We start from the raw sequence: 124,891 nt of genomic DNA, 5'->3' as shown, positions 1-124,891 counted from the left end.
GATTTTTGGAAAGCTAACTTTCATATGAAAATCTATTTTGTATTTTTATTTTCTGTTTTCTGAGTTCAGGTTTGGTATCTCTGCTATCTTCCAACTAGGGATGAACACGTTGTACTATTTTTAATTGCACTCTGAATGTGTCCCTGGCTTGCTTCTAAAGATAAACGAAGCCACATGTCAGTCCTTACATAAGTTGGTAAGCCCATTTCAGTTGTTAGGTTTCTTCTATTTAGTATTGCTACATTTATAAGCACCTCCAAAAAATGTAGAGGCATTGTTATTTCATATTCAACAGCAGAATCTGTCTAGTTGGATAGCTTGTTTGCAGAATCAGTCTTATGGTCAAAGTGGGCAATTGTAATCTAACCTGCTTGAAGGGAAAATTTCTTTTTAATCCTTGTCATTTTAACAGTTAATGAAGAATTGAATTTTTTTTAAATTTGTACATTCCTTGGTTAGGCTGTGTTCTGTGTATTCCCTTAACAGTGTTGTTTTGGTTTTGTTTTAAATCAGTAAAGAACGTGCCATTGTTTTAATATTTGTCAGTGAGTTCTGCCAGTTGTGTATAGATATACACAGTGTATATGAATTTATTTGCCAACTTTATATTTTTTAATATTCAAGCCTTGACTTTCAATTAATGAATACAGGGCTTTAATGAGTATTTCCTTTTTAGACGTCATTTAAAGTTCTTGTTTCTACATTAATTTAGTGCACGTACAGCAGAGGTAATAACATTGGTAGCAGAGGTGAAGACTATAAGGCAGTTTGAGGTTTTGATGCTGCAACATATTTGCTGCATGATTTGAGCACATCATTTGAAGACAAATAGGAAAGAATCAATATATGTGATACAGATAGAGTTTGCTAAGGCTTTTGAAATTCCCTCCAGTGACATATCATAAGAAAGGGAGGAGTATGCTGTCCAGTATAAACTACTGTAAAAATAATACAAGATGAGTGTGAAAACCCCACTCAAACCATGCTTTTAGAAGGTCAATTTTTCAAGAGGAGCATCTCAGCTCAGAGGATCATTCTGGATCTGATAACATGCAGTATTTTAATTAATGACTCAACTGATGGAATAGACAGTGCACTTATCAAATCTGCAAGATGTGAAGGATCTTAAACATTTTTTTTTTCAGAACAAGATTAGAATTCAGTAAGAATCAATGGACATAGAAGAAAATTCACAAGTGAGGTTATACACAAGCTGGAGAAGGACTGGTTAAGCAGTGTTCTGCTGCCATAAGAGAAAAAGCAAAGGATCTTTGGTAGGATGTATAAGCAAATGTGTGATATCTTAAAGTCAGTGCTCATCAGACCCCAGCTGGAGCACTGTGTCTGGAATTGAGCGCTGTTCTGATAAAGATCTGCAGGAAGAAACCTAGAGAGAACAAGAAAAAAAAATTGAGGTCTAAAAAACATCACCTTTGAGGAAAGATTAAAACAATTGTTTATTTTTGGATGAAATTGAGGGTATAAGTGATGCTATCAAATACCCTGAATTCTGCTTCCTGTATTCACTGAGATAAGCTTGTTACCTCTTCTACACAGCAGCACAGGAGATGAGGTTAGACTTTGGAAGATACTTGTAACTCCAAAGTTAGTTCAGCACTGGAATGTTCTGCTTAGGGAGGCTGTTCTGTCTTTCACCATTGGAAGTTTTAAGAAAGAGGTTCAGGAGCAGTTAATATCAATCCTGCTTATTTTCTGTTATTCTGGGCCTTTTTTTAGTGGGTAGATTTGAAAAATAACATAGACCTCATCAGTTTCAACATTCTATTAGTCGGACAGGGAGGGCAGAATAGAGATAAATTTTAGGGCTCCAATCAGCTGGAAGTTTAATTATGCCAATGTACCAATTGGATTTGCTTTCAAAATGGTTAGCTAAACAATGAAGAAATATGCATGAGTGGGGAACTACAGTTCCCAGTACTGCTAGCACTGGTTCAGCTGAGCTAGTAGAAGGAGAGGGGGGGAGGAAATTTCTAGAATAGATAATATTTACAGTCTCTGTAGATTTTTTTGTATATAGTGGATCATTCTTTGGAGTTTTTTTCACTGTACTATGGCATTTCAATGCATGTGTGACTGCTGTTAATAGATTTATCCTTTGGCTTTCTTGAGTTTATTGTTTTGTAACATCTTGACAAAAAGGGAGGTAATAAGTACAATTCATTCAATATTAAAAAAAGTAATAAAATAAACAAGTAAGAAGTACCATAGGCAAGTAGAAAGTGAGATTGCAAATTTTATTTGCTTTATTAATCCATGACATTGCTGGGACATCCTCCCCTACTAAACACTTAAACATCCTACAAAGAGAAAAACCATCCCTTTCTTTAACTCCTCCCAACCTGTAGGGAGAAAAATTACATTAGCTGGCATTTGCACTTCTGCGTGGAGATGAGAAACTTTAACTAAATTCAGATCAAAGAAAAACTACACACTTGTTTTTTCTAAAGTCCTGCAGCAATCCTTGCCTTCAACAGAGAGCCCTGCCATGGGACAACCTTCTGCAAAACAGAAGGCCTTCGTCTCTTCCGTTTTCTCCTCCCTGAAACAGGTTTCTTAGGATGAGTGGACTGTAGGTATTAGGAAAGGAAACAATCACATTTGAAGTTACAGCCTCTTAGACAGATGGTTCAAATGTGACAAAAGACATTGACAGACAGAACTGTAGTTCAGGGAGACTCTGTGCAGTGCAGGAACTGTTTGCAGTGATTTTTATCACACCTTCCATCAGTATGACTGGAAAGAAGGTACACAAGTCGACACTCAGTTTTCAGTATATAGATTGCTCCAGCCAAGTCTGTGCCAAGATACCTATTCAGTGTTCTATCTAGCTGGAGAATGGAAATTTCTGATCTGGGGCATTTGACCATACTGTGGAGCTCAAACCAAACAGCCAAACTGTACTGTCTTCTGTGAGTCTGTCTTGGATGATTTTTCCTTGGATGAACCTTGGACCTACATTACAGGTGTAGGTCTGTACATAGGTCACACATGTCTCCAGTACTGCCTCCTGCTCTTCCTGATAAGACTTCCTGAATGGATCCTGGACTTGATTTGAAATCTCACCTTGGATGATGGTCACTGGTGTATGGCAAAGCTTGTTGCTATCGCCACCTGGCTCTGCTCTTGGCTGTGCCCTCATGGGTGACCTTGGCTCTCAGTTCATGATGCCTGGAGGAGTAGCTCTGCCCTGACACTGATGTGCAGCTCAGGAAGGAGCAAAGGGCTGGATAAAAATACTCTTTTAATATATCTTTTTCTTTCCCTCCCCCCCAGTCTTATTTATGACTCTGGATTTAATTCAATTTATTTATTCAATTTATTTCAGCTTTTAGTTTTAACCATGTAAATTATGCTTTCAGTGTTTTGTTGTTGCCTGACTCTTTAAAGTATTACACACAGCAAAATACAGGAGTACTTTGACAAAATAAATCTGTTGGTGATTAATTTTAGCAGTCAAATGTCTTTGTAACTATACTGCTATTATTTCTTGAAATGCAAGATGTCTAATCTGGTTAAGACAGCAGACTGTCATGCCAAGCACAGTCATTGTACAGGATTAAGAACTATAGGATTACAGATCCTAATTATAGACTCTTGTTGGTTTACTATGTCTTAATAGGTTGTTTTCAGCTTATGATTCCACTTGTCATCTCTTTTGCAGTCATGTTTTTAATAAATTTCTGATGCATCTTCTAATTTGTCAGACCTGTATTCTGATAGCACAGCCTGGATTCTATCTCATGTCAATATTAGCAAATTAAATAGTTTAAAGTTCAAGGTCCTTATACTGAACATCTCTGCTCTTTTGGGGTTTTATAACAAACTTTAAGTTATACTGCTGTTTGAGTATTCCACTTCTGGCACTTTGGTTTCTTGGTTTTCAGATTGCTTCCAGAAAAGCTATAGACGATGACTTTCTGTAGCCATTTTTCTGCCTGAACCCCATTGCAGGCAATGTAGATTTACATACTGGAAAATAATTTAGAAGTTATTAGTATTAATAGGTACTGTATTTTTACTTTATGAGGAATGGCATTGATACATTTGCCTTTGGATGTCATCTTTGTCATATTCTTTTGCTTTCAATGAACTTTTTGCTTGGTGGATGCCATGGGGAATGTGTCACAGAGAGCACTATTTGTCTGCGGCTATGTCCTGCAGGACTGGCCGAACAGGATTCTTTCACATTCAGTGGAAAGCTGTCAAGATAATTAAAGTTTCAATTATTGACTGGAATGCGGCCCAGATTCCTTAACCCATGAATGGGACAAGGTCTTGTTTACCTTAGATTTTTGCTCAAGTTCCTCACCATGCAGCATTCGATTCAGTTCAGCTGCACTAACAGCAAGGAAAGTACATGGTCCAGCTAATAGTGCTGTCATTTGAAGGGTATTTTTTGGCACTGTAATCAGACCAGCGGTGAAATGGATGCGTATTTATAGCAGCTTTATAACATTTTGCCTATCACCTTTAAGACATAGGACACACAGACCAGGACTTCAAGTGCACTAAGTACCATGCTTGTGTCAGGGTGGCAACGGGGACTGCTTAAGGCAAAACCAGATGAGACATCGTAGTAATTGCCCTTAATCAAGCTACTGGGGCTGGAAAAACACCTCTCCTTAGCAAGTGAGGCCTTTTATAGCTCTATATGTGGCCTCATTTCAGAAATTTTGTATGTACAGTTCAGTCTTTAATTACGAAATTATAAATACATTAGGGAGGCTTGGGAACTGATTTGGAACAGTGCATGCCCCATGAATGAAAACTGCTGGATAACCACCTGGCATATTTTTCATTTTCTCATTTTCAATTGTGCAATCCCATGCCTTTGTTACCGCATACCATTAAACACAGAATTATTAACTTCCTCGTGTTTTTCGCGGCAAAGGAACACTGAGGTCTGTGCTCACCTGCCCCTGAAGAGCAGCAATGTTCCAGTGTTTAACTCTCTGGCCCGCTGAGGAGCGGAGGCCCCGGCTCCCGGGCCCTTCGTTCCCTCGCCCCCGCCCCGCTCCCCTCACGGAGGTCACCCCCGCACCGCCGCTAGGGGGCGCCAGCGGGGCCCCGCACACCTGCCCCCCCCGCCCTGCTGCGGGCGCTGCGCCGCGCCGCGCATGCGCAGCCCGGCCCCGCAGGTCGGCTGAGGGGACGCGGCGGCGGCGGCGGCGGCCGCTCCTCTCTCGAGGCTCGGCAGGTACGTGCGGCGGGGGCTGCGCGGCCCCGGCCCCAGTCCCGGCTCCGGCTCCGCCAGTGGGAGCGTGGGGTGGCTGCCCGGGCTGTGGCTCCCCGCTAGTGCTGCTGCACCTGCCCGCCGACGCGTCTCCGGGAGCCTGTGCCCAGGCGGGCGGAGCAGGCGCCGCCGGGGAGCGCTGCCCCTAGCCGGGGCGCCGTGACCGGGCGCGGGCTGGTTGTGGCGGCTGTGGGACTCTGCCCGGAAGAACGTGGGGACAGGTGACGGCCCGGGCCATGCCGCTGTGCCCGTCTGCGGCGGGAGGGCGTCCCCGGATCCGTCGGGGCTTGCGTGGGCGCGGAAGGGGCTGTCGGCGGCAGGGATGCGCTTGTCCCCGAGTCCAGTCGCGGTCGAAGGCAAAACTGGGCAAAAGTAGTTCTCAGGAATCACCCCGGGAAGTGCCGGGGGCACCTGCCCCTGGGGTGGCAGCCGCGGCGGACAAAGAGCCATCGCACCCCCGGGGCCGGCCGGTCGGAGCAGCTGCCGTGCTCCCCAGGTAGCGCCTGTGCGGGGCCCCAGGGGAAGGGCGGCCCGGCGGCGGTGGCCGAGACGAGGAGAGGAGGGATGCGAGAAGAAGCTGAGCTAGTGCTGAACGCTTCGCCTTCGCTCAGGGAGCTCTCGGCCGGCGGGGCGGCAGGTGCAGATCGGGGAGAGCGCCGAAGGGGGCAGGGGGAGAAGCGGGGGAGGGCCGGGCAGGGCCCCTGGGGGGTTCGTAGGTTTTGCCCCCCTCGAGCGGTGCCGGAGCAGCGTGGGCAGGGACCGGAGTGGTGTTCTGCGCTGTGGGACAGTGGGGCTGCGCTCGCCTGTAGCTTTTGTGGTTGCTTTATGGTATGTCAAGCGATATTGAGGGTCATACTTAAGTCGCCGATAGCTCGTCTTGTAAACTGAAGTAGATAAGTAACATATTTGACTTTGCCTTTATTTCTAATGTAGTTATGTTGGATAGTAAGGCTCAGAAAGTAAATTTTGGTACAAGTTGATTTCAAGCGATGAGCTCTGCAGAAATTTGTGCTGCCAGAGTGCTGATGCTCCAGTAATTCCCCGAGGGTCACAGGGCTTTGGAAGTAGGAGAACAGAGTGACCAAAGCCTTAATGATACCGTCAGAGTTTATCTTGCTGACAAAAAGCTAAAGTGTTTTCATGAGTTTGAAAGTGTTGTCTGTTTTGTTTGCAGATAATATACTAAGTTTTATATTGGTTGCTGCGTTCCTTTTTAAGCATGTTCTTAGGAAGTCTCAAAAACAGTTATCTAAATAGATAAAATAATTAATCTTGTATAGACTTGCTGTAACTGAAATTATCAGCTTCTCTTTTGAAGCAGATGTAAGGTTATTCAGACTAGAAGTATGTATTGGCAGCTACCATCTGTTCAAATATTTGTATTGCTCACTGTAGGGCAAAACCTGAAATCTTATTGCTTTAGTATTTTTATTGTTGTTTCTATTATAGATCTGTTTAAAGAGTTTTTGGAAGGGTTAAAGTTGGCCCTTCTGTATTTGTCTCTTGGCAGTCATTCATCCGTTGTGCTTGGTTAATGTTACCTAGTGAGCAAAGAAGGATAAATAATTTACTGTTCTCATTATGCTTTTAATAAATAACAAATGGGAGTGCACCTCACAGCTGCAACTGGAATATCCATCTTGTTATGCTATATTTAAAAGGGGTATTTTTTTTCCACAGGAGAACAGAACAGTCACAAGAAGCATTTTGATTATAGACTGCAGCTTTCTTCATAGCTGTTATTGATTTGGTTTAAAAATTCATGTAAAATACCAAATGAGATGGTCACTCTCTGTTCCACTTAGGTTTATGGATTTTCTCAGAAAGGAGATGTGTACTTTGGATTTTTATTTTTAAGACCCTTTTTAATATGGCATATAAAATATTGTCTTACTGTAACCTGTCAAGACTTGTATTAGAGACTTTATTAGCACTAATTCACTAACAATTTTTTAATAAATTAAGAAAATGTTTCTTTAAATGCATTTGGAGGTACAATGTCAGGAAATTCATGGTAATTTTACTGAAGTTTACTTACTGAATATATTCAGTGTTAACTGAAAACGAGAGGATCTTTAGGTCCAAGTCTTGGCAAGAATGACACTACAGTCATTGTGATCAGGTTTAAACCTGAGATGGGTTTGTGAAATTGTTTCCAAGATAAGGCAGAACAACGCTCTGCTTTAAAAAGAACAGGAACTGCAAAGAGAATCATATTTTCATTTTAATTAACTTGGTTTGAGAGTCTTTGTTAACAGAACAGCATTCTTTGAATGTTTGTTTACAATGAAAGTTAGGGTGTTCTTTGCCTTTGCAAAGCACTGACTTTTCACTCTAGGAAGAGGTGTACTATCTCCCAGACTCTAAACCATGTTTATTTATAAGTTTCACAAGCGCTTCATAAATATAGGTCATTGAATCTTGTGTGCTGCTTGTTTCTGTAAGAGAGACACTTGCTGTACCTATATTTTTCTAGTTGAAGATATACCTAAAAAAAGTTTTTAAAAGAGATTTTTTTTTTATCATCAGTTCACCACAACAAAAATCATTGTAACTTCATAAAATCCTGCTATCAAGTAGACTGTTTCTTTTAAAACAGTGCAAAATAGTGTTTTCAATGTATAAAGGGAGAGTAAAAATAGATCCACATCATAGTATTCTATGACAACAGTAGAGGGAATGCAGTAGAAAAATATTCTCACATTAAACCAAGTGTGTTTCTGCTAGCTGTTAAATTCTGTAAACTTGCTGAACTTACACCTTACCTTCCATTTACTGTCTTGCCTAGTTTATCATTTGTTGGTAAATACATCATGTGAGGTCACTTGAAAATAAAATAAAAGTAGAATATGTAAAGACTGGAATAGTCCAGTGATTTCTTTTCTCTCATATCTTACTGGCTAAAAAAAAAAATTAAAAAAATAAAAGCTTTGTTTTGGGTTCCTGGAGAAGAAATTTCTATGACAATTGCAAGATTTTAGGACTGGGAATTATTTTTTGCAAACCTTAAAGGAATTCCTATGCCAAATCTTGAATTGTGTTCATGCAATCAACTGGCATTGATAATGGTATTTAAACTTGCTTGAAATCTCTGGTTAACCTTAAATATAAAACAGTTTAGGAAGAAAATTTACCGCACTTTGTCTTGTGTCTATATCTCTTGAATATCTTATACTGGATAGATATAATTGAATTAGTTTTGGACTTGAAATTATTGCGTGTATTTGCCTTACAACAATTTAAATTTAAAACCACCTATTTGCATCTGATAGGTTTGAAGTAGCAGTACTTAACTGAACTGCTTCTTTAAAAGGTGTTCATTAATCCACTATTCTTAATTCCCTACTGAGTTCTTTAGAGTTTAAAACATATTATATTCCAGGCTCTGCAATGCCACATACTTCAAAATTCTTTTTCCCTAAACCCACTGAGAAGAATGCAGGTCCACTGGTGGGCTAATGGCAGTCGTTTTGAGGAAAAATCCACTTTCCAGACCCCCTCCCAAATCAGCTGAAGCAGATGTTGGAGTCTAATAAATGAAGTCTTTGAGTTACATATTAAAGGCCTGCTGCATGGAGGTTAAACCACTGTGGCTAATGGGCACATTCTTTTGATAAATACTAACTAGAATTTGCTCTTGGTGATAATGTTTAGAGGTGTTAACTTTCTTCCTTAAGGGATTTTTTTTTTCTTCCTACTCGAGCAGGTAGTCATTCTGTTATGATTGTACTCTTTTACTATTAAAGCTGAAAATGAGATTACTGATGTGTGAAATTTTTGGCGTTGGCATTGCTTTTAAATGGACTATAGCAGTCAGGAAATTGTTCTGAGTTGTTATCTTCAAAGTGTCTGGTATTCAAAAGCAATCTCTGAAAGACAAACTCCAAAGTTTGTGGGAGGTGGTTTTCAACAATTTTTTTTCGAAAGGAAACAAACCTTAACAAATTACTGGCTTTCAGGGAGCTTTGTAGTATTTAGTTATTGAGTGCTTTGATTCAGACAAGTAGTTAAACCCCTCTTAGAGTTATAACAGAAAAATTAGGTATAAGCATTTTGATTTGACTGCTGTTAAAAATGTTTGTGGTTCTCAATTTCTGTTAAAAGCTTTAGGAAGTGTTGAACCAACTGTCGTTAAACTGGTTTCTTTGTAGTACATTTTAGTTTACTATTAGACAAAATAACAGATTTGAGCATAGTTTCCTCATGTAGTTGTGGTTAGTCAGCAGTGTAGGTGAGGCAGCGAAGAGGTAATAAAAAGTGGCATTTGTCAGCTCCCTTCAAATTTGCATTATTTCCAGGTGAAAGCATAAGGAAATGAATTATTTTGTTGCTTCATCCTGATTTATTACAGTACTTGACATTTTTATGTGATGCTAATTGCATAGTATCAACTAAGAAAAAAATAATCACATTTAGTAGGCACAAATGTGATTCCAAGCCTTCACCTTATATTAATGTAGTAGGAGAAATACTAAGAAAATTAATTATTTTATTTAACATGTGTGCTGCCCTGAAATGTAAGAATATCAGCTTTTGTTCACAGTAGCAGAATTACTACTGAGTGCTGTGTCAACAGTGTGTGGTTTTTTTGCACACAGTCAGCTTGGCTCCTGGTGAAGCTCTCAGCTTACCATTTGCTTCATGTTCCTTCACAGCAAGGCTGTTCATCGCTGCCTTAGTCAATAATCCAAATCCTTCCTGCAAGCCTTTAGGAAGCCTCTAATCTTCAATGACACTGAAATTTAATATGCATTTTTAATCCTTCTCCTTTTGGTTACCACTACTTTGAAGAGTTCTTTCCCAAGAGAGAGCTTTTAGTTTTACAACCACCTGGCTTTTTGCATGTATGTTTGGTTTCATGAATGTGTAATGTGTCTTCATAATGGTGTTGGTGAGTCTTGAAACTGAGATACTTAATATGGGCTCCTTTGTCTTATCTGGGTGGTGAACCCAGCTTCTGCCTAGTGAGAAGTAATCTTAGGAAGGAAAAAAGTTGTGACTGGAAAGTGTTTTACACAGATGGTTTGCTTATGAGTGCCCATTTGACAGGCTATGGGAAAAATATAGCTGAGGGATTTTATTTTCAGCTCTTCCAGGAATAACTTGTATAACTTTTAAAACTTTTTTACTTCCTCTATCAGAAAGAGCTTGTTTTTGCATAGCTGAGAAAGTTATGCATGGATTTATTTACTGTTTAGGCTGAGGTCAATATTTAATGTATAAGCTGAGTGATAGTCTTGTAAATATCCTAATCTTTTTGGTTTGGACTCTTTTTTACTGTTAAAAATACTGCAGGATACAGGCAGATTAGGTGGAAAAGCTGTAGAAAAGAATTAAGTGGAACATTTCTCAGAGGAATGGGACCATGTAGGTAGGATAGATTCCTCCCATCCATCCCCTGAACATATTATTTTGCCAGGGTAGATTGATGTGATGGTCCAGAGGGACAGTTAGAAGTGCATTTGAATATTTGAAAGATAATAAGTAGGCTTTCAATTGTTTTTTCTCTATGTGAGCCAGCATGGCCTTCTAGGCTTCAGAATGTAGATGAATTTGTGTCTGTTATCACAGGTATATGGAATGGTGCATCATTTAACCTGTTGCTTACTCTGTGTACTTAAAGTATTTGCTCCAAACAGACAGCCCTAATATTGGTACAGAAATAGTAAGATAAGTGAAAAAACAATAAATAAGCTTTTCTTGAGCCTTTTTTTTTTAATTCTTGGAAAAGGCTAAGTAGCATTTTTTAAAAAAACAGGTTTTTGAAAAAAACCTTGCACAGCAAAGTTCAGCCAGTGGTACTGGTGATATGAAGTTCCATGATACCGCTACTGAATATCAAGGCAGACTGTGAGTTTTAAGAGTAACTAGCAATGACTAGCATCTTTCAAACTTGGAATACCAACTAGTCAACAGCAAGGGAGTATGTGGCAGAAGTTCTGCTTTGGTCTGTTTCTGTTTTGGTCTCAGGTGGGTCTCAATTTCTGCTTCTGTTGTATGGATTTGGGTGCACTTTCCTAGGTGCTGAAGAAAAGACAAGGCATCCAGGCAGCCATTCTGCATCCATGTTCAGAACCTGTGTCTTTTGTTAGTTGTGAAGACTGGAATCCAAAGTATCAGGAATTTTAAGTGGCAGGTTGGTATTGTTGCCAGTATAGTGGTGCTGGGTATGGCTGGCTTGGTGGTCAAAGAAGAGGACAGTGGTGGGAACAAAGAAAGGGAAACTGTTTGTGTAGATGTGACCCTGACTTTTAGATCTGTGACATGGGTCTTTTTCAGCTGGTGTGATGAACTATAAAGATGACAGTATTTTTGCTTATTAAATGTAAAACAATTATGTAGTAATTGCATTGTAGAGCTGAAAACATTCTTGAAATTAAACTTTGAAGAAATGTCCTGTAGCTGTGTCAGTTCCTTCATTTTAATTTGTCTACTTAACTGGCTTTATCATCATGTAGAGCATGTAATTGTAAGGTTTCTAATACTTAAGAACTGTAGGGAAAACAAACAGCAATATTTGCCAAAGTTACTTAAAAATAAGCTTTTCATCTCTGATATAGGAAAGCTTCAAAGCCCAAAGTGTTTTTCTGTGTAAATCATATTTGTGCAACTGCTTTTGATAGTTCAAAATAAAACAAATTTCTGCATAAAGTCTTCTGCAGAAAAGGAACCTGAAACAAAAACGTTCCATTTTGTTCATGTAAGGTCCTTTTGTTTCTTAGAGGGGGTGAATTTTTTCTTTTCTTTTTTTTCCTTTCCTTTTTTTTTTTTTTTGAGCAATTAACATATTCTTGCTGTCTGAATGGTTGAATTTCTCCTACATGTATCTGCTGATGTGGCAAAGCTCTGTGTTTCACGCTGGTGTATACACACCACAATCCTTGAGATGCAGAACTGTTTTGAGTAGTGTTCTTTGAGTTTAAGGTGACCAGAAAGTCTTAATTTAACAAAAACATTACTTCATATGTAATTTTGGGATTCTGTTCTTGATGTCTTCCTGTGTGTTTTGTGAAGTAGCTAATGAAGTGGATGTACATGTAAGTTGATGGCATCCTCTCTTCATGGGTATGACCATCATCTTTCTAGATCTTCTTCCTGCCTTGTCTTTTCAAGTGTAGGATCCAAGCAACTTTCTCTGTAAACTACAATGTATTATTTTGTTTAGATTTTTTTTGCACATTAGGTAACTTTTTGAGCACTTTCTCTCTTATGTATTTATGTAATGTGGAAAAGGTGGGGTTTTTTTGCAGTGAATAATCAGTGCTAAGTAATTCCTTCACAAATTTCTTCATACTCCTTCCAACATACAGCTTTGAATTATGCAAAGATTTTTATAATCTCTGAGAAATTGCTGGAAAGTAGGACTTGTAAAAATCATGTGTTGTACATGTTTTCTGTTGGTTTTATGAAAACCACATGTAATTAAAAAATAAATAGAAAGATTGTCAGTGAAATTGCCAATTCATAGTACTTTTTACCTATAATATATTTTTTGTGTACTTGTTCACAATTGTCATGTTCACTTAATCATGTGATGTATTAAATATACGCCATCATACTTCATGAAAAATCTTACTAGCAAAGTCTGTCATTTCAGTTAACTGTTAAAAGATCAGATGAGTAATTGAGCCAAAACCACTATGGATTGTAATTTATTTAAAGGTTCACTAATTTCTGTCCTGGATTATTTGCTTCATTGAGATGAAAAGTGGAAGTTTTAGGTTTAAAAATTTTTCTTTTCTTCACTGATTCTCCTGTCTGCCACTCTTTCATGAATGAAATATGTTTGTTTTGATATGAAACAGCTCTAGATTATATTAAGAATGGCATTGTTTTATGATGATGAGTATGTTCTTCATTTCATTATCCCATTTAGATGCAGAGTCTGCTGTTAGATCTTCTGGACTTAGCAGTACAATGGGTGGGAAAAAACATTTTTTTTGGTTGAAGTTCATACTTTTGCTGGAGTGGTTCACAGTTTCTATTCTATCACAAAGTATTCTGAACATATTTGAGTGAACATATTTAAAATTCATATAGCTGTCAGATATATTTAAGTATTTCCTGTTTACTTTCTGATAATGTGACTATTTCATTTAGGGATTCATATAATGAGGCTTTTATTATGGCCAGTGACCCCTTGGAAGGCTTTCATGAAGTGAACCTCGCTTCGCCTACTACACCAGATCTTCTTGGAGTAAATGAGCCAGGGACTCAGGAGCAAACTACCTCACCCAGTGTAATCTACCGCCCACATCCTTCTGTTGTGTCCACACCAATCCAACCCAATGCATTAAATGTTTCTGACCTTCCTACACAACCCGTTTATTCATCTCCCAGACAGCTGAATTGTGGAGAAGTATCAGGTGTCAGGTAAATGCCGAGTGTCTTTTTATTTAAATTGTTGATGTTTCTTGCATATAAACTATTTGCTTCATTAAAGATACAGTTTCAATATTATTTACAATGTTGCAATATTAAATTGTGTCCATAATTATACATTCAACATCACTACTGCCACTTCTAAATTACTTACTCTCAATGTATTTTATAAATAAAAATTATATTGCTCTCTTTACAGCATCAATGTTACCGACGCAGTACTTTGTTCTACCTCTGGACCCCAGAGTGGGTCATTCAATCACAGTAATGCCAGGAAGGAGAGCAATAACGTGGAGAGAGAGCTTTTGCAGGGTACTACAGTAGCAGATGTTGCTGAAGGAAATGAAGATATTTTTGGGTTGAGTACAGACAGTTTATCTCACTTACGGAGCCCATCTGTACTGGAAGTAAGAGAAAAGGGCTATGAGCGATTGAAAGAAGAACTTGCAAAAGCTCAGAGGGTAAGGTTCGTTGTCTTGTTTCCTCCCTCTTTTTCTCTCTTCAAAGTGTTTCTAATATTGCAGAACGATAGATAGATAGGCCAGAAGGTGCTCATTTGAAGTCTGTTCATTTCTTATAGATTTATTATGAAGTAATTATTTTATGTAAAATTTTCTAAGTGCAGTGCTGATGTCTTAGAATTATTCTTTGATAATTTTTTTTTTTTCTAGTGCTGCTGCTGCTACTTAATCATGGAAGCTTTTGCTGCAATATCTGGTTAAACACACTCTCTTTTTGAAATGTAGGCTTTCCTTCATTCTGACATTTGAGAATAGGGGTAATTTTCTGTCATTCTGTTGTTACTGAATAAGTATTTATAGACACTGATTATATATCTTTCGAGTCTTCTTTCCTCTAGAGTTTAAAAGTGTAGCATGTGTCATGGAATTTATAAATGCTTTAGAAACAGGAGTGTTTCATAGGGGAATGCTTGCATAGGAAAGAAGCAGTAAAAATGCCTCTGATGTTCTTTAGAGTACTGTTACACTACACTTCAAATTGAATATGGATACCTTTGAAGACACTGTGTCTCAATTCATTAATATTTGTAAAGCGCTTTGTCTTGTTTGGATGGATGGTGCTATATAAATGCAAAACCATTATTTTATCATTTTAACATTTCTCTGTGCTTAAGTTTTTGAGTAGATTTTGTGCTATTTGTATCTGTGCCCTTTCTCCTCCTCTAGGTGACTCCATTCTTGTTTCAGTTTAAGCTCATCTTGTGTTTGAACTTGCTACCCTCTGTTACCTTATCTTGTTGGATGCAGTCATCATTACTGTCATAGCGAACCTTAACTATGGATTCAGACATTGCTTTTTCTGTTGTTGTATTGCTGAGTAGTGACTTCCTTTGCTAATGTGTGTGTTTAGCTTTTGGCCACTGAAAGAAACCATCAACCTGAGCTAAACTTGAGGACATTGCATGTGAATATATAATCCTAGCAGTTAAATTTGGAACCCTAGAAAATAAGAACAAATTAACATCTAAACTTGAGAAAAGCTCTTCTTTACAGTGTATGAAATTACAGCTCACATACTTGAAAACCACAACTTGGATCTGCTGTTGATAGCTTGGAATGATCTAAAAATCTTATTCCAGTGTATATCACTTTGTCTCTTAAAGATGGAAATGTTTCCTATTTCACTCTAAAATTTGTTAAGCCTGTTCTTAAGGAAGTGGCATGAAGGCTGCTAGGACATACTTAACTGCATGTTATATGTTTTCGAGCTCTTTGTGTGGTCTTAACAGAAGCAATTCAGCACTAACTTGAGACTGTTGATGTCAGAGGTCTTGCTAATTCTCAATCCTTTATGTGATTCTTACCAGTGTTACACTGGAGAGGTAACTTGCTTTGCTTGTCTTTCTAAACTTGCACTGTTTCGGAATTGCTTAGTCATGGCAGGGGTCTGTACAGACTCTACAGCCATAAACCTATTCCTTCCATTATACCCACTTTCTTCCTCTTCCTGCATGAGGACTACTTTTTCCTATCTCTAACTCATCTCTGATATCTTTCCTCCAAAACTCATGGCTGTTCACATAATGCTGTATCCTCTCTGTGATATTCATATGTCATGCAATCTTTAAACTTCTATTTCCAAGCACACTCACTTCTGTTGATGAGAGCTCAGTTCAAGCCCTCTAGGGATGTAATGAATAGGTTGTGTCTTTGTATAACTGGCTGTCTTTTGTGTAATGGCTTTAAATTCTCTGTAATTCTCTGTGCTGTTTACTAGTGAGAAAAATGAGAATTACAATTTGCACTTGAAGCTTATTGAGCCTGGAAGCTTTACAGGCTACAGAGAGTGAACAAAGTAAATGCAAATTTGCTATTTTGCATTTTTCATTTGTTCCAAATTTCCTGCTCAAACTGTGTGCTATTGTACTATACATTAAAGATTGTTTTGATTTTGTTGCAGTTGTGATCAGAAAGGGAACTAGAAAGGAAAATGAAACTTTAAAGTTTAGGGATCCACTGATTTTTTTCACTTTGCTTGGAGTGCAACTTTTTTTCTTAAAGTGCTGTCAGTTTTTTTTTATATTAGAAAATGTATGTATGCCATGTATTTGTTAGACATTTCAATATGGTTCCTGAATAAATTATTTCAGTAATAGAATAAGTATTTTTTTCCCTGCTTTGTTGTGTGCCTTGGATTTCTTAAGACTGTAGACTTCTTAAAATGAAAGGTGTTGTTGGCAAGATTGTTAAAAAAAGTCTTTCAAAGGTTTGTGTCTTGATGAGAGAAAAATACACTTTCTACTTCAATCTAGATCAGTTGCAGCATCAGATCATGTCATAAGATTGGGAGGGAAGGCTGGGTCAGAGGTTAATAGCAGTGCTGAATTCTGTACTAATGGGGCATTTACGGTTTTATGTTTGCCTTAAAACGCTCCCTTAATTAAAATTATAGATTTTTTTTAATCTCCGAGACCATTCAGATAATTTTTTGCTTATTTTTTCCCTGAAGTCATAATTTCTGGCTATATGCTAAAAATGGAGATGAGTAGTGTTTGCTTTAGATCATCTGAACCCTTCTTGTTTCACTAATCTTCTAAAGCAGCATCAGGGAAATGGAGAAGGTGTTAAAAGACTTAGTGATTGTAATGCCTGGGACCTTATGCCCTCATGTCTCTATGCATTTCTATGCATTTTTGTTTTCTTGGCCACGTTTGCATTGAGCTCTGTCACTGTGGCTATCCACTGTAAGTCAACCACAGGTAGACAGCCTCCCAGAGAATAGTGATGGTATTTTGATACATCACTATATACATTTGATACATGGTATTTCTTGATATAAAAATTTAGTGGAGTCCTAACCAGCATACTGCATGTGTTTTGGATAGCTTACATGTAGTTTCTGAGCTTTAGCATTTCATAGTCATGTTTTTCTTGAATTTTTGTGTGATTTGACCCAAAACTATTTCCTTGTCAAAGAAACAGATGTTTTAGCCTTCTTTGATGAGGAAAGAGCAGTCTGCCAGAGGTGCTGGTAGCAACATGTTCTGTTTCCATGATTTCCATGGTCTTTTAGAGTAATATCTGTATAATCAGTAACAAGTAAAACCATCTTTGACTTTCTGTAGTAAAATGTGAATTAATTATATTTTTCTAGTACAGTAAAATTGATTTGTTTTCCCACAATACACTAATTCTTTTGGAAGAGGTGGTAGTATAGAATGTACTGTCAATATCAACATGGTTTGAGAGCCTGATTCTCAAATTTAGAATTTTCTTTCAAAGGCTTCAATTTCTTTCAAAGGCTTCAATTTCTGTATACGTTTTTCATCTCAGAAACAAACGGAGTGTTACAGTTCGATCTCATGTCTTCAGATCTGCAGTAAAACATGATGTTTTAAAATTCTGCATGGATTAATAATAAACAGTTTCACAATAACTACCCAGGAATTCCAGTGGTACTATACAGTACTATTCAGGATTTTAAAATTTCTGCTGTTTTCTTATAAGTTAACAGTAGAAATGAGGGTGCATTAGAACTGTACTGAAACATATGCTTTCAGTCTTTTCTAAAATCAGTTTCCAGTTGAATTGTAAGGCCACAGGCTTGTGATGGTTAATGATGTATTGGTTCTCTGAAGGTGTTCTAGCAGTTCCTGGCTGTCTTTGATGAAAGTTTCCACACCTCTTATGCCATCACAGTGCATTGTAGGCAGTGAAATTTTCTCAGACCAGTAGAAAGTAGAATACATGAAAGCAAAATCAAAACATCTTCACCCACACCATAAGATAATTCAATAGTTTGTGAAATTATGCTAAGTTTGAAAGGAGATTCTGGATCTTCTGTCACATCAGATCACCCCCTTGTGAATCTGGTTGCAAAGGACTGATTTTTATGTAGCTTTTTAAACTTGTGTGCTGAGTGAAGACCAGTCAAATAGGAGTGTATTTAATATAAATGCTTCTTGTATAACTTCTAAGTTCAGCAGTATCCCACAGTTCAGAATTAGGTGATATCTATAGAAAATGTTCTTTCCTTAGTATTATGCATCTAGTTCTGAGTTGGTTAAATTGCTGAGTTAGATGTAGGATGATTTTCTTCCTAGAATGTAAAGTGAGAATGGTTTTGAAGTAGTAATTTGCAATTCTTATCTCCGGCTCTTTTTAAATACCCACCCCGTAGTCAGAGAAGATCAAAGAGAAATAAACAACAATATGACCCTTTGATACAGACTTTTTTTTAACTGTAAGGGTTTTTTTTTTCCATGCAAGTTAATTTTTTTCTCACCTTCTGTAAGTGTGTTTGTAGTGTGCTTTATAATAGTTCCTCATCTTCATGTAGTTACTTTTGCAGAACAGTAATGTGTAAAGGACTGCAGCATGAATGGTTGGTCTACCACACAGAGTTGTCTTTTCTGCTTCTTTATTAGGTATGGCTGGGAAGTCTCCAGTAATGCCTTTAAGTCACAGGCAGTAGTAATGTTTCTGATAACTGCTAAGCTTTTTGCTTTGGGCGCTCTTCATTTCTGCCCTACCTAAAAAACCTGAGCTTTAATTTGCTTGACAAAATTATTTTCATTATGCTTCTCCTGAATCATGTCCTGGAAACTTGTGTAGTGTTTGATAAATCCAGCTAAGCAGCCATGCGTAGTCGACTGCCTGATGTTGTCTTTTTCTTAAGAAACTTTTCTCATCTGCCTAAATTTCAGTCTAATCTCTCCTAATCTTTCCAGTTGTAGGCAAAATGTAACTGTTTAAAGTAAGTAGTGTATCAGTAGTGGTAGGTGAACCTGGGGTTGTTTTACTTGCATTGTTAGTTTGACAACTCTTGACCTGAATATTGATACAATTTGCTTTTAAGAGGTATATAGCATTGTCCTTATAAATGAGGAAACTAAGCCAAAGAAAATGTTGATGTTTCCTCTGCATTTATAGGAAAAGTTTCAACTCTTTTTTGAGCTTTAAGCATTTTGCATCAGAATCTTCTTTTTCCTGATTAAGAACCATACTTTATGTGGAAAATACTTTAAACCAACACAAAATAATTAAATCCCCCCCCCCCCCTCGCTTTTTCTTTTTGGCCTCTTTTTTTTTTTTTTTTTTTTTTTCTTTTAGTGTTTAGGTTTTCTTGTATTCCTTCTCATGCCTCATCTGTAGCTATTTTCCTGCTGCCTTTTGGGTATTTTTTTTGCGAAAGAGATAGGTCACTGTGTGCAGAGTAGTAGCTAGCAAGTAAGATTTGAATAGGATTTGAGAAGTACCAAGTTTGGGAAATGCCCATCATTTTAGTGGTACCTCTCAAAATAGTTGCATATTGAAGCAAAAAGATCCAAATAACAAACAAACTAGACTAAAAATCAATCAAAATGTTCAAGGTTAAAACCAAATAAAAGAAGGTTAATATAATGCCTTTGATACTAAATGATTCTAGAAGAGTCCCTAAATTCTTGTCCAGTCTAGGACCAGAAGTCAAACAGGACCCTTCACCTTACATAAAAATCTATTGCCAATTTCACTGCCGAAATTGAGAGCAAGACCTAATACCAGCATGCTACAAAGCAAAATTCAGTTTCCCACGTAGTTGTATGCAACATTACTTCAGTCATGAAGACTTTGGAGGAAATACTAACCACCTTCCAAAAACACAAAAGAAGCTGCCATTTGGGCCTTTTTTTATGAGTCTCTTGTGACTGGCCTCCCACAGTTTTCTGAAGGCAGCTATTTTTTTACTGGCTTGTGGAGGTTTTCAGAGCAAGTCATTGATAGATTGTATTTGAAATCTTTAACCTACTAGTGACAGTCTTTGGTCTTGCATTTCAGGAATGATGGCAGTGTAATACCTTTCTTGGCAGGGAGAAGTGGAAAAAGAGGAGATGGATGGGGATGAGAAGGGAGCTAGGGCCAAAAAGAGTTTGAAAGGTCAGAATTGGCTACTTTTCTTTCTTTTACTTTATCTCTTCATCTTTCTCTTTCTGCAAGAGATTCCAGGGGTTAATGGATACAGAAGGGGAGAAGAACTTTCTTTCAAATTTCTTGTCAGCCTTTTTCTACTTCTCTGCAAAGTACCCTACTTTATCCTCAGTATGGATGAGATTGGGCATATGTCACCATTATAGTGCCATATCTATGTTAAAATCTTACTGTAAGAATGGGTATGGTCAGATATTCACTCAAATTTTAATGGGGTGGACACTAACACTTTAAATTTCACTAAGTTGCTTTAATTTTATTTATAAATCTGCATAAACAAGGGCAAGGATATAATTAAGTACAATTTTAGAAACATTGTAAAGAGATATTTGGAAGACAGTATTTATAGTAAAATATGTTTTAAGATTCGTTTAGAATTGCAGTTTGTCCTGAGCCAGTGCTTTATTTTTTTAATAAATTTTAATTTTTTTTTTAAAAAAAGGATTACTTTAGACATATTTTAAGAAATGGGTAGGTGAACTGGTGTTCTGTCTGCCCCAATAATTAATTTGATCTATATTTTATGTGAATACGGCCTTTTATACTTCCAGGGGAAAAAAAAAGTTTTTTTACTTTGGAGTATTTTGGAAGTGTTGATGTTTAGTTTAGGTATACATTAGATTGCCCTGGTATAATTCTGTACATCAGGAAGAAACAGCTATACATGAATAGCATTAATTTAATTGCTTTTAGTGTTATGATGACTATTTTGAAAGGCTTTGTGTAGCAAAGGTTTTATGCTCCTCTGATGATTTGCTTTAATTTTTTGTCCCCCCTCTCTTGTAGTATTAGCTTTAAAAGGCCAAATTACTACTCTAAGTCAGAATAAATAACTTTCAATTTTCCATAGGAGCTGAAGTTAAAAGATGAAGAATGTGAAAGGCTTTCTAAAGTGCGAGATCAACTTGGACAGGAATTGGAAGAACTTACAGCTAGTCTGTTTGAGGTTTGTTGGAGTCTTCGATGTGATATACTTAAGGGAAGCTGAGCCAGATGTTTGATGTAGAACCAGTATATTGTATGCTGAATTTTTGTGCAATAAGCGCATAAAAGGATTTGTGTCCTGAAGACTTGGGTGTGTTGAAGTAGAGGCTTAAGAGAAAGCTGCAGACTTCAATTAGATGCGAGACACCGTATTGAGCTTGTCAATCTGCCTAGACACAAAATGAAGAAAATAAGGGAAATAAATCAGCTTATTTTTTGGCATAACTATTTTGAGACAGCTTCTCTGTCTGACAACAAGGCTATCTAGATAAGAGCTAAATTTGGGGTTGCCATGGTGACTAAATAAAAAAAATAACGTAGTTCCAGATGAATGGAGGTAGCAAGTACATAACTTAACCGTGCTTTCAGCTTCTGAATTTTGGCTCTGGCAGCATGCTACACCCACAGGCTTCAAAAGAAGCATTAGTGCTGAGTGATGCACCAGGGTGAAACCTGGTTACCAAGTGAGAAGCCTGAACTTTCACTGGGACCTTTGCATTTGAGGAAAAGGCAGTAGTACCAGCAAAGATTGTGAGATTGTATTGCACAGAAATAAAATGCTAAATCCATAACTTGAAATAGGATCAATTCTCATTTTATCTTGGGAATATATATAGGAATGCTTTGGGCCTAAATTGTGGTATCTTTAACTGTCAGAATAAGTTTCATAATCCATGGATGATTTTTACATTTACTAAATTGTAAGTATAGGCGTTCAGCCTATGCATAAAGATACAACATTAGATATGTTTTAGAAGCAGTGTTTAAGCCTATGATTGCATAAAAGCGCTATTAAATATTTGAAAATCGAATTACAAAGTACATCCTGGTAGAGCAAGGTTGCTTAAAATATTAAGCAGTTCCTTTGTGTAAAAAAACAAATAGAAGAGTGGAAGGGTATTTTATAGTAGAAATACTTGTGTATGCTGGGGGGAGGAAAATATCGGGCAGGTATTTTAACTGTGAAGGAATAAAAGGAAAATTATCAGTGACATTTTTTATTTATAACATTGCATTGCTTAGAACAGTGTGTCAGTTTGTTAAAAATATGTCTGAAATACAGTTTATTAGTAATAATAGTTTGAGTTTGAATTGTCCAGACTGTTATAGGCACGTTACCCTAAGTTTTCTTTTGTGATTTGATTTCACTTAGAGGCTCTAACAAGACACAGTGGTGAGGTTTATTGATTTTTTTTGCGCTGGGATCTGCAGCCCTTGAATTCATGTTTAATTTTGAATCTCACTAATTTCAGCAGCTATATAAATGGATATGCTAGGGTTCATATTGTTGCATCCCAGTGGAGGATTGAGACTTGTTTTGCACAGCTGGGTGCATATATTACATTATTACTCTGTAATAGCACAGTAACATGCTTTGCTTTCAAAGATGCATCACTAAGCAGAAATTGCATGGTCAATGTTAAATGTATTTGTACACATTGTATAAATGTGTATGTTCCCATTCTTGCATGTGTCTTGTTATTTATGAGAATTTTACAAACCCATACTATACAGCTGTGTTGTATGCTAGTGGGAGCCAGATCTTTTGGTATGACAGTGTATGAACTTTTTTGTTTTATTTATATAGTGTCCAGATGTGCTAGGCGCTTTACAGATATGAAAAGGATCCTATCCCAAGTAATTTGGTTGCTGGCTCTGATATTTTGATTTTTGTTGCCTTCAGTAAGTACCACGTGAGAACAGTAATTTGATCATAGGCACAAACTGCTGGATCAGAGCCTAAACAAATAAATACATTATACAGACAAAAGGCTTAGAGTTATGAGGTAAAAGGATGTTGGAAAAACCCTCAGTCCTTTTATGCTTCCTTCTTTATTGGCTTAGCCGTGTTTCTTTACTTGGATTGTTTTATTAGTGCTTTTTCCATTCTACTTAAAAAATATTTATTAAATAATGAAGTGATTTTTATGCTGTTGTTTTGTCTGTTTTATTGATGGCAAGAATTTAGACTTCATAGTTGTTTGACTGGTTCCTTCATGCCAAAATTTACAGTTGTCTGAAACTGGTTATTCTGGCTACAACAAGGGAGAATTTCTTTTGAATATGCTGCTGTTCCTATGTTGCTTTTGTTGCTACCAGTTGAGTCTTTCTCTTGGGGGTCAAGCAACTTGTCAGCCATTGAAGCCTGACTGGAGCCTGGTGTTCATGACAGGTATTGTTCCTGCTGGAGTGGGGTAGGTGGAGTTGCTGAATTTCTGAATTTGGGCTCAGGACCAAGGAGAACCTTAGTTGGCCAATGGTGAATCAAAATCATAGATTTGTAGGGATTTTTTTTAAACATAGCTATTTTATTTCAGACTATTGCACGTCTTAATAGTCACAAGTAGTCTTCATGAAGCAAAAGTATGTCATTAGTTGTTAGATTTTTCATAAATTTGTGTGAAGCATTTACACTAGCTAAACATCTTTTATAGGAAGCACACAAAATGGTTAAAGAAGCAAATGTCAAGCAAGCTGCAGCAGAAAAACAGTTAAAAGAAGCACAAGGAAAGGTGAGATTTTGCAAACTTGTTTCCTTTGTATTTTCACATGGTTTTAAATCTGAAGTGTGAATCATAAAGATATAGGTAGAAGATTACCTGTATACATTTTTAGAATATATACTCAGTTGTTTTGTGTTGCTTGACATATTCTTAGCGAACGCCCACGAACAAGGTGTTTCAGTGTCATGTCAGCCAGCATGGTGCATAGGAAGCCAATGCTACTACAATATGCAATTGCCTGGGCATCTGTGTGTTAGTACTGTTGGGAGATTAAGTTTTGATTTGCAACGAGGTAGCTGGAGATGTTTTTAATTGATTTAAGGTATTTATAAACTAATATATTTTTTGTTTGTTAATGACTTTATTCCCCCCTGCCCTGTGAAGATTGATGTCCTCCAGGCTGAAGTAGCAGCATTGAAAACACTAGTCCTGTCTACTTCACCAACATCTCCAACTAAGGAATTCCAGTCTGGTGGAAGAACTCCTTTTAAAAAAGGCCATGCAAGAAACAAGAGTACAAGCAGTGCTATGGGTGGCAGTCATCAGGACCTTACCATGATGCAGCCAATTGTAAAAGACTGTAAAGAGGTAAGGTACAAGAATCGTTCTCTTTTTGCTGATAAACTGGCTTTATTGTTTTGTTTTACTCACAATAAATAGAATGTATCTTAAATCTTCATTTAATGCTTACTATCTTGGATGTATTTTTTTTAATGAAAGAACTTTCCTTACATACCAATAGGTGGTGATTTTTCCAAGTCTTATTTCCCTTTAAATCATTAAGGGAAGATGAGATAAGATTTCAATTATTGAAATTGCATGTGGTGATTAAAAAACCCTAAACAATAAATCAAACAATATAACTAAATTATAGGTCCTGGTGGCCTTTTCATGAAATCCATCACTGAAAGTTCATAAACTTTCATAAGCATTATATAAACTATCATAGAAAAGAGGAAGAGTCATTTTATAAATCAGTAGTGGGTGAAAGAGGCCAGGGAAAAGAAGAAATCAGTAATTTATTAGAGAACAGGTGCTGAATCACTGGAATCCTGAGGCCTATGTTTTTTTTTTTTTTTTTTTTTTTTGTGTGTGTGGGTTGGGATTTTTTTGTTTGTTTGGTTTGTTAGCTTGTTTTTTAAATCTACTCATGTCACTGAAATTAGGGAAATAATGTGGCAAGGGGCTGGTACTTGAACCCTTGGAATGGTAGCAAAAATTGACCAAAGTGTTGAGGAGGAGCTTATTTTACTGGGTGGTTAGTAAAACAGCAGATGAAATCCAAAAATCAATAAATGAGAAATGAGGCATTTAGGAAAAAAATGCAAATAGCAAGCTTGTAGTTATGAACTTGGAAAGAGCTACATTGTGCTGGAAAAAAAACTAGTGTCCTTGTTGATCATTGTCTGAAAACCCCATCTCAGTGTTCAATGATGGTCAAAGACCTACAGAGACTTAGGAGTTCTTAGGAAAGGAATAAATAACAAAAGAAGTGTTGTACTGCTCTATAAACATGTAGTAAGAGTGTTTCTGTACATGCAGCTATGATATATTCATCCCAGAAAGGACACTGAAAATAGCTCAAAGTGTAACATAGATGGTCAAAACTAATGGAAAGATTTCTGTGTGGAGATACTTGAGGTAGAAGAAAAATCTCTGCGGTCTCAAGTGACATGGAGAAGATGAATGATGAACAATTATTAATGAATTAATGAAAACTCTGGAAGCTAAAAGGAAGATAATTTATAGTCAGTACTTAATGAAACATTGTCATGAGGAAGCAAGATTAAAAATACGTTCAAAATAAAGTCATGGAAAGTGACAAAAGAAAGCCTCTCAAGATATGTAGAAGATAGATATGACATTAGGCTTAGAAAGCTTCTTTAGCTACAGACTGCTAGAAGTTTTGGGGCTGTAAAAGAATATGCATCACTATCCTTCCCCTCAGATGTCTCTTCAGCCAGCTCTGTGGCTGCTGGCTGTTGTCAGAGGGGTAATATGCTGACTGGATCTTTATACTTCATTTTACCAGTCATCATTAATTGCATTTGTACTGGACACCATTTTACTATAAACCTAGAAAATTAAGGCATCTTCCAGTTGATGTTTTATACTAAAAAAAAAAAAAAAAATCAGAGTATTTACAACCTACTTGCCCACTTTCAGTGGTATCCAGGACTTTTCCTTACTAAAACTGATGCTTGTTGCCCTTCAGAAAAGGGGAGAACTGGAATGGAATCTAATTACTTTGTAAGCATCACACCAAGATCATGACTCAATGAAATTTTTAAGTGTTGGGCAAGAGTGAGAGACCAGAGAAATCTGTTTTGCCTCAGTTTCTTATGGAGAGAAGGTGATGATTGTGGAGGACATGCTGCAGAAGAGCCAGTCAGCCTGACACTTTTCTTTAGTTAATTCACCTTTTTGTTGGCTGCATAAGGAGACACTTCAGGGCTGCCCAAGGCTGCTCAAATTGGTGACTTTTTCTTCCAGTAATGGCCCAGGGAGTCACTACGAAGCACACTGATTTTCTACCCACTGGGACTTGAGTATTTTTATTTCTCTTCTGAGTGGGAGTATTTAATGGACGGCAGAATGGGGTGAAAAAGGCAAGAATACCTTTGGCATGTTAGCTAGGATATTCTTTTAAGCAGGGGATACATGCCTTCCCAGCTGTTCCTGTTATCTAGTGCTTTGGCTTTTTGTTTACTGGCTTTATTTGTTGCTGCTCTAAGGTAAGTTTTTTTGCATTTCTCCGACCTTGGGTCTGAAACCCTAGTTCAGTCCCCTTCTTGTCAGTTCATGCCACTGAGTTAGTATTTTTTGGATCTTATTCTTCTGATTTTGAGTGACTTGACTGCTAAGAGGGGTCAAGTGTACCCTTGCTCAAGGCTGTGTATTGGCCCTGAGCCAATAGATTTGGACCCTTTTGCAGAGTCTACCACCTAGAGCTTTGTGTTGTGGGATGGAGCTGGGTGTAAATATGGTCAGCTCTCAGAATTCTTTGTGGAAGGTAGACAGAGTCACAAGTGTTTGGCTGTCCACCCTAAATTGCAGTGGAGCTAGAAAGCTGCCAACATCCCAGAGAAATATTTCCTAGTATGTGGTAGTAACCTGTAGGATAAATAGACATGTCTAAAGAATTTCAATATTAAAAAGATTGAGATGAGCTGCCCAGATCTGAAGCAGACAGGTGTCATTGCCTCACCAGAAATGTTGATAAATAAATCAGTGTTGTTCAAAGATCTGAGATATTTTGCTGATGTCATATTTACTGTAATGAAAGCATAAAAAATTTAACTGGAATTGTTATTACATTTGACTGTATATTTAATTTCAGGTAATCAAAACTGGGATCTAGTGAAAGCATATGTAAAGGCTGGGAGGAGATACACATGTATCACACATTGTAGATTGAAAATGAAGATCATCAAGCTATGGTCACTGAACAATTTTTCTCAAGGCAGCTTCTTTATAAACTGTCGGTTTAGGTAAAATTGAGTAAATATAGAAAATAACCAAGTTATAAGAAATGCATCTTAATTTTTAGAATTCTAGAGTACAAGTAAAAATTGATGTTTTTCTGCTTTTATCTCTTGATTGTATTAATTGTAAAGTCAGACCTGAGATGGGTTTAAGTTATGGGAAATGTTCCTTTAGGGAGCAAGTTACACCTATTGAATTGCACTTGTACAGTGAAGTTGGTGGCTTAGCAACCAGAACACTTATGGATTAGCTTAATTAAGGTAGCTGTTCATGATTGTACCTGAGCATAATGCAGGTGGCTCTAATTAAAAACAAAGTTTCCCATCTAATTTTTGTAAGTTATTTTTCAAGGAAAAAAAAACTAAGGAAAAAGAAAAAATCTTAACCAAAACCCCCTGAAAATGATGAAAAGAACCCCCCAAAGTATAAATCTAAAAGAACAGCAAAGTGCTGAGAGCTCAGAAGGGGTGATGCATGGGGAATGAAAAAGAGACCAAGGTTCTTTTTAAGCATACTGTTCTTTTTAAATAGGATTAAAAATCAACTTTTAGTATATGCTATTTCCCCATTTCATTATCTTATTTGTCTTTTCTTTAATTGTACAAAATTTTAAATTCACATCTTGGCTTATCTTTCTCCTGCATTGTACATCCTTTCAATAGTTTTAGTTTTAGGAGTAGAGGCCTGCTGTAGTTCAGCAGACTGAAGATGCTGAAGCAGAATGTCAAAACCAGTCTGGGGATGGTGCTGCATGTCCCTTTGGGACTGGAGTTAGTTTCATGTGTTGGATTAGGAGCATGTGTCAGAAGCACTCACCCCCACTCTGCTTGGAGCCCATGAAAGGTCTTTTCTCAAGTAACCCTATAGCAGATGATGTGCTCTGGGAGCACCTCAGTGTGCTCTAGCTGTTAGTGGGTAGCAAGCCTGTGGGACAGACTGCCCCATAATGCAAATAGATTTTTAATAACAACCTAGTACCCATCTCTGGACCACCACACTGGGTAGGTGCCATCCTGCTGCTAACTGATCTCAGCCTGGAGATGATAAAACAAGGTGTTTTCAAAGCAGGTACAATTATCTTCTCCTAACACAGAATATAGTTCTTCTGAGCATGATTTCATAGATAATTTTAGCATTTCCTCTTTGCCTAGAGGAGCTGTTAGGGGAGCAGTCTCATAAATCATTCCCAGTGACCATCATTGCCTTTCTGTGGTAGGGAGGTGTAGGAGAGAGTTTTAGCATAAAGAGGAAAAGTGAAGAATAACGGTGTACTTGTAATTGAGTTGTACATTGACTTCCTGTTTTCTTTTCTTAGGATATTCAGTGTGTCAGTCTGTTTTCTTTCAGTGTTTGGATAGCAGCAAATTGGAGTCAGATGCATCATGAACATGTCAGATGTCTAGGATTGCAGTGGTTTTCTTTGAATTTCTCTGCTTTTCTTAACTTACATAAGTGGAAGTGAACTAGAATACTTTAGGGAAGATGCATGAAGATGGAAACTGTTTTCTGGCTTTTCCTAAGTATTTCAATGCTATCTGTAAGCTTAGGAAATGAGGGAAAGGTCATTAGCTTGTCCTGGTAGTGTGCAGTGGTAACCAGTAGATGCATTATCTCTGTGTGTTGAAAATCATATATTTTGATTTGCCTGAATTTACAGGGTTAGGAAAGTGGATTTAAGAAGGTATTCATAGGTGAACCATGTTAGCATTCTTTCAATTTACACATTACATTCTTTCAATTTTTACATTACAATAGAAAGCATTTTAATGCTTATTATTTACCTGTGGATGTTTGCAAATGATAAACACTAGTGTGATAATTATGTTACTAAAATATGTGAATTTTTGTGTGTTCTAGGCTGACCTGTCTCTGTACAATGACTTCAGGTCTTGGAAGGATGAGCCTACTATGGACAGAACATGTCCTTTCTTGGACAAAATTTATCGGGAAGATATTTTTCCATGTTTAACTTTCTCCAAAAGTGAGGTAATGGAAATGGTCTAAATGTGCTCACTGATACCTTCCCCTTAAACATGCTACATGGAGCCAAAAGACTACTGTCTTGTTTTCAATATGAAGTTTAACCATTTTTGTTTCATTAGCCTGTGGCAATTTACAGTGAGGTTCTAAAGTTTGGTCTGGAGTATTGAAATGACATTTTTTTCTTCCATTCTATTCCATTTATGCTCTTCCAGATATGACCTTTTTATGTCTACTTCTTCAAATGTTACTCCTGTTTATTAGGATCTGATCTTTGTTGGAATGGATAGAAATTTTCTTCCTGATACTTCAAATAGAGTGTCAAAATCGTATTCTGTGTCTTGTTTTTATAGGGGGCAGTAGAGACCAATATATTTAATTTTGTGGACTGATTTTCTCTCATATCAGTCAAAGCAGACTGCAAGTGTAATCTGGACCTTTTCTTGAAGAGAGGTTTGAGTTACAAGAATTAGGCTTAGGGATTTAAGATTCAGCAGGGGCAGTTGGTAAATATGGTGTTAGAGGAATCAAATTAGGAGACTTTTTTTTTCCTTGTGTTATTCCCACACACTCTCCCATACAGAGGAAAGACTGGAGTTTCACCTATCCTGGAAATAAGATGGAACTGATTACATATCCAACTGCTTTACTTAGTTTTTGTTCTGAAGCACCATTTATAGGCTGTACTTGTAGTATCCATCAGTAGGGGAAAGGGAGCATATTCTTAGATCTTTATTAAAATCAGAACAAGAAATTTTAAAGTCCTAAGTGTTGATATTCTTTCCCAATAAAATTAAGCACGTCACATAGAAAACCCTACATGCTTTTCCCATGCTTTTCCCATGCTTTTCATCTATTGTTACTTGCTGGCCATAAGCAGTCTTTTAGTCAATTGTATACCAGTTTGTTATGGTTGGTGTACAGCATCATATGAACCTCTCCCACCAAAAATTTACTTAGTTACTATGGGAATTAAATTGCTTCTGCAGCATATATAAGTAGGCCATCCTGTTGTCTTTTGCAGCAACTTAATTTTGGATTTTGTTCTTCATTGGTAATATAAGTACTGTAGATTTATATTGCCTTTTAAGGGAAGAATGAGGCTTCTAGCACTTGTCAGTTACACCATGAGTTGTTTCCAAATGCTGTGTGTAGTGACCAGCTTCTCCTTTATGTGGCTATTGATGCTAATGTGCAGTTAAACCAAACAATAAATTACACATGTATTGTGTTTTTGAATAATTGAAAGTGCAGTTATGTGACTGGTTGAAGTATTACATTAACTCTCAGTAGCCTCTTGTGTGTATGTGTAGTGTTCTGCTTTTGGCAGAGAGAGTATTTCATATGAACTACTTTAACAGTGACATTCTGGTCTTAAAATAATGAAAGTACAATAGAAAAAATATCTTTATTACTTAGTAGGAAAGAACCTTGGCACAAAATTATTTCATTAGTAATGTAAATTGCACCTTTCTTTAAATTGAATAATGGCTGTTACTTGAAACAGTGGTCTTGGACCAACCAAGTTCAGTCCAATCAAGCAAAACGGTCACATTTCTAGTCTTATAATTGTTAATAAGGAGTGAACTTAAAATACCTGAGCAAAGCTGCACTTTAAGTGGGCTAGTGTTGGAAAGTTGCAACTGGCTTTTCTATATATTGTTCAGTCTTACTTGTTTGAACACCTTGCTAGAGCAATCTTTAGCTGAAGACAGTGACATAACATTTACATGTTTAATTTAAGATAAAGATGTATAGAGCATAATTTTGTATTTTTCATAGAGCATAATAAAATAAGTCCAATTTTTTAAAATAAAGTTTGTGTGATATTCAGTCTCTGACAAGAGCATAGCATATATAAATACGTGTGCTATTTGGGTGTGTGAGGAAAGGCTGAAAATACAGTTAGTGTTTTAAACATGCTTCACTGCATTCCTGGCTGTAAAGGAAGTTAGGTTGCCTCAGGGAAGGCAGGGTTATTTGTAGGGCAGAATTTAAACAGGAGCCTGGAAATGGGACCCCTTGCTCATGATAAAAGTGAAATCTTATTTGTAATAGAATTTTTGTTCAGTGGGTTGATTTTTTTTTTCCTTCCCCCGCTGTGTTCTTAACTTTCCAAAAGAAGAAATATGTCTCTGCTTTGAGGCAGTGGATGAAGCAGAGCTGTTTTTAACTGCTTTCTAAATTTCTCTTGCAGTTGGCCTCAGCTGTTCTGGAAGCTGTTGAAAACAACACTCTGAGCATTGAACCTGTTGGCTTGCAACCTGTTCGATTTGTGAAAGCTTCTGCAGTCGAATGTGGGGGACCAAAGTATGTTGAGCTGACACAGGGGCATATTCTTGACTCATTTGAGTTCTCTTGACTTGAGAAAACTGTTATCAACTGATTACCTCAGTCAAATTTTTGTATCTTAAATTTAATTTCCATAAAATCTAGGACTTCAAAATTGTTGTTACAAATTTTGTGGGAAAGTAAGCATCTAATAAATGAAACTTTAAAAAAAAACCCTAATATAGAACAAACTTTATCATTTGGGGAGCGCTTGACTTTTGCTTGTTTTGATGCATTGACCCTGAAAGTAACATTCACCTCTTTGGAGAGGAGTATTCTGATACTTAAACCAGATGGTTTTGAACTGGGGGCTCTCAGCTGCAAAGCATCATGAAAGAAATAGGTATTGCAGTAGTACAGGCTAGGTTTATGACATCTGGAGTAATTGTGGCATAAAAAAATTCAGGACATATGTAGGACACTGACAAAGGTAGCTGAAATATTTGAGAAATATAGAGAGAGTTAATCCTCTGAATTTGAGCAGGAGGAATGTAAGTGGGAATGAAGATGAGATCTGGAACCTAAAGTAGGAAGTATGCTTGAATGACAGGAAGGAAGATTATTTTAGAAATTCTGGAATGGTCCTATAGAAATGTGAAGCAAGACTTGTTGTCAGGTACTGATACAAACATTGAAGTTGGGTAGGAGGGACTGAGGCTTTGATTATGTGGAGAAGGAAGGGGACTGTAGGATACCTTAGAGGATATTGGACTAAGAAAGCAAGATCAGTCTGGATATTAATCTGAAGCCTTCCAAATCGTGAGAAAGACTTGACCTTTCTGTTGGAAGTATTTTGGACAAGTTGACAATTTACTCTGTAATATTTGATTTAAGAGAGCTCAATTTTGCAATAGAAAACTTTCATAAAAATGTTTTCATCTGACTCTTAAGATTTTTTCTTTCTTATTGCCACTGCTTTTTAATAGTTTTTCCTCTTTTGAGTGGAAGAGAAACTACAAGTGACACATCTCAGAGTGTGTCACTTGTAGTTTATTTTCTCTTTAAAGAAGCTGTATAAAATGAAAATTGGTTTTGTGTGTTTTATGACTTAGTCTTTGATCCTTTCTAGCCTGCAAATTTCAAGCATTCAAATTTTTTTCAGCTTCCTTCTGTCACTAGAACACACTCTTTAAGCTGTAGCAGCCTCTTATCAGAAGGTCCCACACCAGTAATGGAGCTACTCAAGGAATAGGGCATTCCTATCCAAGATCTGCCACTGTAATCTGTGTTCCATGAAAGCAGTAGAGAATCTGGACAGTCAGAAACCACTGAAACAAATCATGTGTCTTCAAAAAACAACTGACAAATGGATTTGAAGTCATTGTGGTTCAAGCAACTTTGCTGCATCTTGATGTGATGAAATACTTAACCCAGACAGGAGACTCAACTGCATCATTCAGAAATTTTTGGAGATTTTTAATCTGTTTTCTCCAGTGTAGGATAACTTTTAAATCACAACTTAGAAAATCCTTAAAATATTTGGCAAAGTAGAGATTCATGTTTTGGGATGACACTGCACAAGTTGTAATTTAGTTTTTTTAGATATACCAAAAGGTCAGGCAAATTCTTCTCTCACTTTTCCAACTCTTCTGTACCAACAAAAACTTCTGTGCTGCCTCTTGTAGATAAGTAATAGGTAAGGAATCTGCAGTATTTAAGTGTAGTTTGACAGCAGTTGTGCTTTGCCTTATATATTATTACTGTCACTGAATGGGAAACAGGTGTAGTTTTCACTGAATCAGCATTGCAGTTTCATGTTTTTATTTTTATATGGTGCAAAATGCTTTTTAAAATTGAAACTATTATCTTAAAATGGGTGACTTAATATAGACAAACTGAAAATAAACAGTAACAAAAGCTAGAGTAATGTTTTAAAAGTAATTTTATTGTACATTTGCATTCTGTTGTACATTCTGTGCGGGTAAAAAGATGCATAAAATAGTGGGTAACAGCCCAAATAGCATAGTGAGGGGTGGAGGACAGAAAGCTGTGATAGTAGTACAGAAAGGTTCTGAATGTACAGAAGTTACTGAATGGTAACTGTGATGGTGTGTAGGGAGTGCTGCCTTAACAAAAGACAGCTGGGTTTCCCCAGAAGAGTCACATAATTGTCCCCAGGGGGAACAAAGCACTGAGCTGTGTGTGCTGTACAGCATAGAACTGAGTCACCAGCAGGAGCCCTCAGCTTTAACTGGTGTGATGGAAGACAGCATAGAGAAGGCAATTATGTAACCAGAAGAAAAAAGGGGTTTTATTTTCCTAGCATTGAAAGTTTGTCTTCTGACAAAAGCTAAACTGAAATTGTGATCCAGCTTGCTTCAGCTACTTTAGGATTTCTTGTATCAATGAACTGCTGTCAGTCCTCATAAATTGCTATGGAAGATCGTATACACACTTCCATTTTCTCCTGTTTTATATGGTTCTGTGGACCAGCTGCAGGCAATTTAAAAGGGCCTATGAGCCACTGTTCAGAACCACAAAAGCTTAGTAATTTTTGTTTCATTTTTGAAAGGCAGCTTGTTTTTAGACTCCCCAGTTTCATGAGGTAGAAATGGGAGAAAGAAGAGCCAGCAGCTTTTAAAATTAATGAAACTGTGGTTGCCATGACAACCCAGTTCATCTGAGATGCTGTAATACAGACATTCCAAATAAATCAAATTCTTCCCATCTTTAAAAATTCTTTGGTTTCCTAACTTGTTTTTTTTTTTTGGGGGGAACAGTTTTTTGTGACTAATGACCTTTCCTGAATACTGCATAGTTGCAATACACCAGAAGTAAATTTGATTATTTTACTCTCACTTTTTGTAATGGTAACAGATAGAATTACTGCCAGACAACCCATTTTCCTTTGTCCCAGAAGATTTTATACTCTGAATGTAAAATATGATTTCAATTTGGGCATAAATGCAAAACTGGATTTAAAATACATCTCAGAGAATTGACTGCTCTTCTGTGAGGCTGATTTTTTTTTTTTTAGGATGGAATACAATATCAAGCATAACTTTAAAAAAATCTGTTCAAATGTTGGCATCAAGCGATACATTTAAAAGTCTTTGACATATCAAGAGTTAATTAAAGAAATCCCACTGAGCCAGAGTTGTCAAGCCAATTTAAATTAGTGAATATGGAAGTGCATTCCCAGAGCTGAAGAAAGTTTTAGAATTCAAAAAAAGCATCATAACGCACCAGTATTGAAATGAAATTAGGCCTTGTGGAACTAAAATAATTGACAACATAATGTAATAATTGCAGCTTGCAAAATGAAGTAGACATTCATCTCTCTGTGCCAAATGAAGCAGTTACATTAGCTCCATAAACACATGCGCATGTTTAGACATTCATGTCAGATTGGTTTATTGAATCATGTGACCTTTATATTTGTAGGAAATGTGCTCTCAGTGGACAAAGTAAGTCATGCAAGCATAGAATCAAATTAGGAGATTCAAGCAGTTATTACTACATTTCTCCTTTCTGTCGTTACAGGGTAAGTAGATTTACTATTATTAAATTTTGTGTAGTAGTTATTTTACTATTTTTTCCGTGCCTCTATACAAAATTATATTAACCACCATTATTTTTATGAGTTTAGATCACTTCTGTGTGTAACTTCTTTACATATATTCGATACATCCAGCAAGGACTGTTGAAGCAGCAAGATGGTGAGTATAAAAAAAGTGTATTTGACCTAGATAAAGAGATATTTACATAATGCTTGTTCCTAAAAGTTGCTCTCTGTGCAACAAAGTTGCTATCTGTTACCTGACATTACAAGTGATCAGTTAGTCATTGTTGTCATTTTGAGAATATGTTGATATTTCACTCTCCAATAAAGTTATTTTTTAAAACAATGAATTATAATGCATTGATTTTCAGTTCATTTTAAAACCCCTTATACAGTAAGAAATGTTAAAACAAAATCTAACTAGGGGAGTTAGTCACAGTTTTTCCACACAGTGGTCAAAAATCAAATCTCTGTCACAGAATGGGAAGGTATTTTGGATGCAAAAAACTTCAGTTTGGCTTGATCTGGACCATTTTTTCTTTAGCTTGGTGTTTTGGTACGTCTTCTGGTTTTTTCAAGGGGAACCGGCAAGAAAGGCAATATTTTGGGTGAAATTGCGAAATGTAAACAGGTTGCCTTTTATATATACAGAAAATCTGTAATCATTCATTGGAGTGCAGGTGAGAAATGAGATCATTGCAGTGTCATGGCCAAATCTTGATTAGGGCTCTGGTTATAAATGTAAGGCTTGATCACCCTCCACCCCAAAAGAGAAATGTATTTTTTGCTGCCATTGCTTCAGGCTGTGGCTTGGGGGGGTACCCTACCTTTTTCATCCAGTTGCTTTGGTCATGTCAGAATATCATATCCAACAACTACCTATTTAAACTGTTTCTGCACAGTAATTCAGAAATTTGCGTAGCTGGGCTATGTGGTTCTAATATGTCCATATAAAAGAAGATGTTTGTGAAATCATATTTGCGGTACACCTAGTTACTTGATTCTGGAATGTAAAAATACATTGTGTGTTGGAGGCATAGCTTTGTCTTCATTAAGACCATTTACCTGTTTATCACTATAAAAGGAAAAGATTATTTGACTGTGTTTAAACTGCACACAGTTGATTGAATTGTATTTCCTGTCCAGGTCAAAGAATATTGCCAAATAGCTTTCAATCCAAATCTTTTTGAAACAGGTCATATCACTCAGGCTTCCAGAAATGCTGAGCACAGATAGTGGAAAAAGTGTCATTAGCCCCATGTCAGTAGTAAATTAAAATACTTGCTTTCACTGTGAAAATGTAATTTTTTTTTAGTTCTGTTGCATTTTTGAAAGTAAAGTAAACCAGTTAACATTGTAATATTTATGGATGTCTGTGCATTTCATTATTCCAGTTTTCAAGTCTCTGTGGATTTGCTTCATCAAGAATTTGGCTAGAATTAGCCCTGCTTTGCTACCTCACCTATAGTCATCTCTTCCTGATGTTTCCAAATTTCAAGAGCTCAGGATTTTAGCTACACCCAAATATTTCTAACCTGAAGTACTCCTGAGGTGATAGATAGACTTAATTACAAAAATAATGCTGTTAATTTTCAGTGTTAAAGGGTCATGGAATTCACCAGAAATTCAGCTATTTCCTATACTTAATTATGTATAATAAAACCTTCAGATGGTGTTAATTTTTACTGATATACTAGCATCATTGAAGATCTTGAAAATGTGTTATTTAAGTTTTAATGATTTTTAAAAGGCTTTTACTTTGACCAAAAGGACTTGTGAAGTTTCAACTAAAAATTATTTGCTTTATTATCGAGATAAAAAAACCTTAATTAATGGGGTTTTTTACATCATACAATGAAATATTTTCAACATTATCAGATTGATTTATTCTTCCCAAGAAGTTTAAAAAAAAATTGGTGTTTCAGCTCAGTTGTCATCTTTACCACTAGAACATAAAATTTACATTTCTAGCTTTATGGAAAGATTTCAACAATACATTCACAAGAATGTAGGCACTCAGCACAATTGTCTGTATAATGCACTGCATGCATTTCTACTAATGCACCATATAATTTTTAAGACAGAGGTCACTTATACAAAAGTGTTTTTGAACTATGGTAGGGTAGAATTTGTGCTTGTTGTTCAGGTTAATGATGTTTGTAGACATTCTACATCAGGCTCTTGACTGCATGGAAATTTTGTCTTGAATAATTATATACCCCCTGATTTTGATTTGTATTGCTGTGACGTCTAGAAGCTTAAGCTATGCATTAGGCTTATCACATTTAGAAAAATACAGCTGAAAAAAGAAAAAAGGGTCTTGGCTACCCAATTTATTGTTGCTAGTAGATTACTGTGGGGAAAAAAGGGAGCAATAAGGATTGTAAAAGGCAAAATTGCAGATTCTTTGGTGAAACAATTCTTATTCAACAAGCTCTACTTTTTTCTTTTTGTAGTCATTTAGTTTCACAGAAAATTAGTCAAGGGACAGGGAAGCTTAAATAAGAAACTGCAATTAATTGAAGCTGACAAGAATACTGATATAGTTCTGTTCTCCACTTTAGAGATATCTAAAATCTGAGGAATTTTTATAGGACTCTCATTTAGAATGTTTAGAATATGTGCTTGAACAAATTTTGTCATAACTGAGTACAATTAGCCCTTACACATACTAATGCTGGTTTTACCAGATGTTTGTTATGAAGTTCCCCTAAACTCATGTAGAGTAAGGCAGCCTGAATACATCAGTTGAAATAAAATGTGAATTTGGTATATTTAATGATATTTCTGTCTTTTTTAGTGGATCAGATGTTCTGGGAAGTTATGCAGCTGAGACGAGAGATGTCACTAGCAAAACTTGGCTATTACAAGGAAGAGCTCTAAAACTTTTTACTCTTGCGCGTGCATGAACTTCATTGAATATACATAACTAAAATTGCTGAACCTCTTTTTGTCACTTGATATTTATTTCCACAAAGTGGGTCCAAGATCTTTCTCGATTTGCAGATGGCACTAAAAAGTACTGTGATTGTTTTAAACTGACCTATGCTGTATATGCGTACATATAATACTTAGTTGAACAAATGTGCACTTGCAGGTGTATTAGTGATTGTAATTTACATTTAAAAACAAACCTTCTGATTAAAGTGTTAATCTGAAACAGTCCCTGTCTTCTGTTCTTTGTGATGCAGAATGTGAACCTCCCCAGTAGGACACTCCAAAATATGAAACCGATTTTATGAAGAGCAAATAAATGCCTGGTGTTTTCTTCATTATAGTGTTTAGGTACACCTATGTAGCTCTCTATGCATGTATGCCATGTTAACATGTATGGTTAACAGACAGCTGGGAGACCTTGGAATTGTTTGAAGTGCTGGTTTCTTATACTTGTAATTTTCTTACACTTGTAATTTTTGACCCATATATGACTGCTAAAAACTTTCCCTCTAATTTTCTTTCACTAGAATTTTTTCATTCCTTTAAATTAGTTTTTTTCCCCATCTTCTGGGATTTCCAGTTTTCAATGTCTTATACATAATTTCCCCTATAGTTGTTTTTGAAGCTCAGAAATTTCCATTTTGTGATTTCTTTAACATGCTGATGATAATTTCCATATAATGTTACAATTTTGTTTATATGAAAAAAATGGTGTCAGAGAACCTCCAAAAAGGATCCTGGCCTCTTAAGAGATGCTTTTTCTGTTGGAAGTGTTTCTTTGGCACTGGAAGTTGAAGTGGTCATTTCTTTCCTGGGCTTTGTCTCAGCTGAAGGCAGACAGTTGATGATGTTACAAGGAACATGGTTGTGGGTGTGAGCTAGACTTGCCTTCTTGGAAAAACATTGGATCTCAGTCCTGACAACTATTTAATCAGTTGCACACAAGATTAAAACTTTGACAGGTAACCTGACTAGAAGCTGAGCTTATACATTTTTTTTTCCTAACAAGAAGCATCTCAGTGGATCTCTTTGGTGCTGAACAAAACCAACACTATTCGTCATTGTCTTGCTGCAATGTTCTCTGTCTTCATAAGAGTCAATAGAATGGGCAGTGAAATTTAATACCATGCTTGTGTTGTTTGTATATACGTGAAAACATTTTTCAGGTGTTGGCTTTGACCGGAGATTTCAATGCTAAGGTATAAACAAACAACTGAACCTAGATATTATTAATAATGGAATATGTAGGTCTAACCTGGGCAATTTTAATACTGAGGGAATAGTCCTATCACTGGGTACTACTTGCTATTGTAGAAACGTGGAATAATTCTACCAGCAGTTGTTAAAGGATTGTTTATCCATTCAGTAATGCTAAGGAAGTCTGGCTTTACTCAGTCTTAGAAAAAAAGCTGTGTTTATTGGTATTAATGTTTTATGTTAGGCTCATAAATGCTTCCTAAATGCTTGTTAATCCTTAGTTTAGATGATGAGAGAATGGTTTCCATAATTAGCTAACAGTAGGCAAATGGTAGCCAGTAGCTGATGCTATTCTGACTTAATATCCTTTAAAACAAAATCCTGTCGCTCATATAAGCAGAGAGAAGGGTCCTTTCTATACATGGTAGTACCTAAAATGTACTATGCTGAGGTGATTTTCTTGTACAAAGGTGTACCCCATGTAGTGCATCTCAGTAGTAATGACTGACTCAGCATCTTGTAAATGCTGACTGACTTCTGTCTTCATGTCCCTTATCCAAAATTCTTTTCTATATTTTTCATATGAGCTGTTTATCATGAGAAACCTGTGTCACGCTGAGTGCCTGGGGCTTGTAAAAATTGGACAACTACTTGTCTGGTGAATATAATTGCTTCCAAAAATGTCTTAATGTCAGACCTCATTGGAACTTTTGTTCATAACCAAATGCGTTTTTTAATATCTACTCAAAACACTTGAGTATTTCTCTCCCGTTTGCTTAGTGGTGACAGAATGGGCAGTTTTCAGTGTTTAAAGCTGAACTAAGAGAAAGTGAAGTAGAGTTTGCTGCTAGCCTTAAAAGAGTTTTGTTCCATGTTCTGCTTTCCCATATGTTTTCCAGTGTTACCTTAGACAAACAGGCTAATGTGTGATTTAGTTTTTTCAATAATAGTAACAACACAGAAGTTCTACTTCCCTACCAGTGATGGCTTTGCTCTTGCATATTTGATTACTGTTGCTTTCATTGGTAGTACTAATTACATGACCTGTGCAAAAGTACAAAGACAAGATAAGTAATTTTTATTGCTGCATTTTTTGCGCATGTGTAATTAGTACTGGGACCAAAGGTCCTTAAAACGAGAACATTAGACTTACTGACTGGCTAGAACCCACATCATCTTGCTTCAAAAGCCTTGCTAGATTCTCCTTTTTTGTAGTTTAGGTCCTTTACATAAAGCCTAAGTATAACCCTGAATCTATTACAGAGGAATGAAGTCAGCCGAGGGAAAGTCATTGAAATCTCTGACAAAATCATGATGTATTCCTTGGCATGTTCATAATCATCTGGAGGAGACTACATTTGTCCCAGTGGGAGCTCTTCAAGTAGTAGGAAAGCAAAACAATTCTACTGGCTTTTCATGGATGTGGTGGGAGAAAATGAGGCCTTGCAGCAGTTCTTTGAAGGTAAGACTAGTTTCAGGAGAAGCCTTAACAATTTTTAGTGTCAGCAAAACCAGTAATTGTTTTGGGGGTAACTGAGGAAGAAAGGAGGAAGAAAAAATGCTCTGAAACCCAAAGCTGTGTTTACACTAAGTTATTGTGAAAGGCAGTACCAGAATAATTACAAATAGTACAGATGTGCTGCAGTGCCTTTCTTTGTGCTCTGGCCGGAATACCAAAGGGAAGGCACACCAAGCAAAGCCTGCAGTACAGGCAAGGTAATTGTCTTGAAGAAAAACTGGGAAGTGACTGAGGACTCATTGCAGTGTAACACTTCTAAAATCTTAGTGATTTTCATGGGGTTAGGGATCTCACTTCCTTCTCAGTTTTAGCATGTCAGGTAAAGAGGGTTTTCTTTCCACTAACTGAAATGGCCTGATTGTAACTGGTAAAATGTTAATTGTGTCAGTATCCTCAGGACCCTTCTGAGGATATTTTTGTCTTTTGGCTGGGATCATCTGTCCTGCCTTTGTCTCCAAGATATTTTCTATTCAAGCTGGTCCAGTTAGTTTCATCATTTTCTCTTACTACACAATTCACTTCCTAATAGATTCCATAATAAAACTGCATTTTTAGACTCACAGATAATGTATTCAAAGGCTTTTTACTTTTGTCTTTTTTTACTATTTTTTGTCTCCCTTTCTCAAGTTTGCACCTTGCTTTTTGTCTTTAATATGTAGACTGTTCTATTCTAAGCTGTTTTTCTTGTATTTGTTTTCAAATGCAGGTATTCACTGATTTCAAAGTAACTTGGGAAACTACCAAGTTACCTAGTTGGGAAAATCACTCTTGTGATTTCCTTTCTGTGTTATTCTTTTCCCTGCCCCTCTGTTGGCCTGGGTGAGAGGTGGCAACTGTAACTTTTAAATTTCAATTTCAAGTTAAGACATTAAAAAATTGATCAAAGAAATAGATTTAAGACAAGAAATTAAAATTGGTGAGCTACCCATCTAGGGCTGCTAGCAAGCAAATGTGTTGTTTATAGATGGTAGGAAATTCACACCATCTTCCTTAAGGTCAGGAAGGTCAGGTTTACGTCATGGAGTTGAAAGGCTAACAGACATTTTTGGCTTTGCTTTTAGCAGCATAATGCTTGTTTTTATCAGGCTTTTTCTGTTTTTTCCCCTTTTTTTCCCAACTGCTCCATTGCATACCAGTTAAATATCAAAATTGTGTTGAATACAAATTATATAATAAAAAAGCACATTTTTTAGGAATTCTTTTGGAAAATATGGCTTTCTAGGGAAGTATAGGTTAGCTTCTATTGACTTTTGTGACAATGATACTTTGATGGTAGAAGGTGTGGCAGGGATTTTAGCTATATAAGCTCTTTAATGAGAATTACTGTTTTTAAATATATAATTATTAGTTCAAATCTTTTTAGAAGGTCTTTTGGTAGTGTGTGCCAGGGTGAGAAGCCCTGTTGATTCCTTTTAATTACAGAAAAAACAAAACATCTTGGGATGTCATGTCCCTTCCATAATATGTGGTATGTTCCATTAGAAGGTGACAAAGATCTGCTAAGGCCATACAGCATGCAGTGATGCTGTTAGATGGCTGAATTTCATTATCTGGACATGGATATGTGTCAAGGCTGCATGAGCCAATCATTCATTCAGCACAGAGTAGGCTCTCTTGCTCTTATAAACCATAGGTAAGTCTGAAAAGGAAGAAAGCTGAAGTAAAGAAATGGTTAGCCCTCTTTTCAAGCAGAGGTTGTGTTTACTCAGCACAAAGCCAGTTTTAAGTAGTGGCATCTCTGCAGCTTAGCACTACAGCTTGTGGGCTGGCTTTGTAACACCTCAATGAGGCAAAAAATCTTGAAGCGAGAGTCATAAATTGCTGGTGTTGATTTGGTGGTCTCTGATTAGTCATAGCAGTGTTAGAACATGGTTTTTCAAGGCTAAGAAAAACTGGATCTTGTGATATCAAGTGGAGGATGGTGCTACTAAGTGGTTCCTCGTTGGTTCAGTTTTGGCTTACAAATGCATCAGCTGGCAGTTAATGAATCTATAGATCTGGTTGGTAAAATTATTTGAAATTCATGAACAAAAAGAGTCCCCTCTGCCTTGTGCTTTGGCTCCTTACACTCCGTATTTGTTTTTACACTCACTAGTAAGATGAAATTGCATCTGCAGTATTGCAGGGACAGTCTGAAACAGGATTTTTTCTCAAGGAAAGTGAGATAATGTTTGTTTTCTGGCAATCACTTCTTTGAATAGTTGACAGACCTTTTAGATTAGATAAGACTCTGGGATTTGACCATGGCTTTTTCTCATTCAAGTAAATGGCTTTTGTCTTGTGTTGCTGGGAAGTTCTAATTTTTTTCTGTTTCATTTCACTTGCACATTAGAGATCTCATCTTTGATGCAGGCTTTTTTTCTATTATTCTTGTTGAAATGAATATTTATAATTAAAACATTCTGCATTTTAGAGTCTGTAAGTTACTATTTGTCAAGGGAAGGTCGGAGCTCCTGATTAGCTCTCCCACCTGTGTGTGGCAGAACAATCTGTTCTTGTTCATGTTATCAATGAGATCTGGTAGAAGGTCAGCCTAGTTACTGTTGAACTTGGTCTTTTCTGTTGTAAGGTACTTTGAGGTGTCTGAAATGCATGTGTTTTGTCTGTGATCCAAAGAAATCTCTTCCTTAGTGGAATCATCACCTGTCCATATACTTGTACTTCTGCATGGGTAACATGGAACATAGATTAGAGTTTGTGGTAAGTAATGAAGCCACTGAAGAAACATGCCCTTAAAATGCAAAACACTAAAACCTCAGGGGTGCCACATACCATTTTAAGGATGAGAGTTTGAAACAGGAATAAAAGATGAAATGAAAAATATAAAATATTGATAGTAAGATTTGTTTCTATAGAAAATGTTACTTTGGGGAAAAAAAGTGTATCTTAACACAAACTTGCTCCTTACAATTTGGAGTAACAGGTCTTTCTGAAGTTGAATAACCTAGGCTGTGATACCTCTTGGCTGGCTGCAGCTGGTTTATACTTATAACCCTGTAGCTCTGCAGCTTGTGTCAATGACAGCAGGTCTGTTCCAGTCATATTGAGCTGGACTTTTGTACACAATTTAAATGGCAACCAGTCTTGGAGTCCATTACCATGAAAAAGGGCCTATAAGCCCCATAAGTAATACTTACCTTAGTGTAAGTCAATGAGGTTCAGCTGGACCATTGAGCCTGTATAGTAGAGCTCATAAAGTGCTGAAAGCTCTTTTTGTAAAAAAATACTTATTTTCATGGTAAGGTGTCTTAAGGTGGAAATCAGTTATTACTTCTCAAGCAGAAATAGATCCCCCAAGTTGCAAGGCTTTGTAGCAAACTTGAATTTGTCTGTTCAGCAAGCATGTATTACTGAGCACTGACCATGTTCTCTGTGCTGTTTTTACCCCTTGAGCTGTATATAAGGGTTGTTTTGTGTGTAAAGTAACTGATATTTTAACACTGATCTTACTATAGATAGCTGGACTTGGCTAGGAGCTTCCTGGTTGCAAGGCTTTGTAGCAAACTTGAATTTGTCTGTTCAGCAAGCAAGCATTACTGAGCACTGACCATGTTCTCTGTGCTGTTTTTACCCCTTGAGCTGTATATAAGGGTTGTTTTGTGTGTAAAGTAACTGATATTTTAACACTGATCTTACTATAGGTAGCTGGACTTGGCTAGGAGCTTCCTGGCATCCTCTTCTAATGTCAGGAAATTATTAGTTTAGTATTGATTTTTAGTCAATATTATTTCTCTGTCCCCCATCCTTCACTTTCCATTTAGATACCACTGAAAAGGAGGCAGTTGATTTAAATGCAGCTATACATAAGGCTACATGAAAGTATTCAGAGAATTGATCAAGGTAGGTTTTTGAGGGATTGAGACTTGGTCACAGGACCACAGAGTCAAGCTGAGGAGCAAGGTGATGAGAGCCTCATATCTGGAGGAAAGAAGGGGATGTCTGCCAAAGAGTAACTGCCAAATTAATAGGCTGGAGTTCATACTTCTCCTTGGGGGCCTGTGGCCAGGTATTAGAGACAGACTAGGTGAGAATGGACAGGAAACAGAAGACAGGGGTGGTACTGACAGGTTTTAGACTTTGGGAACAAAACAACAGAAGTATCAAGCTTAAGAAGAAATGAGAAAAATATATAATCATATACAGACTGTGACTGCTGTGTGTGTTCTGCAAACATCTCTGTGTGAACCTCCTGCCATGGCACTGCCTTGTCCTTTTATCTTCATCTGTTTGTTGGGTAGCTGGTAGTCCTCTGCAGTGACATCAAAATTGAATATGTCTCTCAGTGCAGACTCTTCCAGTGATGTCTGGGCACATTGCAGCATAAACTGAACTGCAAGCAGAGCCAAGCTGATGATTGAGGCTGCTGACTCCACTTATCCTCCAGCAGCTCTTAGCTGGGCACATGGTTCTGTTCTTCACAGGGGCCTCACTGCAGGGCTTGTCCTGCCACATACACACAGTTAGCTCCCTGCTCTCACAAGCATGTAACATCCAGGTGAGTGACTGTCTTGCTTGGTGCCCTGTTAAGTACTTACTGTGATCAAATGCCTGTGAAATGGATGCCACCATTTAAAATAAATTTGCATATGATCAATGAGGTCCTCCTCTTCTGAAACAGATGCTAGAACAAGCGCATGATGCCACTGACTTGGAAAGTACATTAACAGAGTTCTACAGGGCAGCAAAATGTGCCCACTGTTCCGTGTACCTGTGTCACAAACATTCATTAGTGGTGGCCTGTCTTCCTGGTGTACTTCCTTCCTCTCCCAGCACTGCTCATTCTTGAATTCTCCTCCTCACCATTTAGCTGTTTGTGCAAAGTGGAGAGATTAAACAGAAATGATAGATACTTCTGTTATCATCACTTAGCAACAGAGCTAATCTCTGAGCTGTGGGATGTCCACTTGAAAAGCCTTGTCCATGTTGGATTTAGAGTTGTATTCTTTGATTCAAAAGAGCCCGTCTCTGATCTTGGTCAAAATGGCTGTATGGTACAGGAAAAACATTTTGTATTGACTTCTGGCCTCAAGTTAGTAATGAAAGTATATCATTCTACATGAGGGTTTGGTGGTTTGAACAGGAAGAACAGGTGGGCTAAAAGAAGGAGGGGAGAGGGAGAGAAGAACTTTCCTGTGGCCTACATTAGTAAAAGGAGAAAGGTTTATAATTCAGGGTAGGGGGATCCTACATTCAGGCATGAGGAATGAAAGGATGAGAATTGAACAGGTTTGGGGGAATGAAAGGTTGAGAATCGAACAGGTTTGAGGAGGGCTGCTAAGGAAACCCTGGCTCTTTTGCACTCTCTAACTGGTTTCCCAAAGTGATCTGCCGCTGCTTCCAGAATTTGTGAGTTCCAGTTTCAGTTTTGCTGAGATAAGCTAGTGGGCTGTACCTATTGAATCTGTTCTCTGGTGTGAGTGGAACAGTTTTGTTTACACCATCAATAAATTGAAATGCAAGGATCTATCAGTAGCACACCTCCAAGCTGCTATCCCCCAGAGAAAGTCAGTCAAAATAAAGGCTACAGCACCAACAATAAACAGTACCTAGATTAATCTATGATCACAAAGCAATTTGGGAAATGTTTATTAGCAATGTGGATTTTTGTATTGAGGGAATCCTTTGCAAGGTGGTGGATTTTTAGATTTTACTTGCATGAATATCCTTTCTAAACACTGGATCAAGAAGGAACAGTATCAGACAAAGACATCAGAGAAGGATCTGAAGATATATTAGGGTAAGTGTCCTATGCAAGGTACTACAGTGAGAACGCAGCAAATGCACCAAAGGCAGCGTCTACCCCTTGGCTCGGAGGCAGAGGTTAACCTTTTGTGTTCTCACCTGCTGCTGCCCATGGTGGGGGAAAATGTTTGATGTCAGACTCTAGGGCTGAGCCTCACATCTCTGGCTGTGTGGTCTGGTCCATTTTATCATGTGTGAAGTGGGACAGAGGCACTTGCAGCTCAAGCAGGAATGTCAAGGCCCTTATCTTGTTTGCATTCTGACTGGCCACACCTGTATTTATGGAAGGCTTGCTGCAGAGGAGGGGAGCCTGCAGAGGAGGGGAGCCTACAGAGTAGGACTGCTTGGCTGGGTTTTTTAATGAGTGCCTGTTGACTTTCTACAAAAGTTGTCATGAATTCCGGAAACTTTATAATCATAAAATCTGTTTATAGCCTTCAGTTACTAAGCAACACAGGACAAAGTACTGAACTTTTCTATTTGCTAATACATTTAACATGTTAGTGGGCTGGTTTTTTTACAATAAAAGGAAGCCACCATCAAGCATTTTTGAAGCCTTATTTGGGCTTTATTTAAACTCAGATGATGGATTTTTAAATGGAGTTTTAAATCAGAAATTCATTGCAGTACTTGCAAGTACTAATGCACCAAGTGGATCTGTGTAAGACAATATCTGAGCTTCAACCCAAAAAACTGTTTAGACCTCAACGTAAAGGAGTTAGAAACTATCTTCAAAACCCTTTTTCTCAGTTGCAGACTGGGATGCTTCATCCTCCTGCTGCAGTAATTCCCTGAAGCCTTAATGCCATGCATTCAGTGGTGTTTGCCTGGTGCTGCACTGTCATCTGCAGTGCCCCTGCACATTGTTAATTACCCAGCATTTCTCATCATCCTTTTTCCCAGAGTGACTAAACCAGAAGCATAACCCTTTTGTTACACATGAGACAGGACTGATTTGGTTTTCCTTTTTTAGGACCATTGGCAGCATCACTTATTCTAAAACACTGACAATTCCCTCTGAATTTCTGTCTTTTGTCCTTTTAACCTTAGGGCAAGATGTCCATAGAGCCTTGGAAAATCCCATGGTGGATACAAGCCTGTTGGAAGAATTCATTAGTAGTGATATAGAGTTTGGAACTTTGTAAGTATTATAGCAAAATGTACTTCCTCTCCTTAGCCACAGCTCTTGAATTGTTTTATTAGTAGATAAAAACAATTTATCTATGCCATGATGCAATCTGAGTTTCAAGAGGATTATGCCTCTCTTGGCATTGTTTCTTGAAGCATAGAAGGACTTAGAAAAAATGAACTACAGCCAGTAATGGAAATCTGGTAGTCTTCTTGTTCAATAGAATGAGTGATAATAAAATCTGAGTTGATTCACGACTGTCAAGCTAATTGTGACATTAAATGCAGAGCTGTTACTTTAACGTTCCTATAAGTGCTAATTTACTGTTTATGTACAGAATAAGTGATAAAAGTGAGACTACTGTATAATAAATTGAGAGAATGAAAGAAGTCCCCCAGTTTGAAGGAAGCAGAGCTACTGTTTTCACCCTAATACTTAGAGCAGAAATTGTCCATCAGTCTCTTTTGAGACTAACTTTAAAACTATCGAAGGATACGTAGTGCAAAGGCTTATGGTCAGAGGGGGAAAATTATGTAGTATAGATCTATCAAAGACTTAAACACCAAATCTTTCATCTAGACAACTGTCAGATGGTTGTTGTTCAAGACAAAATACTATTAATAGGGTGACACTTGCACTGCCAAGAAGCAGAGCAAGAAGGGATGTTTTAAAAATAATTACACATGGAAGTTTTCATTCTAGACAGACTCAGCACATGTTTACTTAAAGTGAGCCAAATAGGCTCCTACCTGCTCTAAGTCATGAATAATGAATTGATTCTCTTTGCCCACACTATAAAAGTAAAGAAAAAGGAAGAGAAGATTGTATGTAAATACCCATAACTTTTATTTTTAGAGTGACTAAATGTGTTTTAGATTAACAACATTATTGAACTCCTGTAACTTAAAAATGCTATTATTTTGCTTTTATACATAAAGCATAGTCAAAATGTAAATGTGTATATATATGCTATTATGTAGCTTAAGTAATTTAGATATTATAGTTACAGTGCTACAAAGTACTTACATACAGGAAAACCATCTGTAAAACTATTATGTTTTCAAGGCCGAACAGGATTTTACACTTACACTAGGGTTCTGTTTTGTTATTTATGGGTTTAAGAACATTTACTGAATCATTAGATCTGTACAGGTCAAATTATTAAGCATTTGTCTGTAGCGCAGAAAATTTGTGCATAAACAGAATAGATGATCATAAAGGAACATGTCAAAATACTTCAAAGGAAAAAAATATTAAAAGCCTCCATATATACATACAAAAAGCAAAACTCCATAATGTCATGTGCAATGAAAAGGGTGCTGTTACCAGCAAGGTCTTGGGTGTACCTTGAAATTTCCATTAAAGATCATCTTGCATTAGAAAGGCCATCAACGTTACATTTGTTCTTCTCTCACATTGCATGTGAAGCACCATGTGATTTCTTCATCTTTTTCATGGTAATACCTTCTACATTATCAGTGAAAGGAGAAAAAGGGTTGCCATGTCCTTTGCTGAGTAGGCATTTCATTGATATACTGTGTTTGTAATGTAGAATAATTTAAACTACAGATTATTTTATCTTCCTTCAAAAAGCACAGTATCAGTTTCAGTTAAATTCTAACTTGGAGTTATATCCCTACTACCTCTTTACTTCATAAACACTTTCTCCTAGAAAGTCTGTCTCTCTATTTTACTGAAATAATCTACATTAAAGCAGAAATCAAGTTCCAAGACAACATTTGAAGCCAGAATATGAACTGAATGTACATAATCATATATGTGTGTTTTACATATGTATCTTTTAAAATTTTACAAAGCACCTGAATTGGAATTCAGGTTGTATGGATCAAATATCCCACAGGGGAAAAAAAAAAGAAAATGAAATATTTACTAACTATTCAAAGTTGAAAACAAGGTTTTGTAGTCACAGTATTTAAAAGCACCAGGGAATCTATTTTGAAGGAAATTAAAAAATATTCTAATGTGGAATTTAAAAATTGATTTTTAAAGAGGAGCCATGTGGTTGAAGCTAACCCAAAATGCAGGGTTGTGGACATAACATGTTTGAAGACCAGTAGCAATACCATTAAGAAAAACACAAGCACATGTCAAAAGTAATAATTAGTAACAAAAAATGAAACTGCTCTCTTTAATGCTATCCAAACTTAGAAATATAAAACCTGCAGTGGAAACAATAGAGTGAAAATTTTCCATTGATGCTTGAAAATATTTGCTCTGTGTGTGTGAACATGCCTTTTATACATATGAGGATGTCTCTTTAAGGATTTTTATTTTATTCAGCTTCCGAGAGAGCACTCAGCTTTGGTACAGGAGATATTTCTCATTAGATTTCTGTCATCCTTCCTCTGCTGCAGCATTTTTAGCCTAACATGCACCTTAAGACTTGTGTTTCAGGTCAGGCTTCAGAGCAGTTTGAGCTGACAATTCATAGGAAAGGATTGAGAATCCATTTCTTGAACCTCCATCTATTCCTAATGTAACAGAGGAAGCCTCTGTAGCTCCTTTGAATGGCAGCAAGATGGCATAGAATTTTCTCTTCCTGAAGAGAGATGGAGATGCCACAGATCCTTAACCATTAGTTTAGAGAGAATGGGGCTTAAATCCCTTGTAAGGGCCATATGTTGAGAGTTACTGATGTGCCTGGAGGTAACTGGAGAACCATTCATGGGAAGGAGGATTGAAATGAGCAGGTTGTGAAGGGGGGATTTGGGTGAGAGAGGATGGGGATTGGGTCTTCCTTCACAGCAGAGACAGAGGGCAAAGGAGATGGTCTGATGAAGTGTAGGTAACATTGCTCCTGTGAGAAGGGGTAGCAAATATGGTGAGCAATGCTTCCTGAAGACCCTTGTCAGTAGCCTGGTGGTCCCCCTCCGCTTGCTTTCAGCGTTTGTTGTTGTTGTCCTCTGTGTCTTGTTCCAGAAGAAATTAAAATCTCTTTTTCATCCCCAGGCAAAGCCAGTTGCCAGACTCCCCACCCGACTCTGGCTCAGAACCATGTTCCCCACCACAGCTACAAAGTAGGTGCCATGAATTTGGCCTTTCCCAAGCCTGTAGGAAGATCTCCAGCTCCTCTTCCTTGTTCTTATGTTCTTCTCTGTTCATTTCTCTCAGCCCCATGGTGTGATGCTGTGTGGCCCAGTGGGCTGCAGCCTCCGCTCCCATGCCCACCTGTCGGGGCACCCAGCAAGCTTCCCTGCGGGTTCATGGAGCCTTACCCTGACCCCAGTGCCACGGGCTATCCTTGCACCATCTCCCAAGGCTGCTGCCTGAAGACAGAAAATGCTGTGACTCCATGGAATCATTCTACATCCTCCAGCTGTTTGGGTTTTAATTATTCATACTTCCAGCCTAATGCATCTCAGATTTCTGGGTAAATGACAAAGCTTTTATGCAAAGGGTGAGACATGTGAAAACCAGTAGAACTGGTTTAATACTGGTTGTAAATCCCTGTGGGTGTAGGATTTTCCACAGGATGGCAGTGTTTGGACGTTTTTGAGACACTTGTGGTTGAGGGTTCTTTAAAATACCTTGATTGAAGTTTAGATTGGAAGTAGTACTGCATTTCAATTTTTAAAACAATAGAAGGCTAATGAGAAATCAACAGGTTTTTCATAAATGGATTATAAAAATATTGATGTGTTCTGCAATACCTGTTGTAGAGATTTGTGCATGAGGATCTTTTAAGTGTTCTAACAAATAACATAAAAGGAATTGTCATATCTATGCAAGCAAGTGAAGCAGTAATTGTATACTATCTGCCATATTAACCCACCAATGTGTTCTGCATGCTCAATTATTTAAAATGTTCTGGTATTTTAACATTAACTGGTAAAAAGTAAAATTATTCAAGACAAAAACTGTGATTCTAATGAAAATGTCAGGAAACTAAACCCCTGCCACTTATGCACTGTATAAAATTTTAAATGGAATCAACTTCTTTATTCATGTGGAATAAAAAAAAAATGGAAAAAATTGGATAATTCAGTTTTAAAATCCCACCAACAGTCTCCTCCCTCAGCAAATTAGAATTTAGATGACAGTGCTGTTAAAATGAGATAAGAGGTACCTAGGTGTTCTTTTGTTATGATTCTGTAATATCTATATTTAAACTTATAAAGGAGTAACACAACATGTGTTTTTACAAAAGTATTTCTGCAGCATCAAGCAAAAAAAGGAAGCTCTCCCAACTACTAGGAGATGGGATTGATTCTCCAGTGCAGTCTCAGGATTCCAGACAAGGTGAGCAAGTGTGTGAAGAGGAAATTTAATGTTTTATGCCATAAACAAGGGAATACTTGAGGAGCACATCTCCTGCTGGCTCAGAAAAAGTATTGATATTAGTTGTCTCTACTCCACTACTCAGTAGGGAGCTTTAGTTTCTTGCCACCTTTATGGAAAACCAGGATTTATTTCTATTTTGCTAAGAGAGAAAAGCATTAGAGGTTCATATTTCCTGAGGCTTTTCTGGGTAGAATATTCTGCTCTTTTCCATATGTAAACCTCCACTACAGAGATGATAATGTATCTTGCTTACTTTGCTTGGCACTAACTTGACTGGGCAAGGAAACAATTTTGGGTCAGCTGAACAGGGAATTAGTGGGGTGGATGAGCAAAGAGATTGCCATTTACCATTATCTCCTCCACTCCATGTTTTGTTTTCTACAAAGTGTATGCATAAGCAAGCTTGGCAAAAGCTGTATGCTCTTTCCCACCTTCCCCATATTGCTTTGCTTCATTGTTTTATCAAGATTAAAAAAATAAGCTCATGCCAATTGATACAAAAAACGTTATCAGGCATGTACAGAAATGAGTCAGCTTCTGTGAAGTGTGAGGCTCTCTCTGAATGAATGGTTTGTAATGACCCGTTTACCTGAGGAATTTTATTCATGTCTGTTAGTGAAAAATCTGAGTGGCTTGTTCTTTCTTCAGAGTAAGTTATTTGTCAGGTTTAAATCAATCTCTTAGAATACATTTAATGAGTATCAACTGGATATAGTAAATTGCTTTTTCTTTCATATCTTTTGTTTAATCAGTGTTTCTTGATTGTGACTAGTGCTTTAAGTCAACCACTGCTGAAAAGAGAAGACAAGCAGACACTTCTATATCTGAAATTGCTCTTGCTGTTTTTAATACTAAAAGATTTAACTTTGAAACAAGCTTTATTTGGGTGTCATTCTCAATAAAATCTCACTGACAGATGCATTGGAAAAAGAACAGATATGGGTGAAAATGGCATGGGGATAATTTAGAAGTGAGGTGTGAATTTCTTTACTGTGGTGTTTTTCTATCTATCTATCTATCTATCTATCTATCTATCTATCTATCTATCTTTCTATCTATCTATCTTTCTATCTATCTATATCTATCTATATCTATCTATCTATATCTATCTATATCTATCTATCTATATCTATCTATCTATCTATCTATCTATCTATCTATCTATCTATCTATCTTGTCTCTGCTATATGTCAGAAGCGAGGATTTGCAAATGAAGCTTGGGCCTGAAGTGATTCTGAAGGCTGTTTTACTGTGCTGTTGCTGACAGTGGATGGATCTTAGTTATATGCTCAATTACAGATTTTCTCCTATCCTTACTGTATTCTATTTATCTGTCTCTCTTATCCCATTCTCCTCTGTCTTCATAAAATGTATATTATCTCAGAGAATTGGTGTTGACCCTGTCTGTCAAAGAATTCTCTAATGTATAGGCAGAAAGCAGTAAGGGGATCACCCAGATGCAGTGGTGAATGCGCTTGCTATTGGAAAACTGTGCCTCCTGTAGTATATACTTCAGTTCAAACTTGTGGTAGAGGGAATGGGAAACAAATGCAATTATTTTTCTTAATTGCTTCTTGCAGTGTTGCAGATGTACAGCAGAATTCTTAGCTCTCCTTCTCTTCCCGTCCCCCCCTCCCCCGAAGGAAACTATTCATCTTTTTGGAGAGAATAAAAAATAGAAAGTACTACTTGCTGTGTCAATCAAACATTTGTTTTGCAAATCAGGAAAGCTGAAAATGTTATTTTCTAGAGCAAGAGAATATAACACAATCTTGTGGAATAACTGCAAAGGTTATAAAGGTTATGTGATTTATATATAAATCACATTTATATATATATGCAATGCATTTGTGATTTATATGTATGTGCATTGATGTAAACATATTTGTAAAAATGTCTATGCAGGATTTTTTGCTAGTCCCAAAAGAAATAACCGAATTATCACTATCTCTCCACAGCAACTGTAAAGGACTGTGCTGCTGAAGTGCAAGAATATGACAGTGATGGACAGAATGCAGCTTTGGAAAAATGCTGTCAAGCTCTTACATGGCAACCATATCAAACTTCTCAGTGGAACAGCTTATTTGACTCTAATTTTGAAAAACTGTAAGCAGTGATGTTTGCACTTGAAAAAAAATTGTTTTCTTCTGTTTTTTTTTTTTTTCCCCTTTTTTATCTGTTGTAGTTTTTGTAGGAATAAATGATACAATTGGCATCCCTTGTTCTTACTGGAAATAAGAACAGAGAAGGAAGTATAACAGGTATGATGAAATGTGAACCTGCAGGTGTATCAGATAAATTGAACTTGAAACACTGGTTGAAATTAATGCCAGTTTTCCTGATTTCCCTTCAGGGATTTAGAGGCAAACAAAAAGTGAGTTAAGATACCTGGTAACTTTTGTTTATTTTATCAAATGCATTGGGGCAAATAATTACGAAGCATATGGCACCTTTCCCTCTAGTGGTCTAAAATATTAAAGGAAAACATTAGAAGTTACCAGTATTGCTTCTGGGCTCATACAACTTAAGTCTTATTAATTATACATATGTGGGTGACATGCAGCTGTTCAGTGAAAGATTTAGATTTTTGCTGTGTTAATCAAACTGTAAATAATTTTTTGGCACGTGATCTGGAAATGGTCATTCCAAATTCACTTTACATCCCTGATTTTCTCCATTCTAATATTTGGCATATGAAAACCCTTTTAACAAATTAACCCTTTTCTACAGCATCTGGTTAGTTCTTCAGGATTGGTGCAAAAAATTTGTCACTGTCTACATGGGTCTTGCATAGCACAGTAAATTTAATGCTCCTCTTGCCCAACCTGCCAAAATGTCTCATGGGATCTGGGTGTATATCCATGTCATTGCTGGACACTGATGTTCCCTGTTTGTACAGGGGATAGGGGCATTGCACATCTTACTATGCCCCACACGACCCAATCAGGTAGTGATTGACATGACAAGAGAGTAGTCTTTTACAGTCCTTGGACCCAGAAACCTCCAGCTGAATTTGTGATATGAGCAGTCACTCCAAGTTAAGGCTTCCAACTCCTGGTTGCACTTTCAGTCAATGACTACATGAGAGCAGTGTGCTGATGGTGGGAGATTGCTCTCCTGCCACTACCCAGTTAGTTTGTTTCCCATACACCTAAAATTAAGGTTCCAGACACATTTCTTTGTGAATAAAGACTATGTGATGCTGAGCAATAAAATATCCCAATACAAGCTCTGTTGCCATTACTGTGGGAGGGGACTGAGGTGTTATTTGCAGAGGAAGTCAGTATTACTTTTAAGTGAGGTCAATGGCACTGCTGTTGTTCCATGATGCATTGTAAATACAGCACATTGCACAGATTTTCTGAGTAGGGATCCTGTATTCTGTTGGCCTCAAAACACTCACATGCTTCTCATTACTTAGCATAGATGGATTGATCCCATGCCTTCAAACTGCTGCACCCATTTGAGGGGTATTTCTCAGGTTAATTATTATTTTCCATTTTATTCATACAGTACTTGAACATTTTAGTTATTTAATTTTCACAACAAAAATGCTGTTAGCTGAGGTAGATTCATTAGAAAAGGTTACTCCACTGTTAATTCTGCCCTTCATTGTGTCCACTTGGCACATTCTTGGCTCTCATCTGATATTGGTGGTGCTCTGTCCCAAAAATGTCTGAAGACAAATTCTCAATAGAAAGAGGAATTTGCAGCATATTTCTAGTAGGGATGCTTGTGTGACAGGGATATCTATTACAACCTGACCTGAAAGTTATTCCAAATTTTGCTGTACTGCTTGGTATGACTCATCATTCTTTGTGGACTAAGAACAAAATATATGTTTGCTCTTATTTACTATAAATGACATACTCAGAAAGTTATAATATGAAACTGCTCTTTGGAAGCCATTGTTCCAAACACTGCAACTTGGAGACGTGGGCATTTGTAGTTTTGCTTCTCAAGCTGCTTTCCTGTGTGTAGGAAAATAGTCTGAAAATGCATTAAGAATATCAGCTAGTGACCTTGCTGACACCTAAATATGAAAACCTACTCTTTTTCCTACTATGAAATAGACTCATTTCCTATACACATAAATTAAAAAAAAAAAAAACCAAAAAACTCATTGCAGGAAAAACTCAGTGAGTTTTACTTCTTTAATAATGATGATTTGCGGAGATGGTAGAATCTTCATTGTAATTTTAAATATGAAGTAACACATGACTTTGTAGTTTTGAAGTAGTTGAAAAGTAGTTACAAAGTAGTTTTCGCTTTAAAAGGAGTTACAAAGTAGTTTTCTCTTTATTCCCTGCCCCAGGTAATCAATAGTTGTTTGAAAGGGGACTTCTGTTCATAATTTATAAAACAATAATAAGGTCTGTATATATCCTATGAAGTCTGTACAATTTTATTTTTCCAAATAATAATGGAAGAGTAATGAAAATCCATCTTCAGTAATTGTGTTAATGAGGGGTTCTCAGTAGCATCATACAAGATTATCATTATCCAACTTTCATTAACAAGAAAAGCCAATGTCTATATAAGAGAACCTTGCCATGTAGTTATTTCAGAATTATCCATCACTGAAGTCAGAGGACTAGAAACATTGTTGGGAGGGTGAGTTCACTGTCTCTAACAGAAAGACCTTTTGATACCTTTCCTTGTTTACTGTGAATCATAGACACACAAAACTCTTTTTCTTTGGGTGACAAATTGCCCTTTGAAGAAATAAAATAGAGTTGCTTTAGCCAGAGTATGATGAACAACTTAAAGTCAGGCTGGAGGGTTGATACTGAAAGTTTTTCTTTTAGCTTAAGTAAAGCCTCATTGGAATCCCAGTAACTTCTACAGAAGCACTTGCTGTGGGAATTTGTGGACAAAGTGGGGAGTCTTGCTGGCTCATTAGCTCACTGTTGTCTGGAGCACTAGCTGCAGACTGTGGTTTATAGCACTGTTATAATAAATGATTGAATACACTGAAAGGCTGATTTGTGCTCTTAGGTGCACAGAGTTCCTTTATATCAGATTTTAAAGTGAGGCTTATGCAAGCCTCTCAACCTCTGGTTTCCAAACCTTTTGTTTTCAGACTAGAATTAGAAGACATTTTATGTGTGTTTTCATTTTTGTACCTTTGACAGTCTAAGAAGAACATACTGCAGAACTGGTGATTGTAATGTTGTATTTTTAGTCTAGGTTTATCATTAAAATCAGGTGTATTTTTGCCACACATTTAAAAAAAGGAGCTCAAGGTATCACTTAAGTATGTCAGTACTTAAAGTTGCCATTCCTTCTCCTTGTTTTTGTAGACCTGCTGTAGGATATCACATTGTCACAGATAAAGGATTTAATTTTTCAACAGCAGATGATGCCTTTGTGTGCCAAAAGAAGAATCATTTCCAAGTCACAGTTCATATTAGAATCACTGGACATCCAAAATATGTCAAAACTCAGCAGGGGAGGAAACCAATAGAAAAGTTTTACTTGAAAGCTTATGGAATTAAGGCAAGTGTATCTCCTCTTTGAGATTATTAATTATCCATGTAAAGAGGTAAATAACTGAAGTAAACTCTTTTCTTGGTAATTTTTTGTCCAAGAACATGTAACAACTTTATGTAGGTTCTGTTCTCACATTGAAAATCTGCACTTATGCTTGGGCATGGAATGAGCTAATAACAGTCTGGATTCAGAAAGCATTTTTTTCTTTTGTAAAGTAATGCACTTACTTTCCTTTCATTTTTTTTTCTCTTTCAAATTGCAGCTGCAGAAAGACTTGGGCCTTCAGATTAGATGTAAATTATCAATTGATCAGCAGTCAGTTCCTGTATTGATTTCTATGTCATTCCATTAGAAATGAGTGCATTTTCACTGTTTTAGGCACAATTTGCCTATTGATGTCTATTTCAATTTTTATGTGTTTAAAATTTTTATATTCTTGTCATTTTGAAAATAATTTTTTTTATAGGTGGAAGCTCCAAATGAAACAATTGCTATTGAACAGTCTCAATCAGATCGAAGCAAAAAAACTTTTCATCCTGTTAAGTAAGATTTTTGAGAAAATTATTCCAGTTTGTTTCAATATGTATGATGGGTTTGAAAGACGATGTAGTTGTTTCTTGAAATCTTACAGTAGCTCTAAGCCAGTTTTCTGATTTTTATCCAGATTTCATTGTGGTTGCACGCATAGAATCACAGTAGTAGTATGTACCTGGTCACACTTCCTAAAGGGAAATTTTCAACAGCTTTACAGGTGTGTTAAGTATGGCGATCCAAAATATTTCTATTCAGCTAGAAACACTCTTTTACACTGCTTAGAGCTGTATAACAGATGCATTTTCAATCTTAAAAAATGTCAGAATGTTTCTGTCCTATATGAGCATGAGATACATTTATAGTGCTTTTTAAGGGGGAGTGCCTCTGCTAGAAACACTCATGCAGCATCTCTCTGGAGCTCTGCCATTCCTGAGCTTTTAACTCACTGGCAAAATCACTGTTTGTTCTTCTGATCTCCAAATATTAACTTCCCTGATCTTGTTTTCTTTTCTGTTTTAGAGTTGATCTGCCAGGGGACCAGATAACTAAAGTAACACTGGGACGGCTGCATTTCAGTGAAACAACAGCAAATAATATGAGAAAAAAGGGGAAACCTAATCCTGATCAGAGGTATTGCTATAGCTAGTTGACCTGTGTGTTAGAAGTAGAAAAGAGAAGGTCTGCTCTAGAAAGGAGGCAGTGTTTGTGAAAAATCTCTGCTATCAAATCTGTTTTTTTTTTTTTTTGAAATTCTGTAATACTTCTATAATACTTGGTTTGTTCTTAAAAGCCTCTTTCTCTGCAGTCGCAGAATAATATGAAAATAAAACACCCCAAACTTCATCCTCATGGTTAGATATAGTTTCAGGAAATCATACCTAGAATAATGGCTGACAAATTCAGGAAGCAAAAAAACCCAAATAATGACCATTTTCTTCTGAGGCAGGAAAGGCTTTAGTTTTTGGACCTTCATTACTTAAATTTGTAAATTAAAATTATTGTATTCTTTGCTAATTTGTAGTGATTGTGGTTTGTAAGAACATATTTCTTAAGAGTGAAGGAAATGCTTTTTCTTTCATATTGTAAGAAATACATTTAAAAAACATTGTCTGTCTTTTTACCTGTCAAGAATAACAGCTGTATTTAAAACTTTTTTTTATGTGAGAAAGAATGACTTCAATTATTGTCTTGATTAAATCAATTTTAAATTAGATACTTCATGCTGGTGGTTGGACTGTATGCTGTCTCTCAGGACCAGTTCTACTTACTATCTGCAAATGTCTCTGAAAAGATCATTGTGAGGGTAGGTATAAATTTGTATTGCTTTCACGTTAAAGTATTTACTGTTTTGATATTCACAGGAGATTGAGGGGTCATGATTCTTGGGGATAAAAGTTACCACTAAGTAAAAAAGATTGAGGAAAAAAATCTCCAGTTGCATATTGTATGAGTATGTTATCTTTTAACTATCAAAAATTAAAAATGTTATAAGTAGAGCTATAGAAGGATTTTAAAAGAAAGCTTTTTATGAGTTCCAATATAAAATATATTGATTTTTTTCAGACTTTTTTTTAATTTGCAGTGAAACAATTTACTACACTTGCCAGGAATTTTGTAAAACCTTTCATAAGCTAGAGTCTGCAGTTTCCAAGGAAGATCAGAAGGAAAAAAAAGTAAGGAAAGAAGGTCAAGCAGCTCTAGGAAGTTTAAGACCTATAGCTTTGATTTTCCAGCGTGTTTCCAGAGTGTCCTACCTCTCCATTTGATGGTAGTAATACAGGTTTCATATAAACAGAAGGAAGAATAATTCTTTTCCTCTTAACTGTTATTTTTCAGTTGCCTACTTCACAGAACTTTTTTCTTTTAGTGCTCAGCTTTAGCCTACAGTTAGACTCAGAAAAGAGAAAAACCCCAGATCTGTTGTGTAATGAGAGCTATGGAGAATTTGGGTTAGAAGAGAGAAAACATGGAGTCCCAGAATGAATGGGATTGCAAGGGGACTGCCAAGGGAAGGTGGGGGCTGCTGAAAGCTTTCAGTCCTGGCCCCTTTTTCTTGTGGTCAGTAGGTGGTGGCTAATATTTGAACTGGGCATAGTCTGAAGTTATAGTTATTTCGAGGGTGAATATTAAGTTTAGGGCTTAGAAAGATGGGAAATATGTAAGGTGCCATGTGGTGGGGCTGCAAAAGATGGAGAAGGCCTCTGGAAGATTGCAGTCCACTGAACATTTTCATGTGGGTCAGTTGAAGAGCTGCTTCTCGTTTGCATGGCCTCTTCCTAGCCCTTGGCTTATGGAGAGGAGCAGGGTTAGCATTTTGGTTTGGAGTCAAGCAAAACCAAAAGCTCCAGTGTATGAAGTGGAGCTGGGAAGAAGCTTCTAAAGAAAGTCTGTCAGAAGCTCTTAGTCCTGGCATTGCTTTGTGCAGCTCATTGCTTGCATCCTTTTTTTCAGCCCATCATCTGCCTAGGCTTATGACTATGGTCTGCTTTAGCATGTGGGTTTGGGGAAAGCAAAAGGGCAAATCTCCAGCATGTGGGGTGGTGCTCTGGGGTTTCCAAAGGAAGATGGGGGCTTTCAGATGATTTCAGTCCTAGCTCCTTTTTCATCTGAGCATCCTCTTGTGCCATAAACCCTCTTTCTGTAGTTATAGTTAGGTTTTGGGGGAGCATTATGGCCTGGAGCTCCTTTCTGGGTGGAACTGTGAAGAGACCCTGAAAACAATGCGTGGAGTTCAGCAGTTTTCTGCACAGCTGCTGGCTGTGGATTTTTTGCTTCAGCTGGATGCTGAAGCAGTGTGTTTGCATCATTCCTGCATATTTCATTATTTTCCTTTATTTTTCCATTAATTTCCACAGTCCTATTTTCATCTGAATTTCTTTTTCTGGATCTGACAGTGTTACAGATATCACATCATTAATAATTTGGGGAAGCTGTTGAATTCTCACAATTTTCTCATTCTTGTTACTTTGCAAGATATATATTTTTATGTAAGATTTAGAAATTTACATTTTCCCACTATCTTTAATATTAGATTATTTTGAAATTTCGATGAAGAGGGCTCCTTCAATGCATGTGAGGCAGTTCTTGAACAGGAATTAATGGAATGAGATTTTTCAAACTTGGCCACTATTTCAGACAAAGGAAAAAGAAGGCAGTAAGTCAGAAAGATCAAGAGCCTCTGGTCTGAAGTGGTGAAAGTATCAACAGGAAAGATAGAAGGGAAAAAAAGAAATTTTTTTAGCTGTCTAACAGGGCTTCAGTGGCAGGGTAAAGCAAATCAGCCACTGGCTACCTTAAAGTGGCAAAGCCATGCAAGTGCACAGTGAGGAAAAGCAGCTCATCTTCTGTCCCTTTATACACTCCAACACAACCAAGCTACCAGCTGAGTGGTGCTTGTCAGGCTTATCAGATCATGCTCTAATTGTGACAAACAGTGGTGAGTACACAGAGCCAGGCCTTGTAGCTGGCAAAGCCTTGTGAAAACCTGGCTTCTTTTTATCATGATTGTGTTTTGGCCTGAATTCAAATTAAAAAAAAAAACAGTCCAAAACAACAAACAACCCAAAATGAACTATTGGAATAAAGTGCCTTTTCTTGTTATACACATTCTGTTATTTTATTGGTGGTCTTTAAAAGACCCCGTTTCCTTGACATGAAATTTTCAATATGAGTTAATTTCAAAACATTACAGGGGATTTTATGAATCATATGTGTTTAATCTCTGTCTTGCTTTCTCTTTTCTGTTTTCCAGTCTCAGCTAAAATTTAGTGGTAGATAAAGAATAGTTATGTGGTATAAAGTCAAAGTTAAAATTTGGAAAGCTTTGGACATTGTGGATTTAGCTTAAGGTGCTAATAAAGTAGAATTCAAGGGAAAAAAGCATGCGGCCAGTGCAGTGTGAGCAGAAACCCTTAGAAATAACTCCACTCTGTTTTTTTCTGTTAGTGTGTTAAAAAGTTCTTGAATACAATTTCAATATCTAAGATTTGGCTTTTCGTTTCCCCTGTATTTCTAATAGAACAAACAATAGTGCATCTATGCCATGCTGTATCTTCGAGCAAAACATTTCCTTGCAGGCATCTAACCCGGGGCAGTTTGAGAACGACAGCGATGTGCTGTGGCAGCGAGGACCTGCTCCGGAGACCATAGCCTACCACGGGCGCGTCGGAATCAACACAGACGCGCCGGACGAAGCGCTGGTGGTGTGCGGGAACGCCACGGTGATGGGCAGAGTCATGCACCCCTCTGACAGCCGAGCCAAGCAGAACATCCGGGAGGTGAGGCCCGGGCAGCCTTTAGGGCACCTGGGGATCGTTGTGGCCACGCGTGAAGCAGCTGCTGTATCCTGGCTGTGCTGAAATGCTGGCCTAAAGGAGGCAGATGTGCCATTGCTCTCTGAGAAGCGTCACCTACAGGCTGTGGAGAAGGCTCTCTGTGGGGTTGTCAGACAGAGGGGTAACTGGCAGTACAAATACAAATAGAGCTCTGGTAGAGTGGGATGGGAAGATTGTCTGTATTCTTCTGTGTGATGATTGGCCAAATGACTGTGGCAGGCTAGTTGCTCTCTCAGTGGTGTCCTCGATGCCATGCTTAATGTTTCAACATGTAAATCTTGGTATTTTTCCAACTAGGTCGACACAAATGAGCAGTTGAGAAGAATAACACAAATGAGGCTGGTGGAATATGACTACAAGCCTGAATTTGCATCTGTTATGGGAATAAAAGATACCCATGAAACAGGTATAAAGTCAGCTCTGTTCCCATTTTTCATTACAATCTACTGATATTTATTGCGCCATAGTGTCTTTTGATATGCTGCTATTTCATCCTCATTTTTTAGATTACCACAATTTCACACTGTTGTGTATCTCTTGGGGCATAAAAATGCCAAAATTAGGTATTGCTTGTAATTTTATAACTTCTGTTTCAATTCTTAAAGATGGGAAGTTTATTTTCCAGAAGTTTAATGAGAATGAAGTGTGTGCTTGCAAACTGTTTTGTTCTTTCTGCAGAAAAATGAGAATTCTAAAGGCTTCTGGGGTTTTTTTGTGGAATGGAGAAAATCCCTGAAATCCTGGATTTTCTTACCACAGAGAAATTCTACATAATTCTTTTGCCTTGCCTGTAGTTTTTAAAATGGTCAGCAGGTATGCCCAGCGTGTTTCCTGACATTAGTTTTTGTGACTTCCTGAACAGGAATAATAGCCCAGGAAGTGAAGAGGCTTTTGCCTGAAGCTGTCAGAGAAGTTGGAGATGTTGCTTGTGATGATGGAGAAAAAATAGAAAACTTCCTCATGGTTGACAAGGTATGGTCTTGAGGGAGAAAGTGGGGATGTGTATTTAGGCTGTCCTTTCATGTGGGGAGCTGTGAACACATGCTATGCCCCATAAAAACTGTAGTCCCCCACATGTGTTACAGAAATGGTGTTTGATGAATCACTGACAAAAACTGAACCACCAGCTGTTAGTAAAGGGCTGAATCTTTTAATAACAACAAGTATCTATATTAAAAACTGATTACAATACTAAATACATATACAGTTAAAAAGTAGAAGTCCTAACTTTTCTGAATAGAAGTGGATAGTGATTTCATAGCATTGGTTCAACAAGTGGTACTCCAAAACATTATTTTGTGCTTAAGTGTTTCAGTTAATTAAGTGTTCCACAAGTTAATAAACAATGATGGCATTCAGTTTGTTGAATAAAAACTTCCTTATTCTAATCCTGGTATAACCTTTACATACCAAATCCAAGTGCTAGCTCGGGGGGGGGGTGGGGAGGGAGGGGGGATTTTTTTGGCAATTTGAAATGCTTTTTATAGGTTTAAAATCATATGCTATGAAATGGCACACAAAATAGTTAGATGCTCATAGGCCAGAAACACTGCTGAGGTATTGTCCTGTGCTCACTTCTCCTCCTCCTCCTGTGGAAATACAACTGCAAGGGACTGTCAGTCACAGAGTCCAGTCACACAAGGCTGCAGACAGCACTTGTCTCAAGGCAGCCCCTCTGCTGAGTGCTGGTTCACTGCATGCCAAAGTGCATGCACTTCCCAGCTGTTTCCCACTTGCAACTGATAATGAGAAGAGGGAAGTTTTAGAGAAAGTTGTCTTTATCTTGTCTGCATGATATAATTACCATAATGCATTCTTCCATTATTCTATAGAAAACACAGGTTTACACCACCAAACTTGGAGAAAATATCTACGAAAATATTGCATGTCACTTGCCATCATTTGATAGGCTATAAATAATTTAAAGTAAGTCTTCTAGGTTGTATTCCATATAAAAGAAATATGAATTAGATACCTTGAATAAAGCTGCACTTTAAAGAGCACTTCTGGAGATACTGTTGAAAAGGAGACTTTTAGAAAATCTGCTCCATTTGGTCAAGGTTTCAGCCTGTAGCTAATTTTTATGCTAGTAGTAGAGCAGTGGTGGTAGGTGACTCCAAGTTAATTTTACTCTTTAGGCTTTCCAATGATATGGTATGACGCCTGTAGCATCATTTACATTTTTGAATGCCTCCAAAACCTCTTTGGGGTAGTCTGGTTTTTCATCTGGCAGAAGTTTAGGTTGGAGAATTGAGCTTTTGATTCATATCTCTTCCTTGCTGAAATATCACACAAAATACCATCTCAAGCAGTGCCTCACAGTACTGTCATTTGGGCCCATCATGTTCCCTTTCTTCTCTGTGCCTTGGGTCTCTGGAGAGTGCTTGCCAGGATGTCTCCCAGGGATGTGACCTACAACTGGAGAATGCCTACTTTCTGTTCATGCCTGTAGGGTGTGATTCTGCTGTGTACGTGGTCCAAGCAGGAACGGATGGTTACAGCAATGGCTTATTTGCTCCTTATCATTTTCTTGACTAGCTGTCTAGATCTGGATCTGAAATTACTTCACAGGCACTTTGATGTTTTAATATGGTCAGATAAATCTCTGCTTTCTCCTCTTTCTCCTAACAGTTGTGGCAGAGAATATGAAGGTCAATTCCATGACCTTTGGGGTGACAGGATCAGGAGAGATCTGTATCTAACAGTTTAAGATGTATATTGAATTCAGAGATTTGGAACATGTCTTGTTCAGGTGGGACATCAGATTTAAATTTCTGGAGCTCCGAACTCCTGAATAGCTCAGCAGCTTGAATAGTAAATGGACACTGCTTCATTTTCTTTTCTTTCAGTTTGGCAGGTGATGAGACCTTGAACTTTGTTCTCTCATATTCCAAGTTTATATCCAGATAAGTAGGATGTTGGCTGGTGTTGGGTCTCTTTGTCAGTTTGGAGCTGTTGAACTCTGTGAAACTAATTCATTATATTGCATTTGAACCAGGGTCTGCTGCTTTCTAGAGAAATGTCTCAACTATATGCCATTTGCTTTTTTGAGACAGAATCTTTTCTTCTCAGTCATACTGTGTTCAGTACTTTGTCACTAGAGGGGCAGTAAAACTCTAAACAGTATTTTTCCCCTCAAATAGACTGTTCCTTCATTTTGTGAGAAGAGCAATTTTCTCAGCTAGTTGAAGCAATTCATGCTTGATTTGAAGACAATGGAAAGGGCAGCTGCTATGTATCATTGATACAAGGGCGAGTGTCCATATAAGTGATTTCACAGTTCTAGGTACAGGAGATTATTTTGAAGTCACTTTTTATTTAAATGGGCTCTTGGTATCTGGCAATAAGGAAGCTTATGACTTGCCACTGGTAGTATACCCTGATTCTGATTGCATGAAGTGCTGTCTGGTTTTGTGGCGTGCAGTCACCTTTAAAAAAAAGGTGTGCATGGCTTTTACAATGTGAAAGCAAAACTGCTTTTATCTTCTGCATAACTTGACTAGACTGGAACACAGCAACATTAACTACAGTAATAGCTTCATGCAATGGCGCCAGTCTGGTTGGACTTTAGAATGAGAAAGCCATTCTTTTACACACAGCAAACAAAGCACTCTTCTACCATGCTTATGCAGAGGATCAGTAACCATTTTTGACTCAGAAATGGATAAAATACTACCTGGATGATTTTACTGAGGCCATCTCCAACAGCAGATTGCTACCTAGATGATAAGCAGGGGTAGGAGAATGGGAGGCTTTTCCTGGGTAAAATATCCAGAAGGAGTAAATGGAGGGTATCTAAGCTGTTTTAGTTGCAGAGATAATCATGTTGTTAGAACCTACAAGACTACTGTAAGAGACTGGAGAGGCTGAAGGGGACAGCAAAATATTATACAATCACAGCTTGACATCTGGTTTCGTTTTTAATCTGTCTCACTTATCTCTGTGTGATTAATATTATGTGTACAACATAGATAGAAACTCTGATTTGTCTGAGCCTACCTAATGCCTGTAGGGAGATGGCTGGATTTACATTTTGCTAAGGGATTCTAAAATATATGTTCAGCTAAAGCACTGAAAATCAAGTAGTAGATGCCTGTTGGAACAGTGTTAAGTTTTCAACATGGTATGAAGGTAAAATACAGTTTAAATTCTTGGTGTAAAAAGCCCTTTCGCTTCAAATTTTTCTGGAAGTCCTCATTTTCAATTTACTGCAAATTAAATGTCTAGCAAAAGGGTTTTATGGTCATACATGCATCCCATCTGCAGTGAGATAACTTGCGTTCATATAGGTGAATTTTGCACTCACTTCTGCTTGTTATACCTTATTGATGAATATATTATGTATCTACTATGTCCCTACTTTTGTCATTGTTTTCTTCTCAGGATCAGATCTTTATGGAGAATGTTGGTGCTGTAAAGCAGCTTTGTAAACTAACAAACAATCTTGAAGTCAGAATAGAAGAATTGGAACAGTGGAATAGGAAACTGGCCAGGATGAAACGGATCAACAGTTTAAAGTCAACAGTCAGTGAAGAGAGCAAAGTCAGGTACCTCTGGCTGGGACGTTCTCTAACAGCTGTCACACAAGTTGTTAAAGAGATAGAAGTGAAAACTAATTTTGCTTGACAGTAGAGTTCAGCTATTTTCCAGTATTTAAGTTGTGCAAAAGACCCCAAATTTCTCTAATTTTTTTTTAGTCGCTGACAAAATTAATGTTTGAAATGGCTGTTAAATTGCAGTAATTTTTGTAATTGCTGCTGTTGCGTAAAGCAAAGAGTAGATTATGTCCAGTTACAGCTCTGGGACTTGGAAATTGTTTCTAAAGCAAATCTGCAGAGCTTCTTCTGCAAGAAAGAATCTTCTCTGGTGCTTAAGTGGAAGTGATGAGAATTTCCTGTTTCTAAGCCTTTTCCCCAAATTTTCTTCAAAATCAAATGTAGCATTTAAGAGAATTCACCTGAATGATTTAACTGGAGACCTTTATCCTTGAAAATGAATCTGCTGACACTTCTGCCTTTCCCTTTGTAAATGTTAACATTGCAAAAGTAAGTGACATTAACACATTAAAAATGTCTTTTAGTCATTAATTACTTGCTGAAGCATTTGAATGTTAAAGAGATCTTGTCTCTTATAGCAGGTATAGTCGAGCTAGTAGTCTCTTGCCATCAGTAAAATCAGTCCCAATAAAATCCAGGAAGGTGAGTGATATGAAACCCTTGTCTGAGTCATTCACTGTGATTTGCTTTCACTTTCTCTTGCCTGTATCAGGGTATAGGAAGTGGATACCCCTTTTCAAAGAGATCATATGAGTGATGAAATACATATATTGACCTTTTCCAAGACAGTCTTCCTAGGCTGCCAAGTCCTCTTCCTTAATATGAACCAATGCTCATTTGCCTACTTTGCTTTTGCCAGTGCCAAAGAGCAAGAGAAAATAATAGATCAAATATGCTTTGTACCATAATGACAGTCAAATGCTCCGTCACCGAAGACTATCCTACTTGTTTGGAAAGTGCCTTTCTTCTGTATTTGTACCAGTCCTGCTTTTACATGGTCTGAGCACATAAAGCTGCCGAGTTTTAGTTCTGGACACTTACTGAGTTCTTTATTTGATTTTGAAATACTTCAAAAGTATGAAAAATGGCAGGAAGAAAGGACAAGGAGCTGTTATTTTTATCTATCCTTTCTTCTTCTACAATGTTTGTGCCCCCAAACTATCAACAAGTCTTAGGGACCTTTTTAATTACTGAAGTTTTCCTCTGTAGATGTTGACCCCTATATAGTGGTGATCAGGAAAGAAGCAAGGGTGATGTAAAGTCAACCTAGTGTAGTATTTCTTAATCTACTAGTAGTTGCTTGATGTGTGCCACTTGAATTAAACAAACTCTTTTTTTACCCTAGGTTTGTTTGTCAAAGACCAAGGAATCTTGCTCCCTGAAGATTTTCTGGGCGACTGTAATAGCTTTGATCGCTATTATGGCACTATGGTAACAATTAATTAACAACCATTTGACTTGTTTCTCCCTTCTCCTTTCTACTTATCTGAAAGAATATAGCACTTTTTCTTCTTTTCCCCTTCTACTTGAAGAACACAATGTATTAAAATTAATATCCTTGGTAATATTGTAAAGTTGAATCCATTGTATAAAAGTAATGTACTCATGAGATGGACACACAACTGGTCTCTCTCCATGTCACAGTGTATGGTGCACCTTGAGTCTACCTCAGTGGCTTGTACTACAGATGCCAAACTGGACTCTGCATGTTTTATCCAATCATTCTGTGCCTAAGTACAGTTTTTGATGTACAGAGTGATTCTGTTGTGTGAAATGAAGCTGAACTTGTTCCCACTGTGGTGGGCAATTGTGTGACTGGAATTTTAACTTGTGACATTCACTTGTGGAAAGGAAAGTATACTCTGGACTTCTGAGATTGCCATTTTCTGTCTCCAGTCCAAAAACTTGTGGCTTACAATCAACCTCTTTGTGACCTGAGTACTTTGAACTGGTGGTGTGATTCTATTTAGGTTGGAAAGTGGCTGTATTTTGTGTTCAATACAAGTATATGAACACAATACTGTATACAAGTATCTAATCTAAACCCCATTAAATTCAGCTGAAATTTTTCCCACTAAAGGGAAAGTGATCAGGTAGTTAACACTTGCATGACTTCATTTCGACACAATGCTGTCAAGGTATTATTCCTACTGTGTTGCATAAAAAATGGATGTAAATCTACAGAACAATTCTCTTTCTACAGTGCTTTGACCATATGGAGCCTGTATTTACTTAGCATTCATGACAGCCGTTTTGAAAAACATCCAGTTTACAGGCAAGTAGTTAAATTATCATTAGTGAATTCAAATTAGTAGACTCAGTCAAAGACTGTGGATCAATTTGTTTTGGTCCTCAACTCTAATGTCCATTTCTTAATGAATTGTTTTTCTTCATCAGCAGTACCTCAAGTTCTGTTCCAGTCTCTCCCTCTACTACCACAGCAGGTACTGTGTCTCTGCCGTTCTGCATACACATAATTGGCTATTATAAAATGCCAGTACACAGCATTTGTGAAAACTCTATTTTGGTTTTGTTGTTTGCTTTTTTTTTTAGCATTGCAGAGTGAAAGCACAGTTTCTCAGACCACACAGTCCATGAGCAGGATCCCTGAAGTGAATTTCTGTGACATTTTACCTTGTGACAAGGTCTACTGTTGTCCAATTCATCAACTAAAAGTCAAATCTCTAAGTTATGAAAAAAATAATGCAAAGGAAAAGCGTAAGTTGAAAATGTAATTCTTATAATTTGAGCAGAGACTGTATGGAAAGTGTGGGGAAAGGGGCAAGAATCTTTAAAGGTAGTTAGCTTTCTGCAAAAGAGCTTATTCCAGAGGATTTTAAAAATCTTGATATAACTAATCATCACTGCAGTCAACATGTTTTTGAAAAATCAAGTCTGGTTACCCTTAAAAATTTGGGGCCCTAAAATGTCTTGTCTGCTGTCACTGTTTTTCCTTGCCATTCTTGGTAAATTATTTGGTGTGAACTGGAAAGTCACTAATTCCTTTAATTGACCTTTGGTTACAGTTGGATGTGGGTTGCTTAGGGGTAGTAGAGAATTAACAGATGCAAAAAACTGAATTGTGTCACAATGTAGTGGTACTACATCTTTTCCATGGGCAGAGACAGAATGCCAACCACCTGAAAACATAAAACCTAAACTTAAAACTCTGATTGTTAAGGCAAGGGTTGTGAACAGTAGTATTTGAAGGCAGAGCTCTATAAAATAAAATGCTTTTACTGGTATTAATTATTTTACTGATACTGTCTGCCAGATGTTGTGTGTGTAGTGTCTGAGAAGATGCACTGTTTAAAACTTTTATAATATTTATAAGGAAGGGCTAATGCATAAAGATATGCATAACTTGTGGGAATCTGTATTCCTCTCTCCCAGTCCTTAACATATCCAGTGTCTGGAAGCAAGTGTTAATATTACTAAACCAGCATTCATACACTTCCTGTCTTGGCCTTGGGAACAATTCTTGGAGCACAGTCGACAAAGTGAAGTGAAACTGGGGATGGATGCAGTTCAGCCTCTGAAGTACAAATGTCTGCCAGGGCAGGCATTGCCAATTGCTGTGGCACTCTCAGCATGAACTGTTTCAGTGGGACTCACCCACTGGCCATTCTGTACTCTGCAGACAAGCTGTATGGGAGTGGTCCTTGTGATTCTTGTGATCAGTGCTGCAGTAAGCCCTGTGGCAGATAGAGCTCAATACAGCTTTCAAGAGGTCATACCTGAGTGATTTGTATTGCTCTGAAGTCTGAAAGAGTGTTGATTAATTAAGAAGACATCAATCTAATTTATAAATGAGGGAACTGTTAATAGATGAAAATGAAATATGAAAACCTTCTATCCTCAGCTGGCTGCTTCTGATATTAGGTGGAAAGAGAAGATAAGAATAAACACAAAGCATTACCTTCTCAAGGTTTTATGCTCCAAATAGCATTAAGAGTGGATCCAAGAGTGAAAAATCAGCACAGTACACAAGCTACTGAAAGATTTCAGTTCTGCACAAGTTTAATGAACCTGAATATATCCCCAGATGGAAGGTAACAATGTCAATATGAAATCCAAACAGAAGGAAAACCAACAAGCTGTTTAATGTAGCTGTAGCCAAGATAAATGGAAAGGAAAATGTTTTCAGAAAAAAAAGCTAAGCATTACATATGGGGAATAATCATGATAAAAAGTGGATGCTTTAGAATCAGCTGATTAGTCCAGCTCATGGAAAGGTAGAGCTGTTTGAAATGACAATTAAATAAAATACTAATTTAGGAGTTATTACAGACCTTTTGCTGCTCTACATGCAATATTTGAATTCTGTGGGTGCAGACTACTGCACACATTGTAGCTCCTATTCCTTTGCATCCCGGAGCTGTTGATGAAAAGGCTGTTTGGAAAGTTCAAGTAGAAGCAAAAGCATTCATAAGCAAGAGAAAAATTATTAAACAAAAACTCAGCACATCTTTATGTCATCTAGCTTAACGTGACCTTTTTTCCTCATATTTTCTTTTAACCGATTTCTCTGGAGGATTTAGACTTTTGAACTTCCATTGATTTCAATGGAACTGAGGAATGTGAATACCCTTCAGCATTTGAGCCTTTTCTGCTCTCTGCTTCCATGCCATTAGTGCTCACTGCTCTCCCCTTAACGTTAAGTGCCACCAATAAACAGGAGCTGTCCTTACTTGTTGTTTCACCCCAGTGTCTCTCCCCTCACAATAAAAGGTTGCTGGGAGCTCCTGCTGGATTTTGGTCAACCTCAGGCATTCACATTCATTGCTTTCAGAGGGCAGTTAACAGATTCATAGTAAAGTACCACCATGATGAGAAATCATCAGCAGATTTTTCCCACGCTGCTTACAGAATATCGCCACTCACTTGAATTAAAACCATAGAGCATGTGAAAAAAAGATACTATATTTATTGGATGAGTTTTTCTTAATCTCGTCTGAAGATGATGATTTTCCTCATTACATTCTTGCCATGCTTATAGTTCTATATTTGTTATTGAATTGGATCTTCACAGCCCACAAGGGACTTTGAGAAAGCTCTCAGTGTTACTATATGTGAAAGAGTGGAATTTTATTTACAATTTATTGAAGGTTGCTGTGGTGCTTTGTGGTAGTTCTTGGTGTTCCCAGTTGGCACCTTGTATTCAAAATTTAGATTGCAATATCTGAAAAAACAACGAAATGGTAATTCTATGATGAGTAAAAACCCAAGTGAAAATAAAGTTCTATGCTGGTTACCAACTCGGTTTAAATAGTTGAAATCTTAGTGAAGTAAGTCTGTCTTTGTCCTGGTTTTTGTACAAAATTCTGATATTGCTTAATGCTTTCTTCCACCACCTGCAAAAGAATTACAGTTTTAAGTGTTTACTAATCCCAAGTTTTTAATAAATATTCCTATCAACACTTGCATGAGCTGAACTATTTTATCTACATAGAGCAATCTTTTACCTCCACTAGGGGATATAGGTTTTCTACAGAATAGCTCTCTGTTAATGAAAATACAAAATTACAGTGTTTAATGCCTTGCTAGCATATCTGGACTATTAAGAGAAATCAGGAGAAATTGAATATGTGGCAATTAGTTTGTAAATTAAAGGGAGGAATGAGAGAACGAACAGGCTTTTATTAGATCTGCCCCAGGATGAGTGTACATGTGTAAGTGATTGCATGTGTTCAGTAGCCATTTTACTAGGTGTGTGGAACTGTACAATGAAATGGGACAGCAGATGACTACTAAATGCAGCAGTTACCACCAAATCTGGCAGAACCTGTAGATCTGTATGATGAGTTAGTAAATAGGAAATGAATTCAAGGAATAGCTGGCAGCAGTATGAGAATTTTATAAAAAACACAAGACAGGTTAAAATCCCAAAGACAACTTTGTATTACATTGCTTCTGGGCCCTTGGATTCCATTTGTTAATGTTGCTCCATGCTCTTGGTCACCTACTAGCATGAGAAAAGTCTGGATTTTCTTATTTCCCAATACTGAAATGAAATCCAAATCTGGAATGAATGAGAAAACAATAAGGTCAATCCAGCTGTCTTGCTTCAATCTCAGTAATAATGCATTTTGATCCCTGCTTCCTATCATGAAACAGTCATGCTGAAGTCAGAAAGTTTCCTTTGGAAAACATGGTATATTAGAAATGACATTTGATGGAGCGTGTTAGTTTAGGCAAGATCAAGATTTCCCAGTGCCAGTTTCCTGGTAACGTGTCTCTGAACAGATTCTGAGCTGGCAATCTGAGTAGACGCACAGGAATAGCATTAGATGATTTCCCAAGGGCTTGAAGGGCCATTGGCCTTCCCCAGGTTTTACTGTATGGTGGTTATTCAAAAGATCTTTAAAGTTCACTTTTCTAGGCAAGTGTTGAGCAAATTAATAGAATAACAATTTTAAAAAGAGGTCATCAGCTTAAATTACACAGCCTTGTTTCATGTTTGAAGTTACAGAGGTGACATCAGTAAACATGGTGATCATGTTGTTAGACATGTATTAGCTTTTTTAATTTCGTCATGCATCCTCTCTCTGAAGTACTGGCTCAGTCCTCAGTATTTTTACAACACACAATCAAAAATCTAAGTTGTTCCCCTAGTCTGTATCTGCATACCAGATACCTGTAATTCCTAACATGATTTTCTCACTAATAAGAAAGATTTATGTTCAGATTTGTACCAAAGTGCCTGGCTGCACATTGACTTTCAGCTTGGCTCTCTTATAGAAATTGGTGATGTTCTCTGTGTGTGATGAAGTCTTTTCTATTAGGCTATGTTTTGGAAATGCTTTTGTCATTCTGTAGATTTCAAGAACTTGTTTCTTGTTATCTGCAAACTTGTTTTGACTGTGTATATCTTCTTTTGAATGGAGGTGCTTTATATTTTAAAGATCTCTCTCGTGGTTATGCATGTCTTTATTCAAGAGATAATTAACAAAATGTCTTCTGGTTTTGTATGGTATGAATATACTTTGCTGTTACAATTGTGCAAGGCTAATTTGGGTGATGTTTGTGCATTCATCCTTTCGCAGGAAAGAAAAGTGACATGTTACCCAAACAAGATCCCATCAAAAAATTTGGTGGAAGACCTGATCTTGGAAATGACTGTAAGTCCTACATATAAATGAAAAAAATTAAAAATTTAAAATGTTACTTGTATAACTTTCAAGATCTACTTTTAGGTTTGCATTCTGCTTCTGGAATTTAGGGAAGTTTCAGTTATAATTCATCATTATAGAGAATTACCACTTGTGAGTCTAGTTCCTGTGAACAACAGGAAACCTGTGATTCACTGTAATTTTCAGTTTATTCTTACATCTTCATTAGGTTTTTATAGACATTCTGACTGCCCTCTCTAGAGAGTTCTTAGGCTTGGCTTCAGATACAATAAAATGACAAGTGGCATTTCCTTGACAGGAGCTAAAATCTTGTGCTTAATATCATGTGATATTCATGTGCAGGAAACTCATGATACAGTGTGAAGGAAGTGATTGGGGTTTGCCTCATCTCACCTAAGGGATTAAAATGTCAGCTGCTCTAAGGGGCCATCCCTACCTTCAGATCCTGACACTGTCTTCAGAGGAGATGAAATTAAGTTCCTTGACACAGGAAGCTTGGCTTGATTTCAGGTTCCCCTTTTAGTGACTGTGCACTGCTGTCAGAGTCAGCCTGGGCTGAAAATATTGATTCTTTTATGCAAAGATGAGTATCTGCTGACTACATATGTTATAACAGCATGCTCTGGCATTCATTCAGTATGAGCAGGATTATGCCTTGTGTCTTTTTGGTTTATGTGGATCCTCTGTTTTAAGGCTTGGTTGTTGTTGTTGTTGTTTTGTTTTGTTTTTTTAATAAATATTTGATTAAAGAATAGGCAATATTTGGATGATAAAACATCCAGACTTAGACATCTAGACCATGCACTTAAAGCAGGTGAGGAATAGAATTCAGGCTCTGCTTGCTGTCTGGATGTGCCCCAGTGGGATGATCTGGGAAAAAATCATTCCCCTTCTGTTTTTTTTGCATGGGTACCTCAGATAAGATCCTCTGAGGCATCACTATGTTACATGTTGTAATGAGTTGCTGTGTCATAGGCAAATGTTGCCCTGTGCTACTTCTCTGAGATGAACATGCTCAGTTTCCCTCTGACACTTGTAGATCTTTGCATGCTGAAAATTTAGTATATGCTACCATGCAGAGATTTAATAATCAGAGAACAGATCACCCTATACTCATCAAGTTTCTCTGCAAAGTAGGGAATGGTAGCTGTGGTACAGAGGAACAGAAACACAAACCCAGTGTGCACAGCCTGATGTAGAGGGCTTGGGTCTGCTGAACCAAGTCCTCCTTGTGCTTTCTGCACCACATTGTAAGACCAGGTGAAGGGTCTGCAGAGGAAGCTGTATGAGGAGCCGCTGAGATCCCATATTTTCTTCAGCCTAGAGAAGAGGACACTGAGGGGACACCTCCTGGTGGCCCACAGTTTCCTCATGAGGGGAAGAGAAGGGGCAGACGCTGATCTCTTTGCTCTGGTGATCAGTGATAGGACTTGAGGGAACAGCATGAAGTTGTGTCAGGGGAGGTTTAGGCTGGGTATTAGGAAAAGATTCTTCACCTTGAGGTTGGTCAGGCACTGGAACAAGTTCCCCAGAGAAGTGGTCATGACACCAAGGCTGCCAGAGTTCAGGAAGGATTTGGACAGCACTCTCAGACACGTGGTATCTACCTAAGGGAAAAACAATGTTATCATGGCTATACTCATCATCTCTCTGTAGTATATTACAAAACTCTTGCAAAAACAAAAGTTCTTGCAAGTTCAAGGCAACATTATAAAAAGAAATTATCATTTTCATTTAAGTTGGGTAGTTTTTTCCCACAGGGAATTAGAAACAAGTTTTGTTGCATTCCATATTTTTCCTCTCAACAAAGATGAAGTCTTTCAACTTTGTGGTTACTTGAATGGATATGGCTTCTAGTACATGAAAATGACTATTGACACACTTGAGTTTTCCTTGGGCTGCCATCAAAGTAGCCTTCAACATCTGTGCAAAAGAAAATGGTGCAATGTTAGATTCCCAGGATATTTTTCCTTGCAAAATGAACAAGGTTCTTATCTCCAATGGCAGAATGATGGTAATCAACCAGAGGCTTGTAACTGAGTGCTAATTTGGATCTGCAGCAAGTCCTGTAGTGGCAATCAAGGCAGTAGACTAACTGCAGTTTTACTATGCTCTTATCTATTACTTCTGAAATAATCAAGAAAAAACTATTATTCTTAATATTTTTAGGGATTGATACAACAGTCAGTTCCATACAGATTTTGCAAACTCAGCAAAGCATTGACAACCGCTATTGTAGTAAAAATCTGCAGTGCAGGTAGGTGAATTTTTAATAATTATTATTTTATTATTTAATGGAATAATAAAAATAATTGTTTTATTTTGCCATAGTAGAATAAAACACCATTATTGTGGCCTGGCTGCCTGGCTGGCTTCTGCTCACAGTTGTTTCCTCTCGCATGCAGTAGTCTTTGATACCTTTTAATGTTTTTTTCTGTTTAAATTTAAATGCAATTTCCATGTTTTGGTGAAGATACTGTCTATCTCAAAATCCCATGTGCATTAATACAACCTTTTCCAGCTCTGGAAACTACAGCTATGTTATCCCTATTAACAAATACACGCCCATGGATGTAGAAATCTCACTGGAAATAAAGTAAGTACAATAAAAGGAATACACGCAAAGGACAATAGTGGTTCTTCATTTGATAGAAATTCTTGCCTGATGTCTATGGTTACACAAATCTGTCTTATTCAGAGGAGTGGGAAAAATCTATGCACAACTAAACTGTGCATAGATTTTGGGTAGATTCCTTGCTGTTGCATAGGCCCAATACCATTCTCAGCTCAAGGAAAATTTCACCTGAAGTTGCAGGTATTGAAATCCAGAAGTTTGAGCTTCAATCCTAATAAGCATTTGAGCAGACATGTGTGTGTGTGTGTGTGTGTGTGTGTGTGTGTGTGTGTGTGTGTGTGTGTGTGTGTGTGTGTATTGGCAGGATTGTGGTCTCTGGCCTAGGGATCTGGTTTTTCTTTTGTTGTAGAGAAACATTATTAGGAGCATAACATGAGTAACTCCAGAATGCCTTCTTTAGGCCTGTTGTGCCAGGCCCTATAAGAAGGGGATTCTTGTGCAGGAACTTTTGGTGTGGCATAAAATTGTGACTTACAGCTGGGAAAAGCAGCAGACTGCTAAAATAACTCCTTTCAGCAGGTATTTTCTCCTGAAAAGCCTACCTCCACCATGTTCTCCCAGAGGGAACAAGTAATTTATTTTGGAGTTTTATTCTGAGAAAGGCCAGCAACAGCCAGAACAGCTGCCAAACAATCTGCTTGACAACAGTTCATGACTTCTGTCTCTGCAACAAAGGACTTGTCCAGTCTTTTGATCTTCAATGCTATCCCCGTAAACATCTGCATTTTTCAGATAAGATTAAATATAAGACTACCCCTGAAGTGTCTGCTTGTTTTCTACAGCCACTGAAAATTTGTCTTTTAAATGTATGCCATTATAATCCAATAGTATATCCCTCCCATGTAGGGATTAATACATCATATTCAGAGTTTCACTGAGTATGACTGTATTTTGAATATTGGTTTGTGGTTTGGGGGCAACTGATTTTATTTTTAATAAAGTCATTTATCCTTATTTTTCTCTGTTTCTTGAAGCACCACAGAACCATTAATTATATTTCTCTGCAAAGTCACATTTGGAAATTATTGCTCCCATTATTCTTCCAGCCAAAAAAGTAGGAAGAATTTCCAAGAAACCACACAGGTAAGACTTTTATAGCAATACTCTGGGGTTTAGGAATAATTTTTATGAAATAAATGGCTGCAAAATTCTGATCTTTGTTGAAGTACTAGAAATCCAAATGCTGGTACTTTGAGTCTGTCAGTCATGGCTGGCTTTGGCATGGCCATAATGAGATGCAGTCTTTTTGTTGGAGTTAGTTTTCTGCTGACTTGTATAAAAATATGTCCAATAATTCTCTGAAAGGACAGTTTTGATTCTGCTTCAGCCTAAGCCACCACTACAACTCATTATAACTCCAGAGATACTTAAGAAATGGGAATAACTTATCACTCAGAGCTTTAGGAAAGTCCTCCAAATTCTCATCTACTTTATGGCTTCCATTATTATCTTACGGGTAATTAATTCCAGTTTTAAAGTCTAGAATTTGCTGGTAACAATGGTAGTATTCTGCTTTATTTCTGTGTGAACAGGAGTTTACCAGTAAATCCCTCTAGGGAAAATTCTTCATTTTAAAAGCAAAATTGTTTATGTGTTATTCTCTGGGTTGCCTCAATGGGGATAAAAGCTGGTGAAACAGTTAGCTTTTCCCAATAAAAAATATTTAGTGACCAGGTCTTGCAAATCTTGCAGCACCTACAGTAAATTGATGAAGGCTTTAAACTTTTTTCAAGTTTCCTGGGCATACAGGCCACCTTCAAGGCCCCCATTTGTCAATGTTTGTTCAGAAATGTTTATTCTGGCTAAAACAGTAGGAAAGGCAGAAGCAGTGATAATAGCATTTCTGAACACATTGTAGGAGAAACATCTCTGAATTTGGAAATAATTTCCAATTTTTTCTGGAGAAGAGTCTTCAGAATTTGGATCTATGATCCCATACATAACACGTTTTTTATTGATTTTGTTTATTTGTTTGTTTTTTGGATTTTTGTGCTTAGTCAGATAACAGCACTTGAGATACCTCCAGCTGGCTTTTTGCTCAACTTTTCAAATGTCTTTGCAAAAAATTTCAGGCTCCTCTGTAACAGTGGCTTAGTCAACTGAAAGCCCAAATTTTCCAAGTTTTGACCTGTCTGCTGTAATTTCAACAGAATGGAAATTAAGTCAGACATAGAGAGCTTCACAATGCAGAAATGTCCTTGAAGCTTACGGACAAAACTGGTCAAAGAATTTTCCTGTGTCAACCTGAAATCCACATCAAAAGACTAAAGCTAACTAGCCTCCAGCAGCAGTGAGCTTTCAGATTTGATGTGACTCAGAATAGAAATGCTGCCTAGTTGAAGAGGTTTCTTTTAAGAGGATTTTTCTAGGGATGGGAAGGCTTATTCCCACCAAAAGGCAGAACAGCAATCATTTGGACTCACCAGTCCCATTTGAGTTTTGTCATGTGAACATATTGTATCCAGCAGAGAGGATGTGTCAGAAAGTGAAGTGAGGAGAGAAGGATGAAGGAGTTGAGACACTAGAAATATAAGTTACCATGGATCATTAGGTGAAAGAGAGGTGAGGATTGAATTTTGTTTTGTTTATTGTAGCATAAACATTTCAGGTACAAAATATGTTGTTTCACTTTTGCATGGCAGAACACTGTAACAAAAAATGCCATGAAACCTTGCAGGTGTCTATTTCTGAAATACTGCATGAACACACTACCCATATCTTTAGAATATATGGAGGAAATTATCTCTCTTCTGAGCACTGCTAAAGCTGCTGTCCAAAAATCAGCAGAACTGCCATTTGCTAGTATTACAAATTGAAGGTCTCCAGTTACCTGGCATTTCAGGAACAATCCCTATTTTTGGGGGGATTGTGTAGAAAACGAGTGAGGGAATCAGTTATTCAGAGCCAGGTGAGTATCACTGGGAGTCAGATGCCTGCCAGTTCTCCTCCACATGGAGCTGATCAGAGTAAACCCACATTTGCAGGGTTTAAAGTCAGCACTTGATCTTTAAATACATTTCCCTGTAGTTATCAAGTCTTGGTATCCTAATTACCTTGCACTGCATTTGTCAATATTTCCAGAGTCTGTCCTTCTCTCCAGTTTCCCATGGAACAAGGTTATCTAATCTGTCTCTCATTTGCCACCTAGGGACGCCAGCACGTTTGGACTCTCCCTGTAGCAAAGCTGTATGACAGCGTGTACTCTTTCCGCGTGGCCGTGCCGGTAAGCCTTTTCAAACGGCAGCGTGGCAAAAGACAAATAGCATTTGATCCGAAAGAAGTTCCTCTATCAACCTCCTTTGTTTCTCTTTTGCAGGGTTTTGCTAGCTGCTCAACAGACCGTTACTTTGCTGGAATGTTTTTTACTGATTACTACTTCTACTTTTATCGGCAGTGTAATTAAAATGCTGCCAACTATTCTGTTCTTTGGGGAAAAGATGAGGAAACACCTAATGTGAAAAAGAGACTTGAAAATAATCCTGGATGTTTTTTGAACCTCTTTCTGGGTTGTATGGGACTTTCTTGGGTTTTTTTTCACTTTTAAATTAAAAAAAAAAGTAGAAAAATAAAGTGTTGACAGCAACCATAGCTCTGCATTTCCAGAAACTGTTTCTAAAAAGACACGAGGTAATGGAGTACATGGTGTTGTTGGGGTGGAGTGGGAGCTTCAAAGCTTATTAGAGAAGCTTTCCCATTGAGTTACAAGGTGCAGAATGACTTCTGTCTTTCTAAACTCCTCAGAGTCTGGGTGTGGTTGGATCCAATCTTAGCCCCAGACTTGGTCAACGGTTTGAGTCTAAGGAATTATGGACATGTGATTGAACCTTTGTACAATTTTGTCATGCAGAATTAAGGATGGCAAGCCAGATCTATAAAAATTAATGATTTATTATGATAAATGCTTAGACAAAAAGATCTTAACTAGAATTACTACATGGTATGGAAGCTAACACTACTAATATAGTATATGATAATGTACTATATTAAAGCAATGATATTAAAGTTATCAAAAAAGAAACAATTATTGAGTAGAGATCACTGTTACTCACCCAGACCAATGATTGTGGGCAAACATCTTTAGCTCACCTTAGGAGGCATCCCCACCCAAGGGAGGAATCTTCACACACGCTCCAGGAAGAAGTATGCTAGAAATCCCTGACATTTGGCACTTTTATTTTATATATATATATATATATATATAAAGTGGTACTCTTATAGTATAAAGTGGTTCACTGTCAGTCATATGTCCCCATATGGTTATGGAGAAGTCAGCTGTGTCAGCTCAGCATCTTTAGATAACGATACTTTACAATATCTGCCACACCTTCACCTCACTACCAGGATGTTTAACTTTGGAGTTGATGAGTCAGATTTGGTTTTGTGAAAATCAGCCCCAAAAGCAGCATGACACCTCCTCTCAGTTCAGCAATGTAAGCTCTGAAAAATTTGCATTGCTCAAGTCTTTACTGCATCCCAGACAGAGGGATGCAGTAAAGACTTACACATCCTGCTACAGATGTGTAAATAAAATGATTGTCTGGATCATAGAGAAGTTATATGATATTGTATGTACAGCAGACAAGAGCAAATGGGTAGGAACACTGCTGAGCTGGGATAACCTTCAGTTTTCAGAAAATGGAAAGATGATTAAATGTTATTTATTTATTCCATTATTATTTATCTATTTATTATTCCTTTGCAATAAGGAAACCTTATTCTGTCCTATAGGCATACATCTTTTTTTAGAATCTGCTGCCCTTTTTTAGATATAAATCCATTTCTGTTTTTGCTAACAGAACCAAAACTCTAAAAAAGAAATGTGGCACTCAGCAAATCCCCTCTAAAATAAGTGTAAGTCAGGGAACAACAGGTCAATTCAGTTGTCTAAGTGTTTCCATTTCAGAAAGCACTCCCATCATTACCACCACAGCTGTGTGATTTAACAACACTACTGCTATTTCAATGAGTTATATTTTAGCTGCCTTTTTTTTTGCCCCCTGAAACAGGAATGAACTCTTTACTCCTAAATTCAGGTCACATTTTTTCTTGGTGTTTGTGATTTGTGTTGGTATGATAAAAGAATAGAAATACTGAAAAGAAGAATGTCTTGCCTTCATGGCTTTCTGAGTTGCATATGGATACACACCTGCATGGGAAAATTCTTTCTATTTATATTTAGGAAATGCATTTTTAAGGATAAGCTATTCAAATGAAATTTTACATTAGTTGCTCAGAAAGAAATCAGATATAATAATCAACTAAAGTGCAAATAGTGTTGCAGGGTATGTTTAGATCAATCCTTTTTTTGTGTAGAGAAGAGAAAGTAAATATAATAGACTGACTGTAGACTTAAAGATTTATGATGTGAAAGCTACATTTGAACAAGTGTCCTCTGAATGAAATTATTTAGCAGTGAAAGCGAAACATTAGGAAGAAAAATGGATGTCTAAAAAAGACCTTGCTGCAGTCTTTGTAAACACCAGTGTGCCTTGATTATATATTTATTGCCTGACAATGTGATGGGAGAATTTAATTTCTTTCTCTGCCTTAATTTGGCATTTCTTTTGTGGCTATTTTGGGATTTCCTTTAAGAATCTCCTTCTCACTGTTTTTTTTTTTAGATGCATGTGCTTAGTTGGGGTCAATTGCAGTGTCTGGCTTCTTTTCCTTAAATGACTCATTTATTTGACCTTGTATGTGTAAGGGTTTTTTTTTTGTGGTGTGGACTTTTTTTTTTTCCTGGGAATTATTTGTGGTGTAAACCACTGTTCTATAATATTCCAGAGATGAACTGGTGTTGGAACCCTAGATACAAAATAATCAGAAATTTGTGCCTTTAATTTTTTGTAGTCCATACTTGAGGGTAGAGTCAACCAGGCACAGATGATACCATGTGCATTTTGAACAAAAATTCTACTTTTTTTAGGCTCACCTGGTTTTCATCACACTATTCTGGATTGTAATTCCCTTCCCAGTGGCACAGAGCACTGCAGGAGAATATAAACTCTTAAGTGTTTCCTGTCTTTAAAAGGGTTTCTGTAATTAGAGTCTAGGCTGAGGTGCATCTGGGATAGCAACTATTTTGTTTCTTAAAAAGCTTGTGGTGATTCAATTACACATCAGTTTGCCCATTTAAGAATTTCCAACTTGTTCTCTAGTCTTGTCATTTGTTTGTAGTAAGATACTGTTGAAGATTTAATTCAGGTTTAAGGTGACGTGTGGCCGTATGAAGGCTGTGTTCTAACACATCTGAGATAACAAATATCAATCTTGGCAAAAGCTAGGGAAGACCTAGCAGAAATTAAATACTTGGTGTTAAAAGAACTGTGGCTGGGTGCTGTTTACCTGCTTCCTGGGGTTAGACTGTGACATGGCCCCACCTGAAGCCCAGTGAGTGACTGGCCTACACAACCAGATTTTGATCCATTTTGGACTGGAAATATAGAAGCTCTAGGAATGACTCTCACTCCACTAACTGCCAAGCCTTCACTTTACTGTGTTTGGGGAAGTGGAACTCATCTTGACAGCACTGGACTGGTGACATTCCTGGCCTCCTGCTCTCTTTCTCCCTTGTATGGCATTGAACTAGAACTACCAGGGAAAAGAATACCACAGGAAAAACAAGGCCAGCAGCATTTTCCATCCTGTGCAGCCAAAGGAAGTATGGATTGACCTTTCCAAATGAATAGGTTTTAAAAAGTTTAGGCATGTCTGTTGCTTTTTTGGTTTTGGGGTTTTTTTTTTCCATTTCTGTGTCCTCAGTAACAAAGTTACGACATTTTTTAATAGTGGTCATTCTAAGTTGAAAGAATTTTTGTGAATACTGAATAATGAATTAATAATGGTTTACGTAAATTCTACTTGGAACAGGAAATTCTCTTTCCCTTATCTATTTTTACCACAATGTGGTTGTAGGAGACCTTCAGACATCCATCACTGGAATAAGTCTGCCTAATTTAGGAGGGAGCTGAGGCAAGGCAAACTGCCAGGCTGTGTGAAAGTCACAGCTGTAAGCTGCAGAAGGCAAATGCAGGGCTAGAATGGGGTGATCTTGTGCCATCTGATCTGGGTTTCAAACCATGCTGTGCATACCAAGAACATGATGTGGCACTTCATGTTTGTACTTGACTGTAACACAAATTACTTCTCTGTGCTTTTTCTGAGTTTGATCTAGCAGTGGCAGCAGCATTTGAAGTAAGAGCCAGAGATCACTTCAAAGCCCAGTGCATTGAGCCAAGAGGCTTTGAAGGCAGAAAATCCTGCACGGCCACTTCATGGAAACCAAGGACAAGGCAGAAGAGCAGAATGAGCCGTTCTGAGGTGTGAGCTTGCAGCTGGAATTGCTGATGGCCTTTGGCACATCTGTGGACAGCTGTGAGCAAAGAGGCATTTTGGTCTCACCACAGCTCAGTTCGAGTGACTCTTGTTCAGAAGATGCCTGGTAGGTAGTGAGGAGGCTGCCTGGTGACAAGATGTGAGCCCACCCTGAGAAGTTAGCAATCCCAAAACTGGGTTTGCTGTTTGTTTTTCTGCATAGCACATGTCTGAAGGGAGACCTGGGGGTGAGCTTTTTATTAAGTCCTGATTATCTACATTTTTCTAGGATTTTAGCTTGCTTTATAAAATCAGAAAAATACTTTCATTAAGATTTGCTGTTGGGTTAAATTCTGCTCACAGTACAAGTCCCTCACTCAGGAGTCACTGACTTCTTGAACTACAAATCTGTTGAACAGAACCAGAGCCAATCTATCTGCAAAATGCAAACCTGATTTTGAGTGCTACAATGTGTTTTAAATAAGCCAGCTCATTTTAGGTATAGAAACTACTTTCAAAATACACAGAAAATTAATCTTTTTTTTTTTCAGTTGCAGTGCTGTAAGACTTTTATATGATCTGTAGCTTTATATGAAGACATGGCTTTTATATGTGACATTATAGTATACTTGGAAGCTTTGAGCAACTGATGGAAACTCATTATAAGGAATCATTTACTGATCTTGCTTTCTTCTTGCAGTAATTCTATTGATGTCCCAAATAAATTGTGCTACAGAGAAATAATGTATTTCAGATTGGTGTCCTGTATCACTGATAGTCTGTCACTGCAAAAATCCCAGCTGGTCTGCTGGCTTTTGTGGATTGCTCCTCCTCAAGATGTTTGCTTCCTCCCATGTTCCCTACATGCTGGACAAGGCAAAAGGCAGGACTGGCTTTGATTTGAGCTTTTCCCATACTGATAGTGTATAACTGGGTGCTCCCTCACACAGGGATTTCTTACTTGCCTTTGGAAATATTAAATTGTTCCTATCTGTTTCTTTCTGTGGGCACAAGTTTTGTATTTTTCAACTTTCTGGCTTCAGATTTTCTTGCATCTTAAAGAAACATTTTTTGCCTGAGCCTCCATCAAATTTGATTGTAATTGGTCAACACCTTAAAATTATTAGGAAGCAGAACAGTGAAGCTGATCATATTAGCTTGTGAGATTGATGTTGGGTTAAAAGCCAGGATTTAGTTCATCCCAGACAAAAGAATCTCGAGTAATGTCTCTCAGGTTTCTTAAGGGAGATGCTTCTTTTTGAAACAGGATATGTGAGAAGTTTTAGTTCGTAGCTCCAAAGCTTTGGATAACATCTGTGGCACAAGGAGGCTGGGATGCAGTCCTGCTCCTCTGTAGACCTGGGACCACTGATGAAGCCTTCATGCCCCCACTGCTCACTAATAAAACTTTGCTAATTGTGTTTTTACTTCATGAAGGGGAAGAGGATTTGGAAGTGAGTCAGTGTTGTAAGGGTAAATGAATCAGGCACACTGAGATGCTCAGATGTGTCAGGATTATGAATATCTTGTATTAATCAAACAGGTCCTGTTTTAGTAAAACCATGATCTCAGCATTTTAAAAAAATCAGGCCCAGTGAGGAGTGTACTAGGCCTAGACTTAGCTTTTCAGCTTGAATGCTTTGATTCTGGCATGTTAATTCAATATCTTTCTTAAGCTACAGAAATATTATTTCTGCAGAAAATGTATGAATGGGTTTTTTTCTGTACAGTGGGGATCAAGTAATTGAAAGAAACTGTTTTCACTGTTACACTTCCACACCCCCTCCTCTGCACTTATGCATGCATAGTATTTGTGAAATTCTTCTAATATGGACAGAATAATTTTAATTAACATCTGCAAACCATCACATAATACCTGGAGCGGCAGTTGCTGGCTATGAGTCATGCATTTAGCTGAAAGAACTGTGCTTTCTAAGGAAAGGCCAAGGCATAAGTATGTCCCAGAGCTAGATCAGGTATATTTGTCCAGTGACTTGCTTCCCCTCCTGCTCATCTCTGGGCCATGCTGGCAGGTGGTCAGGAGCAGCCTGGCTGATGCTCCCAGGGCACTGTGGGTATTGCCTGGAACCTCACTGAAATTCAAGACCTGTAATGGCACTTCAGTTAGTCCTAGTGTGTCTTGTCTAGGTACAGTGCAGTAAAAGAAGTCTAGGTACATGCACTCACAGCACTTTGGGCACTGATTTCCTCATAAGCCTAGTTTCCTCTCCCCTCTTCAGCTTCACCAAATAGCATGTTTTCTGTCAAAACAGCCCATGAACGAACATTTTCAGTGCAAACCCTGTACTCAAAAGAGCAGGTTTTGCGCTGGCAATCCTGACCCAATTTTAACTCTGGTTGCCATGGTGCTCTGCGGGCTGGGTGGCCGGCGGGGCAGGCTGATGTGGCAATGGCACACAAGCCTTTTGTTGCTCCTTGGCCAGGGTCCAGCCAGCTTGTTTTCCCCCTTCTCCCTCCACCCCACAGCAGCTGGCAGCAGCCTACATCTGCTGATCAGGAGCAGTGGTCAGGCTGCAGCCTCTGATGCCTCTCTTGGTCTGTGTCTTGCAGGAGGCACCTTCTCCCAGGCTCCCAAAGCTGTTCCTCTGCAGGCCAGAAGTCCCATCCTTTGGCTGCATACCCCTCTATTGGATAAGCCTTCATCTTCCTGCTCCTGGGTTTTAAGCAGGCTCCCTCTCCTCATCCCTCACTTGTTGCTTTCCAGACATCCTGTGTCCTGCTTTACCCCCTCCAGAAAAGGAACTCATCACAATGCTTTTAAAGGATGAGATCTAAAATGGGTCATCTTCTTAGGAACTGGTGGAAAGTGACTTCTATGAACAGGATTTGAAACAAAACTCATTATTTTAAAGGCAGATTTTAAAATTTCTAGTTGATGTTAAATGTATCACAATTGCCTACATGCAGTAATAGAAGCACAGGATTTGCAAATATGAGTTTAATGTTAATTTAGCTGGTAGATAGTCTGCAGGGTAATCAGTGCTTTGCATTTTTCATTCAATCTTAATGTTACACTTTGCCTTCCACAACATAATCCAAACCACAGACCAGCTGGCTGTTCCGCTTTTTATTAATCTTCATGGTTTTGCCCTGGAATTATGAAGTGGTCATGGTCTATCACGAAGGAAATCTGCTGGGCCAGAATGCAATATTTACAAGTTGAGATTTCTGCCTAAAGCATGTTGCTGATTCCTAAAATAAGTTGTGTCCTGACTGCTTTATTATATCTGCAGAGTTTGACATGAATTTGGAACAAAGCTCTTTGGTAAATTACTTACTAATAATTCATTATGCATTTGGATGACACATTTTCTCACTGAAAACCTAGATTAAGAGAATATCATTAGGGAGTGAAGGTGACAGAGGACTTTTGTTGTCAGTAGGCCTAATCCTGCATTTTGGAGGCACAGAGTCATGCAAGTTCTTCCTGTGGACCCTCATGACCTTTACCTTGATGGTAGAGGCAGAATGGTTGGGGTCAGGGTAGTGCTGCAAGGAGGAATATCAGGGGTTCCTCAAGATGCACAGCAAAGGGACATGAATAATTCTCAAACTGGAGGTGATGGAGCAGCAGGAAGGATACTCCCAAAATTAGCCCGAAAGCTGCTGGGACACAGTTTTGATCTTCCATCCTCTGTAAAATTCCTTGCACAAAGGATGTTTGTTCAGACTTGGTGAGATAGACCCCAAACAAGTAATGTGCTCTGTGTGTTGTTGCTTTTTTTGTAAATAACTATTTGATCACAGTGAATTGAATTTTTAACAAATTTGATGTGATGATTAGGCAATCACTTTGGCATGTATTTTTTCAATTATCTCTTGTTAACAAAATGAGGCAGTAGCTAAGCATGATCTATATTTTCTGACTTCTCACAGTGTTAATTAAAGACTGAATATTCTTGCTAATGTGTTTGAATGTCTTTACATCTAGTGGTGGTTATAATGGTTATGTCCTGTAGTTATGCCCCCCATACATGGACCAAGACCCTACACTTAAGGGAGATACTCTGAAAATGTTGTACAGGGAGACAGATCTGCTTTCAGGGCTTTGCTGCAGTCTTTCCTTCCCTGCTCTGTTGCTGTTGGGGACTGTGTCAGTGCATACCTTTGGGCAGAAAGAACACAATGTGATGATGCCCATAAACATTGTCTACTGATACCTCAGGATTTTGCTGCAGGGGGCTCAGTTTTGTGTAAGCCTTACTTTTTTATTCCCATAGTTGAATTTAACTGCAAACACACATTTTTACTACTCAGAGTACATTTCCTTTTGGATTTAGTATCATTGCTGTAGGGGGATACAGTATGGGTAAATGAAGGTGATATAGAAGGTAATCTTATCCCCCAATGAGTTGCAGCTGGACCAATTACTAAAGATTAGAAGCAGGCCTGATCTTAACAGGCCACACCTGTAGCCAATGAGAACAAGTGGTATAAAAGAGTAGATTGGTGGGGTCTGGAGTCAGAGAACTGTGATGATTGCTGTAAGGACCAGGAACAGTCAGTGCTTAGAGGAGCTGCCTGTGAGAAGCATCGAGGAGGACGAAGCTCTGGCAATATGAAATCCTTGCACTACAATGCTAGAACTCATGCTATCTAAGACAACAAACACATTGCCATCTGCTTTGAGCTTTAGCAAGGGGATGTGAGATGTGCAGGCTGAAGAGTCAAGGCCCCAGATTTTTCTGGAAGGTTTTCTTTCACTCTGAGGAATGATATGCTTCAGCTCACCATGTCTCTCACCAGTGCAGGGGTATCCACCCTACAGCAGAGTAGGACAGAGATGGGCCAGGAAGACCTGAAATAGCTGCAGCATTAAACCCATGGCCTGCCAGATACCAAGGAGAATGAAGTTTTCTCTGAGCCAGGTCTGCTCTGACTTGGGCAGCTGAGCACAAGCTTTATCTGTGAATGGAGTTGTTCTCTAAATTACTGCAGGTGTTGTAAGCTTTTATTGGGCACTCTTTCTGCAAACTCATGATTCCCAGTTTCTAGACTGCTTGGGAGTCTGCTGCAACCTTATGATTTTGCAGTTTTAAAGTTTAAGATGCAATTTCTTTTTCTTCCTTTGGAGGGTCTGGGCTGCAAAAAAAGTGACTTCCTGTCTTTCCAGGAATTTATTTCAGTCAGTTTTTTGGGAAGTAATAATAGTTTTCTGATTTCTCCAGGCAAAAAACTTCCACTAGTGACTTTTTCAGGTAACCTTATTGCTGCTAGGGTGCTGGTGAGCATTGCTTGGCTGGCTGCTGAAGGCTCATGGGCACTACTTAAAAAAACAAACTATGAAAGCTACTGTGGGACAGGTTAATTGCCTTGGTTTTACCCTCGTGACTGTTCAGCTCTTACTTTCAGTGGACTTTTGCCATCTCAGATATTCTCTTTACTAAAGTGCACATAACAGCTGGGCTCTGGCTGCTGAGGTGGCTGTAGTGGTATTCAGATCCTTCTCTCCCTCTGTAGCCTCCTGAGTTCCCATCTAGCTTCCCCCTACAGTATCATGGCTGAAGCAGTACTGGTTATCCTCTTGCCAGTTTTTTTATCACTTTCCTAGGCGATCTACTTGCTTTAAGGATTTGACTATTGCCTTGTCTCTTGGTAACTAAAATCCCAAAATTAAAATTCTTACCTTTATCTTCCAGAAATGTTCAATGGGCTTGGGATGTCTCTGCTGGCTTTTGTGTTTCTCCTTCCTTCTGAGCCATCACTTTTGTCCCATGCTTTCTCATGTAAATCCCTCTTTCAGGTCACTATTTCCTACAAATACTAACCTAAACCATCAAATGCTCAGCCATGCTACCAAATATATACTTTGTGAGCTTTCATACCACAGTTTTGGTGTTTTTTGACATCTTCTGTGCTTGTGATGATCTTACTGACTTCAGCCTGTGCTCCAGGCAGCACTGATGGGCCTCTGGGAACATATTCCAGACCTCCAGGTGCGTTATCTGCACCTGCTCCTGGGCACAGAGCACAAGCTGGACACTTCACAAGCAGAAAATACAAAAAAAAAAAAAAAAAAGACTAGAAGTGCTTAACTAAAAGAATGGAAACCTCTCTGTTTCTGCTTCACTTTACTGTCCCTTAAGGATTTATTTTTGCTTTAAGTTGTGTGGTTATATGTGTTTTTCAAGACAACAAAGAGTGATATGAGGAATCTCATTTAATCCATCTGTCTTGGCAAGGTTTAGTTTCCTTGCTTCTGTTCAGACAGCTACCAAGAACCATATCCCCTGTGTTTACTTATTTAAACCGAATTAGGTATGATGGTTACACAAATCTAAACAAAAATGGTCTGGGTATACAAGAAGCAACAATGTTCTGTTTCTGGAATAAGATATATGTAGAAATTTTTTTTTTCAAAGTAGAAATAATTTAAAAAATCAGAATCTGTCAAAGTCAAGCACATTAAAGCAGATGGCTGAAAGAGGACCCATATGCCGTACATAGTATACGATTTTCTTTCTCTTCTAGGTCTGCCCTCTGAGAGATGAAAAACTACAAGGGCTGAAACTGAAAGCATCATTAAATGTTAATCTGCTGGGGCTTCCTTAGTGCTAGCGAGGTCAAGCTCTGCTGCAGAGCACGGTGACAGATGGAGCATCCTCTGTGAAATCCCCGCGAGCTGCCAAACGCCGCGGAGAGCCGCGTGGCTCCGTGCCTGTGCCCGAGCTCCGACCGCGCTCCCCGGCAGCTCCGGGGCTGGAGGCGCTCCCAGGGTCCCCCGTGCACGAACACTGGCACGGGTGGGTCGTGCGGACACCGAGTCAGGGAGGATGGCCTTTAGATTAGGGCCAGTAATGAGCTTTCTGCCTCTGTGAGCATATTGTAACCTGCAGGCAGGAAAATGCGGTGTTTGAAAATGGTTTGCCCTGGCGTAGCGCTGAGCTGGGGATCTCTAAATCCCTCTGAAGGGCAATGTCCCTGCTGAGCCTGGTTCCTGCGTTTTTCATCGTCTCGTGTTAGAAAGGCTCACGTCTTGGAGACATGTTTGCAAAATTAAGTTGAAAGGTGAGTGACAGCCTTAAGGGCTTTTCACATAAACGTATAAAGCTATGTGCAGCTTTGGCAGAAGAACAAGGTTTTGCATGGTCTGCAGATACACCTTCTTGTGACCAGGCTCCTTGCATTGCTGCACTTTTGGCATCACCGCTTTGTAACTCGCTAGCTAATTTAGTCATGAAGCTGCTGACAGGAAAACAAACCAGCTGAGTTCCTCCCTGAAGCTTTGGCTCAGCAAAAATGGAAACAATACCCAAATCAATGCCCGCCCCAGCTGCTTTTTGCCAAAGTCCTTTGCAGTGGAGGAGCTGAGACTGCTCCCCGGGGCTGCCAGGGCAGACGCCGTGCATTAGGACCTGTCTGCTCTCGTTCAGCAGGGAGATAACATGAGCACCAGTTCAATGTGACCTCCCCCAGTGGCGCTGCACACAGTTGTATGCAAGCCTCATCCTCTGCTACACTCTGCTGCAGTGTAAGCCTGTGCCATAGGAGCGAGTGTTCAGCTCCGTGGGGCTTTCCAGGGAGAAGTGGGCGAGTGGGCTAGAAGCTCCTCCGAAAATACTAGCGAGGTCTCTACAAATATTGCTGATGAGCCCTGCAGCAGTTTAACTAGTGAGCCTTCACAACTTGTAAAAACTCTCCTAACATTTCCATCAAGGATTAGGGAAAGAATAGCCCTCTTGACTCCTTAGGAGAGGTCTTCTGACATCCGCTGCAGGGTAATGGTGGTCCTTACCACAGAGTCTGTAAGCATGAGTCTCACTCTGGGAATCTGGGCAGGACACCTTATGTCAGCCCGAGTATTGAATGGAATCATGTATAATTTTCCGGGTGATCCAAGTTAAACATCAATTCCCACACCACTAAGTGATTCATTGGTGGTTTTCTTCTTGCTTGCATTGCCTGTATCTGAGCTCTGAGCCAGAGAGTGCATCAAGGTGACTTCTGTGGGGCACAAGGGCCACTGGGAGCCACCTCAATCCTCCACGAGAAAAGCCACTCCCAATACCAACCATTAGCCTTGCCTGTGAGATACAGCAACTCTTCTCTGTTTTCCATATTGTGGGTGCTTTTTCCTTTGTTAATAAGGATTGGTGTTGTGTTATTTTGGCCCATTCTTTTTTGCTTTTCTTAATGAGTTCCTGTAAGGAGCCTTGTTTAGGCAAACAAAATTTGAAGTGTAAACTTTAGAAATATCTAACACACATATATTTTTGGCAGGACTGAAGCACAGAAAAGAGGGAACAGATAAACTGACAGATGGAAAGAGATACATCTGAAGGAATTTATCCATGAAGGGGCCTCTTTAACGTATGAGGCTGCTTTGTACTCACTACCTTTGCTTTCATTTGGATTATGACGTCAAAATAACTGAAATACCTGAAGCACAGACAGTCATACTTAAAGGAAATGACACATTTATGACAAATTAACCATTTCCCTGCTTGAGGAGAAAGTACCTTAGGCACAAGCTAGATGGTGCTAGAGCATATGGCTAAGATGCTCCTCACCTAACAGCTGTGTGAAATTAAAATATGATAATCAAAACAGACTTTACTAAGAGAGCCTCTGCAGTGTTTGAGGCTTTTTAACACCTGGTTTTGTCTGCTGCTTTTGTTCTGACTGTATAAAAGTTGTTTCTGCATCCCTGAGCCTCTCAAAATGCCCTGTCAAATATATCAACTTACAGAAAATGCTCTTTGATATTCTTATTTTGAACTGATTAATACGGACAACCCTGCTCTGTGATTTGAAGTAAGGTCGGTTTTGTCTCCCTCTTTCACTTCTCTATTTGCATTACATCAGGAGAGCAGTCAGACATTCTGCCAAAGGGCAGTGCTGCTCGGCGTGGAGCTTGCAAAGAAAGATGGGCATTGTGGAGTAAGTGTTCAAAAGCATTCGTGGGACTGAAGGGCATAAATCCCATTGAAAACCAGTGGGAGCTGTACATAGGAGTTTCCTGTGCTGCAGAGCTTCCCCCAGCATGCTTATGTCTGTACATCTCCTGCTCAAACTTAGGGAAAAAAACACCCATGGCTGTGATTTAAATTATTAAGTGATTTTTAGAAGTTTTGACATGCTTAAAATATGAATTAGTTTGACCTGAGGAATGAAAGAATGTCACTTTTTCAGCTGTAACTACAGTCAAAAATTTGTGACCATAAATGTAGTCATGTCGTCAGAGGATCTGATAATGCCTCTGGGGCCTGTGCTGCTACTGTGCATTTTGATTGCACTTCAGGGGGATTTACCCCATGCAACAGAGCCCAGAGTGCCATTGATTGGAAGTATGCATTTGCTTCAGAGCAGAAAGGAAAGGGAAAAACTACCATGCAAGTTAAACAATTATAAATTATTTTTATTATTACACTTTTACAGATTTTGAAAAGCAAGATCTTTGCACTTTTTAAAGCACAGCCTATTAAGGGTTTAAGGTGCATATAACTTCATCCATGTAAGAAGCTGAACAGAAAACCAAGAGACCATTCACTTAGGTAACAATCCCATGCAATTTAAGGTTTCATATTTACTACCTTTGTTTGTAGTTGTACAACTTTATCAGTGTGTGGCAGACCCAGTAATATTGCTACACTGAAATGTGATGTGATGGACAGAGCACTGTATGGTGAGTCAGGAGGCGTTTCTCCAGGCTCTTCCCTTGACTTGCCATAAGATATTCTGCAGGACTTAGTCTGTGCTATTCTTCACCTACAAAACACTATAAAAATGTTTTCCTAGCCACATAGAGTGCTGTGACATGTATGGGTCACTGCGTGTAGCAAAAGGAGTAAAACTGGAAAAGCTGAGTATGTTCTATGCATGCAAATATGCCCGGAGGTTAATAATTTAATTGGCAGAGTGCCCTATTTTTCTGGCTAATGGGCCTGTTTAGTGAGCTCCTGCAGTGCCTGACATGCTGGCCCGCTGCTGTTCACACACAGCTGTACATCTGGTGAGCTGAGCTGTGCTGCTTCATCTCTCAAAGCCCTTTGGTGAGTGTGTCAGAGCTGAGGTGATGCCTACATTCCCAAAGAGCTGTGCTTTTGTCTGAGGCTTGAGGTCGTGCTGGAAGTGGTCCATTCTGCAGTGTTCAAGGTGATGGGTGGGCACAGTGGGAAGCTGCTGTGATGTGTGGAAGAAACGGTGCTTGCAGAGCACTGGTGCTGCTCTCTGAGGTGTACACGTGGGAATATAGGTCAGTGAAACATCCAGAGGGGCTGCACAGCTGCAAAGGGCATGTTTACACAGACAGGGTGCAGATGGCAGGCTTGAGCTAGACAAACTGCTGCTGAGCAGCCTGGTGTGTCCCTGGGGAGGGAATGTCAGCACTCAGTGCCCAAGCCTGGTCCTCACCAATAGCTACAGTGCTTTGGCCCAGAGCAGCCCTCAGGCTGGCAGGGCTATTTTGTCTCTGGGGTGGGGTGTCATCTGTAACACAGGACTGTGGGGCATTAGAATTGCCCGTGGCTCCCCTGCAAGTCCTGGCAGGCCATGTGCCTGGTTCCTGGAACTTCACTGAGCTTCACCACAGTGAATGTGAGCAAGGTGAGGCTTGGGGGTCAGAGCCTGTATTGTCTGTGTTTTCCAGCTGTATCAGCTGATCTGACAGACATGGCCTTGGACTCACAAGCACTATTTCATGCCTGAAGCAGTGGCAGCCAGTTTTGCTCTCATGCAGGCCAAACCAGCTTCACTTGCATCAGCTGGTGAAGTATTTACAAGTTTGTACTATGAGGTGTCCCAGGTTTCGTGGTCCTTTTCTGCTTACGTGTGTGTGCAGCTTCTTGTAAAACTTCTTTACTCTTTGCTGTTTGTGTTTATTTGACTGCCATGATTACCCTGGTACCAATAGAAGCTGATGGATGAAGGGATTGAGAGCAGCCCTGTGGAGAAGGGCTTGTGGGGAGCTGGTGGATGAGAGCTGGAATACAGGCCAACAACGTGTGCCTGAAGCCTCAAAAGCTAAATATGTCCTGGGCTACATCCAAAGCAGCTTAGCCAGCAGGGCCAGGGAGGGGATTCTGTCCTCTGCTCTGCTCTGGTGAGACCCCACCTGGAACACTCCATCCAGCTCTGGGGTCCCCTGCACAGAAAAGACATGGACCTGTTAGAGGAAGTCCAGACTACAGCCACGAAAATGATCAGAGGGCTGGAGCAGCTCTGCTATGAGGAACAGCTGAGAGAGTTGGAGTTGTTCATCTGGGAAAAAAGAAGTCTCCAAAATCCAGGGAGACCTTCTTGCAGCTCTGTAATACCTATAGAGGGCTTATAAGGAAGATGGAGACAAACTGTTTGGTAGGACTTGTAGTGATAGGACAAGGTGTGATGGTTTTAAACTAAAAAGGGAAGGAAGAGGGTCTTTGTGATGAGGGTTGTGAAACGCTAGAACAGAGTCCCTGGTGCCCAAGTTTGGAAGGCACATGCAGCTCAGTAGGGAGTCCCTTTGTCGCTTAAGACTGTTGAAAGTTTTTGGTTTGAATGTTATAGGACACTAGCCAAGCAGACAAACTTGCCTTGCTCTATTGTTTTTTCCTCTGCAAAAACATGGAAAACACAGTACCTTGCATCTTTCTGGAGGAGAAATTAAGGCTGTGGGGAGAGAGTTTGCTGATTGTGGAAGCCAGATGTTCTCACTTGTCATTCAATGTGTCTCCCTGTCCATCTCAGAGTGAAGCTGCAAGGTTGTGTTCAGTCGCAGCCCTTCTGAGTTTGTTGCCTATACTGGTTTATGGAATAAACTCAATAAAACCTATTCTACATGTTTATTTTACCAGAAAACCTATTTGTTTGTGATATCACAACTGAGCATGTTCATGGATGTTTAATCCCATCCAGGATAAGGCAAAGATTTGCTCTACGGGGAATTTGAAGTCTAATGTTAGTTCTGCCTTAGCCTGGATTATGCAAGTGCCTACAAAAATTAATTTGGTGGTTTATTCCTGCTGAACAACTCAGGGTTTTCCATTAGGGACTCTAAGATTGTTCTTACCTAGTAATTAATTAAATCTTAATCACGTTTTTGCCAAAAGCAGTATATTTGGCTTGCAAGGGGGGAGAGCCCTCTGTATCTGTCTGTCCCTCCTCCTCCCAGTCGTGTTTGCCTTGTCTGTTTTTCAGTCTCTGACTCTGCAAACTGATACCTGGATCTGCTGTGCTTGAACAATCCCTGTGCCCCATCCTGCCAGGAGTTGTTTTGTTTTGTTCCCCTGGCATGCAGAGGAGGGAGGTTTTCCTTCCCAGGAATGACAGGCTTTCTCTGCCAGGAGCCATGGATGCACAGTGGGACTGGCACGGGGCCATGGTGTGCAGTACCTGCCTGCTGCCCAGCAGGGACATGTGCCTGACATCAGAGGGCTCCAGGCAGGAGGCCCTGCAGAGAGAGCTCCTGCTTTTCATCTTTTCATCCATCCCAAGGGATTTCCTGGAAGAGTTACCTTGGGAAAATGACTTCTGTCCTTGTAATAGCCAGCCTGGAAAACTGTACATGCGTGACAGAGCAGGGAAACTTGCTAGATTTAGGAAAAACATAGTGTGTAATGCAGTTTGCAGATGTATTTGTGTATGTTGTCCTGTTGTGTAATTAATCCCATATGTGTCCTACTCTGGATTCTGGTATCATATTTCTCTTTCCAGGACTTGAGTCCTTTCTTTGTTCTCCCCAACCCCACAGAATCACAGAATCAATGGAGTTAAAAAAGACCTTTGAGATCATCAAGTCCAACCTATGACATCACACCACCTTGTCAACAAGACCATGGCACTGAGTGCCATATCCAGCCTTTCCTTGAACACTCCAGGGATGATGATTCCACCACCTCCCTGGACGGCACATTCCAATGCCCAGTCACCCTTTCTGTGAAGAATTTCTTCCTGATGTCCAATCTAAACCTCCCCTGATGCGGCTTAAGACTGTGTCCTCTTGTCCTGTTGCTGGTTGCCTGGGAGAAGAGACCCCCACCCGGATACAACCTCACATCAGGTGGTTGTGGAGAGTGGTAAGATCTCCCCTGACCCTCCTCTTCTTCAGGCTAAACAACCCCAGCTCCGTCACAGGCTCCTCATAAGACATGAGGAGCTCCAGCCTTGGAGCCTCAAGGCTTGTTTCACCAGCCTCGTCCTTCTCTGGGCATGCTCCAGCCTCTCAGCATGCTTTAAGTGTCCTTTAGTGTTATTCTGAAAGAATTCTGCATTCTTCTCAAACACCATATTACTGTTATTATTTTGTTTCTAGAAATGCTCATAAAAGCTGTGTGTTCTTTCAGAAAGGGGAATGGTTATCTTACTGGTTTTCAACATCACTGTCATCATCAAAACAATACTCTGTGTTACTGGCTGTGTCAGGGTAATCTTCAAAAGCATGAAGTCAGTAAGTTCTACAAAACCTTTTGTACAAAGAGTTATGTTTGAAGATGAATTAACTATCATGAAAAAAGCAACACCAGAAAAAGTAATAGAATCTGATCACCTTTCCTGTCTCTTGCTCAGACTATTACATATATATGTCCTAATGACAAATCTTTAAAATTAAACATGGATTTGCTTTCAGCTAAGGACAATCTATTGGAATGCAGTTTTCTTTTAATTGTTTTCATTCTGGAACCATATTCTGGACTATAGGGCTTTCCAATTTAATGTACAATTTTTTTTTTTTTCCCCAGGCAAGCATCAAACAGATATGTATATGTATCATAATGATCATTTTACTTTTGGGAGTACACATAAATGTTGCTAGATGTGAAATATTTAGAGCATGTAGGGCTGAAAAATGGGGTTATATCACCCAACTTTATCACAGCTTTGTCTTTTGCATGACTCAAGGACTTTGCTGTGAAAATTACATGCATATTCTTGGACAAACCTTTTCTTTTTGTTTCTTTGTTTTGTTTACTTCCACAGACATAGTCTCCATGATGGTGATAAAAATTAGGCCTCTCTAGAATTTTCCCAGGAAGAATATTGGGATACTTTCCCATTCTCTTGTTTGTCTTAGAGGACTCGAGGAGGATTTGTTTTGGTTCTGGTTGCCAGTGACATGTGCATTGCAGATGCCAGAAAGACCTTCAGGAGACACAGACACTGTCATGCAGGAGCTACCAGTAGTGACAACTGCATGTGATTTAGAGAAGGTATTCAGTAATTCCTCCTGTTCTTCTCACGTGAGTTTGTGAAAATGTACCAAACTGGTGGTTTCCACTGCTCAAACCAGTGATCAATGTAAAGGAGTAAAACGTTTTTTAATGTGAGTCAAATTGTCTGCAGCACATGCCAGTGTTTAGAGTCGTAGCACCACAGCTGGATCATTTCAGTATGGAGGATGTTGCAAGGAGAAATTTCTGCCACCCATTCTGAAAGATCAAAAGACTTCAAGATGTGCATGTGTTTCACAGTCAGCAGTAATTGGTTTAATGTCAAGCCTTGGTATGAGATTGGGTTGGAATTTTGTCTATCTGAAATAACACAGAAGTTTAGATTTACCTAGCTTACAGTGTTAAGAATTGCATTCAAAGTAACTTACTGAGTGACTAGTGCCGGAATTAGTTTCCTTCAGGCACTCTTGTTGGGCAAATGCACTGAAAAAGGAGGTGCTGCCTTCACTTCACCAGTGGTGGGATCCATACCCTATCGTCTAGCTTGGATAAACTTCCTTGTACTCTGTAGGGCATTCAACTTTGAGTGCCTTTAAAAATGGAAGTATTGTGACAATGTGACGCCCCTAGGTGTATCAGAGTTTCCTCTGGATTTTCACTCTGAGCAACCTGCTTTCCTCCTCTCCCACCCACAGACCATCAGAGCATTCTTCATTTCTCCTCTTCTCACATTTCCCTGTCTTCCTCTGGCTCCCAAAAGCCATCTCCAGGTGCTGCCCACCCAGTACCTTGCCAGCAGCAGAAGCCAAGTAAGCTGCAGCTGGTTTGACTCAATGCTTTTTCTCCCATTTTGTGTCCTCCAGATTGCACTCAGGCTTTTCCCCTAATGCAGCACTGCACTGCCTTGCACTTTGTTCAGCCGGAGAATTAGTGCCATTTAAGAGAGTATGGTCCTTTTTCTGGTGATTAAAGAGACAGAAGTTGAAGGGTGGCCAGTAAAACCCCCACTGGTCAGTGCCAATACCCCAGTGAGAACCCTGGCAATGCCATTACATCCTCAGTGGATTCCCTTCCAGTCAGCCATAATGCATAAGGATAGAGCCAGGATTCAGTTCCCCATCCAGTCCAGCTCTAGAAATCCAGCTGAAGGCTTATTTGGTGGGGGGGTGGGTGTTGGATTCAAGCACCAGCAGGTCTTGAAACCACAAAAGGCATTCAGTCTTGCAGGTGCCTTCTGTGCATTTGTGAACATCAGGCTCCTGTGGTGGAATGTGGAAGGCATTTTGAGGGATAATGTAAGGAGTATGTGAGCTTGTGAAGAGACAATTGCCTGCTTATGCGTGTGTCCTGTTTTCACTGCCTACAGTTTTCATCTGTGTTGTACCCAGGTGAGGATGAGGAGAAGGCAAAGTCAAGGCTCTGCATGGTGATTACGTGATGGGGCAGTGGCAGCAGGAGGGATGGGAGTTAACTGCTCCTGCCTGGTTTCCTGCCTCTTAGGATAAATCTACGGCTTAGTCTTTTTTCTGCAGCCTTCATCATGCTGACATTGATGTCAGTCTGTGCCAACTTGTTTTTTCACTGCAAACACAAACAGCACTTGATGTGCATATTGCCTATAAGATCTTCTCAGGTTCCTCAGGTGCTTGGGAGAAAGGAGTTATTCAGCAGCAGCTTTAATTCGTGGCACCTTGGGGAGTCAGGGATGTCCTCAACCAGGGCAAGCAGCTAATCCCAAGCCTAGTACTTACCTCTGTCTAGGATGGTCTGGTCATTGGCAGTGTGGAGCATGGGAATATTTAAATAAAAAATGAACGTCCCTGGGAGAGGAACAGTTCCTGAAGTTACTGTCAAGCTGCATGTCTACAAGGGAGCCCAGCTGGATCTTTGGGGCTGTAGACTTTTACCCCCACGTGAAGGTGGAGCTGGTTGTCCAGAGGAAAAGGCAATGAAGTGCAAAAGTTTCAAAGGCTTCAGCTACTGGTTTTTTTTCTACCTGGGGTCAACTCCTTTAGAAGTGAGACTTTCTGGATAAATGAGCCTAGGAGACACGGGAATTTCTGCCAGTACAGAGAGGCTGGGTAATCAGTCACATTAATTTGGGCTAAGCGAAGCATGAATGAGGCCTTTACCATTCATTCAATGTAATTATATTGTTAGCTAGAATAACAAAACTGACTCTATAGAAATCCAGTCTAATTTCCTTTTGTTGTAAAGTTAATCCAACCATGTTGTTATTGCACAGAAGTTCCGTCTTCCTGAAAGATCTTTGACATTGCCTTAACATCTCTTTCATGAGCTTAATTCTCCCAATTGAATATTGTTTTGGTATTTAGCAGAGAAAACCACTCCACGTACTTTGTGAAAATAAACTTTTAATCATTTGTATACCCTTGAAAGGGAGACTACCAGACATGCATCCAGGGAGAGTATGAGAACTCTGAAATAATAAGGAATAATCAGGTGAGAAGTCATAATTTAAATAGGGACACAGACATTTTCCAAAAGGTAAAATCACATGAGAAATACTAACTAAATCTCCCTCCAGAGATGAGACAGACAGCTATGTGCTTATACTCATTTCAGGGGTGAGAGAAAACAAGCTTGGAAAAGTTGTCTTAATCAACGTTATTTAATCTGTTTTGAATCAGTTAATAATTAGATCATATGTATTGCCCAAACTTTGACTAATGATGGTTGTTCTTTAATATGTCCTTAAAATACACACAGAAGAAAAGGTTTAGGTCAGTTAATTGAAACAATCCCAACCTTGACTTTTGATGATGACATAGTCAAATAAGTTAAAAAATACAATTAAATCCTATTTTCAAGTCTGACTTTTGAGTGTGCCTTGTGCCCTCTGCCTAAAATATTGCCTCCAGATATCCTAGCGTACTTTGTAAACAAAAGCATAGTAAGTATGTATACACAGACACAAACTAAAATTCACTGGCAGCCAATGCATCTAACTTTCAGCCAACTGCATTTGCATGGTGCTTGTTCTTAGTGATTTAGTGCTATTTCATTTGTTTCAAATTCATAAAATGTTGAGTTTTCATCACAGAAGCAATGAGCTCATATTCAACTGGTTGCACAGATCAATGAAGAGAATGCTACTGAGACATGCCAAGGGGTAGTATAACCATCTTCTCCTATAACCATCTTCACAAGTCTACCTTGATGTGCTTAAGCTGAGTTTAGAGTGCAGGGGGATGGCTGGGTCTGCCCTTTGCACCTGGCACTCCCTCTGTGTGGGTGTCAGTAGCTGCACTACGGTGCCACTGAGGGGTACATTGGTGCAGGCTGAGAACACACGGGGACCTGATACATCCCATGAGTGGGCTGAGGTTAATGCCTGGTCAGACCCACAAGCTGATCTGACACCCTGTGTGGCAGCAGCACCCCCAGCCCTGCCAGAGTGACTATGGGAACACGACATGACTGAGGTGCCAAGTCCACACTGAAAGGAGGTGGTGTTTACCTCTTAGGCAGAAAGGAGCACCAAGAAAGGACACCCCAAATTCCACCACCTTTGAAAACTGGGGATGATGTACTACATTTAGCTCACAGCAGTCCTGAAGATTCATTACCTGGAGGTTCTGGTTGTTATCAGGGCAGTGTGGTTGTCTCTGCCTGCAGGTACCAAGGTGGGGCCATAAACTGCCACTGGGGAAGCACTGTCCCTGGTATTTGTTCTCTCTTGGCTTTGTGTGTCATAAAATAATTTACAGATATCTGTGAGAGATTCTCAGTAATGGGTTGTTGTCACTGTTTTGTGGATGCAGGAGCTGCCTTCCACACCGAGGTCAGCGTCCTATGTTCTGTATTGGTCAATGTTGCTGGGAAAAATGCCCATAAAGGCTGTAATAACATGCTGCCCATATGTTCCCCTTGGCCTGTGTGTGAAGCCTGAGTACCAATAAAGCTTTTATCTTTCTCTCCAGCATGTTGAGGAAAATGAGAACATTTTTGTAGGTTGCATTTTAGGGAAAGTGTCCTGAGGACTGTCTGATGCTCCCGAGGTTTCTGAGTGCTGCAAAAATATGACATATTTATAAGCACATTTCAGTTGTAATGCTAATCAGCTGAGGCTGACATCCTGCATTTTGTTAGGGAAGACTTCCAATCCTACAATGCTTTTTAAAGTTGTTTTCCTGCATGCATCTATCACTAAGCTTATTGCCTGCTACATGGTGCCCAGTACTCCCAGTACTGGGATTTTCATGTGTGGGCAGGGGGGGTCTGCAATTTCTGACTGGCTGGGCAAGGGGTCTCTGTACCCTCATCTTCAGGTGCTCCTGGTGAGACTGCAGCTCTGGCCCTGTGAATGGGAGGGGTGTGAGGTGACCATGGAGATCTGCAGCCCAGCAGCTCGGCCATGAGCCCCCCCAGACACCTCTAATTGTCCATCGGGTGCTTCAGCAGGCAAAGGTAAGTGCGAGGTCAGATGGTTCCCAGATCTTGACTGTTGTAATTATGGCTCAGGTGTTGCATTTTTTATCATTAGCTGGTATTACATTTGCCTGCTTGTGTTCCAGAAGTATTTTAATTTGCTATTTCAAAGTCCCCTAAGTGACACAGTTTTAGTTGCTGTATCCTTTTCCTGGCCATGACATCTAATTTCTCCTCTTTTCTTTGACTTCAGATTTTTTTTTTAATGGAGATTTTTGGCTTTGCACCTCAGTGCACAGAGTATGATGGCCCATTGGGAATTATTTTTCTGCAACAGCAGAGGCTGGGAGATCGTTGTTCACATCTGGAGAGGTCGTGGCTGGGTGAAGGCCAGTGGACATGACCAGCATCTTTTCACATAATCCTGGAGCAGTCTCATGTGATAGAGGTGACCTTCTTTGTCCCTCAGGATAAATCTGGCTTCTTCTAACTCATTCTCATTTTGCAAGAAGCTGGGGACAGAAACTGTCCTCAAGAAATTTTGTTATGGAAATGTAGTCGGGGCTTTGGCTATCTTGTTTAATAGAGTTGTTAACAGATAGAATCAAATGTCCAAAGTTCTATTAGTTTTGACTGAATGGTGTAAGGTTACTTAATTGCCATTGACTTTTGCAAACAATATTGGAGAACAGGAATTATGAAACATAAAATTAGTTGCAAAGTTATCAATCTTCAAAATAATTGGTTTTAATCATGCGCCTTTTAATTAATCTACAATTGTTGCTTTGTACTTAAACTTGTATTGTGATTGCTAAATTCTTGTTAAATAACAATATGTTATTTAAAATTGAAGAAGGGGAGACAGTCTGCTCTGATAATGTCTTACTTCAAGCATAGATTTCTGCACCCCGGCCAGTGCTAGCCCCACCTGACATCAGTAATATTTTCTGTTGGGAGAAAGATGCTTCTCCTTGAGATGGAATTAAGCAGTAAATTAGTGTTGGTCACACAAATGATGAAAACTCTGGAGCTCTTGGCTGGTGTGAGCAGTGACACTGCTCCAAGCTGAGGGCAGAGGATGTGCAGGGCTCCACCAGCCCTGCCCAGGGCAGATCCTTGGGCTGTGAGTGTGAGATGGGGAGCACCCCTGTGCCCACCCTGCCAGCCCGCCCTGCTCTCCTCACAGGGCTGTGATGAGGGTGTGCTCCAGCACTGAGGAGCATGGCAAACCTATGGCTCATCTGATGTGGATGCAAAAGCAGTGGAATTGGATGCTGTAGAACCACTGGTTCTTAGTATGTGTCCTTCGACAAGTCTTCTTAGGCAAGTTAACTTTAGGTTTTCATTGGTCAAGAAGAATATGAAAGGAATATAGTGGCTGATACATTACAAACAGGAACAGAGAAATTAGTTGTATCATTAAGGAAGGTTTCAGGTGATACAGGCATGCCCAGCAGGCAGGATTTTGGAGAGGCAGAGCGTGAAAGGGCAGTGAATGAGCCATCCTCTGCATAGGTTAGGAGCAAAGGTTGCTGCCTCTTAGTTTTCCCCCACAGCTGTCATAGAGGGACCTGGTATCATGGATGTTATTCAGCCACAGTCAAGGAAACCTCTTGCAAAAGCTGGTATTGTAGAAGCACTCTGCTGCTCTCCATTTTGGTAGGGAGATCAGGGATGAGCAAAGAGATTTTTTCATGCTCTGAAAGGCACAGCCTTTCCCATAAGGAGTGGAAGGATGAAGATGAGTTGGTTTGCAGGAGCTGATGCTGCACTTGTGTCTCTGTAAGGTGTCTCTGAATGAAGGAGCACAGCTTCCAGCACTGTCGTTTCAGCACTTTGCCCACTTCAAACACAATGACAAGTGTTGTTTTGAATTAGTGGCAAAGTAGTGATCATCAAAATTACTCTCACAGTATGATGGGCTTTAGTATTTACCAAGAGCTATGTATCTTTGCTACGTTTATCAGTATTTAATCTGCAAGATTGGATTGCCTCAGCAGAAAAGTTGACATTGAACTGCTTTCTGGATTCTCTCAAGCACTGTGAAACACAATTATCTCTACTCAAGCACTCTGCAGATAAACCAGAAAATTAATTACTCTCAAATACTATCCTTACAATCTTGTAAAAGCCCTGAAATAGCTCCTGTAAACTAAAAATCCCAGTGACAATTTTTCTTATTCTACATGGTTTCTTGAAGCCAACCCTATATGTTGTTTAGTTGAGCTTCACCTTATGGTATTCAGATTAAAAACAAAAAATTGATCTGAGTGTTTTTTCCGTCAGTTTTGCACGCAGCCAGCAAGGCAGGATTACTTTTCCCATGAGGCTGCTGAGGTTCTGTCAGACAGAGCCAATGCTTTGAGGCTTGAAGTGAGTCTAATCTCTCAGTGGTCACCATGTCTCCATACTTCCAAAGGGAAGAGCTCCTCAGGAGCTGAGGCTGTGCCCATTTTTTTTTCTGTGAGCTCAGAGGGAAGGGTTTCCATTAAACTGACTAGCTCTGATGCCTTGAATGGATTGTGGAAATAACTTGGCTCAAAGAAAGGAGGGAGGCAATAGGCAAAGCAAACAGATTTTGCCACCCACCTTATTCTTCTAATCAAAAGAGAAAGGAAAAAATTGGCTTTGAAATTGGCACTGTTCAGCAGGCCAGCACTTCCACCTTCTGTAGGTGAGCCATGGAGTTATTTGCTCAGAGTATAAATCATCTCAAAAAAGTCCGATAAGACAATAGATCTATAGTTGGTGAAGATTTAACTTAGAAAAGAAAAAAAGAAAATATGCAAATACTCAATTTATTATTCATTGGCATCACCTATTTCCCCTTAGAGTAGGCAGATTGGGAAGAGCAATTAAGGTCTCTTTTTCTGGTGTGTGTTAGGGGGGAGCACAATACTTTCAGGTTACATCACCCAGTGGAGTAAAAAAGTATTTCTGTCCCTCTTGGATGAGAGGGATGAAATGAATGAGAGCAAGCCCTAACCCTACCTCTTGCTGAGAGACAAAATTTGCTGTATCTTTGAGCCATGGGTTGGCCTGGCCCTCGCCATGGGACAGGACTCAGCCTGGCATGGCACTGAGCAGCTGTGTCCCAGCTGAGGTGACAAGGTCTGGGATCAGTGTTTGCACTGGTGAGCCAGCCAAGACCTTCACAAGCTGCTGACAGGAATGATTGGAACAATGAATTTACCCCAGGGGATGCTGGATTAATTTGCAGATGGGATGGAGGGAGAAAGCTAGATGTGACTGATGACAGAACACAGAAAACCCCCAGCTGATGTAGTTAGTGATTTAAAAAAAACAACTCAAGTGCCAGACTGTGTAAGGGACAGAGTAGAAAAAAATGACACGGGGTTATTATATTTCCTTTTGAGAAATTTGGTGTCCACTTTGCTAGGAACGTGATTTCTGTTCTGTTTGCCTGTTGTTTTGCAGAGCAGAGAGTGGTCTGGACCAGGCAATAAAAATTAATGAGAGCAGGAAAAGATCTCTGGGAAATACAACAGAAAAAATAGATTTTTTCAGCTAGAGTGGAGATGAATGCAGGGACATGTGGAAGGATGTGCATTAACAAACAGTACACAGAAAGCAAATTGGCTCAACTGACTTTTCTTCTAGTACCAGCATAAGAGAGGATTTTGTCAAATGAATCCATTAATGTAAAATGAAAGACTTGAAAGAAAGTGTTAGCAATCTTAGTGAAAGGAACAAGCCCAATGTATTTCAAAAGATCTGCATATCCTAAATCATCCAATTATACAGCCTTTGCAGTAACATATCACTATCACAGTATTGCTATTTTACAAAATATCCCATTGAAATATGGCTTTTCTTTTTTTCTTTCTTTTTTTTTTTTTTTTTTTTTTTGTGATGGCAGGTTTCAGTAAAGAGTAGGGTGGTTTTATAATTGGAATAGCCTTAATGTTCCCCATCTCCACTTCAAATATGTAATTGTGCATTTGTTTGATAGCCAGCCAGGGACTAACACTGCTGAATATTTTGTCCTGCCTTCTAAGAGAAAAGAAATACAACATGAACATGTCAGAGAGATTTTGGGTTGAGATGCTGGTGGAATCCAACACTCAGCCCTTGAGAAACAAAGGGGCTTTTGGTGAGGGGCCATAGGGTACGTGCCTGATCTGCAAAGGCAGAGCAGGGTTACAGCCCTCGTGTGTCTGTGGCCAATAAGCCAATAAACTCCTGCTTGATACTCTCTGGAGAAATCACTTGGACCTTTGCAGTGATGTGGAAAGGCTGAATCTTCTTTCAGACCCGAGGAGCACTTATTTACATCATCAGAAGAATGAATCAAATCAGAGGTCCCTCACTCCTTGGTTTTAGTCCCAAGTTTTCACAATGTCCCCCCTTGGTTACTTGGGGGTTTCCAGTGCCTTTCAGTGCCATCCAGCAAAGTCCATCTCCAATCTTTTTTCCCCTAGATGACTGATGAATATGTGGGAGTGCACACAGTGTGACACGAGTCCTCCCTCTGGCTAAATGGAGAGGTCTGCAGAGCTGAACCTCTCCCTGTTTCCAACCAAACCTGTCCTGTGAGGTTTTTGCATAAAAGTAAGCAAATCTCTCCACTTGTTTTGCTGTTCAGAGGATTTCTGAGCAAAGGATTTCTCCAGAATTGCTCCACTGGTCAACTAAAAAGTGTTTTTATTGCTGTCATAGTGTAATGAGATTTCCTTTTGGGATGTTTTTATATACCTTTCAAAATAGAACCAAACCAGCTAGAGTTGGTTTCTTATGAGATTGAAACTGTACAGGCTGCAGAGATCATTCCCCCCCCCCCCCCCCCTTTCATTTTAAATCAGTTTCTGATCATCCATTTTATATAAAACTGCTTACCTGGGACAGCAATTTTTGAAGTGCCACACATTCTACTATTTCTATTTTCGTTTTGTTGGGTTTTTCCCCCTGAAATGTGGGAGTAATTCCTAGTAATTTTTGCAACAGTTTGTGCCAAAGTTAGTAAATTAAAGGCTTGATCCAAAGCATGAGGTCATCTCTCTTTTTTTATTCATCTAGCAGTAAGTACAGATGTCAAGAGCACTCTTCTGTTTCCTGCTCCATGCTCAGAGCAGGCAGAGAGGCACCCACAGAAGGCTATTGAACCTGCAAATCTGAAACCCTTAAGGAGATGATCTGCCATTTGGCCATGCTCTCTTTCCCCTTTGCCAGAGGAGGGAGCCTCCATGATTAGCTCAGATTAATCTAGCCAACACCTCGGTAAAACAAGTGCCATCCCAATTTACCAATTTACTGACACACTTACAAGGGTCTTTAGGCCACAAGGTTGTGCAGTGTCCCACTGGCCAGAGTGTTCATTGAGAATACTCAGAATAATCCTGGTTTGATACCTGGACTGGAATGCAAAATTTATTTAAAGGAAAAATCATCTCATAGCAATGTTAAACAAAAAGTGCTGGCTTAATTAAATAATACTAAGTACCATGATGTTTAAATTTAATTAAAATGTCTCATTTTCATAAGCAACTGTTTCATTTTTTTTCCTGCCTTCATCCCCATTATATATGCCATTTATACAAAGAACAAATTAAGGAGATTCAACAAATATTCTTCAACAGAAATTGAATTTAGCCAAGAATAGAATTGACAGACCCAAAGGCTAAACCTCAGTTGTTTAAACCCCAGTCCCTCCTATAAAGTAAAGATATATAGCATCCATGGATGAGGTTCTATTTAATATATAAAGAAGGTTTTGAAAGTTTGAGAATTTTTTTTTCTCTTCTGCCTTGTTCTCTGGTACTTTCAGTAGGGTCCCGTTCACCTTCTCTTTTTTGGTGAAAGACCATGAGATTAAGAAACTCTGGGGTTTCATAGCATGAAAAAGCCATTTTTCAGCCAGAGTTAATCTCAACCACAGTACCCTTGGGGGAATTGATAAAGTGAGGTGAGCTTTATTTAAAAAAATAAAAGCATGTTAATTTTATTACTACTTTCTCTATCTAAATATTCATAGGCCACAGCAAGATACCCCAGCAAAAGCCATTAGAAAGACACTAGAAAGTTTTAATCCTTCTTCTCTTTTTTACCTCCTCTGATTGCTGTTTAGCAGCTGCTTCGGGTCAGAGTCTCCAGGCAAAATGTCCCTTGGTTTTCTCCTCATTTGCAATCCTCACCCTATGAAATACACAGCCATGGCTGGCCCCAGTGGGTCACAGCTAAACCTCTTCTCTCAAATAGCAATGCAAGGTTCACCTTTTCTTTTTCTTTTTTTTTTTTTTTTTTTTTTGGCAAGAAGTGATTTATTCACAGTTTGACAACACATTACAAATCCAAGAGTGGGGTCATTGCAAAGGGGACTTAGGTTTTTCTCATTAATTCTGTACCTCCATTTCTTAGTTTTAGATGTGTTTGTCTGGAGTGCTTTTAATTAAAGTATTAATCAAAACTACCTCATTCCTTATTTGGGCTCAAAAATCCCTGGGTGAAGGACTGCCCTGTCAGTCAGACAGCAGGGATGTGTTCTCTCAGCCCCTTTTTCTGTGATTTCTGATGCTGCACAGGGAAACTGCCTGTGTCCTGATCTGATTTAGATTATTATCAGGTCTAGGGAATGACATTCAGATCAAACATATTTTTAAAAAAATCCAATATGCCATGAATTCCAAACAAAGCTGAAGTTTGCCTGGGATGTAATGACACCAGCCTGTTGTGCTCTTCCACAGCAGCCTGTAATTATAGCTCTCCTCAAACTGTGCATACATCATTGAGGATATATAAATAAAAAGGCTGCATTAATTTCAAGCTACATTAGGAATGCAGGAGTAAAAATAATCTGACAGAAGAAAGGGCAAAATTAGAATAAACTTGACTTTGAGGTTTCTAGGGAAATATAGAGCAAAGAGGAAAAAAAATGTCAGAAAAGAAAAAAGTTTGATATTGTTGCAGGATTACATACAGCATGTGGGCTCTGCAGCCTCCTGCAGGTGTTATTCTTGCAGAATCATAGAATTGGTTAGGCTGGAAAAGACCTTTAAAATCATTGTCCAACAAGAAAACCCAGCACTGCTGAGTTCACCACTAGACAATGTCACCAAGTGCCACATCCACACATCTTTAAATACCTCCAGGAATGGAGAGTCAACCACTTCCCTGGGCAGTTCCAACCTGTTCCAATGGCTGACAACCCTTTCAGGAGATTCTTGCTAATATCCAATGTAAACCTTCCCTGGTTTGGTCATTACAGGTCAGGCAAAGGCAGGGCTGCAAAGGCATAGTGAAACCCTGTTTTTTCATCTTGTCTTCTTCGCGGTCATGAGGGAAATGTCATCACATGGAGCCCACTGTGATTTTTCCAAATTGCACTGTATGTGCAAGGTGAACATGTTTTATGAAAATGGGTAGATGGAGCTGGCAGAGGCTGTCAGGGAGGTGATGGATACTCTTGCTTTCCCTCTGCTCTTTTGGAGTCTGCAGTTCAAAAGCTTTTGTGTGCCTGAGTACCAGCTTTTCAATATAGAGGATTATATTGGGACTGAAATTTCACATGAAGCTTGGATTTGACATGATAAATCAAGGTCTCTTCCCACCCTCCCTGTCTCATAGCTGGTCAGTTTATCTCTTGCATCTAAACACAGGTATTCTCCACGTGCTCCCAGGAGGTGCTGGTTTGGCTTTAAAACAAGCTCCTTCAGGTTTAGGGACATTTTAAAATAACTTCTATTTGTCTGTGTCTGCTGTGTACAATCAGGAAGGAGGTGACTGTATTCTTCAAACCAGCATGTTGCAAGTTAAGCTTTTAAAGCCATGATTAGGTACACAAATAAGAGTGATTTCAGCACATGTTCTGCTGAAATTCCAAGGGTGACCATTCTGGCTAGGACAGAATGTATGCTACAGAGACTTTCAAAATTAACTAAATCAATTCAAATCTTACATGTTTAGAAACCAAGGCCCTTGTTGGAGGAAAGGAGCCACCAGGATGAGTTACCTGCCTGGTGTGCAGCCAGGTCTTTCTCAGGGAGCATGCTGACACCCATCCCAGAGGTGGTCAGCAGTTGCTCTTGCTGCTTTATTTTTCTTGAGCTCACACATCAGATCTGACTTTTCTGGCTAGGAACCAAATGGAGACTCTCATCAGCATCACCCTCTTGGAAATCTCCCTCCAGGCCTCTGGCAGGGGCTTTTGCTGGAGCCTGGTGCTCCTGGCCCTGGAGAGGCAGCTGGTGCCTGGAGCCAGGAGGGAGGACAGGGCTGAGGTGGGGTCCCAGGCAGCCCTGCTTTGAGAAGGGGTGCAGGGGAGTCAGGAAGGGCTGACAGTGCTGGGGCAGTGAATGCCACAGATAAGCAGGAGAGGTGACACCTGGCCTTGAATGCCCATCCTGCCTCATGTAGGGGAGCACTCAGTGGGGCAACAGTGCTCTGACCACCCCAGAGTCCCAGCAAAGTGTGAGCTGGTGGTTGTCCAGACTCTGGGGGCTTTCCTGTGTATTTTCTGAATGGGCAAGGCCTTCTGTGTAATCTGATCCCAAATCTGACTGGAATTCAGGATTTTATTTTCTCTCGTACATACTTTGTTATTTGGGAAAGAGAAGTGAACTAAACAGAAACAAAATTCTGGTTAGTTTTTAAAGGGCTGTGGCTTTAGTCAGTTTTCTGTGTGACCTAGTAACATTTAATGAGTTACCAGGGGCAGGCAATGAGCAACCAGGTTTTTTCATGCAAGGTGTTTTACAGAAATCCATTAAACCTGAGTGTTAATAGATCATTACTTTCCACCAGAATTTAAGACTACATTGCTGCTACTTCTGCTATGACTAGTGTTGTTGCCTATATTCAATTATTGGTATTCTCTGGCAGGTTTTACTGGACTGTATACACAAGTCAATCTCTGTAGCTCGATTGAATGGCACCAGTGAGAAACCTGACTCATGCAACACAAGCCAACCACTTGCTCCCCTATGAATACTTGAGAATTGGCTTTTTCTAGAGTGCCTGCAGGTGCCAATCCAAAGAAATTCTACTTCTGGCAGAGATTGCTGAAGGACATGGAAAGTTTTTCTCTGGAGTAACTGCAATTGACTGCAGAAATACTGAAGTAACAAGTGATTGTTTGGGAAAATGTGTCCATTTTTTCCTCCTTTATTTTCTCATCATTGACTGTTGCTTGCTCTTTGCCACATCAGTCTCTTTAAAGAGAGGGAGCTGTTCCAGCTGCATCAAAATAATCTTCTTTTAAGGGTGCATGTTTTTCCTTTGTTGATCAAAAGCAATTAGAGCAAGAAGAGCTGACAGTTTCAGTGAACTGTCAGTGAAAATACCGTAATGAACAGCTCCTTTTGAAATAACCAATTCTCCCATTAAATTATCTGCAGCCCTGGAGGGAGAACTGTGTGAGGACAAGAAGTATTGTTTGTTGCAGCCATTTATGTGTTGATCTTTTGATATTTTCTAGGAACAGAGTGGTATCAGTATTTTGAAAGGAACATTGGGAAGAGTGAAAGAGGCTGCCCTGTACCGGGATCTGACCTCACACTGGTGACCACAAGAAGTTTCCTTCTCATGTCAGGAACATTTGGTTGTTTTGCCTCTGTCAGAGCTTTGCTAGAAAGACAGACCTCTGTGAACCTCTGTTAAAAAATGGGAGAAATATGCCAAGCCTAGCTTAGTGGTCTTAAATAATGTTATCTGTTGATTGCTTCATAATCCCAACCGTGTGGGTGAATAATGAACCTTTTATTTTTAATGTGAACATAAATGGTTTGCAGCACAGTCCTCTCAGCTGGGAAGGGTGTTGTAGGACACCACAAGTCTTGATGTGGGCTGTTAGGTATGCATGTACACAGATCTTCACCTCATTTCCTAGGCAATTGCATGCAAAGACCACCAGCAGGTGTTATTGCAGCCCACCTCTGCGCCAGGCACAGCCCACCTGGGAGACCCCAGTGGCCCTTGGTGGTTGTGGTTTCATGTGAGCTTTGCCTGCCCTGCCCAGAAGAGAACTGAGCAGACCAAGGAACGGCTCACAAGGAGACATAGGCACAAAACCAGATGCTAGAAAGATGTTACATCCTTGGTAGAGCATCAGAGGAGTTTGCTCACCTCACGCAATGTGCTCAACGCGTTTTAGATATACCTTGCTTAACCTAAAATCCATTAAAGAAAATGTACATGTTTCTAATAGGCTGTACTAAGAATAGAACTTGTTTTGTGCTCTTAAATGCTCCTTCTCCCTGGACTTCCCCAGAACCACCCAGGCCCAGGCTTTTCCTGCTTTCCACTCTCCTTTTCATGATCTTCCACATTTTATACATCTATGGCTTTTCCCCCATTCCTAGGAAAGTTCATCTCTGGCCCTCTCAGCCCCATCTTCCTTCTCTTGTTATTCTTTCCTAGACAGCCTCTCCCAAGGCTGAGACTGATCCTTGGGTTTATGAAAGCATGAAGGAGAAGAGCCTCCTCTGCTCTTTGCTGTCTGATCCACTGTCGTGCTTGACCTGTTTCCAGGCCAGGAGCCACCACAGCTGAGCAGCTGCCACCCCTCTCTGCAGCTGACAGACACAACCCGTCCTGCCTTGTTTCACAGCCACAGCAAAGGAGACACACCAGCCACTTTGCTGGTGATCTGCTGACATCTTGTTTACCTCCCAAACAAAGCAGGGAGAGGATCTCAGGCCTGGCACTGCAAGTCCCCTCAAGAAAGGGAAATTTCTCAAACCACTTGTCTCAGAAATGGTAGAACTCACAGTTTTCCCAAAGTGTTCTCTCCTTAGCCTGGAATTTGAACTTCTCCACTTTGTTCCCAGGCCAGGGCCAGGGTGTGCTCACCATGACCTTCCTGCAGTGTATCAGATGTTAAAGGGCTTCTCCTTGGTACAGTCTACTGAAGCACTTGGTCTCTGTGGCCCCCTCAGGATGGCACCATTTATTTGGGACTGATTTTCTTGCACAGGGTCACACAAGAGGTACCACAGTGCTCAGTTTTACACGCCTGGTGTGACCACCCACTCTCCCCACCTTGTGTCTCTGAAGCCAAGGTAGGTGTGCTGAAAAGCCCAGAGGAACACGTGGTCTGCAGCAGGTATGTGCAGAGCTCAGACAGCTGGCATGAGTGAAAAGCTTGGCAGTCTGAAGCTTTTCCCTGGAAGGTCTCATTTCCACCCCTGTTTGTTACTCATTAGACCAAATTTATGTCTTGTAGCACAAATATCAGAAATGGCCTGCACACAGGAATGACTGACTGGCATCCATCACACAGGAAGTCAGGCCAAACAGTCAGTAATCCCATTGTGACCCTCCTTCCCTCTTGCTGGCCTCTTGGCACTGCTTTTATAAACATGTGTCACGGCTGCAGCTCAGTCACTGACAATCTAATTCAGTTAGGCATCTGCTTGAACTACAAGAAGTTCCAAAAATATGGAACAAAAACTGCCTTCCTCAAGTGTCTTGTGGTCTTAGACACCTGGCTGCATTTCACAATGGGCTTCTTTAAGGGTATAATACCTAGCCAATGTAATTAGCAAGAGTTCAGAAATAGCATTGAATGCAATAAAAAATGGATGATCAAATTGGTGTCTTGTCTCCCAAAGATCTGGAAAAGGGAACATTTTCTTTACTGCCTGAATAGCCAAATTCCCCAGATGTTACAGCAACCCTCAGACTGCTGCTTCACATTCTTACTGCAGTGTGTTCGTCTGAGAATTCAGAATTTATTATGTATTTTTCTGGTTATGCCTATTTTCTTGAACAATTTCTTTTGCATACCCTTCAGGACGTGGATTTTATATTAATTCCTGTGGTAATAAGAATCTGTGAAAAGCCTTCTCAGGAGGGCAAAATGGATCCCAAATCATTATCTCAGCTTAGTTATTGCTTCTTTTCCCAATTATTGTTTCCAAGTTAAACTTGTCAGTTTTTGCCTTCTGACCCAGATGTAATTATAGCTTGGCTGTCTAATAAGAGATGGTTTAGTGCCAGAGCTGGAAGCCTCCTGTGTAGAAACATAAGGAGACCATTACTTGCAGCTTCTCTTACAGGGTTTAGGTCTTGTTTAAATGAGAAAACAGCTGTCTGTCTCCAGGAGAATACTATGAATATTGAAGCCTGATGTGGTTTTGGGTGGGATTGGCTTAATTTTCCTTCAGTACCCAGTAGAGTGCTGTGTTTAGGATATAATATGAGAATAGTGATGATAACACACTGATGCTTTTAGTTGTTGCCAAACAGTGCTTATACTACACCAAGCTTCCTATGCCCTGAGAAAGCTGGAGAGGAACAAGAAAGTGGGAGGAGACACACCTAGGACAGCTGACCCAGACTGGCCAAAGGGATGTTCCAGACCAGGAGACATCATGCTTAGTATGTAAACTGGACATAAAGTGGGCCAGGGGCTACTGTGTGGAGACTGGCTGGGCATCAGCCCACAGGTGATGAGCAGTTGTTCTATGTACTCTTATAATTGTATTATTATTACAATTAGTAGCATTACTTTCTTCCTTCTCTGTCCTGTTAAACTCTCTTATCTCAAACAATGAGTTTTCTAACTTTTACTCTTCGCTCCCCCATTCCGCTGGAGAGGATTGAGTGAGGGCTGGGTGATGCACAATGGGAGCTGACAAACCATGACATGGCCTTGGAGTGAAAGGTTTGGTGCTGGCTTTATGCTTTTTTTGCAACAGCATGCTGCTTCAGTACAGTCTGATACAGCCTCTGATGTATCCAAGCTGGAGATGAGAAACAACAAACATAATGATTTTACTGGGCTCTTTGTTAGGATTTTCCATGGAGTTTTCCAGCGCTCAGGGAGGTCCCAACTCTGTGAAACGCAGGAGTGACTTCCTGCTACTCTTCCTGAGGCTGGAGTTTCTCCCCTGCTAGCAGCCATGCCAGACAAAGTTTCCAGGTGTCTGCTGATGCTGGAGTCATGGCAAGCCTTATTGCTTCGTGCTAAGCACCATCAGAAAGATGGTGCAGGGTTGAGCTGTGATGATCACCTGATAACTGTGTGCAATTGGCCTGTGAACAAGCTTCCAACAAGTGACAGGGCTGTCACTCCATCTATTCCACATGCTATGGGATGGTGTCCTGACTGTGCTTTGCTTGGTGGCACAAAGCTCGTTGGTGTTATCCCTGTCTCTGGAACACAGCAGCAATCCTGAGTTTAGTGTGTATAACACACCTGTGCCTTCCACTTCCCAGAAAGTGTAGAAACATTAACACTTACTAGTAAAGTTTGTTAGTAGTCTCTGCGGCTAAAGCAAGCCATGCTCAAAAATTGTAAATTTCCATGCAGCTTTTATACCACTTCAGGGGCTAGGCTCTTCACTGCCCTCTTCATGTGGAGGTAAGGAATTGGCAGTCATGGAAGCAAGCCGTGCTGAGTTTGGCACGCTGGGCTCTGCCTGTAACACGTTCTGGAGTGATCAGCCCTATACACATGAGAAACAGCCTTGGGCTCATACCAGTATTGATGCAGCCTGTCAAGAAGAAGTACCTCACAAAGCAATGCAGTGCTGGGCAAGTACACAGCAACAGGTTGGACACCCTCTCTGGAAGGCTGTGGCATCTCCCACCCACCTTTCCTCAGGAATCCCTTGTTCTCCAGGACACATCCTGCCCACCCTGGCTATCTCCTTGCCCTGGCCCAGCTGCACATCAGGGTGTGTGTGCTCCTGACAGATCCAGCAGCACTCCTGCTGTTGAGCAAACCAGATGTACCTCCTGCATGCCCTGTGTGTGCTGGAGCCACAAGGCACCCTGGAAGCAGCACAGCCTCTGTGCTGATCCCCACACTGGGCAGAGCAAGCTCCCAGGTCTCTGCTCTGACTGCTTTGGGCTTGCAAGGAAGGCTGCAATGGATGGATGCTGGGCCATGATAGATGCATCCAGGAAAGGATGCATCCAGGAAAGGATGCGTCCAGGAAAGGATGCATCCAGGAAAGGATGTGTCCAGGAAAGGATGTGTCCAGGAAAGGATGCATCCAGGAAAGGATGTGTCCAGGAAAGGATGTGTCCAGGAAAGGATGCATCCAGGAAAGGATGTGTCCAGGGGTGACCTCTTGCTTCAGCCACCCGGTCAAGCAGCTTTTCTAAGCTGGGGCTGGGCTTTGCAGTGCTGCAAAACTCACAGCAATGCACTGGCAGGCAGTGTTATACAAAATATCACAGCCTACAACAGTTCAGCACAATCAAGTAATTAGCAGCTCATAAAGGACATGGTAAACCCATAAAACTGTTGGACTAATAATGCAGGCATTTGTGGCCTAAAGGAACCAAGTGATAGTAAATGAGGTAAGGTATTATGCTCCAATCTGTTGTTACCCTAGTTTGCAAACTTGCAGGCACCAAGCCTGATATGGGTGAAAATGGAGTTGACTGTATTTAAGAGTCTGGACTTTCATTTTCAGCAGAGGTACAAAACCCATTAATACAGCAAAACCAATTGGCAATTAACATTTTTCTGAACATCTAGATTTACTCACAGCAGTAGAAAATTAAGTGCTCATCACTGTGATTTTGACACTCACTTTGGATCAGTGCCTGATGCTAAGGAGCAAGGATACTTTACAGCACCACAGCTCCATCTTCTACATTAGGTTAGTGAAATTCCTCCAAACTAGAAAAGGTGCCTTTGCAAAGAAGGAGGTTCAGAGAAGGAGGCTGAGAGCACTGCAGGAGCCCCTGCTTGCAAACTCATAGAATGTGTGTGACTGAAGATCATGCCTATTCCATATATAATCTTTTTATGTGAATAATAGAATAAAGAAAATATTAGTCCTCAGGTTATGGTTTTCTTGATAAATTAGGCTTGCTTAAACTGCCCGTTTCCTGGGTAGTGTCTGATGGCATATACTCACATGCCAGAGATTCAGCTGCCACTAATATAATTGTTTTGTTTTGAGTTTCATTTCACAGCAGGTATATCTACCTTGACATCACTGTGTGGACACAGGAAAGTGGCTTCAAGTGCTGAATTTATTGTCAATACATTTGTTATCATTAGCTGTCATACATGTTAATGTGCTTTCTCTTTTCTGCTGTGACGACAACTACAAACCCCCAGAGCTTGCCCTGAGCATGTGAGTGATGCTGGCTGGGAGGTGCTCAGCACACAAGCCTAGCCCACTGTGTCATCTGCTTTTTTCTCTTCCCTGGTAACTGGGATGTCTCTGCATGAGCCATCCTTTGCAGCCATCCCCCCGGACTGCATTAATTGGATCACCTCTGGATGCTTGTAGGCTGTCCCCTGTGTTAGGTAACCTCTTGTTCCTAGACCTGATGTCTGGAGAAACTCCTCACACATGGGATTCTGATGACCTGCTAAGAAAGGTGCTATTAACCCTTTCCATTCTTCTGCTGTTTCTCCAGGACTACCCCATCCATTCTTCATCCAGATTTAGCATTTCTGTCAAATAGGAATAAATTGCAATTATGGCATCTCTGCAAAGATGTCTGCAGATATTTAAGAACTGACCACACCAACATCTGGCAGAAGTGATTTAGAGAGCACAGAATCCAGCCATCAGAGCCCAGGGTCAGCTACATGATCCTTGACATGTCTTTCAGCCCTAGCTCTACGGTCCAGGTTTACATTCCTGTATCCAGATTTCTTCCTTGATAGCACAAAGAGCCCTAAAAGACTGAGTTGAGATTAACCAAAACCTTCAAACTAGAATGTAACTAATTAATTTTGTCAATAATGTAATTTATTCTAACATACTGTCCTGGTATTTTTATGCCTCGGCTAATTTTCTAAATTCTTAAAATTTTAATAATTTAATTTAATTCTTAAATTTTAAGTATAGATATGGCATATAGGGTTCCACAGTAATAATAAATAAATATAAGCCTGCATTTGCATCGAGAGTCCCCTTTATGTGCTAATCATGTTCATTCCACACCTGCACCCCTAAGGGCATGAAGGCAGTTCCCATTTATTCCATTCTTTTCTTAATATTTAACAGCAACCAAAGCTAATGCAGGTAAATATTACAGTGGGATCTGAAGCCGTAACTAAGGTTTTGTGTTATTACACCCTTTGGTGAGGAATCCTTTCACAGATTGGTCTCAACAAACCTAGCAAGTCTTCCTGCAGTGATGCTCTCCTCCCTGAAGAAATCAGGGTGAAAAGCTCAAGCTGGTGGTACTTCTGGCCTGAATGCAGCAGCCAGGTCCACACAACCAGCTCCACACTGCAGATGTGGTAGATGAGTAGATTCCATGCAAACCCAAGCACAGCTGGTCCACATTGATAACCTTGGCTGAAGCCACACTTTTGCTCACCAGTTCACTAAAAAGCCTGTATAGTGCAGAGGAAACCTAAGTAATCTGTCTTAACTTTGCACTAGGAGTTCCTTTATTGTAAGTGAAGAGAAAGGGGCCCAAGGAAATGCAAGGAGAGGTGTTATGTCTTAGGGCCATTCACTCTTTCTCCTCCTTGGACCAGCAATCACTGGCCTGTAACGCCAATTGCTCCCAAGATCTGCTCCCCTGTGGTATTTTAAGGCTTAACCTTCCATAGAAAAAGGTGGGTTTTAATGCAGAAGGTCCAGGAAGTTTCCTGCAGTTCCTCTGGGAATTCATCCAAGAGCAGGACAAATCCTGGCAGGAGGCCAGCCCTCCCTTTGAGCCACCTGGGCTGGGGCTGCTCTTAGGAAAGGCTTTCTCCTCAAATGGTGCCTCGCCTGCATGTGGCTATTTTGGGCTATGGTCAAAGCTAAATTGGAAAGTTATGCTCTGAGAAGTTTGGCTCCACTCTAATTACGCATTTAGTTACACTGTTATTAGAATATTAGAAATGTGTTTAAAAGCAGAACAACAGCCTGTACTTTATGTCCAGTTTGGTAGCTCCTACCTTGGACAATGTTTGCCTCCATAAGCACATGAAATAGTTCTGAAGCCCAGATGAAGCTTCTCCCAGACAAACCCAGCAAGAAGTGAGGTCCTTTACCCTAAATTCTTGCTAAAGAAGTTCAGCAACTTGGCTGCCAGTGGGCATAAGGATTTGGGTCACTGCAACACAGGTGACTGAACAACCTGCTCATAGTGACCTTTCCTGTGAATATGCCAGGTGGTTTGAAAATGGGTAGAAAAATATCCCTGTGAACTGGAGGATGCCATAATGAGTTCCTCTGTGTACAGCAGTAAACCTGGCTGAGCTTTGCACAGTTTTTATCCTGATGACTGCAGCTGGATGGAAATAGAAAACAAAGAAAGATTCAGTCTTTTTGTCCTGAAAGTGGATATTTTTAGTAGACTCTATTCCAGCTACCATGATGCTATGGTTACTGGTTTTCTGTAAAATAGATGTGAACTCTCTGTTACAGGCTAATGGGAAACAGATGTTGTCCAGAAAAAAAATCCAGGTGCACACAGCCTGCAACACTGGCCTTCCTGCTGCCGTGCCAGGGCTGCCACATCTGCAGGGAGCAGAGCACCCTCAGTTGCAGGGCAAGAAAGAAAAGGGTTCTATGTTACCTTATCTTTTACTGATTTGGGAATTTTTGAGATGAGGCACTTGCACAGCTTGATCAAAGATGTTTTGCTTCACGTACATGAGAGCATTTTCAGAGCAGACAGCAGGGTCACAGCTGGGAACATCACACACTGGCTCTGACCTTGTAATTGCAGGTCTCCAGGGCCCTCCATTCCCTCCATCAACCTCCACAGCTGAATGGGGTTCAGATGGGAAACCAAAAGGCTTTACTTGCATTAAATGCAACTGTGACTTTGTGGGCAACAAACATTTAGGTTTAAAACAAAAATTAACAGACTTTATCACATTCTTTGGCTACATTCTTTGCTGGATGGAAGCTACTGTGACCAGTGTAAGGAAATGCAGGGGTTTTTTTCTCTCTAGCAAAATACAGTCAGACTCCTTGCAGTTCACCTGTCAGGTGTACCTGTCTCCTCATGAGGACAGGGTAGAGGCTACACCAAACACTCAAAACATTTGTTTCCTGGTGAAGCCAGATCAGTATTTATTGGGGCAAGAATTTTTTATTAGCAAAATATGATACATTTCTTTTCTGTGCACCTACCCATTTGCTGATGGTAAAGACTAAAAATGCCTCAGTGTATTTAGGTGTATTGTCCCTTACTGAGACATCCTGCCCAGTGTGTGCTGCTGGTGTGTGCTCTGTACTGAGAGCACATGCTGGTTCACAGCACCCTCTGACAGCTGGCACACAGGAACCCTGAAAAAGGTGGGAGGTTCTCTTTATGAGACTACCTCTGGGGCAGAATAAAACCATGGCAATGTATATCTATTTCTTTTCTTACTTCTGTAATAAGTAGAGGGACGTCTGCACAGCAGAACCTTGCTTTATTTCTGTAACTCAATGGGGTCTCCATAGATTGGCACTGAAATTGATTAGCCACTGTAATCTGGCATCATAATGGCATCACCAGGAGGTCCTTCTGTGCATGTGCAAGGTCCATTACCCAAACACCCACCTCCTTCTGCTATGGCGTTCTACCTAATAATGACTTTTTAATGAGTTTCTTCAGAGCTAAGGGATTTTTTTTTTAAATCCAACATTTTAATGACCTTTTTTATGGCATAATAATACAGTCTCCTCTGTTTGACTGCTTGTAGTATTACAGTGCCTAATTGTGAATCTCAGTAGCAGAGAATAAATGCTTTACCTTACCTGGCTGTAGAGCTGAGAAACTCCACAGAAGACAAAGGCAGGGGAGTGCAAGGGAGAGCTCAAAAAAATAAGGCAATCCCTTCCCAGTGCAGAGAGCTTCACGTCTGTGGCAGACAGAAGCCTGGCAGATGAGGGCAGGCAGGCAGCAAAGGTCTCTGTGCAGCTGCCCAGCCCGTGGCTCTGAGTGCAGCAGCAAGGCCAGGGTGCCTGGACAGACAGCTCCATTACACAGGAGGATATTGAGTGGATGCACTGCCAGACTGTCCTCAGCTGCCACCAGCTGCCACTGTCTTGTTTTATAACTTACTTAATTTCCTTATTTTTTCCCTTCAGAATAACTTTCCCTCCCTTTTAGAGTGAGGATTAGCAAGTTGCCCATTTTTTAATTTATGAATGTGATTTTAATCATGACCCTTTTTATATGAATGACAAATGCTTCTGCAGAGAGGGAGAACTGGTTTTAAATCCATGTTTCATACAACATTCTGTGCAAAATGAATCTTTGCCAGTTTTTCTTCATCTGTCCCACCCAAACCCCTCTGCTCAGAGGGAGGCCTCAGATCCCATTTGTGGTGCTGTTTTCAGACATTGCAGGTTATTGGTGCCTTGCTGTGCTAGCCCAGATTTGCAGGCCAATGCTTTGAGAGGCTGAGCAGCCAGGCTGAAGCTCTGGCTGTTGGTGGGACAGACAAATGCTTAGAAACAACACCTTCCCCTGCGCCCCTGAGAGGGAAAAGGGGCTCTCTCAGCCCTATCCTGGCCATTTGGCCTGGGGCAGCCCTGTCTGTGCTGCTGGGTGCAGGGCACCTGCTGACAGCACTCCTGTTCACCTCCACCTCTCAGGCCCATTGAGAGGTCCCCAGGTGAACGTGCAGCAAACCTTTCAGTTCCAGCCCCTGGCTTTCCTTTATGTATCAGCAGCAATGCCTTTCTGGGTTTAACTTTTTATCTTTCCTAAGTCTGATTTGTTTCTTTAATACAAAGCTTTGTGGCTGGCTCAGCACAGAAGACGTTCAGGGTTTTGCTGTGAATTTGCTGGTCCAGTTATTTTATCTGCTGTTGGATCTGCATCTGCTGCTTCCTTTGCTCAGCAGGCCCCCCTTGGCTGCTCTCTGCCCAGGTTAAACAGGAGCCCCGCCACCTCCTGCCCTGTGCAACAGCATCTGAAACCCTCTCTGAGCAGAGGTTAGCATTCATTTGCTTGATGTGATGGCTCACAGCTCTGACAGGCTCTTTGCGCAGCCGCGGCGCTCTGGCCTGGGGCATGTAGAACACAACCTGCCCAGAGACTTTGTCCCCTGGAGAGCCACGCAGAGGATGTGCAGCACAGCACACACTGGTACATCCCTGCTCCCTGGATCTGCCTGTGCAGCCTCAGCACTGGGCATTTTCAGCATAAGGTGGCTCTGTGCTGGTGCCTTTGCAGTGGCTCCTCTTTGCCCACGGGGATGGCTTTGCTTCTTTCTTTCTGGTCTTTATTTACTCTCATGACACAGTGCTCTGGTCATGCTCCCCAAAGGGACTGGATCTGTGTCTCTCTACCAGCTTCCCCCCAGGCACTGTGGGCACCGGGCTGTGGGAGGGACAGGGATGTCTGCTGGGGACACTGGAGGGCTGAGCTGGAGAGGGCATCCAGACAGTGCCTTTTTTGTCCATGGGCTGTGCCATTGGGCATGAACTCACAATTTTTTTTTTCACTGGGGGAAAAAGCTTCAGTGGGGTAAGTGGTGGCAGCAGGAGAGCTTTCTGGTAGCAGATAAGGGGCTGTGGAGTTCAGCTGAGAAGATCAGGGTTTGGGGTTAAGGTGCCACATTCCCCTTTAGGATCTCCTTTAGTATGTGTCCCAACATCCCAGCACGGGTTTGGCCCTTCACATTTGTGGCTGAAGTGCTGCTTTCCCTGGTGTTTCAGTACTGGTCTTATTTCCTTTCCTATGGTCAAATTGAACCACTCTTTATAATCCAAATTCCCATTCTTGATAAATACACAAAGATATTTGTGTCTGAAAACTCTCACAGTTCAGCTCAGTAAAAAGAGGATTGTTTGGGCTAGAACTGCCCAAAACGTGCTTTTCCAGCTCTGTTGAAGAGAATACTTCCAATAAAGCCTTTCTTTTGTCTTGACATCTGCTCAGCTCCCGGCTTTAATCATAAGTGAGAACAGGAGTTCTCATGAAAGAAAAGTACAAAAAAAGAGCAGACCTTCATTTTTAAACCGATCTTCAGAGAGGTTATGGCAGTGAGGAGCCAGCTGGTCCCCTTGGAGGGGAGGACAGTTTTGATGCAGTGAGGCCACCAAGTGATGGTGGTGGCTGTCCAGGCTGAGTCAACTGTCTGTCACCTGGGAGCTGTCCTCACTGCAGGAACAGGATCACAGGCTATACACAGCTCTTAATCCCTGTCCTTCACATCCCTCTGATCCTGCTCCTTGCTCTTTTCTCCTTCCAGCTGTGTACAAAAGGATGTTTTCTGTGCCCTGACCCCCTGCCCAAAAGCTCTTTTGTCCTCCAGTCACTGGCTGCCAGTGCCTTCACCCACTTGTTTCCTCCCCACACCCCACTGTCCCTCCTGGCTGCCCCTGCAGCCCCTGTGCTCCCTGGGGAACGTGGCTGAGCATGTCATGGTTTTGAGGAGAATCATTTCAGCAGAGGAATGCACAGGAATGGATCTGCACTGGAATCATCTGCAGCAATGACAGCACCTTTTGTTTCTCCCATGTGCACATTAACTTTGTCAGCCGTTAGACCTTGAAATTGCATTCTACCCTTAAATATACTGTTGGGAAATGAATTCAGCTGAGTAAACTGCAGCTCTCTTCTAATGTATGTAGGCTCGGGCCAGCTGGTGTTTAAATTTCTTTTCAGTGTACACATTCTTATGGGCCACAAAGCGTGTGGGTGCAGCTCAGAAAGAAAAAGAAAAAAGGGAAAGGACTTTGCTGCAAGGAGATAATTTGCAAATATTGAGTGAGTGCATATGAATTTTGCAGTGTAATTAGGAGGATGAAGTTGGTGTTTACTCAAGGAAGTTCATTTGGCAAACGTGTGTTTGAGAGACGCATCCACAGGAATTGTATTGAAAGACCTGGGTTTTGTCTGTCTTCTGAAATGAATCCTCTGCTCCATCCATCCTGATAAACAGCCCTGAGGTGCAGAACTCCTTACAGTACAAAGTAATTTAAAGTAATTTATTTTTTAATATTAGCTTCCTGGGTGCATATATTCAAACCCTATAACCCTTGCCACAAATGTGTGGTAAAATCCACCAAGACCATCCTCAAAGAAGATAAATCTGAAAGACTTGGCACAAATGTCACACATAAAAAGCACAAAAGAAATAAGGGGACACAGCTTAAACAGCAGAAAGAGAGGACAGCATCTTTTCCCCAAAAGTGCATGCTTTTCCTTCCCACACGTCCTCCCATTTAAAATATTGATGTAAACCAGCATTAGAGAATTAGAAATATGGTTGCACATTGGCCTTCATGGCCATACAGATAATAACTTATGGTCCCATGCTGAGCAGATCTTGGATCCACACCCTCCTGCTGTGCCTGTTACATGAAGGGAGGAACTTCAATTCTAAATATTTGATTAGTAAAAATCAGAGAAAATTTTAAAAAACTCATTAAAAGAGTTTAAGGAGATTTTTATATTAGGTAATATGTATGTAACAGAAGTCAGGTTTATATCTGATTAAATATAAAAGGTGTGAATATTAGAAAAAAATCATATATTTATTCATGTTGTTGGTTTCTGGGCTGGGTCTGTGGAAAACACTGTAAATGCTTTTGGATAGCAGTGACGTGTACAGCAGCAGGGAACATTACACATTAATGTTGATTAAATGCCCATAAAACCTTATTAAATAGTGATAGAAACTCCTGTGCTGAGTGTACAAACAGAATATGTGTTTGTAAGTTTATAGGATCTCTGGAATGTGTTCTTCATACTGTTTCTGATCTCAAGAAAAAATACAACTTAGAAAAGACTCAAGAAAGAGCAACAAAATAAGAGATTTGGTGAGACATTTAAAAAAGAGTATACAAAACCAGAGAATGGTTCTTGGGGAGAAAGACAATGCAGTGAGA

General features: G+C 39.5%; 2 protein-coding genes across 3 annotated transcripts; both read left to right on the top strand.

The window, feature by feature from the left end:
- Positions 1 to 5,135: 5,135 nt before the first annotated feature.
- On the top strand, positions 5,136 to 38,011 carry RAB3IP (RAB3A interacting protein). 2 transcript variants are annotated; one of them, XM_059846927.1, is made up of 11 exons: positions 5,136 to 5,218; positions 13,355 to 13,627; positions 13,836 to 14,097; positions 20,915 to 21,010; positions 23,484 to 23,561; positions 23,937 to 24,140; positions 28,896 to 29,024; positions 31,216 to 31,328; positions 34,734 to 34,833; positions 34,939 to 35,008; positions 37,652 to 38,011. In XM_059846927.1, exons 2-11 carry the CDS (start codon positions 13,380 to 13,382, stop codon positions 37,732 to 37,734), a joined length of 1,383 nt encoding a protein of 460 aa, XP_059702910.1. In that variant the 5' UTR covers positions 5,136 to 5,218; positions 13,355 to 13,379; the 3' UTR covers positions 37,735 to 38,011. The 2 variants fall into 2 exon arrangements, with proteins under 2 accessions (XP_059702910.1, XP_059702911.1); XM_059846928.1 differs by lacking the exons at positions 5,136 to 5,218; positions 20,915 to 21,010.
- Positions 38,012 to 38,461: 450 nt separating this feature from the next.
- Positions 38,462 to 80,293, top strand: MYRFL (myelin regulatory factor like). The gene is made up of 25 exons (XM_059846929.1): positions 38,462 to 40,447; positions 47,297 to 47,387; positions 50,346 to 50,413; positions 50,508 to 50,766; positions 51,544 to 51,635; positions 53,636 to 53,783; positions 56,981 to 57,176; positions 57,637 to 57,713; positions 58,224 to 58,334; positions 58,917 to 59,007; positions 61,781 to 61,981; positions 62,336 to 62,444; positions 62,901 to 63,010; positions 66,422 to 66,585; positions 67,173 to 67,236; positions 67,940 to 68,025; positions 68,798 to 68,869; positions 68,992 to 69,038; positions 69,148 to 69,312; positions 73,641 to 73,715; positions 75,897 to 75,984; positions 76,249 to 76,323; positions 77,337 to 77,445; positions 79,511 to 79,585; positions 79,679 to 80,293. Exons 1-25 carry the CDS (start codon positions 40,402 to 40,404, stop codon positions 79,763 to 79,765), a joined length of 2,706 nt encoding a protein of 901 aa, XP_059702912.1. The 5' UTR covers positions 38,462 to 40,401; the 3' UTR covers positions 79,766 to 80,293.
- Positions 80,294 to 124,891: the final 44,598 nt, after the last annotated feature.

This window comes from Haemorhous mexicanus, chromosome 5, assembly GCF_027477595.1.
Source record: "Haemorhous mexicanus isolate bHaeMex1 chromosome 5, bHaeMex1.pri, whole genome shotgun sequence".
In the NCBI taxonomy this organism is placed as follows: Eukaryota; Metazoa; Chordata; class Aves; order Passeriformes; family Fringillidae; genus Haemorhous; species Haemorhous mexicanus.
This window is presented reverse-complemented; position numbering and strand designations above follow the sequence as displayed.

Bases quoted from the DNA above. Each gene is read 5' to 3' on its own strand.
- RAB3IP (XM_059846927.1), top strand. From the start codon at position 13,380: ATGGCCAGTGACCCCTTGGAAGGCTTTCATGAAGTGAACCTCGCTTCG. The intron at 13,628-13,835 runs GTAAATGCCGAG...CTCTCTTTACAG, and splicing joins GGAGAAGTATCAGGTGTCAG to CATCAATGTTACCGACGCAG. The intron at 35,009-37,651 runs GTGAGTATAAAA...TGTCTTTTTTAG, and splicing joins ACTGTTGAAGCAGCAAGATG to TGGATCAGATGTTCTGGGAA.
- MYRFL (XM_059846929.1), top strand. From the start codon at position 40,402: ATGGATGTGGTGGGAGAAAATGAGGCCTTGCAGCAGTTCTTTGAAG. The intron at 47,388-50,345 runs GTAAGTATTATA...TTTCATCCCCAG, and splicing joins GATATAGAGTTTGGAACTTT to GCAAAGCCAGTTGCCAGACT. The intron at 69,313-73,640 runs GTAAGTTGAAAA...ATCCTTTCGCAG, and splicing joins AAATAATGCAAAGGAAAAGC to GAAAGAAAAGTGACATGTTA.